Here is a 140,020-nt window from a genome sequence, read left to right as displayed (position 1 = left end):
CAGAAATGCTGTAAAAATCAAGCAGAATATATGTCAACATAGGAAGAGTAAAATTTTTAAGTATTGTATGTTAATATAATATGTCGACAAGAAGCAGACTAAAATAAAATATCGAATAACGTCACGTCATAGAAAGTCGTTAAGTTAATTAAGCTTATCAGAGAGCTTATTGTAATGGCAGAAACGGGGCAGAAATCGAGTATGCCCTGCCATCTCAGATAGTAACAGCATAAATAAAGCAGAATTAAATGCATGGACTGGCGTCAGGAAATAATAAACATAACACATAAAACATAGCACGTATCATATGTATAAAGGCCATCGCACACAAAATTGCATAGGCTGCATAAGCATAGCATAAGACCGCTGGACCAATGAGCATCTTATGTAAATTAATATGGCGACTTTATGCTGGATGCTCATTGGTTTAGCGGTCTTATGCTACGTTTATGCTAAGCTATGCATTTTGTGTGCGATGGCCTTAAGATTTGCTCTTCATGCAAATGTTAGCTAGGTCATCGCTGTTAGCATTTTATTTCTTTTTACTATATTGCATCATGTTATTTTTTTGTGTTCCCAACATGGTTTCTATAATTAAATACAATACTATATATAATCTGGAAAAGGATAGGAGAGACCGGGGCCTAACCGTCAGTTTTTTTTCGGTGCCGATTTTTAACAAGAAAATAAATAATTTTAGTTAAATGTGGTATACCACTGTAAAGAGTGAACCTTTAGCTACAAAATTTATATAGGAAATTTTTATCTACGTCGCTTTGTTTAACCGGTATAGAGCAAAAACGACAACGGTGGAAAAATTGAAATCTCAAAAATGCCGGGGTTTAACCGTCACCCCCCCGGGGTTTATCCGTCACACTGCATTTTCAATACATATACATACATCTAATCCTGAAAAATGATAGGATACATTTTAATAATTGTTTTTTAAGAGAAAAATATAAAAATTTATTAAAAAATAATTGTTTTACCTATTCCATAAAACATTTTAGGCACGTGAATACAGATCCTGACAAGCGCACGCATGTGTTGTGTGCCCTACGCTCGCACGCAATGCACTGTTTCCCATATGCTCTGTTTATTGTCAACTTCTTTGAGCACACGCAGCACGTATTATCCAAGTCTTCGTCAGAATCCGACCGCTGCTGCTTCCTTGATTTCGATTTACGCCCACTGCTCGTCGAAGACTGCGGTTCTGTTTGTGTGGCATTTTTTTTATTTTATCTTTTCTCACCGCAAGAACTGCCTTCTTGAGTTGCTCCTTGTCGACGGGAATCGACGGCGTCCTCGCGCCGATTCCTCGACGCGCCGACGACGACACGTCGTCGGAATCGCTCCGTCAGGACCCAGGGATTCTGTGATTTACGTCGCTTTGTACGGAGCAACGACGACGACGACGACGACGACGACCACCACCGACACCACCACCACTACAACGGCGGCGACAATGACGCCGAGACGATGCGGCGAACGCTCGACGATGCGATCGCATGCGCGACTGTCACTGACACAACGACCAACAACGACGATTTACCGCGGCCGGGAGTCGGGACGATCTACCGCGCGCGTGGCATGTCAACTCTCGCGCGGAAATCGCGGGATCTCAGAGCCGTGCCGTGCCTCGCCGTACCTCGCCGACGTGCCGTAAGCGCGAGCAATCTCGAAAACAACGGTCCGCCATCTTTTCGGTCGGCCAAAACACCCGTTTTGCAACGATACGTGCGTACCATTTCCCTCCTATACAAACTGACGCACGTGCAAGGGAAGACAGAATCACGCTCGAGGGAAACCTAACCTGAAATCGCCGTGAGCCGAAGTCGTGCGCCCGGCGCGCCACAGTGACGAGACTGACGGATAAACCCCGGGTGCTTACTGACGGATAAGCCCCAAGCACAAGTTTCAGGTTTGATCGCCCACGAAATATTAGACATCAACGATAATGAAAAAACTACACTGGATTCGTGTTCCGCATGCATTACTCTTTATAATCACGTACTTTGAGATTTGGAGAGCAAATATTATTGCAGATATTACAAAATTTCCACGCGCAGAAATTTCACTTTCACCTTCCGAAAACACGTTTGCCCTCGTAAAAATCATAACACGGCAGATAACCTGCCGAAACTCCGTTGGTCACATGGGTACCATAAGCAGCGTTTACAATGTTAATAGCGAGTTCGCACAATATACAGGTTCCGAGATATTTGATTTGACGGTTCAACCCCGGCGACGGTTAGGCCCCGGTCTCCCCTACATATATTTTTTTCCAAATTAGGGTAACTCCGGTATATACGCCGCACCTAAGGAAAACTTAATTTATTGAGTACTATTTAAGGCAAATAAATTATACCAATAAAAACTTTATACTGTCTACTACCATAAAAAAATTAGAAATATAAAATATTTATTCTTTGTATTTAACAAAAATAAACTTTTAGAGACCCTTGCAATTTGCCATATATCCCATAGGGGTGGGATAAATGATATTCATAGGTGGAATATACCGCTTATATATATATACGCCTTATAAAAAATTACAAGTAATGTTTATAAATGAGGCAATAAAATATCATAATAAGTTATAAAATGTGTGTAAAAAGTTTATTAAGGTGTAAGAATGATAAACAAATTATAAAACTGAAAAAATTTAAAAAGAAAATAGACGAACGATAGATGCATTAAAGATTATTGTTATATGATCCAAAAAAGGAAGGAAAAAGAACACATAAGAGATTTCAATTTTTACAGAGTGTCTGTACTATGGCATAAATCCCGCACGCTAAAAGTGCCATATATCCTAAACAGGCGGGATATAGGTACAAGATATCTAAGCTAAACAAAGAATACAGGAGCTATGCGCACTTGTATTTTGCTGTATTCCATCCTTTACTATCCCTTTACACTTATATGTATATCATGAAATAACCATATTAAACCTTTTACACTCTTTATAGTAATCATTTTACGTAGGTCGCGTAATATATGATCGCGTTACTTACTACGCACGGTGAGAAATCGGTTCAACTCACGACGGTTTCGACGGATTACATTCATTTTTGAATTTTTACACAGATAACAAAACATAATTATACATATTTAAGAACTTTGAAAAGAATTAAGGACTTAAAATATAATATAAATGTTAAAGCACAAGGTTAAGGAGTAGAAATGTACCCACAATCATGCAACGTTTAAAATTTCAAGGCTTGAGATAATATTGCTAATTACACGTTTTTATCTCGTATGAAAATTTTAGATTTACTTATATTATAAAATGAATAAATAAATTTTGATATGGTCTAGTAGCTTATATAAAATATTGTTTCTTATGGTACGTTGCAACATTTTCTATAAAATTTATATAAAGCAATTATACATATAATATATATATATATATATATATATATATATCTTATATATATATAAGATTAAAATAAGACACCCTATATATATATATATATATACATATATATATATATATACAGGGTGTCTTATTTTAATCTTTTCACACAATTATATATCTCCGGAACTATTTGTTGTTCGAAAAAATATTTCAAATAGAACTTACCTTATTTCGAGGGGAGGCATCTTATTATGGACATAAGTCTTGTCTAAGTGGAAATGCCTCCAAGATTTCAAGGTAACTTTTATTTCTTTTTAAATTGAATCCATTATTTTTTATTTCATCATCTTTTTCTATTAATCAATTTGTACAACTTTTGTTTGAAACATTTTTTTACTAATATTTTTTGAGATATTCAAAGAAAATTCGGTAAATTTTTCAATATTTAACTTACGATATATCGATAATAATTTGTCAGAGGGAAAAGTGGTACAGAACTTTTGACTTGATTTTGTTTCAAGAATATGCTGTTACAATAGTATCCCAACTTTTGTAAACACTTATGTAGGGGAGACCGGGGCTAAAAAGTCTACGGGGTAAATACGTCTAATCAAATATCTCGGAACCTGTATATTGTGCGAACTCGCTATTAACATTGTAAACGCTGCTTATAGTACCCATGTGACCCCCAACGGAGTTTCGGCAGGTTACTTGCCGTGTTATGATTTTTACGAGGGCAAACGTGTTTTCGAAAGATGAAAGTTACATTTTCTGCGCGTGGAAATTTTGTAATATCTGCAATAATATTTGCTCTCCAAATCTCGAGGTACGTAATTATAAAGAGTAATGCATGCTGAACACGAATCCAGTGTAGTTTTTTCATTATCGTTGATGTCTAATATTTCGTGGGCGATCAAACCTGAAATTTGTGTTTGGGGCTAATCGGTCAGTAAGCAGTCCGGGTGCATTTCCAAGGCATTTTCGGGTTCACTGCATATGGAATATGGATGAGACGGGAATTACAACCGTTCAGACACCGAATAGAGTCATCGGACGTCGAGGAGTGAAACAAGTCGGGCGAGTGACTTCTGCGGAAAGAGGAACCCTCGTAACTATTTTTTAATAATGTTTCGCATAAAAATTTTAAATAAATTTTTATATTTTTCTCTTAAAAAACAATTATTGCATGTATCCTATTATTTTTTAGGATTAGATGTACGTATATGTATTGAAAATGCAGTGCAGACTGTTATACCCCGGCATTTTTGAGATTTCAATTTTTCCACCGTTGTCGTTTTTGCTCTATACCGGTTAAACAAAGCGACGTAGACAAAAATTTCCTATATAAATTTTGTAGCTAAAGGTTCACTCTTTACAGTGGTATACCACTTTTAACTACAATTATTTATTTTGTTGTTAAAAATCGGCACCGAAAAAAAACGGACTGTTTAGCCCCGGTCTCCCCTATATTGTAACATAAATTTATACAATAATATTTTATTCGGGCATTATTACAATTTCGGGCATTAACAGCATATTCTTGAAACAATTAAATCAAGTCAAAAAAAGTTCTGTACCACTTTTTTCTCCGACAAACAATTCTCGAGATATCGTAAGTTAAATATTGAAAAATTTATCGAATTTTCCTTGAATATCTAAAAAAATATTAGGCAAATAAAAAAATGTTTCAAACGAAAGTTGTTCAAATTAATTAATAGAAGAAGAAGATAAAATAAAAAATAGTGAGTCCCATTTAACCCTTCGTGGTCACACTTATCTACAGTTTCATAATGGTCACACCGGGGTCAAAATGACCCCAGCGACTTTAATCGGCTGCCATTTTTACAGTTTTCATTATTTTGACTTGAAAAAATTACTGAACCTTCTTGAAATGTTGTAAAACCTGCTACAATATTAATTTTGTTAATTATTTAATATTAACATATTGAAAAAAAAATCGCAAAGTTAAAGTACATGAAAAATGACTTTTTACTTAAAAATTTGTAACTTTTTAAATTATTGATATTTTTGGCTAAAAATTTATGACTGTATCCATAAGATGTGACACTTTTTAGAAAAAAATAGTACGGCAGTGTATGTTTCAAAAAAGATACTTATTTTGCAATACGAAGTAGATAATTTTCGAAACAAAAATGAACAAGCAATTCTCTCCGGGCCTAACAAACTGTCAGAAAGGTAAGTACGAAATGTTAGTTTTCGGTTAATGGCACCACAAGGCCCGTTTTAAAGCTTGGAGTTAGTGTAATTCTGCTTTGAAAAATTTTTGGGATCATACTGACCCCCCTCTGATCACGAAGGGTTAAAGAAACAAAAGTCACCATGAAATCTTGGAGGCATCTCCATTTACACAAGACTTATATTCATAATAAGATGTTTTCCTCGAAACAGAATAAGTTTTATTTTAAATATTTTTTCTAACAACAAATAGTTCCAGAGATAATTGCGTGGAAAGATTAAAATGGGACATCCTGTATAAGTATGTATTTATGTAAGGGAGACCGGGGCTAGTTGGTACACTTTTTTTCTCTCAAGAATTTTTTACACGTAACTAATAAATGGAATACAAGCCGCAAAAGAATTTTTCAATAGCCACATGCTTATATATATACACAACACAAAAATTATTTTTTTAACTAAATAGTATAATTAATTTTGTTGCACCAATAACAATTATAAGGCGACGACATTTGTAACAAACTGCCCCATACACGGGGTAAGTTGTTACAGTACTGAATTAAGTTGTGAAAAATCCAGTTTTCAAAGTATAATATATTTAATAAAAAGAAATAACAACATGTAACAATATGTGTTATATTACACTTACGTTGTTGAGTGTAAAATTATAATATAAATATAATTTAACTGATGTTCTGTGTATTGACTGGTTCTGATACGTAATAAGAGATGTTAACGGTGAAATCTTACATAAGATTAAAATATCTGCCGCTGTTATGCCGAAATTATGTGTTACATCGACGGAGTTGGTCGAAATTATAAGTAGAACAGCAGTAACAACCTGCCCCGTCACAACCAGCCCCGACCTGCCATATTTAGATATTTTGATTATTGGTTTAAACAAAAAAATGTTTTAAGACATTAACATAACTGGAAGTTATTACGTTTACAGTTAAGATTTTAAAGACACATTTAGAATTATGATATGATGACTAATAACATTTAATACATCACTGATTTATTTTACTTTTGGCTATACAAAACTAAAAATATTTTCTGTTTGTGAAAATACACTACTCAGCCTAAAATAACTAATTGAAATATTATTGCAATGTTTTTGCGAAAATACTATATTTTTTATGCAATATTATCTTTTGTCACTTTTGCAATAATTGCCGTGTATCTACCTGCCCCATGTACCAACTAGTCCCGGTCTCCCCTATAATTTCAGCAGTTTTCTATAATTTATACGTCCATTTGGAAGAAAGAGAGTGATGCATATATTATTTTATATCTTTACCCAACAATTTGTTCAAACATTTAGTTCAAACAACTAAATAAGTTTAAAAAATTCAAACTTATTCTATCTTTTTGTAGACATAGTTTATGTAATATAAAACCGATAAAAACAAATATTATAATTCAAACATTATGAAATAAAATATAAAAAAATCTACTACATGGTATAATTACTTACAAATTGCACCATTGCCATGACTGATGCTATGACCAATGGACAAATAAATATCACGCAGCTGAACTTCATTTTCCCATAGAATCTGCTGATAAATATTTCTAATTAGTAAATTGGATCAATACCTTCTTAAAAGTAATCGTGATCTATCTCTGAGGAATATAATTAATTTGATTCCTTATATCTTAAGAATGCAAACAATAATATCATCAAAATGTTATATTTCTTCGAATTCGTTCTCCTTCTGCTAAATAAAAATGATAATTAGTTTATAAAAATATCAGTGATTCCCAACAAAATTATACATGTTTGAAAAAAATAATAATTAAAATGTTAACGAATACTTAATAATCTAATTATAGAGTTATTTTAGATTTTTAAACTTTAAGACATTTTGTAAATATATTAAAAAATATATAACTAGATAAATATTATTGTAAATTTTTTTCTTGTGTAGATTTTAACAGAAATCTACTTTGCGGCTTTGGTGTGGTAGTCAGATAATTGCTGTTTATTTTCTAAGATATGAAATATTCTCAAATTGTAGTGGAAATTACAATCTTGAAGATAGTTTTCACTAAAGTAAAAATTGATTCTACAGTTACTCTTACTAGGAATATAAAAGTACAGTTATTAAATATACCAAATTACATATGTTTGTGAAATAAATTATTAAAAATAAAAATAAAAATTCTTAGAAATAACGTTCAAAGATTTTATTCTGAACAGAATAGATTACAGACTGTTTTATAGGGTCGGTATACCATTTGTGGCCACTTTAAGGATTTTTGACGAAATAAATGCGTTTTAATTAAATTCTTTTTGTTATGTAACGCTTTTAACTACTTTAATATATTCTTAAGAATCTTTTAGATAAGAAACTTAAGATCGGCAAACAAATAAACTTAAATAAATGTTTCAAAAATAAAAATTATATCATAAGTTCCGATTTCACAGTTTTTGGCCACCAAAACACCAGTTTTCGCCACAATAAGTATTATATAAGTATTATATAAAAATTAATATAAATAATGTGTTTTGTATTATGTGAACAGATAGCCCCTCGAATGTGGACAGATAGCCCCGCATATGGGGCTATCTGTCTACGTTTGATTTGTCCACTTAAAAAATTCGCCTCTTTAAAATGTTAAAAGATCAACGATTCTAATTATGTTTTTTTTTTATAGCAAGGTTGAAAGGTTATACCACTAAAATTTTAGCCAAATATCTTTATTAGTTTTTTAGTAAACTTGAAAAAAGCGTAAAGTGTGGACACATAGCCCCGGTCTCCCTTATCATAAACAAGAAATTGTCAAAATCAATATATTTCTTACCTGTAATATACAAGTTATTACTCGAATGGCAAAAAACATACTGAAACTAAAATAATAGGGAAACAGTCAAATCAGCACTGTGATAAGCATTTCAGTGATAGTTGTAGTCAATTTCTGACTTAGTCACGTCTAGCATTAGCATTATGAGTCAAGCGATAGAAAAACTTTTAATTCTTTCATAAATTATACATACCCAGATAGCAAAGCGTGTCTGAACAAAATCGCGCAAACCTGTAATTGCTTATGATGCTGGCAACTTACCGTATATTTGCTTCAATTGATTTCAAGTAATTTAATATTTGAAGCAACACGCAGGCAACATTGGATATATATGTATTGCCAGCAATTTGTCAGCAAGAGAACAGCATCAACCCGGGAAAAAAAGATTATATATAATTATATATAATTATATATAAATATATATGATTATATGTGATTATATGTATATGAAATTTGGTGCTTTATATAAAATTATATATGGGTCCATATATCATTATATATATATGGGCATATATAATTCCAAATATAACTAGATATGAACAATAGATCATATATGCACTCATGTATGGATACATATAAGATTCATATGGAAGTATATATATAACCCTATATGATTATATATAATTTCATGTAGCGTTATATATAAAAAGCAAAATTTCCGTTCTTATACAGGGTGTCCCATTTTAACTTGGACAGCAAAATATCTCAAAAACTAAGCTCCACATACAAAAATGTTTCAGACAAAAGTTGTATGGTTTCAAGGGGGACATAAGATGGTACCATTGGTTTGACCTTGGATGGTCGTTTAAAGCTCACATAAACGACACCTTTAATTTCTTAAATGGAAACCCCTATTTTTCAATGCATATTCTTGTAGCTAATCTCGAGAGCTTTTCAAAACACTATAATAAAGTATTTTTTCGTTAAGAACTTTTGGAATTATGAGGCTTGAAAGTTCTAGTATTTTGACATAAATTACAAAATATCTTGTAAAACATTAAGTTTTCGGTAATGTTACCTTAATACTTTTATGCACAGAATAATGAGACGAATCAATTGGTATGAAAAAAAGACATAGTTGCTTTTAAGAAAAAGTATGCAGATGCGTGTTGCAAATTACATATTTTTTCTTAAAGGAACTGTGCCTTTTTTCATACCAATTGATTCGTCTCATTATTCTGTGCATAAAAGTATTAAGGTAACATTACCGAAAACTTAATGTTTTACAAGATATTTTGTATTTTATGTCAAAATACTAGAACTTTCAAGCCTCATAATTCCAAAAGTTCTTAATGAAAAAATACTTTATTATAGTGTTTTGAAAAGCTCTCGAGATTAGCTACAAGAATATGCATTGAAAAATAGGGGTTTCCATTTAAGAAATTAAAGGTGTCGTTTACGTGAGCTTTAAACGACCATCCAAGGTCAAACCAATGATACCATCTTATGTCCCCCTTGAAACCATACAACTTTTGTCTGAAACATTTTTGTATGTGGAGCTTAGTTTTTGAGATATTTTGCTGTCCAAGTTAAAATGGGACACCCTGTATATGATATCATATATGATTATATATAATTATACCCAGGTAGAACATAGAAGTCATAATGATATCATTAGGATATCATCATGACTTTATTTCTCTCTTAAAAGTCACTGATAAAAAATGACGCAAAAATGATATAAAAATGAAAAAAGAAATCGTACGCTATATTATAGATAAAAGCGTCCTTTGGTTCCCAAAATATTTCTGTTGCTTTAATATATCGTTGAAATAATGTAGACAGTAGAAAATACAATTGTAAATGGTAATTAATATATGTGACACTTTGTTATGACCGATTCTTGAGAACTAGCCACATTGGTTCTTAACCTATATATAGCGCTATATAGACAAAAGAAGTCTCGAGAAGAAGAAGACTTCCCGGCACTTCCCGCGTTCCCGCTATTTTCGCAATTAATTCCGCGTGGATCGGTGGATTTTCCAAGTGCGTTTAGCAGATTCTCGATGAGAGAGGCTATAGTGTTTACAAGGTAAGATCTGCGCACAATGAAGAAATAAGAATAAATATTAAATGAATAAAGGAATTAGAGTTTTAGAGCTGTGTGAAGTTGGCCCCCCCCCCCCACTACTGAAAATCTAATAATAACTATCACCATTCGTTTGGTGGTCGTTTGGTGGTGTTTGGTAGTCCATTCCCGACGTTTGGTAGTCAAAGCTGTAACTAATAATGCGAAAAAAAGACATATGCGCGTGAAGTTAGCCCCCCCCTCTTGTAAAACTCGGCTTTCCAGACTGCGTATATCATTTTAACTGTAAGCATTCGTTTGGTGGTCGCGTGCTGACGTTTGGTAGTCCATTCCCGATGATTGGTAGTCAAAGCTGTAACTAATTATGCGAAAAAAAGACATATGCGCGTGAAGTTAGCCCCCCCTCTTGTAAAACTCGGCTTTCCAGACTGCGTATATCATTTTAACTGTAAGCATTCGTTTGGTGGTCGCGTGCTGACGTTTGGTAGTCCATTCCCGATGATTGGTAGTCAAAGCTGTAACTAATTATGCGAAAAAAGACATATGCGCGTGAAGTTAGCCCCCCCTCTTGTAAAACTCGGCTTTCCAGACTGCGTATATCATTTTAACTGTAAGCATTCGTTTGGTGGTTGCGTGCTGACGTTTGGTAGTCCATTCCCGATGATTGGTAGTCAAAGCTGTAACTATAATTATGCGAAAAAAAGACATATGCGCGTGAAGTTAGCCACCCCCTCTTGTAAAACTCGGCTTTCCAGACTGCGTATATCATTTTAACTGTAAGCATTCGTTTGGTGGTCGCGTGCTGACGTTTGGTAGTCCATTCCCGATGATTGATAGTCAAAGCTGTAACTAATTATGCGAAAAAAAGACTTATGCGCGTGAAGTTAACCCCCCCTCTTGTAAAACTCGGCTTTCCAGATTGCGTATATCGTTATAATTGTAAGCATTCGTTTGGTGGTCGCGTGCTGACGTTTGGTAGTCCATTCCCGTTGATTGTTAATCAAAACTGTAATCGATAATACAAAAAAAGACATACGAGCGTGAAAATAGCACCCTCTCTTGTAAAACTCGGCTTTCCAGACTGCGTATATCGTTATAATTGTAAGCATTCGTTTGGTGGTCGCGTGCTGACGTTTGGTAGTCCATTCCCGTTGATTGTTAATCAAAACTGTAATCAATAATACGAAAAAAAGACATACGCGCGTGAAAATAGCACCCTCTCTTGTAAAACTCGGCTTTCCAGACTGCGTATATCGTTATAATTGTAAGCATTCGTTTGGTGGTCGCGTGCTGACGTTTGATAGTCTATTCCTATTTATTGTTAGCTAAAACTGTAATTAATAATACAAAAAAAGACATACGCGCGTAAAGTTAGACTTGCCTTTTTTTTATTTGGCTTTCCAGACTGCATATATTATCAAACCGAACAAGTAACATTTACTTTACCAATAAATAATTAACCTGCATATATTATTATAACTATAAGAATTCGTTTGATGCATTTAGTAATTAAAAATATAATTGTTAAAGAAGACAATAAAATATATATGTGTGTAACTATGCGTTTCATAGAAATATTCTTGTACGATTGCATGTTTAATTATAATCATTAATATTTATTTAACAAGCATTTTATGATGTTTGGTAGTTAATTTTCAATAATTAATAATTAATAATTAAATACATATGGATCAAATTGGTGTAATCCACTTCTAACATCAAAACATTTTTTCAAGCTTTTTCTATAATAAATCGATACAATAAAATAATATAAAAAGTTTTTTTAATTCTTCTTGTAGTCATATTTCATAGTTATTTTTCGAAATGTCAAGTAATATATAATCTTTTAATTTTTAGAATTGTAGAGCGTAATTAAAATAACGACTAATTATGTTTTGTAATTTTTACGACTATGCACATTTAATAATTACAAAAAATATATAATCATAAAATACTCGTTAAATAAATATTAATGATTATAATTAAACATGCAATCGTACAAGAATATATCTATAAAACGCATGGTTACACATATATATATTTTATTGTCTTCTTTAATAATTATATTTTTAATTACTAAATGCACCAAACGAATTCTTATAGTTATAATAATATATGCAGATTAATTATTTATTGGTAAAGTAAATGTTCGGTTTGATAATATATGCAGTCTGGAAAGCCAAATTTTATAAAAAGAGGGTCTAACTTCAGGCGCGTATGTCTTTTTTTGTATTATTAATTACAGTTTTAGCTAACAATAAATGGGAATAAACTATCAAACGTCAGCACGCGACCACCAAACGAATGCTTACAATTATAACGATATACGCAGTCTGGAAAGCCGAGTTTTACAAGAGAGGGGGCTATTTTCACGCGCGTATGTCTTTTTTTTGTATTATCGATTACAGTTTTGATTAACAATCAACGGGAATGGACTACCAAACGTCAACACGCGACCACCAAACGAATGCTTACAATTATAACGATATACGCAGTCTGGAAAGCCGAGTTTTACAAGAGAGGGGGCTATTTTCACGCTCGTATGTCTTTTTTTTTGTATTATCGATTACAGTTTTGATTAACAATCAACGGGAATAGACTACCAAACGTCAGCACGCGACCACCAAACGAATGCTTACAATTATAACGATATACGCAGTCTGGAAAGCCGAGTTTTACGAGAAAGGGGGCTAACTTCACGCGCATATGTCTTTTTTTCGCATTATTAGTTACAGTTTTGACTACCAATCATCGGGAATGGACTACCAAACGTGAGCACGCGACCACCAAACAAATGCTTACAGTTAAAATGATATACGCAGTCTGGAAAGCCGAGTTTTACAAGAGGGAGGGCTAACTTCACGCGCATGTCTTTTTTTTCGCATAATTAGTTACAGCTTTGACTACCAATCATCGGGAATGGACTACCAAACGTCAGCACGCGACCACCAAACGAATGGTTACAGTTAAAATGATATACGCAGTCTGGAAAGCCGAGTTTTATAAGAAGGGGGGCTAACTTCACGCGCATATGTCTTTTTTCGCATAATTAGTTACAGCTTTGACTACCAATCATCGGGAATGGACTACCAAACGTCAGCACGCGACCACCAAACAAATGCTTACAGTTAAAATGATATACGCAGTCTGGAAAGCCGAGTTTTACAAGAGGGGGGGCTAACTTCACGCGCATATGTCTTTTTTTCGCATAATTAGTTACAGCTTTGACTACCAATCATCGGGAATGGACTACCAAACGTCAGCACGCGACCACCAAACGAATGCTTACAGTTAAAATAATATACGCAGTCTGGAAAGCCGAGTTTTACAAGAGGGGGGGCTAACTTCACGCGCATATGTCTTTTTTTCGCATTATTGGTTACAGCTTTGACTACCAAACGTCGGGAATGGACTACCAAACACCACCAAACGACCACCAAACGAATGGTGATAGTTATTATTAGATTTTCAGTAGTGGGGGGGCCAACTTCACACAGCTGAGTTTAGAATCAGTCTTCTCAATAAGCACTACAGATAAATAACAGGTTATGTTGTATCTGTATGATATCTTATTTGTATCCATTGTGCGTTACGTTTATCTCATCTCTATTCCTAATTTTTATTTTTAATATTTAACATTTATCCCTGTTTCTCCATTGTGTGCAGAGAGCTATAAAGAGTTATATTGAGAATCCACTTTCGAATGGTCGTGAGGAAACACACTGAGATTGTAGCTGTAGAGAGCTGTACAGATTTTCGTGATCGTGAAATTCACTTTTATTAAATTTTCATCAGATTACATGAAAATATATCATGCCAGGCAATAAGAAGGTATAAAGCTTTAAAACTTGTTTTATTATTTTTCCACACACACACACACACACACACACACACACACACACACACACACACACACACACACACACACACACACACACACACACACACACGTACACATACATACACACAGAGTTAGACATATTCTATTTATTATACAATTTACATTCATCTTCCAATAAACATGTATATATGTATATATTACAAAACTAATGAAATATTTAATATTTTCGTAAAACAGAATTAATTGGTTCTTCTATTGAACATATATATCAATACATTTATAGTATTAATCCTTTCTTTATATTTTATATTACAGAGAGCCTTATTTAAGAGAAAGATACCATTCAGACATAGAATTAGTACTAAAAAACACATCAAATTAAATGAACTTAAAGCTATAGCTACGGGATCTATTAATAGTAATAATGGTACTCAAAGGCATGTGTGTGAGAGCAATAATGATGATACAAATGTAGATTCTTTCCTTGAGAATCACATAGGTTTTCAAGAAGAAGGTGGCAATTATCTTAATATAGATCCAGATTCAAATCTTTGTTCAAATTCCTCCAATTATTCTGACAATTTTTCCATCAGTAGTAAAAGTAATAGTACTATTGAAAACAGTGCGTTTATAGATTATGATGATATAAATAATGAGCAAAGTATTGCTGAACAAAATTGTGATAAACAAAGTGATATAGATGAAACATCACAGTTTAATAATGAACAAGAAAAAAACAATTACTTATTAAATGCGTTAAGAGAATGGTCTTTGAGAGGAGTTTCAAAGAAAAAGGTTGATGCATTATTGGCTCTGTTAAAACCATTATTTCCTTTTCTGCCTAAAAGTTACAAGACTTTATTGCATACTTCGAGGAAAATTATTGTCAGTGATCTCGGTGATGGACAGTTTTGGTATAAGGGAATCAAAACAAATATTCGACAATTACTTTCAGACGAATATATCTATCAACATGGTGAAATAGTGATAGATATTAATATAGATGGCATTCCTTTGAGAAAAAGTTCTGAAAAGCATTTCTGGCCTATTCTTGGAAAATTTCGAGATTTAAAATATCCTTTTCTGATTGCTGTTTATTTGGGCTCTGAAAAACCTAATGATGTTAATGTATTCTTGGAGGAGTTTGTCGCTGAAGTAGCGAATTTACAAGAAAACGGTTTTGAATGGAGTAATGGTACTACATATCAATTTAGAATTGATAATTTTGTGCTGGATGCTGAAGCTCGCTCGTTTGTAAAGAAATGCGTTGCGCATGGTGGTTACTATGCATGTGAAAAATGTATTGTGAAAGGGACGCATTACAGAAATAGAATGTGTTTTTTTGAACAAAATTGTCCACGTCGCACAGATGAATCTTTCCGTAATAGAGATAATCCTCGCCATCATAACGGTAACTCAATATTGGAAGATATTGGAATTGGCATGGTTTCTCAATTTCGTCTTGATGTACTCCATCTTGTATATCTGGGTGTTGTAAAAAGAATGCTCCATTTTCTTATAAGTGTTCGTTCTCGGTGTACATTGCCAGATGCAGTTGTGTTTCAAATCAATAATATGTTGCGTGATATCACTGACTGTTTTCCAATTGAGTTTACTCGGAAACCAAGGAGCTTAGGTGTTCGAAATAAAAGGGAAAAGTGGAAGGGTTCTGAATTTAGAAGATTTATATTATATGATTGCATTTATGTTTTAAAAGATCATGTACCTACTAATGTCTTCCAGTGTTTTCTTCTTCTCCATTGTGCAATTTATATCTTGTGTAGACATGATCTTTTTCAAGAAATGAATACCGTTGCTGATTACTTATTAAGACAATTTGTAAGTCAGTCAGTTGATGCATTTGGACGTGAATTTGTGATTTATAATGTTCACTCACTCATCCATCTAGCCGAAGAATGTTACAATAGGGGTGCATTGGATTCATGGAGTGCATTTCCTTATGAAAATTTTTTGGGCGTTATAAAAAATCACTTGCGTTCCATTCATCGACCATTGCAACAATTGGCTAATAGAGATACGGAATTACAAGGTGCACTGATAAAATCATGTCCTCGTGAAGATCTTGTTAAACTGAAAAAACCATTTAATGGTTATCATTTAGAAATTGAAGGTCAACAATATACCACTGTTATCACCAAAGATTTTACACTAAGAATAAATAAAGCAGATCGATACTTCAAAACTGTAAATGGTGAAATTGTGCGTTTGTACTCCGTAATTAATTCTGTTGAAGGTATCATTATTGCAGGAAAAAAGTTTACATGCCTTGAAAATTATTATACTTTTCCTATGGACTCTTCAGAGTTAGGTATTTTTAAAATATCAAATTGTGAAAAAGATTTCTGTTTTTGGAGAATTGAAGATATTAAAGAGAAATGTGTTGTTATGCCTAATAATGATGGTACTTTTCTCTGCATTCCACTTATCCCATTTTTCTACTAAAGTATGCTTATCCTTTTACATTCTTTATGAACTATATATATGCCTTTATGCCAATATGTAATAATTTTTATGGTTTGTGTTGCAGTATGTTGTTGTAAAATTTCTTCCTCTTAATAATATGGAAGAAGAGACTGTAGCCGTAGTCCCATCTTCATGGATAAATTATGACCTTAATATATGCAAATGGCCACCAAAAAAATATCACTCTGATAAAGTTAATAGATGGATTATGGGTCTAATGGAACCAAAACATGATTTTGAAGATATGTCAATACAAGTTATGTATGAATATAGTAAGTGTTATTTGTACAATAGTGCTGTAACAAAATAAAACACTTATATACTTATAATTTAATCTTTGAAAACACTTATAATTTTTTGTAAGATAATGTAATTTGTTACTTATATAATCAGGGAACTTAGTCTTGAAATCATATGATATAGGGGAGACCGGGGCTAAACCGCCAGTTTTTTTTCGGTGCCGATTTTTAACAAGAAAATAAATAATTTTAGTTAAATGTGGTATACCACTGTAAAGAGTGAACCTTTAGCTACAAAATTTATATAGGAAATTTTTATCTATGTTGCTTTGTTTAACCGGTATACAGCAAAAACGACAACGGTGGAAAAATTGAAATCTCAAAAATGCCGGGGTTGGAGCGCCACCCCTCCGGGGCTAATCCGCCACACTGCATTTTCAATACATATACGTACATCTAATCCTGAAAAATGATAGGATACATTTTAATAATTGTTTTTTTTTAAGAGAAAAATATAAATATTTATTTAAAATTTTTATGCAAAACATTATTAAAAAATAATTGTTTTACCTATTCCATAAAACAATTTAGGCACGTGAATACAGAGGTTAACCAAATCGTAAACTCCCAACGGCACGTCACATTGTCAACGCGGGCAACCACGGGGAATACGCGTGACGGCGTTCCGGTGCCATAGGATCAGCGCGGACCCTCGAGCAACCTAACCAAGCCGCGTTTCTCGCGGGGGAGCGATAAATAGCGACAGGGGGGTTAGAAAAGCTCGCGGTGGAGCGCGACCATTTTACCGACTCGATTCCTCGACGCGCCGACGACGACGACGACGACGGCCATGACCACCACGACGACGACGGCCACGACCACCACGACGACGACGGCCACGACCACCACGACAACGACAACGACAACGACAACGACGACGACGACGACGACGACGACGACGACGACGACGACGACGACGACGACGACGACGACGACGACGACGACGACGACGACGACGATGACCACCACCGACACCGGCGACACCACCACCACTACAACGGCAGCGACAATGACGCCGAGACGATGCGGCGAACGCTGGACGATGCGGTCGCACGCGCGATTGTCACTGACACAACGACCAACAACGACGATTTACCGCGGCCGGAAGTCGGGACGATCTACCGCGCGCGCGGCATGTCAACTCTCGCGCGGAAATCGCGGGATCTCAGAGCCGTGCCGTGTCTCGCCGTACCTCGCCGACGTGCCGTGAGCGTGAGCGATCTCGAAAATAACGGTCCGCCATCTTTTCGGTCGGCCAAAACACCCGTTTTGCGACGATACGTGCGTACCATTTCCCTCCTACACAAACTGACGCACGTGCAAGGGAAGACAGAATCACGCTCGAGGGAAACCTAACCTGAAATCGCCGTAAGCTGAAGTCGTGCGCCCGGCGCGCCACAGTGACGAGACTGGCGGACCAGCCTTGGGTGCTTACTGGCGGATAAGCCCCAAACATAAGTTTCAGGTTTGATCGCCCACGAAATATTAGACATCAACAATAATGAAAAAACTACACTGGATTCGTGTTCAGCATGCATTACTCTTTATAATCACGTACCTCGAGATTTGGAGAGCAAATATTATTGCAGATATTACAATATTTCCACGCGCAGAAAATTTCACTTTCACCTTCCGAAAACACGTTTGCCCTCGTAAAAATCATAACACGGCAGGTAACCTGCCGAAACTCCGTTGGTCACATGGGTATCATAAGCAGCGTTTACAATGTTAATAGCGAGTTCGCACAATATACAGGTTCCGAGATATTTGATTTGGCAGTTCAACCCCGTTGGCGGTTTAGCCCCGGTCTCCCCTATATTATGTATGATAATTTTTGCATAATTGATATTGCATGCGTATGATTTTTATTCTCACATAATATATTTCTTTTTACATTCGGTCTAATTTTCGATAACAAATCTACGCTATTTATTATATGAGTTACTTGTAAAAATATGACAATTCAAAACCTCAAATGCGTTATTTTAGTAGCATTCATTAAATATGCAACGTTTTTTTAAAAATAAAATGCTAGGCTTAATATATTAGAGAAATCTAATCGTTTATACTTGTTTTACTTAATTGTTTGTTTATGTATTTATATATATGTGTGTGTATGTATATATATATATATATATCTATATATATAAAGGAAAATGTCCTGACTGACTGACTGACTGACTGACTCATCAACGCCCAGCCCAAACCCCTGAACCGAATTTTTACCAAAAGTATATGAAATAGGGGTAGAATTTTCCGGGGAGTGCCACTATGTGTATAGTTTTTTGTTACCGATTTTCTGGAAACCAAAACAAAGCTAATATAATATATATATATAATATAATAGATGGATTATATGGGTCTAATGGGTCTAATATATATACATATTTTTTTTTAACAATATTGTTAAAGTTGTAAAACATTACTTTCAAAATACATATTTAGCAAAGTTGTTCGAGTATGCGTTTTTATAGTAAATTACTTTTTATTTCAGATACATATGCAAAAGCACGCAAAGCTAGTATTAAAGCTGAAGAAGATAGTGCTATTGATACAGCTGCTGGAGAAACAGATGTAGATCGTTTGAAGCCTCGAAAAATAAATAAGCCTTCAAGATATGAGAACTCTGATAATTCTGAGATTGATGAACCTGATCTGAAGAAATCAAAAAAGCAAACACTCTTTTGTTAATGATAGTAGTAGTGAAGATGAGGAAGAAGGTCTTGTATCAGAGAATATCAGAACTAAAGTAAAAGCACTTTTGGATAATAAAAAACAACTATCTCCTTTACAAGATGGTAAGTTGAATATGTTATACAAATCCTGTGTTTATAGGATTTTATCTCAACAATAATGAATCTTGTTATTAAAATTGATTTAATAATCTACGTTTATATAAACAGTATAAAACTGATGTTTATATCTGAATACTATTTTGATTTGTTATGTCTTTTTGATGTGCATTGTACTAGTTAGATACATCATCATTTATATCATATCAAGCTAATTTAAAATAAATTTAATACATTGTACGTGTATCAAACAGTCTTATTTCTTAAATTGTATTTTCTTCTTAAATTGTATGATCTTTGAATAAAGCAATAATTAGATTAAAATATTTAAAGTAAAGTTATCTTCTCAAATTCTTTTTCAAATATACAGACAGTACTTTTATTTTTTTTACGTTAAAAGAAAGTTGATTTTAATATATTTTACATCTAAAACAGTCATTATTATTTTTTTTCAGCGGTTATGAAAAAGCAGACTACTTCTAAGTTTTTAAAAACATTACCATATCGGAAAGAGTCACCTTCCTCTGAAATTACCTCAGCTCTCATGAAAGATAAAGGTACACACACACACACACACACACACACACATATATGCTCAGGATGATTCGAGATAACCCTATTGTCGCGTACAGATAGATTTTTTTATGATAAAGGAAAGTTTTGATTTTAATATTTTTTACATTTAAAACAGTTATATATATTTTTTCAGCGGTTATAGAAAAGCAGACTACTTCTAAGTTTTTAAATACATTACCATATCGGAAAGAATCACAGTTCTCTGAAATTACCTCTGCTCTCATGAAAGATAAAGGTATATATGTATATATATATACCCAGATAGCCAAATCTGTTCGAACAAATAATGCCAAATACTTGCTACAAATTTTGGTTTCAGAAATGGTACAAATTTGCATCAAAATTTGTTTTATCAAATGTTGTCGACAAACTGCTAGCAAATACGTATCAAAACATGCGTACACAATTGACGCCAAATTGATACCAAATATCGAGCAAAGCTTAGTAGTACCTGATAACAAATTGGCATCAAATTGCCACTAAAATTAGTTGACAAAACCTAACACCAAATTAATGCCAAATATTGAGCAAATTTTGGTGACAAAGCTTGAGAACAAATTGACGCCAAATACCGAGCAAAGCTTAGCAACTACCTGATAACAAATTGGCACCAAATTGCTGTTAAAGTTTGTTGACTAAACCTAACGCCAAATTGATGCCAAATATTGAGCAAATTTTGGTAACAAAACTTAAGAACAAATTGACGCCAAATACCAAGCGATGTTTAGGGCGTTTCATTCAGATGGCGCGACACGTGAGTCGCCACTTTCAACGCGCCCCCACCTCCTTCCTCGCTCTTGTTCAGTGTCATGGCCGCTCTTGCTGCGTTTCTTCGGACGAGACGAGTACGTTTTCCTTCTTTCGTAACTGATTGAGCTAAGCGGCACGTATTCTGGAGACCAACCGAGCGAGATTCGACTTCCCAAGGAGAGCTCACCGCCAGGAAAAGGAGAGCTTGAGGGAGGATTGAGGCGAGGAGTCCGGTCCAGCGAGCAGGGCCCTTCCGATATTCTCATTTGGGACGCCATATTGGAAGATCGACATTGATCGTGGTAGTACAACCCTCTGCAAGGTTAATTCTCGTCTTAAGATCTGGAATTGCTCTCATTCTTGTGGCTCTGGTTTATATTCTAGCCCTAGAATTGATCTCGTAGACAAAAGCAGAGGCCCCCCTCTCTTTTTTTTCTTTTTTTTCTTTTCTTTTCTTACTTTGATTTCAATCAGTAATCCAGACTCCTTAATTCCGCCCTGTAAGATCTGGTTAATTCTCGTTTTGAGATCTTGGAATTGCTCTCATTCTTGTGAGTCTGGTTTATATTCTAGCCCTAATGTAATTTTAATATATGCATTATAATTTTACACTGTCAAATAATAAATAATATCGTTTGATAATAATAACAACAGTATAGATAATAGTAACAATTTTATTACTTGACTTCTTTCATTCTATTTTTGACAACTCGTATATACATTAATTGTGGCTAAGGTCTATACTATGTCATAGTGTAGATCTTAGCTACATTGCGGAACGCGTACTCCGAAGAAAAGAAGAGGACGAGAGAAGGCGGCAGCAGGAGGCCCTGGATGGACCTGCTTGACTCGTCGTGCATTGTTTCCTGTACTCTGCGCTATCAATGTATTGCGTTCCTTGCGTTTATCCCTACGTCGGGATTTTCTGCGGGCTCGTCCCCCCCGCCCCCTCCCCCCTCTGTGAGGGGGCCGTGGATGGGATGGGGAGAGACGTGTATTTGGGGCCTCGCTATGCCTGGCCCATAGTTATTTGTCTCTGCGGACTTGTGCCTGGCGTGGCCTGGGTGGGTGTCGGGCGGGGGCCGGTTCCGGGCTTTCCTCCCTCCTGGGGTCCGGCGCATCGCCTGGTGCGAAGCTCCCGGATCCCTGGGGGGGGGGGGGTTGGTTTGCCCGGTGGCGGTCGGCGCTCGTCGCCCTTCTCCTGTGCCTCGTCGGCTGCTGCCGCGGAGGCCTGTATTCTCCCGGGTGTCTCCGTTGCTGGGCGGCGGGGCCCTTCTGGGGTTGGTCGGCCGTGGTCTTGCCGCTCGCTACTGTTTGGGCTCCGGCCCCACTGCTCCGCAGTGGTCGTCGGTAGCCTTTTGTGGCGGCGGTCCGCGGTTGGCCGTCCTCTGGGGGTTCTCCGTCTCCCGCGGCGGGGGTCACCCATTTGTTTGTTTCTTCGTGCCCTTCCCCTGGGCCCCGGGTTTGCTCGGGGTCTAGGGGAGGGGCGCGGTCTTCTTCCACCAGCTTGGCTGGTTCCAATCCTATGCGGACTCGTGGAGTCGAGTTTGCCTTTGTGTATTTGGTTAGGGTCCGTGTCCCTTATCCTTGGACGGGTGCGTGGATCCGCACTCGTGTTCTGTCTTTGTGGAACCCCTCTCCGGATAGAGGGGGTTTCCTGTTTGTTTTGTTCGTGCATGTCCCGTGAGGATAGTGTGCGTAAAGTCTTCGGGGCGCGGACTTCCCTGGGTGAACCATCCTCGTCAATCACATCATCTGATTAGGGATGGGTTCCCCCCGGGGATCGAAGCTCCCCTATGTTTGACCTTCCGTGTGTCTTATGTGTAATTGTTACGTGTATCTGGGCGCCTTGGCGCACGGACCGTCTCGTCACGTGAAGTAATACCTCGTGTCTCCCGCGTGTCGTGACTATGGTCCTTAGTCTTGTATGTTTAGGGAGAGGGGTTTTAGTGGGTGCAAGCCCCACATACCCCGGGTGGCCGGGGCCCGGGATAATACGCGAGGTATTTCCCCTCTTCCACGCAAACAAAAAAACAAAAAAAAAGATCTTAGCTACATTTCTGGCAAGTCAGTCCAAAGTATGCGGCTTTGTTCTCTATCCTTTTTATCTGTAGCAATTTTATTTCTTTTTATTTTTTAATTATTTTTTATGTATTATCTCTTATGTATCAGGTTTCTGAAGAAGACTAAGTATATAAAAAACAGAATAATAACTTCTCTTTTCGCCAGTGATAGAATAACAATTAAAGTAACTTAAATCGACTGTAACTGGCAATATATAACGTCTTTCCGATATGAACATAGAAAAAACTGTGAGCCAACTCACTTTGTCGGATTCACACAGCACTTTTTTCGGATCAAATCGAGACATTATTAATTTCGACCATCACTTTTGGTCAGTTGATGTAATTTCTATATCTATAGTTTAAAATTTTATTGCGAAAAAATATTACCCCAGCCAGGGTTTGAACCTGGAACCTCTCGTATACCGTGCGGGTGTCGTGCCAATTCGACCACTGGGGCTGTGGTAATATTCTTATCGCAATAACAACTATAGGATGGAGCACCGATTCTTTAGTCTACGGTGTATAATAAACAGAATAATAACTTCTCTTTTCGCCAGTGATAGAATAACAATTAAAGTAACTTAAATCGACTGTAACTGGCAATATATAACGTCTTTCCGATATGAACATAGAAAAAACTGTAAGTATATAAAGTCGAAACGTAAAACGTTAATTGTATTTAAAATTTGTTTAATTAAACGAGATTTTGTTTTTAAATTTAAATTGATGACCTTTTTATAACTCGAGAAAATCAGCCAGCCTTCCATCCTATAAGTTTATTTTGTACTGTTAGTTTAATTAATTTAGTTATATTTTTTTTCATTAACATTCCATTTGTTATAGTAATTGTGCAGTAGAAAATCTGAAAAAATAAATGTTTTTAAAAAGTAAAGACAGTATATATTTTGAAATCTATGTATTTTATGTAAACATAACATTTAAATTTATTTGCAGTTTATTTTAGAACATGCCAAAAAACACCGTTTCATAAGCTTTCTAAGAAAGTTAAAAAGCGAATGTTGAAGTTGTAGAAGAACTCAATTCAACAGATTCTTTAATTGAATTCGATCAGTCGCATATTCAGCAAGCACATGCTTCCGTTAAAAGCCAAAGTTCCGTAATACCAGATTTTCTTCATAATCAAAAAGAATCTGAACTTTCTCATTATTCTTAACTTTTTCATCATTCTGAACTTCCTCACCATTCTGAATTTTCTAATAATTCTGATCATTTTGAGTACTCTGAACACTTTGATTTCGAAAATAACGATAATTATAGAGATATATTTAACATTAACAGACACACCGGCAACAATAACGAGGCTCATTCAGATGACAACGATGATAATTCTGAAAACTGCGAGAATAGTGATGAGAATAAAAAATATTCGAAATGTTTCGTGAAAACAAGAGTTATAAAGAAGAGTTATAAGAGTATAAAGAGTTATACTCTTATAGTCTTAAAGAAGAGTTATAAGAGTATAAAGAATATGTAATATTATGTAATAAAATGTTTCATTCTACTTGCCGTTTGAATCTGATTAAGGCAAAATTGTAATATTAGTTTGAAATAGAAACAATTTAAAACAATTTAAAATACAAGGGAAATGCTTTAGTTTTATAACTATCATATTCTTGCAATATTAAAAATTTTACATATTCTTTCTTTGATTAAAATATTTCTCAAAATAATCTTGGAACTGTTGATGAAATATCGTGTATTTTTTTATCTGTAAAAGTTTAAAGTTTTGTTTGAACGGTTTAAAAGTTTTGTTTGAACAGTTTTTTTCTGCTGTATATTAATTTCTATTACATCAAACACTATAAAATTCACTTCGGTTGCTTGCACCTAAATGATGTATATTATTCTTTTGTTATTTCTTTCTGACAACAGTACTGCATTATTCCATTGTAATCGACGAACTATGCACATTGTGAACATTTGTTTATTTCAATTTTGCATTCTTGCAAATAATAAATCGTGTTTCAAGTTTGAACTAGTTGTTTAAATATGCACGGTAGTTATTATTGTATGATTAAAGAAAGGAAAGTTAGTAGTATTAGGCTTATAAGAATATTGTTTTAGATGCATTTTCATAGAAATTATACTCGTGTTTTCAGTAAGATTCTATAAATCCTTCTTATACCGGCCAATGCATTATCTGCGCACGGAGTATGTGTTCCAGGCATTATATAAGATTCTCGAGTGTTTACAAACATTGTATGTGCTGTTGACAAAGTTAAATGTTTGCATATGTCAGTAAATTCACATTGTATAACATTTACTGTAATTAATATATAATTAATTATTTTATTGCCACCGTTAGATTTTATAAATGTCTTATAATGTTTTATAAATATAAAGATTTCTTTTAACATATGTATAAAATAATTTATTGTAAATCAATAAAAAATTATATGCTTTTTATAATTTAATGCTTTTAATTTTCCCTAAAAAAATATATTTTAGTATTTATTAATGGCTACGTAACAAGGCTTGCTGCAATTTGGTGTCAAGCTGTGTCATCAAGATTTGCTCTGTATTTGGTGCCAATTTGCTGTTAAGTATTGTTCTCAAATCTTGTTTGATATTTGATATCAATTTGGCGTCGGGTTTTGTCAACAAACTTTGATAGCAATTTGTCAACAATTTGCTGTTAGATTGCTGGCAAGCTTTGCTCGGTATTTGGTGTCAATTTGGCGTCAAGTTCTTTTGTCAAAGTTTGCTCGCAATTTGGCACAAATTTGCTGTCGAGCTTTTGTTGGCAAGCCTTGTTCACAATATGGCGCAAATTTGCCGTTGAACTTTTGCTGTCCTGTTTTGCTCGATATTTGGCGTCAATTTGGTGTCAAGTCATGTACACAAGCTTTGCTAGCAAAACACAAGCGTATTGCAGACACAGATCGCACCGAATTTGTCGACAAGTTTTGCGCGTATTTGGTGTCAAATTGGTTACAATTTGCTGACAAATTGTTTACTGGGTATATATACACTGGGCAATTCACTTGACACTACAAATGTTTCAAAGCATTCTTTGATTGGCCAATTTGTAAAGTTCTTTATTCTGATTAGTCAATCAAATGCTTCGAAGCATTTGTAACATCAAGTGGATCGCATCTCATAATGAAGAGAAATTTTATTACATATATATGTAATTAGTTATACATAAACTTAAATTTTCCTTTTTTTCATGTGGATTATTTTGTGAAATTAATGAAGATTGATTCACAAACTGATGAATATACAGCTGTTGGCCGTTTATTACCAAAAATAATATCAAATTCTTTGGCTCGAATGATGAATTTTTCAAGGTCAGGTGATAAACTTAAATTCGAAAATACAAAACTTCATGAAGCAATCAGTTGTAAGTTAAAATTTGCGTAAAATTTATTCATAAATTATATTTATTGTTTTGAACAATGCATAAACTTTTTTGTTTTATTTTTTATTTTAGGTGCTGTTTTGAATGCTTTCCCTCAGAGCAATTTAACAAAAATGGAAAAGAAAATATCGCAATGGTTGTACACAAGTAATCAACGAAAAGTTAATTAATCAAGAGACACGGTAGTGTCTCGTGCCAAGTACACGCGGAGCGAGACCGACCGTGACTCTTTTACGCGACGCGACGGGTTGCGAGTACCCAAGATGTTGAGATCTCGATAACGAGTGAACGGATCAAGTTCTAAGTAGGCTTGATCGATAGCTTGGGGTCGACTTTGGGGGGGTATCTCCTATAATATTTTCCGCTACGTGCCCTACGAGCGGAGATATTGCGACGCAAAGTCCAAATGTGAAAATTTATTTTTAAGATACGGAGATACGTCGTCGTCTCTCAATCAATATAACATATATATATCAGAAAATGTCACTTTCACTTTTTCGACGCTGGCGGCGCAGGTATCGCCAGTTTCGATATCGCGCGCGTATTTCGATCGATCTATAAGTAGGCAAATTAAATAAGGTCGATAGACTTATCGGTCAGGAGGAAGATTTCTATTTAGTGTCTGAGCAGAATAGCTGACTTATAATTTCAAGACAGTGTTTTATGCTTTAAATCTTTGTTTTTAGCAACGCACAATACTGTCTTGTGTCTCAAGTCTTAAACGAGTGTACAAAGTGTCAACATTGTAAGACTTGAGACACAAGACAGTATTGTGCGTTGCTCAAAACAAAGATTTAAAGCATAAAACACTGTCTTAAAATTATAAGTCAGCTATTCTGCTCAGGCCCTTAGGGCCTGAGCAGAATAGCTGACTTATAATTTTAAGACAGTGTTTTATGCTTTAAATCTTTGTTTTTAGCAACACATAATACTGTCTTGTGTCTCAAGTCTTACAATGTTGACACTTTGTACACTCGTTTAAGACTTGAGACACAAGACAGTATTGTGCGTTGCTAAAAACAAAGATTTAAAGCATAAAACACTGTCTTGAAATTATAAGTCAGCTATTCTGCTCAGACACTTAGGTAAATTAGGTATTAGGTATATAATACATATTGTGTCAATTGCTTCATGTTTATCTGGAGAGATTTCGTATCCTTACATCGTATTACCACCGCTGCCGGAAAAGAAGGTTCTCTACGCTTGGCAGAAAGTGCCGCTAGGGAATTTTTAAGTCGATTCTTATGAATCAAGCTTGAATTCGACGTCTAGGTATCCCAGGTTGCCGATGACGAGGTCCAGATAGTGCGCTTCATAGTTTTCGGTGTCCAGGTGTAATAATACGTTGAATTCGATGTCTACGTGTCCCAGGTTGCCGATGACGAGGTCCACATAGTGCGCTCCGTAGTTTTCGGTGTCTACGTGTATTAATACTTTGAATTTGATGTCCACGTGTCCCAGGTTGCCGATGACAGGATCCAGATAGTGCGCTACATTGTTTTCGGTGTCCAGGTGTAATCGTACGTTGAATTCGATGTCTAGGTGTCCCAGGTTGCCGATGACGAGGTCCACATAGTGCGCTCCGTAGTTTTCGGTGTCTACGTGTATTAATACCTTGAATTCGATATCCACGTGTCCCAGGTTGCCGATGACGGGATCCAGATAGTGCGCTTCATAGTTTTCGGTGTCCAGGTGTAATCGTACGTTGAATTCGATGTCTAGGTGTTCCAGGTTGCCGCTGACGAGGTCCACATAGTGCGCTTCGTAGTTTTCGGTGTCCAGGTGTAATAATACGTTGAATGCGATGTCTAGGTGTCCCAGGTTGCCGATGACGATGTCTAGATAGTGAGCTCCGTAGTTTTCGGTGTCTACGTGTATTAATACGTTGAATTCGATGTCTAGGTGTCCCAGGTTGCCGATGACGAGGTCCACATAGTGCGCTCCGTAGTTTTCGGTGTCTACGTGTATTAATACCTTGAAATTGATGTCTAGGTGTCCCAGGTTGCTGATGACGAGGTCCAGATAGCGCGCTCCGTAGTTTTCGGTGTCTAGGTGTAATAATACCTCGAATTCGATGTCTACGTGTCCCAGGTTGCCGATGACGAGGTTCACATAGTGCGCTTTGTAGTTTTTGGTGTCTAGGTGTATTAATAACTTTAAATCTGAATGTAGGACACGTAGATATCGAATTCGAGGTATTAATACACGTAGACACCGAAAACTACGGAGCGCACTATGTGGACCTCGTCATCGGCAACGTGAGACACCTAGACATCGAATTCAACGTATTATTACACCTGGACACCGAAAACTATGGAGCGCACTATCTGGAACCCGTCATCGGCAACCTGGAACACGTGGACATCGAATTCAAGGTATTAATACACCTGGACACCGAAAACTATGGAGCGCACTATGTGGACCTCGTTATCAGCAACCTGGGACACTTAGACATCAAATTCAAGCTTGATTTATAAGAATCGACTTAAAAATTCCCTAGCGGCAGAATTAAAATTATGTCATGACATAATAAAAATTCGCTGAATTAAAATTATGTCTAGACATAATAAAAATTGGACGAATAATAGTAACCTTTCGGAAGTAGAGGTTTTAAACTTGAAATTTAAATTTTATTCATTTTTAAAGATAAATTTAGTGTTCCTTCAATTTTTGTGAGAAATGTATAATTTACTTTTACTTAAATATTATTAATTTTTATGTATTTGTTGGTATTGCTAATTTTGTGAATAATTAAAAAATAAAAAATAAAAATGTTTTGCAGATCCTTGCTTAACACTACAAAATAGGTGATATCAGTACAAAATTACCTTTTTCAAAAAAGGTAAAAAAAAGTGCCAAGTACACGCAATGTATTTTGTAAATTCAAAATTTAACCTAAGTGGTAGCTTTATATCTTTTTCACAAAATTATATTATCTAACTTAACTCAAGTGACATGTATTTCAAAAAAAAAGATGTAAAATCTTTAATTTCTTCTTCACAAAATTATATTACCTAACTTAACTCAAGTGACATGTATCTAACCTAAGTGGTAGCTTTATATCTTTTTCACAAAATTATATTACCTAACTTAACTCAAGTGACATGTATTAAAAAAAAAAGATGTAAAATCTTTATTTTCTTCTTCACAAAATTATATTACCTAACTTAACTCAAGTGACATGTATTTCCAAAAAGATGTGAAATCTTTAAATTAAATTGCGCCAATTGTAAAGAGAATATGTATATTGCTTTGAAAGATAATTGTTATGCAACTACTTTAAAGAAATAAAACCCAAGTGGTATCTTCGTATTCCTATTCAAGGGTCTTCCTATTCTAAACCCAAGTGATAATAGCTTCTTAATTCTCTTTAACAAATTTTTAATATTACAAAGAATCATTTTAATTACAAAGAATTAAAGAAGTAACAGTACAAAATAAAAATATTTAATTAAAACAAAATAAATAAATTTTTCTTGTAAAAAAACTTGGCGCTGCTTTTTTACTCCTGTCGCATTCTTCCCTAAATTATGTTTATTGTTTTTTATTCAATCAAAAATCTTAGTACTAATGTTTAAATTTTAATGTTTAAATTTCAAAGTCTAGCAGCGCCAAGTTTTTTTACAAGAAAAATTTATTTATTTTGTTTTAATTAAATATTTTTATTTTGTACTGTTACTTCTTTAATTCTTTGTAATTAAAATGATTCTTTGTAATATTAAAAATTTGTTAAAGAGAATTAAGAAGCTATTATCACTTGGGTTTAGAATAGGAAGACCCTTGAATAGGAATACGAAGATACCACTTGGGTTTTATTTCTTTAAAGTAGTTGCATAACAATTATCTTTCAAAGCAATATACATATTCTCTTTACAATTGGCGCAATTTAATTTAAAGATTTCACATCTTTTTTTGAAATACATGTCACTTGAGTTAAGTTAGGTAATATAATTTTGTGAAGAAGAAAATAAAGATTTTACATCTTTTTTTTTTAATACATGTCACTTGAGTTAAGTTAGGTAATATAATTTTGTGAAAAAGATATAAAGCTACCACTTAGGTTAGATACATGTCACTTGAGTTAAGTTAGGTAATATAATTTTGTGAAGAAGAAATTAAAGATATATTTTTCTGCTTTATATATATTTTTTTAATAATTGAATATTAATTGTAGGGGTAAAAGTCAGTGGTGTAAGTCAAATTTTTAAAAATATTTACTTGTGTGCATAGATGCAAATTATATATTGTATAGATTGTATCTATGCGCACGAGTCAATATTTTAAAAAATTTGACTTTAACCCCTCCAATTGATAAGTAGTATAAAAAAATATTTTCTAAAAAATTAAGTTCGTTTTTGTTTGTCAATAATTTACGGTTCATTATATTATGACTTTTTTGTGATACTATTTTGTGATACTATTCTGCTTGCTCCCTTTCATATGCTAACATAGCATTCAATAAAACTTCATCCATTCCATCATCCATAACTAAATTTAAAAACAGAGAAATAAATAAATAAATTATACATAGATACATTATACATTATATATAGTACATTATACTGTACTATATACAGTACACTATACCATTATACAGCTTTAAAATTTATGGTTAAACAATATTTGTATTACATAAAAAAATCGAAACCTTTTATTTAAATTTATTTAGAAATAAAATAAATTAATTTAATTTAATTTACTTCTAAGAAATTCATTCCGTTCATCAGAGTGAGGACGCAAATCTTCCATATCCATATTAGTAAAAATGGCTCTAAATAAATTACTTTAAAAATATTCAGTTTTGAACACCACCGTTTTTTAAATTGACATATAATAAATATGTGAAAATAGCAACTTAATTTGTATTTTTTAAATTGAAAATCAAAGATAAAATTTAAAACAAATTTTATGGATGTGATCATTTTCTTATATTAAATCCGATTTAAAGATAATTTTGGTATGAAAATCGGGCACGAACTTATGCAATCATCTAATATTATATATGAAATAAGAATAGAAAAAACTGAAGAATATAATGGTATTAGAAAACTTGTACACTTTTAAAGTAAAAATCGGTTACCCCTTCATCAAAGATAAAATTTAAAACAAATTTCATGGATGTGATCATTTTCTTATATTAAATCCGATTTAAAGATAATTTTGGTATGAAAATCGGGCACGAACTTATGCAATCATCTAATATTATATATGAAATAAGAGTAGAAAAAACTGAAGAATATAATGGTATTAGAAAACTTGTACACTTTTAAAGTAAAAATCGGTTACCCCTTCAACGATCTTCGCCAAATTCAATACCAACCTTCCTTTAATGCTAACAAAATTTTCCTTTAATACTTTTCCTTCTATTTAGGCATAAATCGGTATTGAAAATCAAAGATAAAATTTAAAATTTATTTCTTTATTCCTTTATTTCTTTATTCCTTTATTTATTCCTTTATTTATTCCTTTATTCCTTTATTCCTTTATTCCTTTATTTATTTATTTATTTATTTATTTATTTAATAACTCCCCCCTCTGGGAAAGACGTAGTTCTACGTCAAAACTACACCACCCGTGTAGTTCTACGTCAAACATACATCACCCGAAATGTATGTTTGAACGTTTTTAACTTAAAAACTATTGGATCGAATTTTTGCCACAAGTATATGAAATAGGGGTAGAATTTTTCGGAGAGTGCTATAGGGTGTATAGTTTTTCGTTATCTATTTTCTGGAAACCGATTTTTTTAATTCTTTATTTTTTAAATATTAAAAAAATTAAAGAAATCGGTTTCTAGAAAATAGATAACGAAAAACTACACACCCTATAGCACTCCCCGGAAAATTCTACCCCTATTTCATATACTTGTGGTAAAAATTCGGTGCAATAGTTTTTAAGTTATTAACGTTCAAACATACACCACCCGTAAGGATTTTATATATTAGTATAGATATCCCAGCTGGTAGCACATACACGTTTCAGAAATGTTTTATAAGCGTTTTTCCGAAACGTTTTATAACCGATTTCTAGAAACGTTTCTCATGAGTCAAAATGTCCATTCGAAAAACGTTCGATATGGAACGTTTCTTTTCCGATAAAATAACGTTTAAAAACTATTATAGAAACGTTTTGTTTTAATGGTAAAGACATTTTAGATAAAGACATTTAAAATTCCTACTTTTCACGTCTTTTGAACGTGTTTATGACGTCTTTGAGATATGCGTGAGAATGTTCTAGAAGCTTTATGCATATACCATCTATGACATCTATTCTTTTTCGAAGAAATTCCTGAACTGGTGCACATTCGTGCAATAAGTTAAAATAAAACAAAAAATATACTTGTTTCACTCCAACTTAATTACATTACTGATGTGCATCAGTTCAGGAAGTTCTTCAAAACGGAATACACGTATAAATGTTCTTTCAATGGCCACGTTCAGCAGAACGTTTATTTTGCAACTGTTGAAAGTTTTCTAAGCTCAGATTTGTCCGATGACAAATAGATTAAGGGTCGGCAGGAGACACGGTGGTGACCTCTGTCGGGTTGGGTTAGCTGCGAGTGGCTGCGAGTCCGTATTTTATTTATTATAAATTTTTAAGAGCAAAAATGCAAAATCGGGCTCTGTAGCGGACTGCATTATTATATAAAGAGTATATAAAAAAAAATTCACGAATCTATGTAACTTATTTTATGAGAAATCTTGTTATTACGAATCCGTAATTCGTAATAACAAGATTTCTCATAAAATAAGTTACATAAATTCGTAAATTTTTTTTAATATACTTTTTATATAATAATGCAGTCCGCTACAAAGCCCGATTTTGCATTTTTGCTCTTAAAAATTTATAATAAATAAAATACGGAGTTAAAGTGCAGTTTAACGTGCACTTAGTGCATAAAGTGCACCTGAGTGCACTTGAGTTTGCCTGGGTCTCCTGCCGACCCTTAAGACCGGTAGGACAAAATTAATTTAAATAAATAAGTGGATATATGTGCATGGATAAAATGATTTATTTTGTGCAATAATAATCAGTGCAATATAAAAGGACCCCGCACAAAACCATAGGAAAAAGCCGTTCTGTCGAATTGGCTAAAACTTTGAGAATCGGTAGTTTATGTGATGCTGATCAAAAGTTTCAATGTGCGCGAAGTCCGAAAATGGCCAGTTTTCAAGATACGAGAGGTCAAAAGTTGGGAATATGGCCAACAGATCTATAGATCTTAAGTACAATCTTAAGATGTCATTGGGCGCGTTCAGCAGAACAAACCGCTCAGTAGCAATCGAACGTGATTGGCTCTTACTTTTAGACCCAACAAATCAACGTAGCGTGTTGATAAAGGCCTTCACACATAAAATCGCGTAAGGACGTAAAACGTAAGCGTAAGAAAATCGACCAATCCCAATCAAGTATTGTGCTGTCCGTAACCCCAGTAGGGGAAAATACTTAATACTTACATAAATACATAAAAGTCCTTACGGCATTTTATGTGTGAAGGCCTTAAAGGCTGATTTATAGAGGCCGTAACCGTTGATTTAAGCCGTAATCTTTAAGAAATTGACCAATCACAGTCGAATGTGAGAAGAACAATCGACTGTGATTGGTCAATTTCTTAAAGATTACGGCTTAAATCAATGGTTACGGCCTCTATAAATCAGCCTTAAGACGACACTCAACAGTTGTGTCTGCTGAACGCTGCCATTAACCAATCACAGAGCCGTATTAGCATCTTAAGATATTACTTAAGACGGTCTTGAAATAAGATCTGGGGCCCGATTCTCTAACGACAAACGTATGCGTAAAATCTGCTCTAACAGAAAAGCTGCAAGCTTATTGGCTAAAAACTGTGCAATAGCCAATCAATTTGCAGCCTTTCTGTTAGAGCAGAGTTTGCGCATACGTTTCTCGTTAGAGAATCGGGCCCCTGATTATGAATACCGGCCTTATGCCCGTATCAGACTACGGATTGGGATTGAGATTGGATTGAAATTTGACCAATCAGAGCAAAGTTTACTAAACTTGAGATCAGTTTTCGCTGTTCTGATTGATTAAATTTCAATCCAATCTCAATTCCAATCCGTAGTCTGATACGGGCTTTAGTGTTGAATAGAAAGAGATAAACTTTTCACTTTTCACGTTCCGTCCTAGGGGAAAAGTTACATGATCGCTACCCTGGGCTCAAAAACTTTACTCGGGTGCACACCAGCGTCATTCTGTCCTTGTTCAACTTTTAGTAAATAACAAAGATAGAATGACGCGGTGTGCACCCGAGTAAAGTTTTCAAACGCAGCCCTCATCCCTGTCTTCTTAGGGTGTAGTCCCATTACGCACTGATCGGAATGACGAATCGGATTTTTCACTAGAATTGAGCGGTCCGTTCCTGTTCCGTTGCGTAATAATTTCCTCTACCAGTCCCATGTAGCAAAAACGGAACGGAATCTGGTTACAAAATATATTTCACTCTTACAATTCAGTATTTCAGAGTACTCGCAACAATATTATCGACAAGATAATTGCACAAATTATGTATGTTATTGCTTCAATCAAAATAACGAAAAATCGAAGAATCAAGCACATTTACCTGCGACCGAAGCGACATTCCGATCCGTTTTTGCTACATGGGACTGGTAGAGGAAATTATTACGCAACGGAACAGGAACGGACCGCTCAATTCTAGTGAAAAATCCGATCCGTCATTCCGATCCGTGCGTAATGGGACTGCACCCTTACATCATGGCTGTAGCCACAGCGTCCTCTCAACCCACAAGCTCCCAGCCAGCAACCTCTACAGTAATGAAACTTACGATACATGAAAAAAATCTGCTTAATTTGCTCCTTCATAATGTACATTTTTCATAATTTGCTCCATTTTACTTTTTTTATAAATAAATGATAAAGTTAATAACAATGTAAACGTTAATATAAGCGAAAATAATTAGAATTTGTAGATTTGCAAGGTACAGAAAAATTGCTCCCTTTTCGTTTGAATTTGCTCCACCTTTACAAACTAATTATCTACAGTATTTATTAAGAAAAACGTAAATAATTGCTTTATGCAGTTTGGAGGTTATCAAGAAATTGTGCGCATGCGCAGTATTTAGCGCCTGCGCAACAGAAATCGAGCGCGCCATTTTTTAAATTATTCATTTTTCTTTAATTTGCTTTATACAGTTTGCGAGATATCAAAATTATCAATCCATTAGAATTTGTACATTCTCAAGGCACAGACAATTTGCTCCATTCTTGTTTCAATTTGTTCCACCTTTAAAAACTAGTTATCTACAGTATTTATTAAGAAATAAATAAAAATTATTGCTTTATGCATTTTGCGGGATGTCAAGAAATTGTGCCCATGCGCAAAAGTATTGGCTGCGTTCAGCAAAAGTCATAGCGCTTAGTAAGCGCTTTGGGCTGATTGGATTAAATTTGTAGATCCAGAAGAATAGTCCTATCTCAATTAAGATGTAAAAGGTTTGTTCGCGTCGCATGCCCCACCATGCTCCTACTCACTCCAACGCACTCCAAAAACTCATCTGCTCCAATCGCAACCTTTTACTCGTGATCCAAGTGCTCTCTGGTGTATATTGGAGTATGCGACGCGAACAAACCTAAAGTCTAAGTCCGTATCTACAATAGCTGTAGATAATTAGTTTTTAAAGGTGGAGCAAATTGAAACAAGAATGGAGCAAATTGTCTGTGCCTTGAGAATGTACAATTCTAATGATTGATATCCCGCAAAATGCATAAAACAATAATTTTTAATTTTTTTCTTAATAAATACTGTAGATAATTAGTTTTCAAAGGTGGAGCAAATTGAAACAAGAATGGAGCAATTTGTCTGTGCCTTGAGAATGTACAAATTCTAATGGATTGATAATTTTGATATCTCGCAAACTGTATAAAGCAAATTAAAGAAAAATGAATAATTTAAAAAATGGCGCGCTTGATTTCTGTTGCGCAGGCGCTAAATACTGCGCATGCGCACAATTTCTTGATAACCTCCAAACTGCATAAAGCAATTATTTACGTTTTTCTTAATAAATACTGTAGATAATTAGTTTGTAAAGGTGGAGCAAATTCAAACAAAAAGGGAGCAATTTTTCTGTACCTTGCGAATCTACAAATTTTAATGATTTTCGCTTATATTAACGTTTACATTGTTATTAACTTTATCATTTATTTATAAAAAAAGTAAAATGGAGCAAATTATGAAAAATGCATATTATGAAGGAGCAAATTAAGCAGATTTTTTTCATGTATTGTAAGTTTCATTACTGTAGAGGTCGCTGGCTGGGAGCTTGTGGGTCCTCTCTCAGGTTTCTTTCTACTTCGGTGGAAACACTGGAAACTTGAAACTAGGCTAGTGTGCACCAGTTCAGGAAGTTGGAAAGTTCTTCGGAAAAGAATAGACGAGACTTGCATTTAAATTGATGTGAATTATACAATTTATTTCGTCTTAAATAATTTTTGAAGATTGCTTATGCAATCAGCGCCGAGTTTGAATTGAATCTTTCGAGTTTGTATTTATTATTTTCGACTTGTTCTTGGCCGTTAAGTGATCCCGAGGGGGATTAAATGCCATAAAATTTACAAAGAAGAAGAAGAAGAATATAATTTATTTAAGAAAACAACGATAAAACAATCTTCAGCATAATACGGCGCAAAAACTATTTTATATGTGATGGAAGTGGAAGAACAAAACGCAAGTACCAGCACGAAACACGATGGGCCCGAAACAATCGAGCAAAAGTATGGATGTAGATCAGCTGTTTATGTGTTCGAAATAGATATATAATTTTGCATTGAAGAAAAGAAAACAAAAAATCAAAATCATGATGTAATTTTAAAGCTGTATGCTTTCTTTTAATTAATTTGCGATATTTAAAATGTTTATGTCAAATAATAACATTATGTATATTTATGTGTATTTATTGAATTGATTCATAAATAAGTTCCACTATAGATACCCAGATAGCTAAACTTGCACAGACAGATTCTGAACAGGTCTTGTAGTAAATTTTTGATGTGAGAAAGGCGACAAATTTCACTCAGAAGTTGCTGTATCAGATGATGTTATTAAACTGTTGCCAGAAATGTAACAGAGTCTGCTCACGTTGCTTGTCAGCAGGCTCTGTCTGCGCGGTTTCAGTTGTCAATCTGCTCACATTGCCTGTCAGCAGACTGTCGATAGAACACGAGCGCAATACGGACACATATGACTATTATAGTTTTGATATATAGATTTTGATCAAATTTGCTGCCAATCTGTGCACATGCTGCTAATATTTTGCTTACTGGAGTTACTGGGTAATTACTGAATCTCTCTCGCTCTCTCCCTTCCCCTCCCCTCCCCCTCCCCCTTCCCCTCTCTCTCTCTCTCTCTCTCTCTCTCTCTCTCTCTCTCCTAAGAAATCAGTATTATCCATGGTATATATATAATTATTTCATCTAGCAAGTAATTAAGAGTGTATCATTTACGAAGTATCAGTACTTATATTGACCAGCTGTGATTTTGCTACACGACATGTCCAACAGCACATGTGTATGGAATAATCCAAGAAAAATTCTAGAACTTTTATGGTCAGTTTTATCTCACTATTCTCTGGACCTTGCACCATCAAATTTCTATCTGTTTAGGTCATTTCAAAATTTATTAAATGGAAAAAATTTTAATAACGATGCGATGCTGAGCTCAACAAATTTGTAAAAAACTTTTGTGCAAAACTCCATCAAAACTTCCAATATTCTTTAAGAAAGAAACTAAAAAATTTCCGTCTAAATGGTAACAAGTTATACTTACAATTAATAATGGAGAATATATAACAATATATTTATTATTGTAACGTTTTCAAAATATAAAAATTCAGTTTGTTAAGTAAAATGGAAATTATTTATGAATCAATCCAATAATTTATTTATGTTATAATTTTGAAACATTGCAATAGGCTTTGGCTAATATAATGAAATAGGTACATTGTATCTCTTGTTTAGTATTTGTTTTATTATGTTGATAAGTTACATATAAGATTATAAGTTAGTAAAATGAAAACAATTAGATTTGATTGCATCATACATTATATTTTATTATTAATTTTTTCATTTATTTTATTATGTATTTACGTCTTATTTTTTTCTTACAGAATAATTGCTCTTGCACGAGAGAGGCCTAAAGGTATTTCAGACAAAGACTTAGCTACCGAGATACCTGATTTACAACCAGTTCAACGGGCTCAGATTATAAATAAGCTTCTGTCTCAAGGATACTTTGATCTTTTTAAACAAGGAGGCTTATTGTTTTATCGCTTGAAAGACCCAACAAAACTTGCTAAATGTGCTGATAATGAAGAAAAAATAGTATATAGAATTATTGAAGAAGCGGGAAATAAGGGAATATGGACTCGAGATATAAGATTTAAATCTAATTTGATGCACACTCAATTACAAAAAATTTTAAAAAGCTTAGAAACTAAAAAGTTTATCAAAGTTGTTAAACCTGTAGCAGCGAGTAAGAAAAAAGTGTATATGCTGTACAATTTGGAACCAGATGAGTCCGTAACAGGTGGTGCTTGGTATCAAGATCAAGACTTTGAAACAGAATTTGTTGATGTGTTGAATCAGCAATGCTATCGATTTTTGGAACAAAAGAGGGAAAAAATGAAAAGTTGTAACGCCGGACCTATTGCTGCAAGAAACATGACATTCGCTTCTTCTAAGGAAGTGTGGAAATTTATTTCAGATTTAGGAATAAGCAAGGTAGTATTTTTTATGCATTAAAACATTTTTCCTTTTTCTATATCATTAAAAACTTGTTACTAAAGAAAATCTATATTATAGGTGAAATTATCTGTAACTAACATGGAAATGATTTTAAATACTTTAGTTTATGATGGTAAGGTTGAACAGATACTCGCAGGGGATGGAAGTAATTTATATAGAGCGATTCAGCCTTTACTGAATTCACCTGGATTGATTAGAACTCCTTGTGGTTTATGTCCTGTGAGATACATTATAAATACATCACGTTTATTATAAAAATTAACGAAAAATAAATAAAATAAATTTAATAGCCAATAATTAATTTTTCTATGGCTATATGCTGTAAAAAATTAAATTAAGATCAATATCTAAAAGCATGGATATTCGTGCAATGATACAGTTACCTTTATACATTTTTCGCATCGATGAACATTGATTTATTTTTGGTCATTGACTAAGAAGGACTTTCATATACATAGATCAAATAAACCAATATGAGGAATAATTTAAAGTGCATAAGAAGTTTAACTGGACATTGCATAAAAACTTTATTATATTATCGCATGAACATCCTTTCTTTTGGGCGCAATTTAATTTTTTATAATCATTAAAAATACTTCATTGAACAATATTTCTTGTTTTTTAGGTGAGAAGACAATGTCGGGACGAAGGTCCTGTTACACCTATCAAGTGCCAATATATTAGAGAATGGCTAGAATAAATATTTCCAAAATATTCAAGTATTAATAATATATATTTAATTTAAGTTCTCTTAATGTATTTAAATATCTTCTTATCGCAAATAAATTTATAGATTTATTTTAATATACATCTAAATCTTATAAATAAATTTTCTCATGTATGTGTTTATTATTTGTTTTTATATTAAGGTGGTTCGAAAGTAAACTAAAAGACTAGCCACATAAATAAAACTTTGGGAGGTTGTTCTTTAACATATAATAAACCATCTCTTAAAATTTGAGACCTTGTTGCCATGTAAATTATTGCAAACGAGCAATATAAAAAATCACTTTTTAACATAGCTCTTATGGGAGGTTATTGAATTTTTACCGGAAATGATATGATATCTTTTAAGAAAAACTAGAGATGTTAATAAAAAACTGATCACTGAAAGATGAAATCACAAGCTTTCCAGTGGTATATGAAAGGTTGTGTGTTGCCATGGATTTTTAAGAAATATTTGATCGAGAAAGTGATGATGCATGCGTGTCACGGAAGTAAAATGTCTATCCTGCGAACAAACAGCTGCTCTGCGAACGAGCAGCTGTTTGATGCGCGAAATTCAAACGGGTCGAAAGACTGCATGTCACAAAGAGTATTAATATATAAAGTTCTAGCCATAATATTGTAATTAAATTATTATTAATTTTATTATTATGGGATAAAAGGATATTATATTTAAAAAATTAAAATTTTTTCACATATTTTATTTAGTTGTCAATTCAGAGAACTGAACGAAAAACATGTTATAAAAAATATATAATTTCAATTTCCAACAAAATAAACATTTCATAATTATTGAACGAAATCTAAACTAATAACATCAATATTGAACGAAAATCCAAACTAATAATATCAATATTTATAAAATAAAAAATGTCGATAATGCGGACTTAAATTTAAAGAACATTAGATAAAACTAATCGCTAGGAAATAGACTGTAAATTTTTTCTAAAATATTTTTATCTTTGGTTATTCTTGGTTTGCCATTAACATTTTCAGAGAATAACACGCGTAGTCCTTCTTTTCCATTATTTTCAAAAGCAAGCTGCATAACGTGCTGAGTGATGCCAGCTTCGGCCATCTTATTTATTATTCTACTGGATAATTTATCTTTATATTGTTGCAAAGAAGCCTTATTCGTAGTTTTTTTCGCTTTTAACTCCTTCTCTGCGTTGATTTCCGAAATACTTTTTGCATATTTTTTAATTACAGCCTCAGACTTCATAATCTCATGAATTAATTTTTTTTAGAACTCGAACATCATCTATCGCATTATGAAGCGACTGCGAATTTTCTTCGGGAAGGTAATCATGCAATAAACTGTTGACTGAGAATTTTCCTTTTTGTTTTCTTCTTTCTGGAAGAATCTGGCGGAAAATTCTCAAAGAATAATCAGCAAATCCTTTTACAATACCACTAAATTCATCGTATAATTGGCATTGTTGCATCAAACCTTGTTATTCTTGGATTGTCAAATCTACGTAAAAAATTCAAGTATTATAGGCAATTACATAATTAAAAATAAAGAACTTATAATAGAAAATAGGCGTACGTGAAACCGTTATGAGCAACTAGAATAAGGGGGCATTCAAAACTTCGAAGATACTCCAAAAATTGTTGACAAGCAACTCTTCCGGATACCGATTCTACACGATTTTCGTACAGATACAGTTCGCCTTGCAAAACACGAAGCCCTGTGATCTGTGATGCTGTTTTTGAAATTGGTTTGGATGGAATAATATAAGCGTTAAAAGAACGCGTATCTGTGAATGCTTCGACTGCGATCTAAGAAAGAAAATAATATATAAATTTTCATTTATTGCAATAAGCTTTTCTGAAATATATCAGGACTTACTTGAACGATTTCGTCTTGGAGAGCAGTACCAGTTGTTTCTAAATCATAAATTAAAACCTTACAAGATTGCAGGTCAACTTTTTCTTGTGTAGAAACTTTAGGATGAGGGATAAAATTCGAGACTTCATTGAGAGCAAAGCCGCTTTCGTAGGTGATACCCTCTCTCCTATTGCAAGCTGCATTTTTTTATGCTCGTACTTTCTTTAAAACCTGCCTCCGTGTTTTGGTCGAAATTTTATTGTTATGATTGGATTTTATCTGACGGAGTACATCCTTTTGTTTTCTCGTCGCAATACTTTTGTCGCTTTGCAGATATCCCATTTTTTCGAAAACCAAAGTAGAATATTGGCAGCCAATATTTTTTTGGCAGATAGCTGCACTTACCCGGAAACACAGTGATTCAGATCCTGCGTAATGCCTTGACTTTGGGTTTTTAGAGGCTATTATTTGGTTGAGTGATTCGTTCGATTGAGTTGAACCACACTGAGCTATTTTTTCAGAGCTCGCAGCATAACGACAAATCACTTTGTTTAGTCGAATTTTCAAATCAGGATCTGTTAAAGGTTTACCTTGTGGGAGATTCTTATGAACATAATCTTCATTAACAGTACCCTCACATCAATCACCGCATAGAGTGTGATCACCGTATGCATGAGGTACGACTGCTCGCAAAGATTGTTCAACCTTCACGGCATCTCCCTTATTTCGTTTTATGGCAATCGCAAAATTTTTACCGAAGTAATCGATAAGGACTGGGGACAATTTCATTGTATACAGACTACTCGTGAAACTTTTTTTTATATGATTGTAATCTGACCATTTTTCCACCTCAAAGGAAGCTGCTCTTCTAACTGAAGCAATCGTACAGCTATCCTCATCTCCTATCAATGTCTTAACGGCAACATTCTCTTGCATAAACAGTGGGTTGTTGGTAAATATTTCCACTGCCATATGAGCTTCCATTGACTTTGCAAATTCTTTATAATTTAGCCTACAATCATGATCACTGTGAGGGTGGCCGAGTTTACATAAACGACAATCTTTGCACCAAACAGCAAAAGAAATAACTTTTCCGGAATAATATCCAATTGCAGTGCCGTGTCCTAGAATTTTCATTATATATATATATATATATATATATATATATAGGGGAGACCGGGGCTAAAACGTCAGTTTTTTTTTCGGTGCCGATTTTTAACAACAAAATAAATAATTTTAGTTAAATGTGGTATACCACTGTAAAGAGTGAACCTTTAGCTACAAAATTTATATAAGAAATTTTTGTCTACGTCGCTTTGTTTAACCGGTATAGAGCAAAAACGACAACGGTGGAAAAATTGAAATCTCAAAAATGCCGGGGTTTAAACGTCACACTGCATTTTCAATACATATACGTACATCTAATCCTGAAAAATGATAGGATACATTTTAATAATTGTTTTTTAAGAGAAAAATATAAAAATTTATTTAAAATTTTTATGCGAAACATTATTAAAAAATAGTTACGAGGATTCCTCTTTCCGCAAAAGTCACTCGCCCGACTTGTTTCACTCCTCGACGTCCGATGACTCTATTCGGTGTCTGAACGGTTGTAATTCCCGTCTCATCCATATTCCATATGCAGTGAGCCTGGAAATGCCCGGAAATGCCTTAGAAATGCATCCGGACTGCTTACTGACCGATTAGCCCCAAACACAAGTTTCAGGTTTGATCGCCCACGAAATATTAGACATCAACGATAATGAAAAAACTACACTGGATTCGTGTTCAGCATGCATTACTCTTTATAATCACGTACCTCGAGATTTGGAGAGCAAATATTATTGCAGATATTACAAAATTTCCACGCGCAGAAAATGTAACTTTCACCTTCCGAAAACACGTTTGCCCTCATAAAAATCATAATACGGCAGGTAACCTGCCGAAACTCCGTTGGTCACATGGGTACCATAAGCAGCGTTTACAATGTTAATAGCGAGTTCGCACAATATACAGGTTCCGAGATATTTGATTTGACGCTTCAACCCCGTTGACGTTTTAGCCCCGGTCTCCCCTATATATATATATATATATATGTATATAAGCAGAATCAGGCTCTGCATAAGTATTTGTAAGACGTACTGAAAATTACTGAGAGAAGTTTTTTTTAATCTTTCGATATAAAATTATCTTACCGCTCAAACTATTGTAGGAACGTCCATTTCCACGCTTCTGCCAACCACTATCGTATGCTAATTTCAAATATGTTATTTTTTTATTATCAGTCTGTCCTTTGAGTTTATTTGTTCTACTTTTGATAAATAGGGAAATTTTTTACAAGGAGATTTTTGACAAGGAAATTTTAATAAGCTGGAAACACGTGTTGTATAAAACATTGAATTTTTTTTATTCAAATAAAGGCAAGTAAATAATTGTAAATAGAAATCACATATGTACAATTTAAATATAAATATAAATATACGGTATATACTTACAAGTATACGTATAAGTATATTTGTATAGAAGATACTTATACTATAGAAGATTGAATTAATTATAATGTAAAATTGATTTCAAATAGATTTTTAAATTTAGAGATCTTACGGATTTTGTTCTGGCTCGTTTTCTAAGGTTAATTTTTTCTCAAACCGAATAGCTTCAATGCAAGATTCCTTTGCTACTTCTTTTATAACAACGCCAACTTTTCTCTTATATTTTTTTCAAAGTTGGTGCTGACACAATAGGTACATCAATAGACGATAACACAGTGTTTATGTGGGACTCGCCAATACCTCCATCAATAAGTCCTAAAATTTATAAATAATAGTTAAATTATTCACAATTATTAGCATTTTTAAACATATTACATATGTAATATATTGACTTACCAAAACCTAATTTGGCGTTGACTTCATATGTTCTGTCTTTCTTATTATAATCGTTGGTATGAACTGAGTGAATACGTTGACATTGCATACACTTTACATAAAATACACTGGCCAGTCCTAGTTGTTTCTCTCTAACAATATTTTTCAAAGATAAATCTACATCACAATTCTTGCACCATAACTGTGAAGCCAAAGTATCTAATTCAACTATACGCCTTGAATGTGCAGCCAAATTATTTTGATTTCCCTAATAAAAACATCACATTTGTATTAGAGTATATAAAAATTAGTAACACAATATTTTTCTATTTCGAATTCATCTTTCAATGTATTATCAGCTGAATAATTTTGTATTTACATTTTCCTGCAAGGAAGCAAGTGCTTGGGATTTCAGAGCTCTTGTTTTAGCTACTGATGCAATTAGATTTTCTCGAGCTAAAACAACTTTTTTTCGCAAATTGGCCTTTTCTTTTTCCTCTCGTGCGACGAGCAGGATACTTTGGAGGCATTTTGTTTTGCTTGGAGGCTTTTGTCTTGCTATGTAGTATGTACAAGCATGGACACGCTAAGAGGTTATAGACGCCAGCGGGGAGACAGCGAGTCGGCTGCTAGATCTACACTATCTACACAGTACTTGCGCACTGACGCGAAAGAAGATGGGTCTTGCGATCAAGACAACATTAATCAATCGACCTTTTATAATTATTATAAATTTATAAACTACTTATAAAAATCAATGGGAACATTATCAATATTAATCATTTTTATTTAGATAAGATGTTTAGGAAAAATCATAATGTATTTTATCAAGTTTTATGTGAGTTGTATTATTGACTAACGATGTCACTTTAGAGCCACCTTAAATCAAAGTGTATACAAACTAATTTGTAGTAATTTATATTATATTTAAAAAGATATTAAAATTTTATTATAAATTATAAATATTTTCTATATATTTAATTATGAATATTTTCTACTCAATTATAACATACATTATATGCACAATTTTTAGAAAATGTGTGAGTACTAAAATTTTTGTGTATCTAATGTTGTATGTATGTACATACAAAAATCACTTAAGTGTCTGTGGCGTCAAGGCCGTGGCACATAGAAAAACTTAAGCAGTAAGCAAATCAGCCAATCACAATCAAGAACTTAAGGCACGGTCCTAAGCGGTAGCGAATCCATACCATTGATTTCTGTACTGCTTAAGTTTCACTGACTGTAGGGTGCGGTCAAAGCCGACCTTACTAAACGCTTTAATCGCTTTTATTCCAACGCTTTCATAGGACCGGTCAATGAATACTATTGAAGTTACAAACGCTAACCTTTTCTATGTGCCACGGCCTTCACACCGACTATACACTACCACACATACAAAAATCCTCTGATTGGTTCCGCCCGAAATAATGATGCGCAGTACGGATCGGCGCAAACCACAAAAAAGGGTTGAGTGAACATGCTGGTTATACTATGCACTATGATTATATTCAGTGGCAATGGTGTAACTTAAGGCCATTGCACGTAACAAAGTTTTAGTCATAATCATAAGGCCGTAAGAAAATAGACCAATCACACTCGATTATTCTTCGAGCTCAAGGAGAATAATCGACTGTGATTGGTCTATTTTCTTAAGCCTGTATCAGACTACGGATTGGGATTGAGATTGGATTGGAATTTGACCAAAGAGCAAAGTTGAAGCAAAGATCAGAGCAAAGTTTACTAAACCTGAGATCAGTTTTCTTTATTCTGATTGATTAAATTTCAATCCAATCTCAATCCCAATCCGTAGTCTGATACGGCCCTAAGAGCAAAAAGTCGACTTTAAGTCGACTTGAAGTCGACTTTTACCGAAACTGACTTGGCAGAGAAGTCGACATTTTTAAGGACGAAAGTCGACTTGAAGTCGACTTGAAGTCGGCGAATGTCGCAAAAACCACCGACTTAAAGTCGACTTCCCGTCATGATGAAAAATCGACTTCCCGTCATGACGAAAAGTCGACTTCCCGCCAACTTTTAAAGTCGATAAAATAAACCGCCGCGTACGTCTGGAGGTCGATTGTGTATCTTGAAACGAGGTAAAAATAACAAAAGTTAACAGATTTTATTAGATTTTGATAAATAAAATCGTAGATACGCTAATGAATTTTCTCACTTTTGTAATTTTTACCTCATTATTTCAAGATACACAATCGACCCCTTGCTGGAGGGCTAAAACTGATGCATTTCGATTTTTTTTCATATATAAAATAATTTAATTATCTAAAAAACTGTATAATTACAATCCTAATGTTTTATTCTTAATTACAAAGGCGGCCATATCTGTGCCACTTCTGCGTGCGCGGATTCCGGCAGCCACTTCTGGTAAGCTGACAATAACAGAACTAAAATTAAAACATTCCAGCGTTAATCGCGAAACAATATGCAAAATTAGCTATATAAATATATATCATATTATTATCATAATGTTGTAAATATATAATAATATTATATATATATATATATATATATATTATTATAAATATATAATATCCACAGACTTTTATACTAGACCACTAACATCTATGGACGCACTGCCGAAAAGCTGATGCGAGTGCAAGGTGCAAGTGTTAGTGAAGGGTGCGGCCATATTGAATTAACAATAAGTCACTATCGGGTGTTCAGTTGCTCATGATGTGCGTTTATCTGCATTCGTTATTACAGTACATAACGAAGCAGGCGAATGTTTTTGTGTTAAATATTGGTACATGTTATCAATAAGTTTGTAAGTCATGCCTTCGACGTGTAGCGTACTTGGATGCCGAAATCGAACCACTACTCCTGTAGTATTAAACCCTTTCTTTTGGACATTTTGTATATGCCAAACTATTGTATAGAAATCTTGTATAAAACCACTTGTATAGAATAGTAGTATAGCATATCTTGACTAAAATCAACATGGCGGCAAGCATCACGGCCGAGATGTCTGTCAGCGGTCTAGTATTGTATAGAAGTCTATGATAATATCTAAATATTATTTTATAAATTAAAATCTCACATTTTTTATCCGAACCTCAGATTTCTAGCAGTTTGTGTTTGGACACGACTCCCTGCGACTGCAGCGTTTGTACTATTGCTTGAGTGCGTGGTATCAACCTGAAAAAATCGTATTGAATTGATGTAATCTATTCGATGAATCAACGTGAAATCGAAAGGAGATAGAATAACGATTTACCTGGCCCATGACTTGGTGATGCTCCCAGGTGTCGTCAGCAGCGACAGGACAAATCGTTTCAGCTTAGGGCACACTTGACCCTCCAAGAAGAAATACGCTAACCACTTGACACCGTCCACGGATGCTCTATATCCATCGATGGTAGTGCCCATTCGGCCTTTCCGAATGTACCAGACACGCGGCAAATGATCCTCCCGGTTCATTGATTATATCTATAAATATCTTTATAAATAAGTAGGAAAAACATTATAAAGCAACAATTGTGATAAAAATACCTTGGCGGTGGATCAACCAATGGTTCACTAAGATGGCATAGCATGGGCGAATTTCGGCAATCATTCGGGTTCTATCACCGTGACACCTCGCATGTACATCTTATTCGTTTCGTACACCTCTTTATAAACCACCTATTCCGGACTGATTTTCCGTAGAACGCACGAAGAATGCATGAACACAGGTTCCTTCATTTCTGGTGTTCTGAAAGATGATACAGAATGGAGAGGTCGCATTCAATAGGTCTTAATTATCGATGATAATTAATAACACACCATACCTAACCTGTAAGCATGTTTCCACTTGGCCTTATCCTGATCCTCTTTTACCTCGTCGGGCAAAACCTTTCTCGCGACTTGATCCGCCATACCTGCAAAAACTATCTGGCGTCTTATCGTGTCCTGTCTCGCGGCACGTATTCCTCGCACTCGCGTAAACTCTGGTCCACTCTGGTCCTCCAGCCTCCTCGAGATTCGCCGCCATATTGATGATGCATGACGCGCCGCTTGACCTGTTTTCGTCTTTTTATAAGTCGACTATTTAGAAGTCGATTTTTAGTCGACTTTCCGCCATTTTTAGAAGTCGACTATTTAGAAGTCGACTTTTAGTCGACTTTCCGCCATTTTTAGAAGTCGACTAGAAGTCGACTTATAAAAGTCGACTTGCCGTCGACTTTCCGTCAACTGTGCTCTTAGGGGGGCTTTACGGCCTTACGATCATGACTAATGGCTCGTCTACAATAGCAGTAAAAGTATGCAGTAAGACGTGAGCAGTAAACTATTGACCAACCACAATCGATTATTCTTGAATTGTAAAAATCCCATTAGTCAACAGCTTACAGCTTACGTCTTACTGCATACTGTTGCGGCTATTGTAGACGAGCCATAAAACTTTTACTACGTTTACGCGAGCGTTAGGGCCTGCACACACACTTTTTCGTAACAGTAACAGTAAAGTTTCGACCAATCGCGTTGCTCGATTCGGGAACGTACGGCCGTACTTAACGTCAGTTCTTAATGTTTGTAACCAATTAGTTTTTTTGTAATTAATAATTTTATTTTAGTCATCAAAGAGCGCGTCGATGTATGTACATATGTACAATACATACAAACGTTAAGAACTAACCCACAATCAATCACAAACGATTTACAAACGAAATACACTTAGAAAAATTAAAAATAATCAAATTTAATAATTTCTGTCGGTTAGCTTCATAGAGGTGATGCGTGGCCAATAATCTCCCGCTAGTTACAGAAAGGTGAGAACTGATTGGCCACCGCATCGATTTCCGCCATGCGAAACGCGTCAACGTGCTCTTTGTGCGCAAGATAGCGATCATGTAACTTTTTGCCTAGAGCGGAAACATGGAAAAGTTTCATGTAACCAGAGAGAAACCTGAGAGCGGCCATCCCGCTTCGGGGGACGCCTGTCCTAATCTGCCCTCTGAGAAAGTGGACGTCAACTACGGCGTTACGCTCGGTAACGATCAGAGAGAACTCGGGTAACGATACATGGGTTCGTATCCGTGCTATGGTTCGTGTCCGAACTACTCAGATGGAGGGGATATTCTGGTCGCGCAAGCCCCTCCTCTGTCCGTGTACGCTCGGCACTCGGCAAGCTTCGCGCGGGGAGAGAAGGGCAGACATATGATCTGCTGTCTCCTTCTCTCTTGAGCTGACGTTGCCGGCGCGGCGTTGCCGCTTAGCACGCGCCGGCTATCCGCTATACCATGAGGCCACGCATTTCGGGTATCGCCTCTCGTGTCTCGCCGAGTGCTGAGTCTCGAGTTGGCAAATCGACGATGCGCTATGTTACATTTATGTTTATATTTACGAGTTTTAATTGTTATATTTATAAATATTGCAATTATATTTACAAAAAAATTGCAAATTAATAAATAAATTTTATTAAACATAAAATCGCGTATGATCATGTACTTCCGTAGTTTCCGTACCGTTAAAATTAAACATAAAATTAATTAATTAAATAAATATTTATAAACATAAAAACTAAAATTCGTAAATGTAATGTATAGGAATCACCGTTCTATACATATGCTTTTCTATCTAAAAAAGTCTTACATTAAAAACCTTTACTTTAGCATAATAATATTTAAATTTAATATTTAAATGCATACCAATAATTATATTAGAAAAACGGCGGAGCATTGCCTGAGGGATATGGTTCACATTTGTTCACTAGGCTACCTCAATTTGTCGAAGATACCACAGAGTCTTGCCGAATATGAAAGTAAGTTTTGTAATATGCGATTTAAAGTATCTACATACAAACAACGTTCTGTACATGAAGCAACATAATTTTTTTTACAGAAAATGACGACAAACAGCATTGAAAATACTCGTAGCAAGAATAGAAAACACAAAAGTTATACGAAGCAAAAATCCAAATCTACTACGGAAGACATTGACGAGAAGAAATCGAATATTTCAAGTGCAGTTGACAAAATACGAGCCAATCACTTGGCCACCACACCTGTTTCACCGGTCGGCAATATAGTTGACATGCAGGGATCGTTGAATCATGCAAGTGTTGATAAAAACAAGGACGAGAAGAGTGAGAGTAAAATTAATGTTAACAAAGAAGATACTAAAGATGGAAACGACTGTATCAAAGTGACAGATAATCAGGAGGCTGATAAGAAACAGGGAATTGATAAAGATGGAAGCAATGGAGACATTAAGAGCGAGATAAAAACGATCGAGGCGAATAGCACGCCAGAAAATATCGATGTGGAGAATAAAGTTGCAGCTTCAGCGGAAAGTAAAAGTGTGGAGAAGGAAGATACGGCTGATCAGAAAATCGCGGATGAATCCGAATCTTCCATTAAGCAATCTATCACCCCTTCATTAAGCAAGCTGTCTATCTCAGAAAATCAAGGTACTTGTTTTTTTTGCTATTTTAAAATACATTTTAATTTCCAAGCCTTGATTATTTTTCGAATAATCTTGCACGTGACGAAGAGAAAAGCATCGATTTAGCGCAATCTCCGACTGGTAGCGTGGAAGATTTGTCAATAGATGAAAACGTGCCTAGGGCGACTAAAGTGACAGAGTCTGAACAAATCGAGGAGTATAAATATCTATTTTAAAGATCTTTTAAATCAGAATACCTCCGTTAATAATTTTTTACATTCTCTTCCTAACGGAAGAGATTTTACCACTTCTCAATATAAATATAAAATTTTGTCATAGTTTCATTCGATTATTGCGGCGTTTTTATATTTGTGATTCAATTAGATTATTGTTTATTTTGTTTATATTATTAGGAGATTGTTTAATGTTTTAGTCTTAGACTAATGTTTAATGTTTTAGTATGTTAACTTGAACATTATCATGTTTTTTGATATTTATCTTCTTCTTTCGTAGTAATTCGTTCCGAAGAAGACTAAGTACAGTCGAAACGTTAGCCATGTGTATTGTTTATTTAATAAAATAATATCAACAAACTTTCTTGACCATAACTGGCAAATTTATTAATAGATAAAACGACGTTTTGGTCCAAATTCGGACCCTCTTCAGGTGAATAAAGCTCTTACAAATACATTCATCAGGCAATTCATGACACTGTACCCGCAAATCAGAAACTGAAGACTATAAGAGGCAGAAAAAGAATTTCCTTTTTATATTATAATGGCTTAAATAAAACAAAGGAAATATAAAATTAGAGTATCTAAGTAACTTACATGATTTGTGCGTTGTCAGTAAAATATGGTATAAAAATGTAAGATATAAAATTGAAATGGTATAAAATTAAATAATGTACGTAGAGCGTGTTAGGAAGCACGTCCGTATACCACGATTGCGGAGAACACAATGAGTACTGTTTAGAATATCGATAAATAGAGTAGGGACAGACAGAGCTAACTTGGTAAAACAGAATTAAGAGCGAAATCAATAACTCAGTTCGTATTGTTATCGACCTCCCGTAAACGCACTATCGATCAAACAGTGTTGCTACTGTTACCATAAGTCTACTAGTACAATGAAAGCGCGTTGGCGCCTTTCTATGTTTCGGCGCGACGCATCTTCCTGCGCGACGCAGGCGCGTGACGGCGCGTCGGCGCTCCATGATATTACTGCGCGTGCAACGACGAGCGGATCGTCACTATCGTCACTCTCTGCCGGTCGCTCAACCAGTGAGCATGTTTTGGAATGCGTAGATACGCACACGGGAAAAAATTTTAAGTCTCTACAGCCAATGGCCACGGCTATTATGACCTGACTCTGTTAAGCCGGCGGGTGAAGTTACAGAAGCTTCGGCACTCAGGCAGTTTTAGCCTGGGAGTGTCAAGCAGTTTGTACGGTACAGCGAACAAGCCGCGCTTGCCTGAGAGACCAGTCATAGAGGCCTATAACTCTCACTGTATATTTCTTCTGTGTGTGTATACACACACACACACGACTGACAGATGACAGAAAGATATATAGATTATGTAAACTAAATATGATTGATAAATCTTTAATTTCGGCAGGATAGCTGTTTGGTTAAAACAACCGAAATAGTAAACAACGACAACTGAAGAGCGCCGTAAAAATTACTTTACCGTCGGGCCGCACCAGCTTGACAAGACCAAGGCTGTTTTGGCCTGGCAGTTTCAGGTGATTTTAACTTAAAATTTTTTCCCGTGCACGTAATATTTGAGAGGATTCGAGAAGCGATTGATCTAACTGAAGACTGTCGAAGGCGCCGTCAATTATCCTTCATAGTTGGCAAGGTATAAAGGGACCCAGGACCATTTCCTGATTATTCTGCTACTGAGAACGGCTATACTGTTACGAAGGACGTTTTATCCGTCTTGTCGAGAGCCGACATTATTCCTTTTGCCAGATCTTTCTGGAAGGACGAGGAGACATTTTGAGAACACATGGCGTCATTCCTATAAAGGATGGTTTTACATTGCTGAGAATATTCTAGAAACTCTATTCTGGAACAAGCCGATTTTGGCTAATTACAAGGTAAACTTACATCATTCTTTTTGAAGTGCACACGAGTTTACATTGCATTAGAGGCTGCTAAGCCTAACTACCGGCTATTACGTTACAGAGAGTCTCACTTGATATATTAGCGATAGCTAAGATTTTCCATCTTTTTGGACATAAAAGTAAAAGCGAAACCGATTGATTTCATCCCATCTCCTAGAAATGCGGAGAATTTTTTAGATTACCATCTAAATATCCGAAGATTATATTTCGTATGGTCTCATATTACATGTCGTTGTCGAAGCTTTATACATTGCGTGCTCAGAACGTGATATATGATATGTTCGAATCGTGATACATTGCGTTGTTGAATCGTGATACGTGATTCTTGAAAAGCTTGTTTAAAGTAAACATCGCCTTTATTCTTGATAATCCGTTTATAAATCTTGGTCTAAATTCACTATATAAGTTGACTATACTCAATTCGTTCTTTTGATTGTCCTTATCATCGCTTGAGTTATTGTATATTATTCTGCGTATATTAGATTTAGATTGCGAATTCAACCGATACTTTATTTTAAGTAAATATTAGTCAAGGATGGTTGAAGTAAATTATACAATCATAACTTTACAAGTTTATGGAGAAATAATAAAAGGCACTACTTGATTCAGCTGAAATATCATTTCGGCTCATTCTTAGATATAACAATGGAGAATTAATTTTATGTTCTTCATCAAGGAATTTCATTAACTAAAGGAATATACCAGATTTAACAGGATTAACTAAACTTCAATCATTAGTGTCTGAGCAGAATAGCTGACTTATAATTTCAAGACAGTGTTTTATGCTTTAAATCTTTGTTTTTAGCAACGCACAATACTGTCTTGTGTCTCAAGTCTTAAACGAGTGTACAAAGTGCCAACATTGTAAGACTTGAGAAACAAGACAGTATTGTGCGTTGCTAAAAATAAAGATTTAAAGCATAAAACACTGTCTTAAAATTATAAGTCAGCTATTCTGCTCAGGCCCTTACTGACTTTAACTGTATTTCATTATTTTTGGAACTAATTCATGTGTTTAATTTCTTGTGTATTTCTATGATTGAGCTTGTATTCTTCATATTAATTTGAGTTTATCTACATTTGATTGAATTGTGTAATTTGTGACTTATGTTATTTGCTGCAATTCTGCGCAACCAATGTAATCACTCGCTTTATTACCCGCGGAAAACAGTTAAATATGAACTTTATATGGACCTTAATAAAATCTCCATTTAAATTTTATTTGATTTAAATTAATGCTGAATAACTGCATTAATATGGCTCATATTTGTTCTATATATAAAACTTAATTAAGAATATAAGAAGAAATGCCGATATACATTTCGATTAAAAATCTCGAACATATGAATACATGTCATATATTCTTAATTGACGTGTATACTCGTACGTATGTTTCGTAGTATACAAAGTATATATACGTACTTCTTACAGTATCATTTCATCATCAAAATATTCGTATTTAATTTGGCTTGATAAGGATTTAATTAGCTAATATATTCAATTTAAATATTAATCTTATTGAAACCATATATGAAATTAATAAATTGTACATTTTATTCAAATTTCATTAAATTCAAATAAAACTTTTATATGTTCTTAATATGTTGAATTCAAATAAGACCTTTATATGTTCTTAATAAGTTCTAAATCTAATTTAAATTTAATTAAATTCAAATAAGATCTTTATATGTTCTTAATGAGGCTTTTAAGGCACAGCGCGCGCGCACCTGGGGCTGGATCCTTGAATTTATTCGCAAGAAAAACGTATGCGGAAATTCTGCTCTTATAAAAAAGTTGCAAGTTAATTAACTAAAAGCCATGCGATCAACTTGCAACTTTTCTGTAAGAGTAGAATTTGCGCATACCTTCCTCTTGCGAATAAATTCAAAAATCCAGCCCCTGTTGTAGCTTGCCGAAATTTTGCGGTTTCAATCAACAGGCAATGTTTTTCAAACGTTTTGTAATATGTGTTTAAAATTGATTTTCAAATATTTTTCAAACGTTTAAAAAACATTGTCTGCTAATTAGGATAATAATGGGATTAGAGAATATGGTATCAACAGAGAATGAGTTATAAGATAAAAAAAAACGTTTATAAATTACAATTATTGTGTTTATATTGGTTTGCTTTAAATCCAGTAGTACAAAAAGAAGATAAGTAAACTTCTGATAAAATTAACGAAATGCGCAACACTTGCGCAGTAATCGAATACATAAAAACAAATATTAATCGCTAGCAACAAAAAGATTGATGCAGTTGCACAAAATATTAATCACCATAAAAACCAAGAATACAATTTGCTAGCTGAAAAGAATAAAAATAGAGACATTTTTTATATACTTAATCAAACTAAACCCTTATGGAAAAATACACTCAACTTTTGGTGTTAACCGTTAAAAAAACACCATAGAAAAACTCTTAAAGTTGGGTGTGATTTCGGACCAATTGAAGGTTAACCATCATTTGAAGGTTAATCTTCAATTGGCGGTCCGAAATCACACCCAACTTTAAGAGTTTTTCTTCGGATGATGGTTAACCTTCAAGTGATAGTTAACCTTCAATTAATGATTAATCCTTAAAAAATGACGGTATAAACCCTAAAAATATGAACCCTCAAATGAAAGTAACAAATATGGCGTTCCAATGAGAATCTCTTAAGGAGGGTGGTTAGTCAAATCAATTTGATAAGAATTAGTTCAATGGAGAATATTCGTCTATGGGAATCTGTCGTCCATATATGCCAAAGTTGAAGATAATCGTCTGCATGGTTGTCGAGTAATTAATTATTGAAGTTATACTCTTGTCTCTCTCTTATACACGGGCGACACAGCAAAAATGTTACCTAACCTGTAATGTAACTCTCGAAAGCATATTAAAAATGATAATAATTTAGTGAAAATAGGTGCAAATAACTCTTTACATATTTAGGAAAAACTTTCTCGAAGACTGAAATGATTCGTCTTTATAGTTATCAAGAAATTGTAAAAAAAAAAAAAAACAGGACCACATTTATTATTTCCACATTTCAATGTGGATAATAACGTATTTGGGTTTCAATTGTACAAACAACTCTTTTTAAACCTTAAGAAACAGCAATTAAATGCATTCCACATATTTATTTGCTAAAATTCGTTTATTTCACGCGACGAAAATCTAACCTATATGCTTTCCCCCTGCCGCGCCGCCTGCCTCGCACCGAGAACTAACCAACCTCCTTAAGGGGATCCTGCAGCCGTATGATTTACCGACATTATCGTTTTTCGATGGATCTTTTAATTGGCTTTATAGAATTGCAAAAATCTTTTACAGAATTAAAGTCCGCACAAAAATCTAGGGTAACAAACGCGATTTTATATCAAAAACACCAAAAAATTAAAAATATTACTTATTTGGGCACATACAGCTGTCACCTGACGACAATATTTGCTTAAAACAAAAATTCTGCAATTTATACATACATAATGTTTATCATCTGCCCTTGGGAAAACATGTAGGAATAATATCGTGCAAGTAGAAGTAAGATTCAATGCGTACAAAAAAAGATCCATCGAAAAATTATTTTAGTAATGCAAATACGGATGCAGAATGACAAGAAGAGCAGCAACAGTAGTTACCGAATCTTGCGAGAGATGGCGAGCAATCAAACAAGGACAGATGTCATTTCGTTAGACAAAGACAGATATAGGGAAAACAAAATTAGAAAGGTTGACATTATCGACATCGAGGAAGTTCGCCTGTCACTGCAGGATCCCCTTAAGGACTCCGCTCGCTGAACCGGATTCCTCGCCTCGATCCTCCCTCTCGGACGCTAGCTGCCGCAGCTCTCCCTTTCCTGGCGGTGAGCTCTCCCTGGTGATCCGACTCTCGCTCGGTTAGTCTCCAGAACACGCGCCGCAACGATCAATCCGTCAAGAAAGAAATAACGGACTCGACACGTTCGAAGAAACGCAAGCAAGTGCGGCCATGACACCTAACGAGTGAGGAAGAAGGCGGGGGCTCTTTGAGAGTGGCGACTCGCGCGTCGCGCCATCTAATATGAAACGATCGGGCGTTGTAAAACGCAAAAAGAATTCGAGCGCAATATCTGAACAAATTATTTAATTTTTAATAAGTCTAATTATTAATATTTATTTTCATAATTGAACTTATTTTTTATTTTGATAAATGTAAATACAAATATCTTATTGTATTAATATTTAATATTAATAATTTAATTAGTTGCTTAATTTAACTTCTTGTTTAATAAATGAGCGGATGTAGTACTGAAAATGTACCTATTATATAATATTTTAATTTTCAAAATTGTCAAATTACAAACAGGAATTTTGTTGTGACTTTTACAGTTATAAAGTAACTATTTAATGGAAATGGAAACCTAACAAAATTAATATTGTAACGCAATTATTATAATGCTCAAATTATAAAATATTTACATTATCCATGTCTGCCAATACAATATAATTTTTTATTCATATTGCATTTTATATAATGGCAATGTTATTATATATTTGACAGGCAAATCAAAATAGCTTTGAATCGATATCGAAATGATGAAATATCCATGTCTTAACAGAAAATACATAATTTGCCTGTTTTTCGATACATATATATTTAAAATAATTAAAAACCCACATAGCATGCATATCAAAAAGACGTCCCGAAGATATCCCGAGAAGATATCCTATCTCCTAAATATATCTTCGGGATATCTTCTGGACGTCTTTTTGATATGCATGCTATGTGGGAAGCCAATGACCTACATAACTAAAACTGAAATTATAAAATATATGTACGATGTAGACAGTATAAAATAATTAACATAATTAAACATGCAGATTTGTGGTTGATAATGACAAAATTCAATAATAAACCTATAACCTAACAGACTACGACGCAAGACTAACATAACTCGCAGGTTTATTAAAATCTTATGAATCACAATTTTTGATTAAATATGAATATGTGATGGGTCAATGGGAACACTTTCAATTAAATAAAAATTTAATTTGGGTGTTAATTAAAATTTTATTTGTTTCAAATACAAATAAAATTTGAACTCAGGATGGTTAGATGCTTATTAAATATTAATATGATCCATATATGCGCCTGGACAAGTTAAATCCAATAGCAAGATCTTATTTAAATTTAATTTCGATCCAAATTTGGAACATATTTAAATTTAATTACTTTTATATTTAATATTTGGTTTTTATTTGAGTTTAATTTTGTTTATATAAATGACTAATATAAACCATATTTAAAACATATTTAACTCTTTTCTGCGGGTATCGACTTCAGATAATAATTGATTCTGTTCTTAACGAATTCTAGACATTGTTCTTTCCTCCTAATTCAAAGAAAATATATTCTTCCCAGCGCCTATACAAGTACAGACATAAATAATTTATAACCGCCCGCGGAAAACAGTTAAATATGAACTTTATATGGACCTTAATAAAATCTCCATTTAAATTTTATTTGATTTAAATTAATGCTGAATAACTGCATTAATATGGCTCATATTTGTTCTATATATAAAACTTAATTAAGAATATAAGAAGAAATGCCGACCCGCGGAAAACAGTTAAATATGAACTTTATATGGACCTTAATAAAATCTCCATTTAAATTTTATTTGATTTAAATTAATGCTGAATAACTGCATTAATATGGCTCATATTTGTTCTATATATAAAACTTAATTAAGAATATAAGAAGAAATGCCGATATACATTTCGATTAAAAATCTCGAACATATGAATACATGTCGTATATTCTTAATCGACGTGTATACTCGTACGTATGTTTCGTAGTATACAAAGTATATATACGTACTTCTTACAGTATCATTTCATCATCAAAATATTCGTATTTAATTTGGCTTAATAAGGATTTAATTAGCTAATATATTCAATTTAAATATTAATCTTATTGAAACCATATATGAAATTAATAAGTTGTACATTTTATTCAAATTTCATTAAATTCAAATAAAACTTTTATATGTTCTTAATATGTTGAATTCAAATAAGACCTTTATATGTTCTTAATAAGTTCTAAATCTAATTTAAATTTAATTAAATTCCCCAGGTGGAAATCTGCCTCGATTTGCCGAGATTAAATACAGGGCCTGTGTAGAAAAATCCAGTTTGGAATATCCGTCTAGGTCCAGAATACACCCTAGAAATTTACCTTGACTTTACCGAGACAAAGAATAGTCGGGAAAATCTACATGGGTCCTAGATTGCCACTGACAGGTTTTTCTCAAATTAGATATGAAACTATGGGGCCTGGATTGGATAATCTAGCTTTAAATACCCTAATAGGTCCAGAATATAATCCTGAAATTTACCTAGTTTTTCCCAAGATAAAATTTATGTACTATAATATCAAGAGACACGGTAGTGTTTCGCGCCAAGTACGCGCGGAGCGAGACGCACCGTGACTCATTTACGCGAACGCACGAGTTGCGAGTACCCGAGATTTTGAGATCTCAATAACGAGTAAACGGATCAAGTTCTAAGTAGGCTAGGAATAAGTAGGCTTGGTGTGATCGATAGCTTGGGGTCGATTTATATAATAAGTGTTTTTATTTTTCCGCTACGTGCCCTACGAGCGGAGACGATGCAAAGTCTGAAATGGTAAATTTTACAATTAAGAATTAAACGTCGTCGTCGTCGTCGTCGTCGTCGCCGTACGTACGGTTGCTTTTGCCTCGATAGATGGCATTTAAGAACATCTCGAGCGTCCCCCCGGGTCCCCTCCATGACAGTGTTGCTACACTGAAAAGAGACAGCATATACGCGTACGTGCGCGCTCGTCGCTTAGTGCGTTTGCACGGACAGCGCGCTGTCAGTCAGTTATATAACCTAGAAATACATATCGCGTTCGCGCGTAACACCGTGGTCTTTCATCGTTAAATACTACTAAGTACGATCGTTTAATTCCCCATTTCGGTCGCGTCACGCAAGGATCGAAGTGCTACGAAATTAGGATGTGGGTGTCACAAGAGGCAAAATATCAGCGGGTCGGAGCATCGACATATAGTATGGACTACGCGATCTCTATATGAAAGCCTTCAAAAAGTGTCCGGTAGAGTTGACCTCTACCTCGTTAACTCTTTGTCTGTACGCACTGGATAGAAAAGGACAGCTTGACCTCTACCAGTCGCTATCTCTTTTCTTCCACCGGTGTGAGTCGCCGGTCATATTTTTCTATACCTGTGCGCAGTCCATACTATATGTCGATGTGTCGGAGATATGTAGTGATAGTCTTGACCGTTTACTATGTTTACGCGAGCGTTACTTCTGTGGTAACTTACAATAATTCACTCGTTTACGTGGAGGAATTATCGTATAAGTTACTACAGAAGTAACGTTTGCGTAAACGTAGTACGTGACAGATAGTGTGTGTGTATGTATGTGTGTGTGTGTGTGATCATCAATATATTATATAATATTATATATTAGAAGGTGCATCCAAAATCACACACGTATGCATATGCCGTCTTGTAAATGTTTTGTAAATTGCTGTCTTGTAAAAGTTGAAGAGAATGAGAAAGTGATCTGTAGCGCAATTCGTATTGTAGGCAAGTTATAATATTAATTAAATCGAGTCCATTATATTATTTATGATAGACGTTGATTTTATATCTTAGTGTCTGGAAATATTAATTATTCACGAAAGCAATAACAACAAAATAAATGTTGGTAAATTTTACGTTTGTATTCAGCAATCTCTAACATTTTAAAAAATAATTAAATTAAATATGTTCTTCTCACACACAAAAAAGATTAGACTCTAAAAGGATTAATAACAGAACAAGAAGTTTGAGTCGCCAGTAGATAATTAAAAATTACTAAAGATGTTGTAATCGACCCAACTGGCCAAATTTATTAATCGAAAAACGCTACGTTTCAACCGAGGATCCGGTCCTTTTCAAGCGTGTATACAAAACTCACAAATGTCGATTAGTCAAGCATAATGCCCTAACTACACCGAATCTAAAAGCTAAACGACAAAAAATTAATTCGCAATTAAGTGAAAATTATATCAATATTATACAAAACTGAAACTTACATATTTGTGCGTCGGAATCTAAGTAATAACAAATTCGTTGAACGGTATATTTCGTGAAATGTTTGTAACATGACATAGCAGAGCGGTGGTAAAATTTAGACTGATGAGCCTGACACTTATAAACAGACTGGTGCCGTAAACAATAAAAGGCAAGAACATAGAGAGGGAAGCAGCGGAGAGGAGAAACCAGCTATATTTCTTTTATGATATGTTCGTAGAGAACGTTAAGATTCTCCGTGTCCTTTTGCAAATTGATGGTGTCGTCAAATTTTTTAATAAAAAACATCTCCGCTATTTCTCTCTTTCTGGTCTGTCCTTCCTTATGTAATATTTCAGGTTTTCCCCAGTCAAAATCATGCCCATAGGATATTCGGTGTTCACTCACTACAGAAAGATTGCTAGCGTGTTTTCTAATATCGCTCTGGTGTTCCCTGAGACGCGTACACAGATGCCTTTTAGTCTGCCCTATATATGTGGCCCTACAATCCCTGCAGTTAATTTTGTACACTATGTCAGTTTGTTTTAGGTCGTTAATTCTGTCTTTGCCCCGTCTTATTAAGCAATCAAGTTTTTTAGGAACCGTGAATAAGGTAGTGATGTGGAGTTCATTTAAAGTACGGCAAATGCTATCACTCAACGTTTTTATATAGGGTAAAGGTATGCAGTTCTTAAAATCAAAAGTTGTGTTATTGTCAGTGGGAGTATTAAGTGTGTTGTTACGTGTTTTGAGAGTGTTTAGACGTTTGGCAATGTGTTTATTAACGATTGGTTTAGGAAAACTGTTGTTGTTCAAAATTTCTTTAATTATTTTAATATTGCCATCGTGGAATTTTTCATTAGAAAGTAAAACAGCGCGATCAACCAAGCTGGTAATAGTGTTCAATTTGTATTTTAAAGGATGGTTAGAATGAAAATTTATGTAACGTCCAGAGAACGTCGGTTTCCGATACCAATTAGTTATCAATAAGTTGCCATTCCTAATTACAGTCGTATCCAGGAAGTTGAGTGACGCATTCGTTTCAATTTCATAAGTGAACCTAAGTCTAGGATGATATCCGTTGAAAACTTTTAAAATCAAGCCCACACTTGTTTTGGGGACCACCGCAAAAATGTCATCGACATATCTAATGAATATCCGGATGTTAAAATTCAAAAGGCTTAGGCAATGCGTCTCTAAGTCATCCATGACAATATCAGCGACGACCGGCGATAAAGGAGATCCCATAGGGCTGCCGAAGATTTGTTCGTAAATTTCGCCGTTAAAACTAAAACTAGTGGACGATAAAATAAGATCGATTGCGTGTAAAAACTGTGATAAATTGAGGTCAGTCTTGCTAGAAATATAGTTCCACCTTTTTTCAATTCCCTTTAATACTAAATCTTTAGGGATGTTCGTAAATAGTGCCGTGACGTCAAGTGAAATAAGTGTTTCGTCATCATTAATATTCATGTTGTTTATAAACTTCGCAAAGGACCAACTATCTTTTATGTGCGATTTCGGTTTCGGGATCGACGTGTGTAAGGTCTTTTGGAGGAGACTAGCCACGTTATAGAGCGGGCTACCCAACGCTGAGACAATAATACGTAAAGGGAGGCCGGCCTTGTGAACTTTCGGCAGTCCGTAGGCTCTCGGTAGATTTCCATTGGTGCAATTGAGTATTTTGTATGTACAGTCACTGATGATGCCATTGTCAAGCCAAGATTTGACCAATTCATGAATTTTAGATGTAATTTTATTTATCGGATCTTTTTTCAATTTTTTATAAGTGTCTTGGTCTCCAAGCAATTCAGTCATTTGGTTTACATATGCGTTCTTATCCAAAATGACAGTTACTTGGCCTTTGTCAGCCTTGGTGACAAGGACATCATCATTATCACGCAAGAATTTTTTACAAGCAGTAAATTCTTTCGTGAAAAATCTGTCAATATGGTTAACATGTTTATTCAAACTCAGAAACTTGTGCAGCGAGTTGGTAATCGAACGGCGGGTATTCTCTACCAAGTTTTTCGGAATTTTGTATGTGTTAAATTCGAAATTTTTAATAATGCCTAAAGAGGAGCACAAGCGATCTTTTCTCTCTCTCGGATTAGTGGGCAACGCGAAATTACCACCCAAACTTAAAAAATTTAATACGTTAGATGGTAAAGATTTACTACTCGCATTAATAATCCATTTACTGCGATCAATGCTTAAAAAGGAGTTATAAAAAGTATTTTGCTTAGTCATAATTATGTTCAATTTTCTTATTAATCTAAATCTCGTTTCCTCGTCATGTCGATCGATGGTGTAAGTATTAAATGTATAAAAGTTTTGAATTACGTCATTCGGTAAAATAGAGGCAAGTGTATCCTCGATTTTCTTAACATTAGATCGCAGAAATTTTAAATCGAAGTTAATATCTTTGATTTCAAGGTTAAGTATGTTTCGTTGGTAACGTTTTTTCAGGATGTTGAACTTGCGAGTTGCACTGTTGCTTTGGAAGATGATGTTGAATCTAAGAGTGTGTATATGTGGAGGTAAGACGTCGTCTCTCCTACATCGGAGCAAAAAAGTCAGTCGATGTCTTAGTGAGTTGATCTTGATCTTCGTATTAATCCAAGACTTTAACAGTCGCGTGGTGTTATATCCAAATTTCCTTGTAATAGATTCGAAATATCCTTCATCTCGGTTGGACACCATTATTGAGGTCAAAGGTGTGTGTTAATAACAGAACAAGAAGTTTGAGTCGCCAGTAGATAATTAAAAATTACTAAAGATGTTGTAATCGACCCAACTGGCCAAATTTATCAACTTCCTGGATACGACTGTAATTAGGAATGGCAACTTATTGATAACTAATTGGTATCGGAAACCGACGTTCTCTGGACGTTACATAAATTTTCATTCTAACCATCCTTTAAAATACAAATTGAACACTATTACCAGCTTGGTTGATCGCGCTGTTTTACTTTCTAATGAAAAATTCCACGATGGCAATATTAAAATAATTAAAGAAATTTTGAACAACAACAGTTTTCCTAAACCAATCGTTAATAAACACATTGCCAAACGTCTAAACACTCTCAAAACACGTAACAACACACTTAATACTCCCACTGACAATAACACAACTTTTGATTTTAAGAACTGCATACCTTTACCCTATATAAAAACGTTGAGTGATAGCATTTGCCGTACTTTAAATGAACTCCACATCACTACCTTATTCACGGTTCCTAAAAAACTTGATTGCTTAATAAGACGGGGCAAAGACAGAATTAACGACCTAAAACAAACTGACATAGTGTACAAAATTAACTGCAGGGATTGTAGGGCCACATATATAGGGCAGACTAAAAGGCATCTGTGTACGCGTCTCAGGGAACACCAGAGCGATATTAGAAAACACGCTAGCAATCTTTCTGTAGTGAGTGAACACCGAATATCCTATGGGCATGATTTTGACTGGGGAAAACCTGAAATATTACATAAGGAAGGACAGACCAGAAAGAGAGAAATAGCGGAGATGTTTTTTATTAAAAAATTTGACGACACCATCAATTTGCAAAAGGACACGGAGAATCTTAACGTTCTCTACGAACATATCATAAAAGAAATATAGCTGGTTTCTCCTCTCCGCTGCTTCCCTCTCTATGTTCTTTTATTGTTTACGGCACCAGTCTGTTTATAAGTGTCAGGCTCATCAGTCTAAATTTTACCACCGCTCTGCTATGTCATGTTACAAACATTTCACGAAATATACCGTTCAACGAATTTGTTATTACTTAGATTCCGACGCACAAATATGTAAGTTTCAGTTTTGTATAATATTGATATAATTTTCACTTAATTGCGAATTAATTTTTTGTCGTTTAGCTTTTAGATTCGGTGTAGTTAGGGCATTATGCTTGACTAATCGACATTTGTGAGTTTTGTATACACGCTTGAAAAGGACCGGATCCTCGGTCGAAACGTAGCGTTTTTCGATTAATAAATTTGGCCAGTTGGGTCGATTACAACATCTTTAGTAATTTCTAAAAGGATTAATTAATATTTAATCTAAATATATCTATCATAATAAAAATTATAATAGCAAAGTTTTTGGAAGTGGTGGACAAACCAGTTTATATTTTTAATGCAAACTTTACCTCGAATTTTTATATTCGTCAGTCATCAGAGGATTTTTTCTGCAGATATTTGAAGACTGGTGGATAATGGATTTTCTCGTGATTGAGCGCATACACGATTCTCTCTATTTAGATACTAACTTTTTGAATTCTGTTACAATAAAACTTTACTTTTTAGTATGGCGAACTCTTTGGTAATGAAGTTTTTAACAAGGTAAGATTTAAGATTATGTAATATAATTATAATTAAATTATCGTTTGGGAATATTATATATAACATTAACATAATTATTTTTTAAGGTAATTATGAAGGAGAGGGGCTTTCTTACCGATTGGCTGAAACTTCACAATTTTGTATATTTTGGTGCGTAAAACATAAATCTGTAAGTTAAAACTGTCGCTCTCAAATTTAGGAAAAACATTATTAAGTACTAAAATTGACTGTTGCGTAGTTAGAATGTCTGTTATACCAACATGATGTAGACGCACATGATCATGCGTAGTGACGTAAAAGTACATGGAATTACAGTACTATAGTGCAGTATAACAGCAACCTCTCATAATAGTCTGGCGCCTTTAACGAAAATAATCAGCCACTAACGGAAAAGGAAATTCTGAATGGTATTGGTTACTGCTTAACAAACGCGAAAGACTGGGACGGACATCGCGCAAAGAGGAACAAAGTACAAAACCTAGAGTAAAGTTGTATTTTTAAAATTTGTAAGCTAAGCTATATAATAAATAATTAAGTCTGTTAATATAAAGTGTGTTTAATTTTAATATGACAATTTATTTTGTTTTGCCGACGATAAATAAAAATATTTTCTTTTTTGGGATAAACGAGTAAAATTATTATTAAAACATCCTTCGAAAATCCTTCAAATAAAATATTGGCCCAGCCGGGATTCCAGGGAATATTTTAGGGAAAAATTTTAGATTCAAGCCTGGGCCAGACTGGATTATAAAAATAATTATGGTACAAACCAAGCAAATATCTAGGAAAATTATAGGTCCCAGCTAGATTCCAGATAATTTTTTTGAACAAATTCTGGGCGCAATCTTGGGCCGACCTGGATTCAATAATAGGGCCTATACGATTTAGGCGTCCCAAACTTTACACAGGCCCTAGCTAGATTGTCCACCTGGGTCCCAGAAATATTTTTCAAAAAATATATGGGGCCCTGATTGTTTCCAGACAAAATTTCTACCTGGGTCAAATAAGACCTTTATACGTTCTTAATGAGGCTTTTAAGGCACAGCGCGCGCGTACCTGGGGCTGGATCCTTGAATTTATTCGCAAGAAAAACGTATGCGGAAATTCTGCTCTTATAAAAAAGTTGCAAGTTGATTAACTAAAAGCCATGCGATCAACTTGCAACTTTTCTGTAAGAGTAGAATTTGCGCATACCTTTCTCTTGCGAATAAATTCAAAAATCCAGCCTCTGTTGTAGCTTGCCGAAATTTTGCGGTTTCAATCAACAGGCAATGTTTTTCAAACGTTTTGTAATATGTGTTTAAAACTGATTTTCAAATATTTTTCAAACGTTTAAAAAACATTGTCTGCTAATTAGGATAATAATGGGATTAGAGAATATGGTATCAACAGAGAATGAGTTATAAGATAAAAAAAAACGTTTATAAATTACAATTATTGTGTTTATATTGGTTTGCTTTAAATCCAGTGGTACAAAAAGAAGATAAGTAAACTTCTGATAAAATTAACGAAATGCGCAACACTTGCGCAGTAATCGAATACATAAAAACAAATATTAATCGCTAGCAACAAAAAGATTGATGCAGTTGCACAAAATATTAATCACCATAAAAACCAAGAATACAATTTGCTAGCTCAAAAGAATAAAAATAGAGACATTTTTTATATACTTAATCAAACTGAACCCTTATGGAAAAATACACTCAACTTTTGGTGTTAACCGTTAAAAAAACACCATAGAAAAACTCTTAAAGTTGGGTGTGATTTCGGACCAATTGAAGGTTAACCATCATTTGAAGGTTAATCTTCAATTGGCGGTCCGAAATCACACCCAACTTTAAGAGTTTTTCTTCGGATGATGGTTAACCTTCAAGTGATAGTTAACCTTCAATTAATGATTAATCCTTAAAAAATGACGGTATAAACCCTAAAAATATGAACCCTCAAATGAAAGTAACAAATATGGCGTCCCAATGAGAATCTCTTAAGGAGGGTGGTTAGTCAAATCAATTTGATAAGAATTAGTTCAATGGAGAATATCCGTCTATGGGAATCTGTCGTCCATATATGCCAAAGTTGAAGATAATCGTCTGCATGGTTGTCGAGTAATTAATTATTGAAGTTATACTCTTGTCTCTCTCTTATACACGGGCGACACAGCAAAAATGTTACCTAACCTGTAATGTAACTCTCGAAAGCATATTAAAAATGATAAGAATTTAGTGAAAATAGGTGCAAATAACTCTTTACATATTTAGGAAAAACTTTCTCGAAGACTGAAATGATTCGTCTTTATAGTTATCAAGAAATTGTAAAAATAAAAAAAACAGGACCACATTTATTATTTCCACATTTCAATGTGGATAATAACGTATTTGGGTTTCAATTGTACAAACAACTCTTTTTAAACCTTAAGAAACAGCAATTAAATGCATTCCACATATTTATTTGCTAAAATTCGTTTATTTCACGCGACAAAAATCTAACCTATATGCTTTCCCCCTGCCGCGCCGCCTGCCTCGCACCGAGAACTAACCAACCTCCTTAAGGACTCCGCTCGCTGAACCGGATTCCTCGCCTCGATCCTCCCTCTCGGACGCTAGCTGCCGCAGCTCTCCCTTTCCTGGCGGTGAGCTCTCCCTGGTGATCCGACTCTCGCTCGGTTAGTCTCCAGAACACGCGCCGCAACGATCAATCCGTCAAGAAAGAAATAACGGACTCGACACGTTCGAAGAAACGCAAGCAAGTGCGGCCATGACACCTAACGAGTGAGGAAGGAGGCGGGGGCTCTTTGAGAGTGGCGACTCGCGCGTCGCGCCATCTAATGTGAAACGATCGGGCGTTGTAAAACGCGAAAAGAATTCGAGCGCAATATCTGAACAAATTATTTAATTTTTAATAAGTCCAATTATTAATATTTATTTTCATAATTGAACTTATTTTTTATTTTGATAAATGTAAATACAAATATCTTATTGTATTAATATTTAATATTAATAATTTAATTAGTTGCTTAATTTAACTTCTTGTTTAATAAATGAGCGGATGTAGTACTGAAAATGTACCTATTATATAATATTTTAATTTTCAAAATTGTCAAATTACAAACAGGAATTTTGTTGTGACTTTTACAGTTATAAAGTAACTATTTAATGGAAATGGAAGCCTAAAAAAATTAATATTGTAACGCAATTATTATAATGCTCAAATTATAAAATATTTACATTATCCATGTCTGCCAATACAATATAATTTTTTATTCATATTGCATTCTATATAATGGCAATGTTATTATATATTTGACAGGCAAATCAAAATAGCTTTGAATCGATATCGAAATGATGAAATATCCATGTCTTAACAGAAAATACATAATTTGCCTGTTTTTTGATACATATATATTTAAAATGATTAAAAACCCACATAGCATGCATATCAAAAAGACGTCCCGAAGATATCCCGAGAAGATATCCTATCTCCTAAATATATCTTCGGGATATCTTCTGGACGTCTTTTTGATATGCATGCTATGTGGGAAGCCAATGACCTACATAACTAAAACTGAAATTATAAAATATATGTACGATGTAGACAGTATAAAATAATTAACATAATTAAACATGCAGATATGTGGTAGAGCAGACAAATATCTACAAAAAATGTTCTTATGAATTTTTTGAAATATCTCATATTATTTGAGATATTTGCAACAAGAGCTACTAGGCTACGCGCCGAGCGGAGCGGAGAGTTCTAACAAGCACACGGCAGTCTCTACCGGTCGCTGCTAGTTCTCTAGGTTCTACAAGGAACTTGAGTTGATTCTCGATACTAGTATATGTGTCTATGTATACACACACATATATATATATATATATATATATATATATATATATATATATATATATATAATATACACACACACATATATATATATATATATATATATATATATATAATATGAATGTACATATATATATATGTGTGTGTGTATACATAGACACATATACTAGTATCGAGAACCAACTCAAGTTCCTTGTAGAACCTAGAGAACTAGCAGCGACCGGTAGAGACTGCCGTGTGCTTGTTAGAACTTTCCGCTCCGCTCCGCGCGTAGCCTAGTAGCTCTTGTTGCAGATAATGACAAAATTCAATAATAAACCTATAACCTAACAGACTACAACGCAAGACTAACATAACTCGCAGGTTTATTAAAATCTTATGAATCACAATTTTTTATTAAATATGAATATATGATGGGTCAATGGGAACACTTTCAATTAAATAAAAATTTAATTTGGGTGTTAATTAAAATTTTATTTGTTTCAAATACAAATAAAATTTGAACTCAGGATGGTTAGATGCTTATTAAATATTAATATGATCCATATATGCGCCTGGACAAGTTAAATCCAATAGCAAGATCTTATTTAAATTTAATTTCGATCCAAATTTGGAACATATTTAAATTTAATTACTTTTATATTCAATATTTGGTTTTTATTTGAGTTTAATTTCGTTCATATAAATGACTAATATTAACCATATTTAAAACATATTTAACTCTTTTCCGCGGGCGGTAAAGGTTAACTATATAAGAAGTACCTATTATTCTGTCATAAATCGTTGTTAAATTCTCCGTGTCCTTCTGGAGGTTTATTGCCTGTGTGTTTTTTACTAAAAAAAAACATCTCCGCAATCTCTCTCTTTTTGACATTTTGCTCTCTATGTAATATTTTCGTTCCCAACCAATCAAACTCGTGATTAAATTCAAGCCGATGTTTGCTTATTACCGAATGATTACTAACGTGCTTCCTAATATCAGTTTTATGTTCTTTGATTCGAGTTTCGAGTTGTCTTTTCGTTTGTCCTATATAATATGTAGCATTACAGTCTAGGCAGTCAATTTTATAAACCAATATTATTTATGTCTGTACTCATTGTGTTCTCCGGAATCGTGGTATACGGACGTGCGCTTCCTAACACGCTCTACGTACATTATTTAATTTTATACTATTTCAATTTTATATCTTACATTTTTATACCATATTTTACTGACAACGCTTACATTATTATACCATATTTTACTGACAACGCACAAATCATGTAAGTTACTTAGATACTCTAATTTTATATTTCTTTTGTTTTGTTTAAGCCATCATAATATTTAAAAAATTCTCTTTCTGCCTCTATAGTCTTCAGTTTCTGATTTGCGGGTGCAGTGTCACGAATTGCCTGTTGAATGTATTTGTAAGAGCTTTATTCACCTGAAGAGGGTCCGAATTTGGACCGAAACGACGTTTTATCTATTAATAAATTTGCCAGTTATGGTCAAGGAAGTTTGTTGATATTATTTTATATTCACTGGCGAAGAAAATTTCCCATCATTGTTTATTTAATAAATTGTTTTTATTTTAATCCAATATCCCTCTGTTGTTGCTCGTGATTTGGCCGCTTGAACATTCACAGCTAATATAAATTTAATAAGAGCAAAAAGAACATTACAAATATCTTTTTTTCTCGATATAGTTAATATATCATTATTGTTATGCATTTAAATATTAAATTTAAATACTATTATGCTAAAGTAAAGGTTTTTAATGTAATACTTTTTTAGATAGAAAAGCATATGTAGGGGAGACCGGGGCCTAACCGTCAGTTTTTTTTCGGTGCCGATTTTTAACAAGAAAATAAATAATTTTAGTTAAATGTGGTATACACTGTAAAGAGTGAACCTTTAGCTACAAAATTTATATAGGAAATTTTTATCTACGTCGCTTTGTTTAACCGGTATAGAGCAAAAACGACAACGGTGGAAAAATTGAAATCTCAAAAATGCCGGGGTTTAACCGTCACACTGCATTTTCAATACATATACGTACATCTAATCCTGAAAAATGATATAATACATCTTAATAATTGTTTTTTAAGAGAAAAATATAAAAATTTATTTAAAATTTTTATGCGAAACATTATTAAAAAATAGTTACGAGGGTTCCTCTTTCCGCAGAAGTCACTCGCCCGACTTGTTTCACTCCTCGACGTCCGATGACTCTATTCGGTGTCTGAACGGTTGTAATTCCCGTCTCATCCATATTCCATATGCAGTGAGCCTGGAAATGCCCGGAAATGCCTTGGAAATGCACCCGAACTGCTTACTGACGGATTAACCCCAAACACAAGTTTCAGGTTTGATCGCCCACGAAATATTAGACATCAACGATAATGAAAAAACTACACTGGATTCGTGTTCAGCATGCATTACTCTTTATAATCACGTACCTCGAGATTTGGAGAGCAAATATTATTGCAGATATTACAAAATTTCCACGCGCAGAAAATGTAACTTTCACCTTCCGAAAACACGTTTGCCCTCGTAAAAATCATAACACGGCAGGTAACCTGCCGAAACTCCGTTGGTCACATGGGTACCATAAGCAGCGTTTACAATGTTAATAGCGAGTTCGCACAATATACAGGTTCCGAGATATTTGATTTGACGGTTCAACCCCGGCGACGGTTAGGCCCCGGTCTCCCCTATAGAACGGTGATTTCTATACATTACACTTTTTTAGTTTTTATGTTTATAAATATTTATTTAATTAATTATATTTGCAATCTTTATATATTTATAAATTTCAAATATATATACATACACATACACACACACACATATATATATATATATATATATATATATAAATTAAAATTTGTAAATATAAACGCAAATGTAACGTATAGCGCATCGTCGATTTGCCAACTCGAGACTCGGCACTCGGCGAGACACGAAACGCGATACCCGAAATGCGTGCATCGTGACAACGTCGTATAGTAGGCCAGTCATTAAAGACAATCAATTCACTTTAATTACAAAAGTTTTCAAATTTTGATGGAATATTGGGTGAGTTGAAATAACAATAAATCTCATTTTGCAACCATCTCCGAGGTCCGGAACATGCTAAACATTGCAAAAAACGTTAATTTATTATAACTTTGCGAAAAAAATTGCAAAAGTCCTGCAAACTTAAAGCAATGTCTATTGTAATATTTTCCGCAATGTATTAGATTTGCAACCTATTTCGAGGCGCGCAACATTGAAATTTTTTATAAAATAACGTTTTTGTTTGTAACTTGGAGGAAAAAATTGCAAAAGTGCTGCAAACCGATAGAATAACTTTTACAACTGCCCCGAACAGCTGTACCAATTTGCAACCTTCTATGTTACACGCAACATATTTTTTTTTAAATCAATGATGGAACAATTGTTTATTCAGTCGTAATTTTGTCAAAAAAATTGCCAAAGTTTTGCAAATTGGTTGCAAACGTTGAGATTATTTTTCGTCACAAGCTGTTAAGTTTGCAACCTCGGACAAGGTCCGCAACCTTGAAAAATTAGTAACAATTATTATTTTGCACTTTTTACAAGCGTAAAAAAATTGCAAAAGTTTTGCAAATTTTACGGAGTGCTTCAAATGTCTTCCCCTATCCGAATATAAATTTGCAACCCTCTACTAGTTACGCAAATTATTGCAACTTATTAATGACTAATTTTGTGTTACAAAATTAATGCAAAAGTGTTGCAAATTCAGGGAAACAAATTAAAAATACATTTACACATAATGTCGAATTTGCAACCTTCTATTTGTCACGCAAAATATTCAAATCAAATATATTTTTCTTTACTTTTCGATGATTGTATTAATGTACTGAGTATTTATTGATGGAATGTGAGTTAAGGAGATCGAATACAATATTTTGACTCCGACGATTGTTACATTTAGAAAGTTTTGAAGAGTTAGGAAAATGATGATTTTTTTATTCAAAATACAACTACTTTACGATTTTTGCAGAATTGAAAAAGGGAACAAGACACTCTCGAGTTCTAAGTTTTCCCAAATGCAACAATCTGTAACTAAAAGTACTATGCAATTGTTTTATTGTAGTTAAAATAAAATTTCGAGCATAACATAAAAATCACTATAGTTATGAGAGTTTTCGTCTCTTACTGCCAGAAGGTCCAGGATTGTCAGAAACGTTCATCTCCGCATTCTCAGGGTAAATTTCGTCTATAAGTATCGGTTCTTGAAATAGGTTATCAGATGCTTGGCATTCCTCGTCCAATAATGTGTCATTGTTCGAGCAATCGAGGTACGTGTCTAACGGCGCTCCGAATCTATTACTTTGGGAACAAAACTGGTCCATTCGGGTTTCTAATTCTTCGTCGTCGCTGTCCGATTCGGCGTGATCGATTTCCTTAGCATTTGCGCAAGATTGTCCGTGACAAAAAAAGCAAATGTCAGAGCATTTTAACCCAGCTTTCCGACAGCCACATTGCTTTTCACAGCCTTTTTCGCACTTGCATGTGACGAATTTTAATAATTCTGCCGGCGCTGGTTCCTGCAATGTAAAGATGGGCATCAAGCCATTCGGTCCTTGCTTCCAGCCCCAAGATTCGGCTATTTTCTTCTTACCCATCCATTGTTGAACTTGATGGTATGTACGCAAGGAATGTTGTCGTCCCGCAGCTTTTGTTGGTGGCAAACAGGCAAGGTTAAATTTGCTTTTTGTTATTGAGCGCCCGAAGCCATCGTACCGTAATTTATTCAACGAATCATTGCGTTGACCCCCGTATAAAGCGACTAAAACTTTCTCTCCCGCGTCGTCAATGAGATCTGGATCGGCGTACGAATCTTTGAAGGAGTTTATATCTTCTCTCAAATCGTCAGTCTTTTTTAATAGTAACGTAATTTTAATTTTTCCCTGGTTGAATAATGCTGAAGTTGTGTCACAACCCGTGAAGGCATGGTAAAATAAAATGTGTTCCGCCAAAGTTGGATCTTGCAAACTCGTGGAAGAATACAAACATTTTGCAGACTTTCTTTTTCCAGGCTTCATAAAATAAACGTTATTTTGAGTTTCATTTGCAATCCCGGTTAAAATAATTAATAAATCAATATCTTCGCCAACGATAACAACTGATTCATAGTCCGAGGCCATTTCCAAAGCTGTTGAGACGATGAGCGTATCCGCATCTTCTTCATGTTGTTTTACTGAATGCCCGGCGTTTTGGAACTTCTTTTTCAACATGGTTATTAGACGCGCTTTATTTTTCTCATTGGAGAGAAATTTCTCTTGAGACATTGTTACACTCATTGATTCCTCAAAAAGAATGTCTGCAGATGTAGGTTTCTTTGATCGTCGTAATCGTTCCGAAGTTTTTGTGCTTTTCTTTGCGATGTCCTCTGAATACCCATCAAACACGATAACTGCATTTTTCCCGTAATACTTTTGTACATACTTAACATAAGTGTCAGAAATGAATGAAAATATCTCACCCTTTCTCCAAACAACTTTGTGCAGCAAAAACCCGCCATCAATCACATAGCAGACATCTTCTGAAGTTACTGTATCCTCTATCGGTTGAAACAAAGCATACATAGCTGATTTTTTGCTTTTGCGCAAGCCAACTTCATCAAAGAGAGATAATGGGTAAGGAGCAAGTTCGTATTCAAAATATTTTTTCAGTTGATCTTGTGATTCTTTGGCAAAAGAAATGCGTTGATACAGTAAAGCCGGATCGATTGGAATAACAGTATCAGCAATCTTCATGGACGATGTCATTGCCGACAAAGGAAGCACCCTTTTTTTTTCGAGAAAAAGAAATTTCACTGAAATTTTGCACAACTATCGACTTCATTCCATCCAGGCCAATCTTTTGAGAGTTGTGACAATTGATATTAATGTTGCCAACAATCCCGGTACTCAATGAAACAATGCTGCCCAATCCATCCACTGGAAAAGGTGGATGCTCTGATAACCATTTTAGAAGTTTTTCAACATCATCGTTGTCTCTCGCCTGTCTAGTTGGTCTCGCATCGACGTGTTGTTCCGTACTTGATGATAATACATCTGTAAATTCTTCTATCGTCTCCGATACCCTCTGCATGATGGGCATGCCCAAAATCCATTTCGATAAAACACTGTCGGTTAGTCCTCGGCCCCGCGTTAATCCACCAGTGCTCTTCATGGACCTCATCAATGTTTGTTCAATGGTCATGTCGCTCCAGATTCCCGACCAAAATTTGTCTGATCGCCTAATGGTGAAAAAGCCTTTTTGTACAAAATTTCTGTACTCACGGAAATTCATATTTGATTGAAGTTGACGCATATCTTGTAAGTACAGTGTGCTTGACAAGGCGTAGTTGAAATGCCCAGTAGCGTGAAAAAATGGTAACATTTGTTCGATTGTTGACAAATGCAATTCCCAATTCCCTGTTCGCTCTGCCTCTATGAATTGTTTTGCTATCGTGACCATACGGAAATATTGAATCCACAATTTAGCAGTGGGGCCGTTCAGTTCTAATTTCTCCAGTTGGATTTGAACTCGTGTCGATATTGTTGTGAATGGTTCTTGCTGCAGTTTCAATTCACAATATCCGTCGTCAAAATTTTCTAAAACGTCTTCTATTTCGATCCTCTCTTCCTCGGTGAACTCGACCATTTTCAAGATAATGCGACCTAAGGCCAAATGTGTCAATATATGTCCTCGGATGGCCCTAGCATACGCATGGCCAGTCATCATTTTGTCCACAGATATTGGAGCGTAAATGAGAGACAACAGTTCTTTCAAACCACTACCAGACATTATGTATCCAATCGAGCCCAAAAAAGACATCAACATGTGGAATCCTCCAAGTCTTACGATTACCGATTTCAGTAAAGAATCTGAACTGGATGAGACGATTTCACGAGCTTTCTGATACAGCGGTTGGTCGAAAGTTATAATGCATGTTTGTTGCCCCGCCTTTCTGCATTTTTCGGCTGCAGTGAGCAAGGTTGTATATACAGTATTGTAATCACTTGGAGAAGCATTAATGAATGGCAACGCAACTATGTCAGATATTAAATATTGTTTCGATGCTGTCATTTCTTCCATGAAACCATTCCATCCGCACAATCGAGGAAAGTCATTCATTTTACCATACATCCATAAAATATCTGATGCTCTTGGAATAATAGGATAGCTGTTTTCTATTTGTTTAACTTTAATTGTATGAAGTCCAGTTGCGGTAGTCTGTTTTTCAAAAGTTTGTATGGGAATCTGCCCGAAATTCCCAAGTACGGTTGCAGAAGGAACATCTGTTACCCGGAATATACCGCGTGAAGCTGTATGTACATTTGACTTTGGGTGTAACGCACTGAATCATCCCCATTGAGTGAAATGTGTTTAATCCATCAAGTGTACATACATTAACATCGGCATTGTCAGCAACAAATTGAACAAAACCTGAATTTATGTTCATGTCGGGATGCAATACTGCCGATAATTGAAAGGTATCAGCCTCGGTGTATGAAGCACAACAGCCTAATGCTGATAAAACATTGATAAGATTTTTAGAGCCATATCTGGAATGGAGGAAAGCTGCAAGCCCAACTTGCAAACAAGACAAAAATGACCGTGGTCTTGTCGCTGCTATTATTGAGTGTGCAATAGCCGTACATTGTCTTTGATATTTATCCCTTGATTTACGCTTGTGTTTGAGAATGATTTCCTTCAGGAAAATTTTTAGCGTTTCTGGAACATCGTCTTCTGCAGTGTTAAGAAAATTTTCAGGATTTGGATAGTTATCTGTATCATAAATTTTGGTCCTTATGTCTTCAGAAATTATGGCAGCTGCTGTTCGAACTATTCTCAATCTTTCGGCTGCTTCGTCATGTTTTTTATCCTGATACCACGAATCTAGCAAAACTTGATGATTACGGAAACAAATAATTGGAGTACGTCCTACTAAACTAGTGATGACGATGTCTTCCCCATACTTTTCGGTTAATTTTTTCTTTATTGTTCCATCGCTTGGAGGGTTTTCGACGACACTGCTTAATTCCCGTAAAGAAAATTGACATTGATCTTTGTTTTTCTCTAAATACTCGTAGATACGATCCATAGCGGAAGATACATCTGGCTCAAGTGGTCGGCCCGTTTTGTTAGTGGAAGATCTCGTAGGCAAGCAAAATTTAGAGTAACATGGTCGATGATATTGAGCTCCCACTGTATATAAATCTATCCCCTCGATTCGCGACAGCACCTGAAGCAATATTGTGACAACATTGTGAACATTGCGATCAAAAGTGTAAGATTCGATTGTACAGTGAGAAAGTTTTCTGATATTAATTTCTATCTTCAGTATGCGTATGTTTCATATTTATTACGTAAGACTTATAGATACCTTTCGTTTAACATACGTATTTTTTCAATTTGTTAAATCATGGATTGAAGTGAGAAAATTAATTCATGGAAAAAAGTGTATATTTTTTTACTATACGAGCTGTAATGAATACAATTATTAATTTTTTTCAAAAGTAGATTTTGTATGAAGTTTATTAAATTAATATTTCTTAAAACGTATTTTGCTATAACTCTGTGATAGTTATACGAAATGTTTTGAAATTGCATTTGCCGATTTATTAATTAATGTTATATATTTTGTAACGAATTTTCGTTTATACTCAATGTTTAGAAAAAGTTTGTGAGAAAATACAATGAAATGTACTTCTGAGATGCAATCGATCAATATACACTATTTACTATACATGCATTATTTATTATATTATATTATATTTATTATATGTATATGTATTACATTTATTATATATGTATTATATATATAATAAATATAAAAGTATAAATATAATATAATATAATATAATAATTAATGCATGTATAGTAAATAGTGTATATTGATCGATTGCATCTCAGAAGTACGTTTCATTGTATTTTCTCATAAGGTTTTTCTAAAAATTGAGTATAAACAAAAATTTGTTACGAAATATATAACATTAATTAATGAATTGGCAAATGCAATTTCAAAACATTTCGTATAAATGTCAGAGTTATCGCGAAATGTTTGAAGAAATATTGATTTAATAAACTTTATACAAAATCTACTTTAAAAAAAAATTAATAATTGTATTCATTATAGCTCGTATAGTAAAAAAATATACACCTTTTTCCATGAACTAATTTTCCCACTTCAATCCATGATTTAACAAATTGAAAAAAACGTATGTTGAACGAAAGGTATATCTATAGGTCTTACGTAATAAATATAAAATATACTAAAGATAGAAATTAATATCAGAAAACTTTCGCACTTACAATCGAATCTACCACTTTTGATAACAACTGTACACGGCATCAAGCTCAAGAAAATCAGTATGTAAATTATTAGCAAACGTTTACCTGCTCACTCCAATCATCATCGTTGTTTTTAGCAGCTTTGATGATGCCTTTCTTCCCATTTACGCTGCGAATCTTATAAACTTCGATTCGTTTTCCAAAAGGTTTCTTGCGCTCTTTCGCCAAAAATTCCTCCGTTATCTCTTCGGCACAAAATAAACATTTTGTCCTGAAGTTGAACGGCTGTGGTGGTAACGGTGGATTTTCCTCTGGGCCAGGAATTACTTCACGCGGTCTTTTTAGAAATGCATTAATGCTTTTCTCGTTAGTGTATAGCTTTCGACATTTTTGATGCACTCTTACATTTTTTAGTCCGACAATAAGAGCTGCCTTCCCGTCCTGTCTTTTTTCACTACTATTAATTAAAGAACTGATACCTATAATGATTTTTAAATATATTTAACGTAAAATATTTTTTGAAGGTACATTAGTATATTTTAATCTTAATTATTTCGTAATGTCTTATAGATTTAAGAAATTTTTATTTGCTTAACTGATACCTTTTTCTTTAACGTCGTCAATAGCTCCACTTTGTAAATCATTACCGCAAATAAAACAAACATTTTCGTTTTCCATAATTAATTTATAAGCACGATGCTGTCAAACGATGCTGTTCGTGTAACGTTTTCTTACGTGAATAAGAAACAACAAGAAAGGTCAGAAAATAAGCCGAAAATGTGTACCGTTAAAATAGGAGAAATGATAAGAAAAGTCCGCGTACTTTTCTATTGTCACGCACCACAACAACATAGAAAACTAAAGCCTCATACACAGGTGCGAAGCAACCATCGGGGCCTCGTAGTATTGAGCATGCAACGTATATATTTGATTTGAATATTTTGCGTGACAAGTAGGAGGTTGCAAATTCGACATTATGTGTAAATGTATTTTTAATTTGTTTCCCTGGATTTGCAACACTTTTGTATTAATTTTGTAACACAAAATTAGTCATTAATAAGTTGCAATAATTTGCGTAACTAGTAGAGGGTTGCAAATTTATATTTGGATAAGGGAAGACATTTGAAGCACTCCGTAAAATTTGCAAAACTTTTGCAATTTTTTCACGCTTGTAAAAAGTGCAAAATAATAATTGTTGCTAATTTTTCACTGTTGCGGACCTTGTCCGAGGTTGCAAACTTAACAGCTTGTGACGAAAAATAATCTCAACGTTTGCAACCAATTTGCAAAACTTTTGCAATTTTTTTGGCAAAATTACGACCAAATAAACAATTGTTCCATCATTGATTTAAAAAATATATATTGCGTGCAACATAGAAGGTTGCAAATTGGCACAACTGTTCGGGGCAATTGTAAAAGTTATTCTATCGGTTTGCAGCACTTTTGCAATTTTTTCCTCCAAGTTATAAATAAAAACGTTATTTTACAATAAATTTCAATGTTGCGCGTCTCGAAATAGGTTGCAAATCTAACACATTGTGGAAAATATTACAATAGACATTGCTTTAAGTTTGCAGGACTTTTGCAATTTTTTTCGCAAAGTTATAATAAATTAACATTTTTTTGCAATGTTTAACATGTTCCGGACCTCGGGGATGGTTGCAAAATGAGATTTATTGTTATTTCAACTCACCCAATATTCCATCAAAATTTGAAAACTTTTGTAATTAAAGTTAAATTTTCGAATTTTAATGTCTTTACTGACTGGCCTATAGCCGGTGCGTGCTAAGCAGCTACGTCACAGCTCAAGAGAGAAGGAGACAGCAGATCGTATGTCTGCCCTTCTCTCCCCGCTCGAAACTTGCCGAGTGCCGAGTCAGCCGACTGGCATATCCCCTCCATCTGAGTAGTTCGGACACGAACCATAGCACGGACACGAACCATGTGTGTACCCCAAGGAGAACAGAAAGTCAAGAAATAGTCACAATGACCTCAAAATGACGTCAAAATATAATCATTTTAGGAAAGTCAAGGTGACATCATTTCATATATCCAAGAGGATAATAATGTGACTTTTTCGTGACGGCGCACAGTGGGACATTTTGACGTTCTAGGCGCTCAAAAATCTGAAACAAAATATCTACTCCAGTTTGTAATTTTTTTCGTTCAAGCTGACGTGGAATGATACTAGAAAACGTTTTTGAATGAGAAAGTAGTGTGTTTATTAGTTATTTATGGATAAAAAAGCGATTTTATGAACAAAGGTGATTTTCTAAAGAAAAAAAATTTGAAATAAATTTAAACCTAAACATAAACTAAATGTAAACATAAACATAAACTTTGACATAATATTTTCATATTACTCTAAATCTGAATCACAGCTTTCATTAGAATTCGCCTCACTCTCGACGTTTTCCTGAGAGAGAGAGGGTGATCGTAATAACGGCAATATTTCGGATGAGCTAACCATGGAGCTGTACTGCTGCTGTACGGACAGCTCTGCCGCGGAGTACGACTTAACGATATTAGTACCGTGATCGGTGTTTCGATGTCTCCAACTATTTCGTCGTATCTACGTTATAATTAGGGCCCGGATGTTTAAGCGATTTCTCGGGTCGCGCGCGGAGCACCGCTACATGCGAGTTGTGTGCGTGCGCGTACATGTTTACGTTCAGCAGTCGCGCGCCAGAGAAGAATTGACGATCGTTAAGCCTTGTGTACACGATACTAGAAATCGGTCCGAGTTTCGATTTAAGCCAATCAACTTGCAGCTCTTACAGAAAAGCAGCAGTTTCATTGGCTTAAATCGAAACTCGGACCGATTTCTAGTATCGTGTACACAAGGCTTTACACATACAACTCGCACGCAGCGGTGCTCCGCGCGCGACCCGACAAATCGCCCGAACATCCGGGCCCTACAATTATAACGTAGATACGACGAAATAGTTGGAGACATCGAAACACCGATCACGGTACTAATATCGTTAAGTCGCACTCCGCGGCAGAGCTGTCCGTACAGCAGCAGTACAGCTCCATGGCTAGTTCCGTCATAACGTAAAATTTAATGTTTTGAAAACTTAAATACTTCTACATACTTTCGATATATGAAAAATCAATCCGTTATTTTATGGTATAACAAAGTAAAAGTCTACACGGTGCGCCTCGGCGCGCGCGTGCCAGATCGTATTATAGGCACATACATTTACAAAAACACGCACTATTTGAAAGATCGCAAAAAATCGCAAAATGTCTTTAATGTTTTGAAGACCTAAATACTTCTACTTTCTATCTATGAAAAGATCAATCCGCTATTTTGTGCTATAACAATATAAAAGTTTACATTTTGGCAAGATATATATCAAATTTTCATTTTCTGAACTGTATCTTGATCTATAAAAAACGAACCATCAGGATTACTAAAACAAAAGTGTATATATGTGTTTAGTTACCTTTAATCATGGAGTATACATAGTGTCAGGTGTAATAATTATGGTTACAGCTGTTTGCTTAAAATCGGCGAATAAAAGCAACTGATACTTATGACAAGCCGAGCATCCGGTTCACTCGCTCGATAGTGAACAGTTTGAACCTCTCACATATCCGCTGTAGGCGTCATAAAGCGTAAAGAAATTTGTTTTTGCAAATGTTGAACCTTAATAATAACATTTGTTATAGCGCTAAATGTTTTTAAAAAAGTTTATTTTTGGACTTTTGAGCGCCTAGATCGTCAAAATGTCCCATTGTGCGGCGTCGTGACCTTTCAGTGACTTTTATCAATAAAGTGCAAAAGGCTTTGGTCCATTCTGAACCCTCTTTTATCGACAAAAATGCCTTAAATATGGCTTCTCAGGTGATCTCCAAGTTACTTGTAGAGGCACTTTTATCGTTAAAAGTGAGTTCAGAATATGCACCTTTGTATCACAAGCAGTCAAGCCCATTGCACATGAAATTGCAGAGGCTGCATATGCATAGCATAATACCGCTTTATTATATTCTCTTAGCTTTTAAACACAATAAAACATTAAATAACATTTTACCTATTTCTTAAATTTAGAACGTATCAAAGAAGTTACTACAATAGCTAAAAATAAACATATTTCATAAGAATATTTCATATAATATCCACTTTAACGTAAACATATCTTATTATTAAAAAAACAAAAAGAAATGGAAACTGCTCTGAGTAGTTAACAAAAAAAAACATTATATAAAAGTAAACATTTCTGATTAAAAAAACAATCCCCAACTACTGCTCTGTAAGTAGTTGAAAAAGAAACTAAATATTCATATAGTTAGTGGAATATATCTAAGTGTTAATTTTTCTCTAGTTGTTTGTAGAAAACCAACGTAAAATTTTGGAATGTAACTCTGTTACATTATATGCTGGAAATTTTTTCACAACAGCACCTGATTAAAAAAATAGCGAATTAGTTTTCGTATGAGTATACTTTACCAAAAGTTCGATAGAAGTAATTCAAAATTTACATTCAATTACTATAAGAATGTTTGTGCCTTGTAGTTTTATTTTCACTGATCCTGAACCTGAATAATTAATGATTCTAGCCAATGAATTGGAGAATATTTTTGATAGCAACTTTCCTATAGGTACCGCCTCATTTTTTCCCGTTGGCATCAAGATGACAAAATAATCAACCTGAAACATAGATATGTTACTCACGTACTTGTTATTTATGTATTACGATTACGTGATTTACAATCTGTCTTAAGGGTCGGCAGGAGACACGGTGGAGACCTCTGTCGGGTTGGGTTAGCTGCGAGTGGCTGCGAGTCCGTATTTTATTTATTATAAATTTTTAAGAGCAAAAATGCAAAATCGGGCTCTGTAGCGGACTGCATTATTATATAAAGAGTATATAAAAAAAAATTCACGAATCTATGTAACTTATTTTATGAGAAATCTTGTTATTACGAATCCGTAATTCGTAATAACAAGATTTCTCATAAAATAAGTTACATAAATTCGTGAATTTTTTTTTAATATACTCTTTATATAATAATGCAGTCCGCTACAGAGCCCGATTTTGCATTTTTGCTCTTAAAAATTTATAATAAATAAAATACGGAGTTAAAGTGCAGTTTAACGTGCACTTAGTGCATAAAGTGCACCTGAGTGCACTTGAGTTTGCCTGGGTCTCCTGCCGACCCTTAAGTGAAGAGAAAGAACCAGGTAAACAACTGTAGGGTTTTATTTTTATCTCGTATCTATTTTTTTAGTTAATTGCTTAATTATAACGGAATATGTAAGACTAATATGCAGCAATAAATACAGTAATAAAATAAATAACAGAACATACTGTTGAAAGAAAATTGTCATCATTTTTAAGGAAGTCAAAAGCATAAAAGGCCTCTTCATCCTTAAGAGGCAATATAGGCAAATCTTTTGGCTTAATGGACACTGAATCTTCAGGTGTTAATTTTCTATGCACTCTTGCAAGAGACATGAATACATAATCAAATTTTCCATTTATTTCATGATAATATCCACTCGAATCTACTGCAATCACGATAATGCAGTTCTTTTCTTCACTTCGACTGTACTCAGAATATTTTAAATTGCAATGCCCAACGTCTATAACATAACCTCGTGACAAATATTTTCATGTGACTAAAGGTGGAAGCACATAAAATTGCAGGAGCCATGAGCAGAATGCAGAAGCCATATGCGCATGCGCTATGGTGTCTGCATTCTGCCCATGGCTTCTGAATTTTCAATCTACATAAAAATACATAAGCATAGTTTATGTAGATTGAAAATTCAGAAGCCATGGGCAGAATGCAGATACCATGGCGCATGCGCATATGGCTACTGCATTCTGCTCATGGCTCCTGCAATTTCATGTGCTTCCACCTTAAGGCTGCATTCCGAAATTCACTGCCAGTACTGAAAATCCATAGTATACGTAACGTGATCTGTAGATTTTCAGTACTGGCAGTGTATATCGGAACGCAGCTTAAATGGATGTAAGGAAAATCATAATACATAACCTATAGAACAGTCATAACTTTTCGGAATAAATATCTACTTACTATAAATAGCAAACAAAAGCTTTGTCCTTGAAACAATATTTTAATTTTTCCCAGCACGAAATTGTAACTTCGATACACTGTATAGGACACAACGTGAACTGATGTAGCGCGCAGAGCTGCGTTATAATGACCCGCCGCGCCGTTGTGCTTGAGTGAGAGAGATACAAGAATGCACCCAAGAACTGCGCACACGCTGCAAATTAAATGTTCGGCATCACGAAAAGTCACATTCTTATCATGATGGTGTCATTTTTATTAAAAAAAAGGTTTTATGTGCGTATACTATAAAGTTCAAGTACTAATATGTAATTATAAATATCGGAAACAATTTAAGTGTAAATTATTGCAAAACATTTAAAATAACATATTGAATTTCAAAATCATAATTTAATCAATTTTTCGTCATGATCAAAAAATGACTGTTTGCAATCATTTTTTCGTCATTTTGACGTCATTTTGACGTCATTTTGACTTTTTCTTGACTTTCTGTTCTCCTTGAGTCATAACCCTAAGAGCACAGTTGACGGAAAGTCGACGGCAAGTCGACTTTTATAAGTCGACTTCTAGTCGACTTCTAAAAATGGCGGAAAGTCGACTAAAAGTCGACTTCTAAATAGTCGACTTCTAAAAATGGCGGAAAGTCGACTAAAAGTCGACTTCTAAATAGTCGACTTATAAAAAGACGGAAAACAGTCAAGCGGCGCGTCATGCATCATCAATATGGCGGCGAATCTCGAGGAGGCTGGAGGACCAGATGAGTGGACCAGAGTTTACGCGAGTGCGAGGAATACGTGCCGCGAGACAGGACACGATAAGACGCCAGATAGTTCTTGCAGGTATGGCGGATCAAGTCGCGAGAAAGGTTTTGCCCGACGAGGTAAAAGAGGATCAGGATAAGGCCAAGTGGAAACATGCTTACAGGTTAGGTATGGTGTGTTATTAATTATCATCGATAATTAAGACCTATTGAATGCGACCTCTCCATTCTGTATCATCTTTCAGAACACCAGAAATGAAGGAACCTGTGTTCATGCATTCTTCGTGCGTTCTACGGAAAATCAGTCCGGAATAGGTGGTTTATAAAGAGGTGTACGAAACGAATAAGATGTACATGCGAGGTGTCACGGTGATAGAACCCGAATGATTGCCGAAATTCGTCCATGCTATGCCATCTTAGTGAACCATTGGTTGATCCACCGCCAAGGTATTTTTATCACAATTGTTGCTTTATAATGTTTTTCTTACTTATTTATAAAGATATTTATAGATATAATCAATGAACCGGGAAGATCATTTGCCGCGTGTCTGGTACATTCGGAAAGGCCGAATGGGCACTACCATCGATGGATATAGAGCATCCGTGGACGGTGTCAAGTGGTTAGCGTATTTCTTCTTGGAGGGTCAAGTGTGCCCTAAGCTGAAACGATTTGTCCCGTCGCTGCTGACGACACCTGGGAGCATCACCAAGTCATGGGCCAGGTAAATCGTTATTCTATCTCCTTTTGATTTCACGTTGATTCATCGAATAGATTACATCAATTCAATACGATTTTTTCAGGTTGATACCACGCACTCAAGCAATAGTACAAACGCTGCAGTCGCAGGGAGTCGTGTCCAAACACAAACTGCTAGAAATCTGGGGTTCGGATAAAAAATGTGAGATTTTAATTTATAAAATAATATTTAGATATTATCATAGACTTCTATACAATACTAGACCGCTGACAGACATCTCGCCCGTGATGCTTGCCGCCATGTTGATTTTAGTCAAGATATGCTATAGGTACTACAGATTCTATACAAGTGGTTTTATACAAGATTTCTATACAATAGTCTGGCATATACAGAATGTCCAAAAGAAAGGGTTTAATACTACAGGAGTAGTGGTTCGATTTCGGCATCCAAGTACGCTACACGTCGAAGGCATGACTTACAAACTTATTGATAACATGTACCAATATTTAACACAAAAACATTCGCCTGCTTCGTTATGTACTGTAATAACGAATGCAGATAAACGCACATCATGAGCAACTGAACACCCGATAGTGACTTATTGTTAATTCAATATGGCCGCACCCTTCACTAACACTTGCACCTTGCACTCGCATCAGCTTTTCGGCAGTGCGTCCATAGATGTTAGTGGTCTAGTATAAAAGTCTGTGGATATTATATATTTATAATTATATATATATATATATATATAATATTATTATATATTTACAACATTATGATAATAATATGATATATATTTATATAGCTAATTTTGCATATTGTTTCGCGATTAACGCTGGAATGTTTTAATTTTAGTTCTGTTATTGTCAGCTTACCAGAAGTGGCTGCCGGAATCCGCGCACGCAGAAGTGGCACAGATATGGCCGCCTTTGTAATTAAGAATAAAACATTAGGATTGTAATTATACAGTTTTTTAGATAATTAAATTATTTTATATATGAAAAAAAATCGAAATGCATCAGTTTTAGCCCTCCAGCAAGGGGTCGATTGTGTATCTTGAAATAATGAGGTAAAAATTACAAAAGTGAGAAAATTCATTAGCGTATCTACGATTTTATTTATCAAAATCTAATAAAATCTGTTAACTTTTGTTATTTTTACCTCGTTTCAAGATACACAATCGACCTCCAGACGTACGCGGCGGTTTATTTTATCGACTTTAAAAGTTGGCGGGAAGTCGACTTTTCGTCATGACGGGAAGTCGACTTTTCATCATGACGGGAAGTCGACTTTAAGTCGGTGGTTTTTGCGACATTCGCCGACTTCAAGTCGACTTAAAGTCGACTTTCGTCCTTAAAAATGTCGACTTTTCTGCCAAGTCAGTTTCGGTAGAAGTCGACTTCAAGTCGACTTAAAGTCGACTTAAAGTCGACTTTTTGCTCTTAGGGAAGTTACTACAGAAGTAATGCTGGGTCTACAATGCGAGTCGCAAAGTCGTGAGTCGCAAGAATTGACCAATCACAGTCGATTATTCTCCTTAAATTCGACTGTGATTGGTCAATTCTTGCGACTCACGACTTTGCGACTCGCATTGTAGACCCAGCATAACGCTCGCGTAAACGTAGTACTAGAAAAATAATCTAATCTGAGCTCGAAAAAACTTCCAACAGTTGCAAAATAAACGTTCTGCTGAACGCAGCCAACCCTAAGAGCAAAAAGTCGACTTTAAGTCGACTTGAAGTCGACTTCTACCGAAACTGACTTGGCAGAAAAGTCGACATTTTTAAGGACGAAAGTCGACTTTAAGTCGACTTGAAGTCGGCGAATGTCGCAAAAACCACCGACTTAAAGTCGACTTCCCGTCATGATGAAAAGTCGACTTCCCGTCATGACGAAAAGTCGACTTCCCGCCAACTTTTAAAGTCGATAAAATAAACCGCCGCGTACGTCTGGAGGTCGATTGTGTATCTTGAAACGAGGTAAAAATAACAAAAGTTAACAGATTTTATTAGATTTTGATAAATAAAATCGTAGATACGCTAATGAATTTTCTCACTTTTGTAATTTTTACCTCATTATTTCAAGATACACAATCGACCCCTTGCTGGAGGGCTAAAACTGATGCATTTCGATTTTTTTTCATATATAAAATAATTTAATTATCTAAAAAACTGTATAATTACAATCCTAATGTTTTATTCTTAATTACAAAGGCGGCCATATCTGTGCCACTTCTGCGTGCGCGGATTCCGGCAGCCACTTCTGGTAAGCTGACAATAACAGAACTAAAATTAAAACATTCCAGCGTTAATCGCGAAACAATATGCAAAATTAGCTATATAAATATATATCATATTATTATCATAATGTTGTAAATATATAATAATATTATATATATATATATATATATATATATATATATATACAGGGTGTCCCATTTTAACTTGGACAGCAAAATATCTCAAAAACTAAGCTCCACATACAAAAATGTTTCAGACAAAAGTTGTATGGTTTCAAGGGGGACATAAGATGGTACCATTGGTTTGACCTTGGATGGTCGTTTAAAGCTCACGTAAACGACACCTTTAATTTCTTAAATGGAAACCCCTATTTTTCAATGCATATTCTTGTAGCTAATCTCGAGAGCTTTTCAAAACACTATAATAAAGTATTTTTTCATTAAGAACTTTTGGAATTATGAGGCTTAAAAGTTCTAGTATTTTGACATAAAATACAAAATATCTTGTAAAACATTAAGTTTTCGGTAATGTTACCTTAATACTTTTATGCACAGAATAATGAGACGAATCAATTGGTATGAAAAAAGGCACAGTTCCTTTAAGAAAAAATATGTAATTTGCAACACGCATCTGCATACTTTTTCTTAAAAGCAACTATGTCTTTTTTTCATACCAATTGATTCGTCTCATTATTCTGTGCATAAAAGTATTAAGGTAACATTACCGAAAACTTAATGTTTTACAAGATATTTTGTAATTTATGTCAAAATACTAGAACTTTCAAGCCTCATAATTCCAAAAGTTCTTAACGAAAAAATACTTTATTATAGTGTTTTGAAAAGCTCTCGAGATTAGCTACAAGAATATGCATTGAAAAATAGGGGTTTCCATTTAAGAAATTAAAGGTGTCGTTTATGTGAGCTTTAAACGACCATCCAAGGTCAAACCAATGGTACCATCTTATGTCCCCCTTGAAACCATACAACTTTTGTCTGAAACATTTTTGTATGTGGAGCTTAGTTTTTGAGATATTTTGCTGTCCAAGTTAAAATGGGACACCCTGTATATATATATTATTATGAATATATAATATCCACAGACTTTTATACTAGACCACTAACATCTATGGACGCACTGCCGAAAAGCTGATGCGAGTGCAAGGTGCAAGTGTTAGTGAAGGGTGCGGCCATATTGAATTAACAATAAGTCACTATCGGGTGTTCAGTTGCTCATGATGTGCGTTTATCTGCATTCGTTATTACAGTACATAACGAAGCAGGCGAATGTTTTTGTGTTAAATATTGGTACATGTTATCAATAAGTTTGTAAGTCATGCCTTCGACGTGTAGCGTACTTGGATGCCGAAATCGAACCACTACTCCTTAATACTACTCCTGTAGTATTAAACCCTTTCTTTTGGACATTCTGTATATGCCAGACTATTGTATAGAAATCTTGTATAAAACCACTTGTATAGAATCTGTAGTACCTATAGCATATCTTGACTAAAATCAACATGGCGGCAAGCATCACGGGCGAGATGTCTGTCAGCGGTCTAGTATTGTATAGAAGTCTATGATAATATCTAAATATTATTTTATAAATTAAAATCTCACATTTTTTATCCGAACCCCAGATTTCTAGCAGTTTGTGTTTGGACACGACTCCCTGCGACTGCAGCGTTTGTACTATTGCTTGAGTGCGTGGTATCAACCTGAAAAAATCGTATTGAATTGATGTAATCTATTCGATGAATCAACGTGAAATCAAAAGGAGATAGAATAACGATTTACCTGGCCCATGACTTGGTGATGCTCCCAGGTGTCGTCAGCAGCAACGGGACAAATCGTTTCAGCTTAGGGCACACTTGACCCTCCAAGAAGAAATACGCTAACCACTTGACACCGTCCACGGATGCTCTATATCCATCGATGGTAGTGCCCATTCGGCCTTTCCGAATGTACCAGACACGCGGCAAATGATCTTCCCGGTTCATTGATTATATCTATAAATATCTTTATAAATAAGTAGGAAAAACATTATAAAGCAACAATTGTGATAAAAATACCTTGGCGGTGGATCAACCAATGGTTCACTAAGATGGCATAGCATGGGCGAATTTCGGCAATCATTCGGGTTCTATCACCGTGACACCTCGCATGTACATCTTATTCGTTTCGTACACCTCTTTATAAACCACCTATTCCGGACTGATTTTCCGTAGAACGCACGAAGAATGCATGAACACAGGTTCCTTCATTTCTGATGTTCTGAAAGATGATACAGAATGGAGAGGTCGCATTCAATAGGTCTTAATTATCGATGATAATTAATAACACACCATACCTAACCTGTAAGCATGTTTCCACTTGGCCTTATCCTGATCCTCTTTTACCTCGTCGGGCAAAACCTTTCTCGCGACTTGATCCGCCATACCTGCAAGAACTATCTGGCGTCTTATCGTGTCCTGTCTCGCGGCACGTATTCCTCGCACTCGCGTAAACTCTGGTCCACTCATCTGGTCCTCCAGCCTCCTCGAGATTCGCCGCCATATTGATGATGCATGACGCGCCGCTTGACTGTTTTCCGTCTTTTTATAAGTCGACTATTTAGAAGTCGACTTTTAGTCGACTTTCCGCCATTTTTAGAAGTCGACTAGAAGTCGACTTATAAAAGTCGACTTGCCGTCGACTTTCCGTCAACTGTGCTCTTAGGGAATGCAATATAAAAAATATTTTTGTTATATATACTTTTTATAATCCCGTCGTGTTCATTTAAAAAGTGTAAAAATACATCATACATAGATAAGACATCGAATAATTAATAAAAAAATTTCGACAGAAAATAATAGAATATAAGACATAAAAGAAAAATGACAAAATTCTCAAATAAAAAGTAATTTATGTGTTTATTGTTTCTTATACGTGTTTATGTATTTGTTATATTTGTTTATTTATATTTGTGTTTGTATTCATTATTTTTTAAAATATATATTTACCGTATAAATTATAGTTACACACGAAAGGTCTTTTATTAAAACTCTTTCTTGCCCGAATCTTCGTTTTAATATCCATTTGAATTATACAAAATGGCGGAATCTTGTCACGCTCTCTTATTGGTCAGTAGAAATGCCTGCGTCGTAGCACACCTTGTTACTTACACCATGTTCAGTGGTATGTATGTATGTACATATGTATGTACACTGGGCTAGTGGCTTTCCCACTCTTTCTCTCCCTCCTATCCAAACATGAACGCCGCCTCGCGAACCTAAGTCTATTTACACGGCTACCAGTAGCGGTTCAAGCTACTCACAGTTGACTATACAAACAGTGGCAAAAGCTGGCCATATTGTCCTCGGATTAGAGGCAGGAGCCAATTAAATAAAGAAGAAGAAGAGAAGAAGTATGTACACTGGGGGGCACAAATGGGTTCCTTTTCGGTGTAGATGAGTGCACCATTTCTAGGTTCGCAATTGGCTGGAAGGTAGAAATAATGCGCTCATCTACACCGAAAAAGGAACTCATTCCTGCTCCCCATTGTATGTACATACGTATGTATGTATATACCTATATGCTGCCCCGATATAACAGATTTCCTAACCCCACAACTGTTATTTTTAGTACTTTATAACTTTTGTCCTACGTGAGAGTGACAACTTTAACTTTCGTATTCGTATTGTACGTACAAAAATACACAATACTAGTAAGTTTCAGCCAAATCGATAAGCCACTTTCTTTCATATAATTACCCATAGTTTAAAGTATTAATATTAATTATACAGTTAATGTTAATTTATCAATATATCATTGTGTTTATTTTTATAGTTTACTCAATGTATTTGGTATAAATCATACGCAATATGTTTTCATGTAAACAAATTACTACATTTGTTTATGATACAAAGGATTTTAATTTTATCATTAATTCATGCGAGGAAAATGAGTCTTCATTTGATAATGTTTTGAAGCATATGTGGAAACAAGCTGAAGAAATTAAAGCATTTCGCTATATTTTAAATATACGAGAGAGTAAAACATTGAAGGGAAAATACAGATTTCTAATACAGGTATACTCATTAATATCTAAAAATAATATTTTTGTATAATGCATAATGCAATGACAATTTCAGTTAAATCCAGATAGGGCTCAGTGTAGACGTGCTCCGGAATCAATCACATCTACGTTACAATCTTTTAGCCCTATAGGTTTTAATTTCACTAAGCTAACACAGCAAGAAATATTATTTGACATAGGAAATGGCGACACAAATGACATAGTTGCAATTAATGCCAGTCCTTTGGAACAAAGTCATTGTTTACTTCTTACAGAACGTTTAAAATGTTTGCCACAAATTATGACAGAGTATAGTCTTCGCAAAGTAATAGAATTATGTCTATTAAGCAATTTATGGTAATTATTGTTATATTAGAAATATTTAAATGTGACATGAAATTATATATATATATATACTATATATATGTATATATTTTTCTTTCACCAGTAAAGCGGAGAACACAGACTTTTGCATAACGCATTATGCGTTATGCACACAAAAGTCTGTGCTCCCCGCTTAAATATTAAAAAATTAATCCGAATTTAACCCACACAACTGGCCAAAATTACCCCTTTATTGAAAAATCACAACGTTTCAACCCTTATCAGGTCCTTTTCAAGATATTATTACAAAGCCGTAACATACAGGTACACAAAAAATATCATACGTCACCAGACGTATTTCTACACTTTTACATTTTATTATTTAACGCACAAAAATATCGTATGTACGCACGATGTAACTTAGGAATCAACGTCTGGCGACGTATGATGTTTTTTGCGTATATGCCCTTAGGAAAATTTACTTAAAAAAACTTAAAATAAACTAGAAAGTTTACCAAAGAAATTACTATTGATAAACTATTGATAAACTAGAAGTGATTTCGAACCAAACTTTAAGTATTTCTATAATATACTTTAAAGATTACTTTAAGTTAACTCATGCAATTACTATTAATCACCCCAAAAAAAATATTCTGTCATTTAGTGGCTCCCGCTTGATTTTAGAGGATTTTCCTCTGAAATACGGTCTCAAGAAGATATTTTAAAATCTAGAGGAATATCCTCTAACCATGAGACACTAGACTTAAGATTGCAGTCCTCTTAATACTAGAGGACACTGATTTCCGATATTCACCCGGAATACAAAAAAATTATTTATTTCGAAATTTTATTACTATTTTATAACTAAATTTGTTTCTTAAGATGCAGTCTATGATTATAAATATTTTCTCGTATTTGAAAAACACACTTACCTTGGTGGGATTCGAACTCGGGACCTCTGGATCGTGAGCCAACTGCCTTACGTGGTAGACTACTTCTTAATTTGATGTAAGTGTTATATATAGTCTACATATGTCATAACCAGCGCAAATATATAATTTTCCAAAAATCATCTTAAGAAACAAATTCAGTTTAAAAAGAGTAATAAAATTTTGAATTGGATATATGATATAATATTTCTTAATGTCTCGTGTGGTGCAAGTGTGGTGAAAAAGGGAACTTGTCTTTTTAAGTATACTGTTGAAACAACACGCATAAGTTAAAATCAGCTTTAAGTATTACCTTTATAAAAAGTAAAGTTAAAGTATATTTATAAGTATTACGTTTGTTAAAAGTAAATTTAAAGTATATTTGCGACTTGCTTATAAAGTTTTTATTGAGGTTAATAACTGAAAGAAAACTTTACGCTCGGCTGTCAGTATACTATTAGTCTACTATTATATTATATACTATTATTACGGCTAGTATACTTTATAATACTTTAAAATACTTTAAGTAACTTTAAAAAACTTTAAGTAAATTTTCCTAAGGGTGTTGCGGCTTTGTAATAATATTTCACTTGAAAAGGACCTGATAAGGGTTGAAACGTTGTTATTTTTCAATAAAGGGGTAATTTTGGCCAGTTGTGTCGGTTAAATTCAGATTAATTTTTTATTTTTACTTTAGGTCTTTAAGGGCTGCTTTCAATGGTTTATGTGCGCATGCCTCTGTTAATCATTTACATTGGCATTTATACTATTTAAAATACGAGATGCTTCTTGAATATATTGTAGGTAATATTATTTTCGATAACAACCTGTTGTAAATATTTGCAAGATGTTATCGATATTTATTTTGTTTTAGGATGTTTGCAGTTATATTTCTGGTATACACTTGTTAGTAGATTATCCAGCAAAAGGATTCTGTCTTAAATTGTCTGATTTTAAAAATATTGAAGATTTTGTATCTCGCACATTTCTTGTAGTGAACTATTTACAATTACGTCGAATGGCATATAATGTATATATTACACGAGCAAAATCAAAATCTAATGATGAATTATATAACGATATACGAATTTATATTTGGGCTAGAAAGCCATTAATTGGTGTCAAAGATACAACTGCATTTATACCTGGAGTTTGCGAACTCTTTGGACATTTATCAATTAGAGGTAAGAATAAAATCTGTATTTGAATACAGGGTGTTTAAAAAAAGTGTTCCATATTTTGAGAGCAAGTAGTACTCATCAAAATAAGAAGAAAATGTCCAGTAAACATGGGTCCTAAATCAAATACCTGTTAAGATATGGACCAATCTTTATCGTATACTATAAGAGGTGTTCTATGTGGATCCCATTTATTGTCACACATTTTAAATAAAAAAAAAATACTTAGGGCTCGGGCACATAAAAAACTTAAGCAGACAGACGTAAGCGGTAAGAAAATCAGCAGTATGGATTCGCTATCGCTTGCGTTGTCTTAAGTTCTTGATTGTGATTGGCTGATTTGCTTACTGCTTAAGTTATTCTATGTGCTCGGGCTCTTATTCCTACAATGTTTGTAGAAATCGAAAAATTTTTTTTAACACCCTGTATAAAGAGTTTTTTGTATTTTTATATTCAATAATATAAATAATTATAACGTAATACATGTATTTTAGATGAAAATATGTACAATAATCTAACAGAAAATGATGTAATTAATGTTCTTTGTAATATTACGGAAAAATATTTTTTATTAATCAAAGATGAGCTTAAAATTATTTTGAAAAAATAAAAATGTTTATTATAGAATATGATAAAGTTTTTTTATTCTTTTGTTGCAATATAATTAAATCTATAAATTAAAATTTGTTGAAATTTATTACATTGTGATAATTAAAATTTTATTACTACTTGAAATTTTCAAATATACAGGATGTTTCCCAAGTGAGAAGCATTGCAGTGGTGGATTCAGGGGGTCGATTGTGTATCTTGAAACGAGGTGAAAATTACAAAAGTGTGTGAACAGATTTTACTAGATTTCGACAAATGAAATCGTAGATACGCTAGCGAACTTCCTCACTTTTGTAATTTTCACCTTATTTCAAGATACACAATCGACCCCCAAGCATAAAAACAATAAAAAAAAAGTATATATAAACATGAGTCCTATTTGAACTTGTTTCCGAGTTATAACCATTTTTGTGCTCCAGTAATTACTACGTTTACGCGAGCGTTACTTCTGTAGTAACTTATGATAATTCACCCGTTTACGCGGAGTAAATTATCGTAAGTTACTACAAAATCTCGTTTACGCGAAGGGAAATCCCGTTTACGCGAAGAAATTATCGTAAGTTACTACAGAAGTAACGCTCGCGTAAACGTAGTAAATGTTATACATACATACATACTACGTTTACGCGAGCGTTACTTCTATAGTAACTTATGATAAATTACGATAATTTACTCCGCGTAAACGAGTGAATTATCTTAAGTTACTACAGAAGTAACGCTCGCGTAAACGTAATAACATACTACGTTTACGCGAACGTTACTTCTGTAGTAACTTACGATAATTCCTTCGCGTAAACGGGATTTTCCTTCGCGTAAACGGGATTTTGTAGTAACTTACGATAATTTACTCCGCGTAAACGGGTGAATTATCATAAGTTACTACAGAAGTAACGCTCGCGTAAACGTAGTATGTGATACTGTTACTATAAAAGCGAAGTTTCTATATAAAAACTCGAAAATTTTATTTTGACCATTTTTCCAAAAAATCGCTCTTTAGCAGCTTGAAGGCGATGCTGCTGATTACGAATATCATAGTTAAAGTGCGATTTCTCAATATTTTGGCCGTAATATGGATTTTACTATTCTAGTAATAAATGTCTCCTGCCGACCCTTAAATAGTAAATAACTAGTAAATTAGTTTGATTATTGGCTGATCAGCTCAAATATACTATTTAATACGCGTATCAAGAGATCGGTGTAAACTAGGCCACATACATCTGGGGGTCGATTCTGTATCTTGGGACGAGGTGAAAATTACAAAAGTGAGGAAATTCACTAGAGAATCTACAATTTCATTTGTCGAAATCTAGTAAATCTCTTCACTTTTGTAATTTTCACCTCGTCTCAAAATACAGAATCGACCATCGACCTCCTGGGGGTCAATCATGTATTAATGTGAAACGTGGAAAGTGAAAAGTTTTATATGACTATCTCTTTCTATTTAACATCAATAGAAAGAGAGATTTTTTATTTTTCACGTTTCCACCCTAGGGGAAAAGATTCATGATTGACCCCCTGGGGGCCTATTACGGATCTTTTCACGAGGTGAAAATGCGAAAAGTGAGAGAATTCACTAGAGTATCTACGATTTCATTGGTCGAATTCTAGTAAATCTGTTCACTTTTCGCATTTTTACCTCGTGAAAAGATACGTAAAGCAGGGGGTCGATTCTGTATCTTGGGACGAGGTAAAAATTACAAAAGTGAGGAAATTCACTAGAGAATCTACAATTTTATTTGTCGAAATCTAGTAAATCTGTTCACTTTTGTAATTTTCACCTCGTCTCAAAATACAGAATCGACCTCCAGGGCACACACACTTTTCGTAGAACGTAACAGTAAAGGTGCGATTTTACGATGACGCTCGACGCTGGATTCGAGCGTCAAATCTGGTCACGTGATAGATTCAGAGGGACGCGAAATATAACCTAACCACTGGATTGGCTGAAATGAGCGTCGAGTGTCAAAGCTAAACACAGTTTAGCTTTTTGACGCTCGAATCCAGCGTCGAGCGTCATCGTGAAATCGCACCTTAATGCTAAGACTCCATAGACGCGGAAACGCCGTGCGGCAGAGTGCGTTGACCAATCAGAAGGCTGCCGCAAGTCGCCTCCGGCAAAATCAAAATTTGTTGATTGGTCAACGCACTCTGCCGCACGGCGTTGCCGCGTCTATGGAGTCTTAGCATAATGGTGCGATCCCATGGTACGGAACGTATGCGCAATGCGGAATTGGCGGAATGAAGTCTGTCCAATCGCAGATATTCCGCCAGTTGCGTTCCGCTGAAATATCTTTTTCGATGTCCCATGGAGCGGAATTCGCGGAAGCGCAATTGACTCTTGCCAATCACAAGATTGTTTCCCATAGATCCTTTCATTGTATCTATCGGAACAGTGTATATTATTGGCACGTACAGACTACGCTTCCGCATTTTCCGCTCCATGGGACACGGAAAATTATATTTCAGCGGAACGGAATCACACGTACATACATGCAATACATCTGTCACATTAACGAATTCCATTCATAACCTACAAAATTGTCACCAATTGCCACCAAAGCCAAAAATTTAAATAGTTTTTAATAATATTCTTACGGATCTCTGTTGAGATTCTGACATTTTGTCTTTTCACACTCGCACACAAGGACATAATAAGTAGGCTTCCGCAGTTTCCGCACGATCAGTGCGGATAAAATAAAAACTTGCGGATAAAAGTCGGCGGAACCAACGTAAAAGAGGTCGACCCAATCACGAGCATTCCGCCAATTCCGCATTGCGCATACGTTCCGTACCATGGGATCGCACCATAAGGTCGAAACCTAAAGCCCCTTGCACAATGCCAGGCAACAGGCAATAGAAACAGGAAATAACCAAAAAATCGTTAATTACAACCTAAAAAATTCGAATGCTATGATTGGTTGGCAACAGGCAATAGGCACAGAATTTCCAACGTGACGGAAACTCTGTGCCTATTGCCTGTGTCACTGTTTATTATGCATTTATACATGATTTCTGATTTCTATTCCCTGTTCCTATTGCCTGTTGCCTGGCATTGTGCAAGGGGCTTTACGCTGCGTTCCCACTATACGCGTCGCGCGTCACGTCGTCTGTCGTTAACCAATCAAAACATCTTATTTTATTACTTTGTGACGAGATGTTTAGATTGGTTAACGACAGACGACGCGACGCGCGACGCGTATAGTGGGAACGCAGCCTTACTGTTAAGGCCATCGCACACAAAATGCATAGTTTAGCATAAGCGTAGCATAAGACCGCTAAACCAATGAGCATCCAGTATAAAGTCGCCATATTAATTTACATAAGATGCTCATTGGTCCAGCTGTCTTATGCTATGCTTATGCAACCTATGCAATTTTGTGTGCGATGGCCTTTATGCGGGGTCTACAATGCGAGTCGCAAAGTCGTGAGTCGCAAGAATTGACCAATCACAATCGAATCTGAGGAGAATAATCGACTGTGATTGGTCAATTCTTGCGACTCACGACTTTGCGACTCCCATTGTAGACCCCGCATTACGTTCTACGAAAAATTGTGTGTGCCCTGCCTAATGCTGCGTTCCCACTATACGCGTCGCGCGTCGCGTCATGACGCCGCGTCATGAGTTATCCAATCAAAGCGTTTCATTTTATGGCAAGATCTCGCGTCGGAAATGACGTCATAAAATGAAACGTTTTGATTGGATAACTCGTGACGCGCTCAGTGGAAACTCAGCCTTAAGCTGAGTTCCCACTATACGCGTCGCGCGTCGCGTCATCCGAGTTATACCAATCAAAACATCTCATTTTATTACATTACTTGTGACGGGAACAAAATGGGATGTTTTGATTGGTTTAACTCGGATGACGCGACGCGTGACGCGCTCAGTGGAAACTCAGCCTAATAGGCCCCCTAGTACTATTTTAAGTGCAGAAAGTGTAATATAGTGCAGCTACTAATGTGAGCTCAAAAAGAATTTTTTTTAAGTAGCAGTAGCACCGAGTAAACGCCGATTAATTACAACCTCCAAATTGTCCGAATGGTCCGCGGGTCCGAATTGGTCCGAATCTTCGGTTACAAACAGTCGTTTCTCCCGTGTTTATATACGAATCGATTACATTATAAGAACGAAGTGTGCGATGTAACAACGATGTTATTCGACGAGAGGAATTGCCGAGTGTTTTTAAAGAGAGGGAAATACGTAAGTATGTATGTATGTACATATATATATTCGATATCGGGATGATAAGATAGATCTCGTAATATAAGGTGACCCTCGAGTCAAATAACGCAGGTACGACAGCAGGCATTTGAGATATTACGTTGATTTGCCCGTTTTTTTTTTAAGCGTTACATTATAAATATATATACGTTATACTAACAAGAGCGCAAAGTTCAATGATTGTATATTTATCAGTAAATGTATATAATTAAGGCGATAGATGGATCAATAATCTGGCTCTCTGGAGTTCTCAGTTTTCTTTGCGTTGAGAAATTTATCTTCCGAATAATTACGAAAGTTACAGTAGCATATAAAATATATCTACTTAATAATACAAATAAAAGGGAATTTTTGAGAAAGCATAGAATTATTCGAGATTCAAGGTTTCACGCACGAAGTCGGTATCCACAAGCAAAGAGGATATCGAAGTAAAAGTATGATAAAGCATTTTGTTTTATATAAATAGAAACAAACAAATCGTATTATCAAAATGCATTATCAAAATAAAAACATACGATCGTATTATATAGTCATCTATATACTATGTTTACGCGAGCGTTACTTCTGTAGTAACTTACGATATATCACTCGTTTACGCGGAGTAAATTATCGCAAGTTACTACAAAATCCCGTTTACGCGAAGGAAAATCCCGTTTACGCGAAGGAATTATCGTAAGTTACTACAAAAGTAACGCTCGCGTAAACGTAGTAATTATCAAAAAGATTACTTTTAATGCAGGATCAGTTTTTTGACTTGTGCTCATTAAGAACTTTTGATTAACTTTGGCGAATAGTATATTTTTCTGAATGCTCTTCTCTATACATTTTTTTTATTAAAGAAATGTTAAAAGCAAGAAAAATAATTTTTAGTTATTTGTATTGCATAAAAATGTTTATACTTATATGTATTGAAAATGTTTGTTTCTTGTTGTAGATGTATCTTGAAGATGGAACTCAAATGTGCAATTCAAATGTACGATTGGGGAAAACGTGGTATGAACAGTATTGTCGCGTCTTTGATAAAATCAGCCAATGCCGATTTCATGGTGGATGAGCAGAAGACTTATGCAGAATTATGGATGGGCACTCACAAGAATGGTCCATCGTATCTTAAGGACACAGATGTCCCTCTGCAGAAATACGTCCAAGAGAATATCGAGACGTTAGGCAGCAACGGAGTACAAATGTTTGGTTCCAACTTGTCTTTCCTCTTTAAAGTCTTGTCTATAAGTAAAGCTTTGTCCATTCAAGTGCATCCGGATAAGGTAACATCTTTTTTTCCATTAAGCATAAAAGTGTGGTGCGTTACAATCGATCTGTGGTCTTTCAGAAAAAGGCGAAGAAGCTGCACGAGTTATATCCGGATATTTACAAAGATCCGAATCATAAACCGGAACTAGCCATAGCTCTGTGTCCTTTTGAAGCACTGTGCGGATTCCGTCCAATTGATGAAATAAAAGATTATCTGAATAACATATCGGAGTTATTTGCCGTCGTAGGGGAAACTAATGTTCATCGCTTATCTCAAGCAGCTGATTCTACAATCAGCGACGCTTTGCAACAGTGTTTTTACAGTCTTATGACTTGTGATTCCAATAAAGTAACACAGCAATTGAGAAGCTTGATAGACAGATTACACGATACAGGTAACAATTTCTATATAACTTTCTTAACGATTGTACCATAATTTATTGATTGTACCGTAATTTAATGATTATACCATAATTTATTGTATACTTGTGTATCTTTGCGTTCTTCTTCGTCGGAAGAATCCTTTGTTAGAAAATATAATCATGTTTAGTCGCTCTCAGATGATTCTTATAGGCAGTGGATAAAAGCCGATCTGTTAGAACGTTTGCACGGGGATTATCCTGGAGATGTAGGCTGTTTTGCAATATATCTATTTAATTATGTAACGCTGCAGCCAGGTGAAGCCATATACATTGGACCAAACGTACCTCACGCGTATCTCTCTGGCGGTAAATTATTTTTGGATTTGGATTTTAATATGTTTACTCAAATATAATAAAAATTGAGTTTTCAATCCAATTTTCAGATTGTATAGAGTGTATGGCATGTTCAGATAATGTAATAAGAGCTGGACTTACTCCAAAACTGAAAGATGTAGAAACTTTAATCCAAGTATTGTCATTTGAATGCAAATCGTCTTCTGTGAAAAAGATTCAACCATTCCGAGAAGATATATTCACCCAAGTTTTTCGTCCGCCAGTTTCAGAATTTGCAGTTGCTAAAATCACTGTGAGTTTTGATACGTTATTATTCAGTGAAATAATCGCGATTGTATTTTTATCTTAAATATCTTGCAGTTACCGCCTGGACGACCATCTTACAGTTTAAAACCGAGAAACTCGCCTAGCATTCTGTTAATAGTTGGTGGTAAAGCAAAAATATCTTCTAAGATTTTTTCCCGCGGGTCCGTTTTGTTTATTCCTGCCAATGATGAAGTGGAGATGAAAGTTTTATGTGGTTGCCATCCTATGCTGATGTTTCAAGCATTTTCAAATGTTTGAGAATGTGGATTAAATCAACAAACGTTGATAATATGCTTGTGAAGTGCCAAATATGGTTAATATTTTAAAGCAGTTTGTACATGAAATTTTCTGTACGCATAATGATGTTAAATTTTCTAATTACTTGCTAATGTACATGATTTTCTCGAGAGTACATGAAAAACGTTATCTTGAGAAGCACAGTTATGAACTGTACATTATCTAGAAACTTATTTATACAATAACTATATTATATAAAACATGTGGCAGAGTATCGGCATAAATCATGCCGCAGAGTGACGTGCGCCAATGATCCGGGTTCTAATCCAACCAAAAATTCGTCAATCGCGACGATCGCCACCTCTCGGATGGTGATGGCAATCCACCGAAAGTATCTTGTCACGAGAACCTCTCTGTATTTAGAGAGGAAACCCTCAAGGTTGGGGATTGGACGGTAGGCTGACAACCTACTTCCAGAAAACAAATCTTGTCTCAAAACCTTAAAAGATTTGAGGAGGCCCGGGACCTACTTGGACTGTAGCATTGATTGATCGATTGGTATTATATAAAACATTATTCGATGAAGTTTATTATAAATATATTTATATATATAAATCAGTCATCCTCTGATTCGTTGCCTTTCTTTGAGGTACTCTCCGCGGGCTTTTCTTCTACTTTGTAATGTCGATACTCCGGTTTCAATTCCCACATATTTCTATGGGGATTTTTTAAGTTATAATTACAAACTTCATTGAGGATTTCCTTTAGATAAACCTGAAATTTACGTAATATTTAATGTTAAAATTGTAATTTATAAAATAAACTATGCATTCTGAATTAATTGTATGAACAGATGGAAAATATATTTACAATAGGTTGCTTCGTGATCTTTACAAGGTCCCTTATATTATAATATTGATGGTTCTCGAATGCTGCAAAAAGCATATCCAGCACAGCGTCCTTGTCATCTCTCATTTTTTTCCCTTCTGCTTTCTTCTTTTCAGCATACTCGATCTGTAAAATGTTTCTGTGTGTCAAAGATCGGTTCCACAATGTTAAAAGAAAGTTAATAAAAATAATGCTTACATTATGTTTGTGATCAGATACAGGCTTAAAGTTTTGTACAACTCTATCTAACTGCTGGACTTGCCTCTGTGGCACAGAAGCTCTCTTGATACTTTCTAATTTCAATTTCATGTAACAATTATCAGCTGAAACAATTTTATTTTATAATGCAACCTGTTTCTAAGAAGATAAAAGTATATATCTACATTTATATATGCAAGATGGTATACCATATGGTCTGCATTCTAATTTCTGTACAATCCTTCCTTCCATAAAGAGTTTCTCTGTTTCTGGAACAATCGCGTCTAAACTTGCGGAGGCTGCAAAATTAACGATAAGTATTCTAAAGAATATATTAACTGGGAAATTCCATCAGACTTACGGGCAACATGAGAAAATACTCCTAGCATCTGTCTGGTGACTGTTGTAACATCTAACCTATGTTGTTTTGGTATTTCCCCTTCTCCGGATTCTTTCAAGGCTAAGACAGCTTCCGATAATTTGAGAGATACTTCAGCTTTCTGTCCAGGATTTCTAGAGAAGGTAGATAAAGATGAGAATTAAATTAATAGATAAACAGATTAAAGTATCCATTTCTATAAGTGGAAAATTATAGCAGATACATACTACAAAAAGATGTAAACAATAGAGAAGATATAAACCATGTATTAAGATTCAACGTTTGCATGGCTGTTTTCATATTTAGCAGCACAATGCAACAAACAAGATGAATAAATTTTACAACAAAAGCGAAGATCATGCTCATATATTAAAAATAAGATGCTTTCATTTTGGGAGAAACAATTCCAGTTGTAATCAGAGATAAACTCACTTGGTGATCTTCAATTTGCCGACTTCTATATTGCCAGGTGCCTTTTCCCACTTGTTAGCTATGTATTTAGGCACTTTGACCAGCCACACACCGCGGCCAGCGTTGCTCAAATCCAATTCTCTTTCCGTGTGTGTGACACTCGCAGACATTATTATTTCTTCAATATCTCGGTAAGAACAACAAAACTATCCACTTTCCCTTTTCTCAGTAATGGAGTACCATTGAACTTTTCTGCAAAATGTATGTTACATACATACATAAACAAATGTAAAGGCTATCGCACACAAAATGGCATAGCTGCATGTACATAGCATAAGACTTTCTGAACCAATGAGCATCGAGATAATTGATTTACGTCACATACTATAAGCATAGGCTGCGTTCAGCCGACCTCCGCTAGCCTAGCAGTTCGCTCGTTTGGTAGCGGTTTTGATCGCAACGCCGCTTAGCGCTATCGAAGGGTCGGCTGGACAGCTCTTAGGGTGCCATTACATGGAGCGCGGAAACGCGGAAACGCGGAAAGAAAGTAACTAGATTCCGCGTTTCCGTCGCTTCTTTCTATCGCATTTGAGCGGAACAGCGGAAATCATGCGTGTTTTGTGTGCGTGTGTGCCAAGAAGTGCTAAACAATAAACATCAAGTATATAACTTTAACAGTTAATATCTCAAGCTTGAGATATTAAATACAAGATATTAAATACATATACAATTATATTTTATACAAGCTTGAGTAACTCATTGAAGATTGTTGATGACATTCTGAGATAGTTGAAGTATTTTTCGGGATCTGTCAATCTCATCTCTACAAGTAAATTGTTGCTGTCACCTTGTGCAAGTCTTCTTTCTTCGGTAAAAATAGGTCGTACCCATATTCTTCGATTCTTTTTGTCTTCCAATTTCTTGTAACGCAAGTACAAATAATACATTGAAGTCACTTTTTTCATTGTTATTTCTGCATGTCTCATCGGTTCATCTCTTGCTTGTATGAGAAACTTCATAATAATCATTAACATGATATTTGGATCCATGATATACTTTTAAAATAATTAATAAAATACACGAAGTACAAAATAACTTTTCCTTCCGAGATTTGTAATCGATAGAATATATATATATATATATATATATATTTGGAGTCTTTCGCACGTGCCACAACTAGCCTGCACTAGGAGTCACGGCTATAGAGCACTTATGCATTAGCGCTTGTTCTACCGAATAGTTTATAACAATTAAATCACTTTTCCAATTTCACGGAGAAATATCCACAATATTCTAAGCGGGATAGAATATATTATAAAAATACATAACCTATCTGAGGTATCTGCGTGCAACAGTACAGAGAAAAAGAACGAACATTTGACGCGTCCGTTCCGCGAGTTTGTTTCTCCTTATATTACATAGAGCACAATTTGCGCGGAAAAGCGGAACAGTATAGTGACAACCCTAAGAGCAAAAAGTCGACTTTAAGTCGACTTCAAGTCGACTTCTACCGAAACTGACTTGGCAGAGAAGTCGACATTTTTAAGGACGAAAGTCGACTTGAAGTCGACTTGAAGTCGGCGAATGTCGCAAAAACCACCGACTTAAAGTCGACTTCCCGTCATGATGAAAAGTCGACTTCCCGTCATGACGAAAAGTCGACTTTCCGCCAACTTTTAAAGTCGATAAAATAAACCGCCGCGTACGTCTGGAGGTCGGTTGTGTATCTTGAAACGAGGTAAAAATAACAAAAGTTAACAGATTTTATTAGATTTTGATAAATAAAATCGTAGATACGCTAATAAATTTTCTCACTTTTGTAATTTTTACCTCATTATTTCAAGATACACAATCGACCCCTTGCTGGAGGGCTAAAACTGATGCATTTCGATTTTTTTTCATATATAAAATAATTTAATTATCTAAAAAACTGTATAATTACAATCCTAATGTTTTATTCTTAATTACAAAGGCGGCCATATCTGTGCCACTTCTGCGTGCGCGGATTCCGGCAGCCACTTCTGGTAAGCTGACAATAACAGAACTAAAATTAAAACATTCCAGCGTTAATCGCGAAACAATATGCAAAATTAGCTATATAAATATATATCATATTATTATCATAATGTTGTAAATATATAATAATATTATTAATCTATTCGATGAATCAACGTGAAATCGAAAGGAGATAGAATAACGATTTACCTGGCCCATGACTTGGTGATGCTCCCAGGTGTCGTCAGCAGCGACGGGACAAATCGTTTCAGCTTAGGGCACACTTGACCCTCCAAGAAGAAATACGCTAACCACTTGACACCGTCCACGGATGCTCTATATCCATCGATGGTAGTGCCCATTCGGCCTTTCCGAATGTACCAGACACGCGGCAAATGATCTTCCCGGTTCATTGATTATATCTATAAATATCTTTATAAATAAGTAGGAAAAACATTATAAAGCAACAATTGTGATAAAAATACCTTGGCGGTGGATCAACCAATGGTTCACTAAGATGGCATAGCATGGGCGAATTTCGGCAATCATTCGGGTTCTATCACCGTGACACCTCGCATGTACATCTTATTCGTTTCGTACACCTCTTTATAAACCACCTATTCCGGACTGATTTTCCGTAGAACGCACGAAGAATGCATGAACACAGGTTCCTTCATTTCTGATGTTCTGAAAGATGATACAGAATGGAGAGGTCGCATTCAATAGGTCTTAATTATCGATGATAATTAATAACACACCATACCTAACCTGTAAGCATGTTTCCACTTGGCCTTATCCTGATCCTCTTTTACCTCGTCGGGCAAAACCTTTCTCGCGACTTGATCCGCCATACCTGCAAGAACTATCTGGCGTCTTATCGTGTCCTGTCTCGCGGCACGTATTCCTCGCACTCGCGTAAACTCTGGTCCACTCATCTGGTCCTCCAGCCTCCTCGAGATTCGCCGCCATATTGATGATGCATGACGCGCCGCTTGACTGTTTTCCGTCTTTTTATAAGTCGACTATTTAGAAGTCGACTTTTAGTCGACTTTCCGCCATTTTTATAAGTCGACTATTTAGAAGTCGACTTTAGTCGACTTTCCGCCATTTTTAGAAGTCGACTAGAAGTCGACTTATAAAAGTCGACTTGCCGTCGACTTTCCGTCAACTGTGCGCAGCATTAGGGCGCGCTCCCCGAACGCAGCCTATGAATACGGGCCTAGGTCTGTCGCAATGTTCACTCAATTCTTTTTTGTGGTTTGCGCCGATCCGTACTGCACATCGCCATTTTTTGGGGCGTGACCAATCAGAGGATTTTTGTATGCGTGGTACTCGTGCTCGTGTTAGTGCAAAAAGTGTAACACAGTGCAGCTGCGGAGAGCAGACTGTTTTTTTCTGTCACAGCGTGCGTTTTCTAACCTAAAAATCATGCGTTTTGTGCTATTTACATATGCTTCATGTAATGTATTTATGGCGTACTATTGTTATTAATGTATTAATAAATCAAAATAATAAAGAATAATGCTGAATCTCTTAAACAGGTAAAATTAGTCTATTAAAGTGATTTTGGAAATATATGAAATGCGTTGGGATATGTGCAATGTAAAACTGAATTTATGTCGAAATATTGCAAATGGATATATTTAATAATAAATAGTAATTCAATAACAATGTAAAGAACGATGAAGTTGCAGTCTCACATAATCTGTCATAATTTATATATTTCAATACCTTTCCTATGAATTAACTTTACTCGAGACAAAACTGATAAAACTATCTATTGATTTTCCAATTCAAAGTTTATTCAAAGTTCAAATGTACGTTAATTAATTCGATATATTAATATCAAATTAAACAATAAATAATATAAACAGTATAACAATATAAATAATGGAAATATTATGTCAATAAAGAATTATTTAAAACTTAAATATTATTCGTTAAACATAGGGCTTGAAAATTATGTATGTTTACTAATGTTTGAAAATATTGATATATATTTGTGAAATGCAGATGTACCTTTAGACAAATTTAACAATGAAATTTATATGTATATGTTTATTTGCTGTAGTTTATAAATCGTCTACTACTCATATAAAGTGATAAATTATGAAGGAGCCTACAACAAAACAATTACAGCGATTGGAAAAGAAGAAGGCAAAGATGGCAGCATTTTTGGAAATTGCAAGACTCAATGATAAAGATAAGGAAGCAAAAATGCAAGCTTTGAAACAGGTTTATATTTAGAGAATAACTTGAATGTGAATATTTGAAGAATAACTTGAAACAATGCTCTCGTAATTACCTTTACAAAATCATTTTTAGATAGTTGCCACTGATGGATCTAGCAATCCAAATGATAGTAACATGGCAGGAGACAATTCTACTCGTAAGCGATCTTGTGAGAAAAATTCAGATGTTACATGTTCGGAAATTTGTAAAGAGGAAAATGTCCCTGATGAGTCAGAATTACAGGATAATAATAAAAAACCCAGGTAACTGTCAATTTATCTTCTTCTACTTTTCTCTTAAGATGGCCCGGCCCCCCTACGAATGCGGTATGGCCACGTTTGTCGATTTATAAATAGTGTAATAGTGTATGAAATACACCAGACATAATATTGTTATACATATACGGGGTGTATCAGATTTTTTAGTAAACGCGAGGTGAGAAAAAATTGGGAAGAAATGTTAAGAGAGCCCTATATCTTATCCGAAGAATCGAATGATATTTTCGTAGAAGAAAGAAGGGACCAATACAAGCATTTTAAGTATAGGAATCATATGGGTCGACGACGCTTCGTTACGGTGCTATACGCGTTTAAAGTTTCACTACGGTGCGGAAAAACATTGGTATGTAACTTCAGGAGTCGATAGAGGACACAAATACAAGCATTTTGAACATATAAACCATGGGTCCTCGGCCCTTAGTTTCGGCGCTACACGCGTTTAAAGTTTCACTGCTGCGGCCTCACCTGCGTGCAACCCATGGTTGCTATGTTCACAATGCTTGTATTTGTGTCCTCTATCGCCTCCTGAAGTTACGTACCAAAGTTTTTCCGCACCGTAGTGAAACTTTAAACGCGTGTAGCACCGTAACGAAGCGTCGTTGACCCATGGTTCCTATACTTAAAATGCTTGTATTGGTTCCTTCTTTTATCACACAAATTTATGGCATTTAGTTTTTCGTCACCCTGTATATATATCGTATATACTATATATACATATAACCCATATATGTATAGATTAAGTGATAGCAAGCAATATGCGAATTTGAAGGAAGAACTTAGAAAACGTAAAAAGAGGCTTCAAGCAATTCCAAGACTCACTCTCAAAGCAGTCGGCGAGAATGCTACTCTGGATATTCGAAATATGGAAAAGAGGATACCGATATTTCTTAGCGATATACAGCATCTTCTGTTATATTCACTGCTCGGGCATCATTCGCCCTACTTACCAGCGAGATGGTGTCAACTTGAGAAGTATAACAAAGTAATATTTGACTAATGTAGCATCAAACAGTACTTTATTCTAAAAATAGATTTAAATTATGATATTCAAAGAAAACCAAATTTTTTCAAAGATAAGCCACACCGTCGTCTTCGTGCTTGAAGGTTTGTCTTCATATCATTACGTGGCTTATGAGAGCATGTTCCCACATATAGTAAGTAACTTAAAGCACCGTTTAGAAGTGATAACGCCTACTGTTTATGGAGCGTCCATAACCGAAGAGCTCGCAGCTGTTCCTTTAACAGGAACTCAAAGCGATAAACTAATTAAACGTATGTTATGTAAAAGTAAAATATATTTGATATATTTTCCATTAAAATAAATACTTTTAAGTACAAAATAAAATATTCTAGTTGAACATTAGAATATATATTCAAAAAATACAGCAATATAAGATTATATAATATATTAATTTCTAATATCAATAAAAAATTTTATATATTGTGATGACAATGGAAGACAATTGTTCGTTTTTAGAATATGGCTCCTTAGAAACTGCTTTACAAACAAATGGAAATGTCATAAAATTGCTAAGAAGTGTCTTTCCAATGCATTCGATAAATAGCGACGAAAAATTTCCTACAAAAAACAGCTCCAACAGAACTTTACCACCGACAGATAAATTTTGTAGAACAAAACTGCTTTTGTCATTATGGCAGATGGTAGAGGAAAACTATCCCGTACCTCTAAAAGGAACATTAGCAGAAAGGCAAGATTTTGCCGTTACATACACATTAATTATGTTGTTGTAATAAAATCGTAATTAATCGAGTTAATATAATTCTAGATACGGCTCGTATATATTAACAAAAGATGTTTATAAAGAAGCCACATCGACATCGCCAATGTTCGGTTTGGATTGCGAAATGTGCTTAACAACAAGTGGTAATCTGGAACTTACTAGAATAAGTATTGTGGATGAGAGCATGAACGTGAGTACAGTTACATATTTGTGCGTTAGGTGATGGTATGCAAATAAAACGTTTCAATTACAGGTTATTTATGACAGTCTGGTGAAACCAGAGAATACGATAACGAATTATCTGACTCGGTACAGCGGTATTACTGAGGATATGCTAAATGATGTCACGGTTACATTGCACGACGTTCAGCAGACACTGAGGACATTACTTCCTCCGGACGCAATTCTTGTAGGACAAAGCTTGAATTCCGATTTACATACGTTAAAAATGATGCATCCTTACATCATCGATACCTCCGTAATATTCAATCTTACTGGGGACAGGTACTGTAAAATATCATAAATATCAATGTTAGTGAATATAAATGCATTTTAATTAATGTTCTGTTATCTGATACAGATATAGGAAAACAAAATTGCAGATTTTGGCACGTGAATTCCTCGGGGAAAGCATTCAAGACAGTAAAGCTGGGCATTGCTCGACAGAGGACTCAAAGGCTTCCATGAAATTGGTGAAGTTAAAATTATCGAACAGCGTGGATTACGGGGACGCCGTGTTGCTCGGTGATCGCAGCATGAAAGTCTTGAAAATGGAAACGGACAACGAGAAAACGAAGCGAGCATTGCAAAAGACAGAAATAAAGAAATATGCCACGTCGATATTTAGTCATATAACGAAAAATAAAGGCACAACCGCCGCCATCGTGGGTAACGATGAAGTGATGTCCGAATATTCCAAGTATTTAACGAACTCGTCTCTCAATGTCATGGACGACGAAAGTTTCGCGAAGGATGATCAAGTTAGTATGCAATTATAGACAATATTAAACGTTTCGATGATTTAAATGAAAATTTATCTATTAACCTTTAAACTGCCGGCATTTTTTCATTAAAAAATAGTGTCCTTTTTTCCAAAAAATTTATCTATATAAATAACATACACATTGCGCAGAATTTTGAAATTTGTTCAGAGCCACAAAAGTGGCTTTCTCAGCAGAGAACGGACGGTCAAATATAAAAAAAAAATTATTTTTTCAAAAATAGTGTATTTGGGAGCTTTCTGCTGATTCCAATTTTGAGCATAAATTTATAAAATTTAGAGCCTAAGAGCAGTATTGACTACATGAATGAGCTACATACACACATGCACAGTCACCGGCAATGAATCGTTCCGTGAGAGTGGGAGCGTTGTTCCCTCACCCTCACTAGACAATGTCTCGCTTCCCTTCTCGCGGAACGATTCATTGCCGGTCAGTGTATATATTAATCAGTGAGAAAATTTTCTTCGCCAGTGGATAAATAACAGTAATGAGGCTTTATTGACTATAACTGGCAATCTTTATTAATAAGTCACGACGCCGACGTTTCGACTCTAATTCGAGTCCTTTTTAAGAGTATAATCGTATAATGTTCTAACAAAGACTTTCGCTGGTCACGTGGTCACAACAGTGTGCCCGCACGTCAGATCTAAAGACTATAAAGAAACAGAATGGAATTTGTTTAAACTACATACAAATAACTACATGAGTTCATGGATTAAAAAGCAAAGAAAAATTAACTTACAAGCTTTGTGCGTTATGTGGTGATAAAACATGGTCAATTATTAAAATGTAAAATGTAAAATTGATTGTGTCAAGGAAGCACGTCTGCACGCCTCAGTTACAAGCAACACAATGAGCAATATTTAATAAACAATAATAGTTTATGACAAATAGAGTTAGGTAGCCCCTATTATTTTGTCATATATTGCTGTCAGATTCTCTGTGTCTTTTTGAAGGTTGATCGTATGATTGTGTTTTTTAATTAAAAACATCTCGGCGATTTCTCTTTTTAACGTGTTTTTCTTTATGTAAAATTTTTGTACCAGACCAATTAAAATCATGATTTAATTCAAGCCGATTGCTGACATAGTCATGGATGACTTAGAAACATTCTGCCTCAGCACTCTAAAATTTAAAATCTCCACATTCTTCAGATATGTTGACGATATATTTGCGATTATTCCAAGAACGAACATTGACGAAGTACTTAATTTGTTTAATAGCTATCACCCACGACTTAAATTTACCTATGAAATTGAAAATAATAATGAGCTGAATTTCTTAGACCCAACTGTCCTCAGAAATGGTAACACATTAATTACAAATTGGTATCAAAAACCAACTTTTTCTGGACGGTACATTAATTATTTCTCGAATCATCCTGAAAACTACAAAAGAAATGTAATTACTGGTCTGGTGGATCGTGCGGTCTTACTGTCTGATAAAAAGTTCCACAGGACTAACATTAAAATTGTAAAAGAAATTCTGGAAAACAATTGTTACCCGACACAAGTTATCAATAAGTGTATCAGTCAACGATTGAAAAAGATTAAATATCGCGAGGTCACACCTGATGCAAATGATAACACTGACGATAATATGAAAAATTTTATAACCATCCCTTACATAAAAAATTACAGCGAAAGTATCCGTAATATTTTAAACAACCGCGGCTTTGATGTCGTGTATACTGTACCTAAGCTCAATAATGTTATTAGAAGGGGAAAGGACAGACTGGACGAGATGAAACAGACGGAATTGGTTTATAAAATTGACTGTTTAGACTGCGTCGACTGCGACGCGACGTATATAGGACAAACGAAAAGACATCTCGAAACTCGAATTAAGGAACATAAGTCTGACATAAGGAAGCATGCCAGCAATCACTCCGTGATAAGCAAACATCGGCTTGAATTAAATCATGATTTTAATTGGTCTGGTACAAAAATTTTACACAAAGAAAAACACGTTAAAAAGAGAAATCGCCGAGATGTTTTTAATTAAAAAACACAATCATACGATCAACCTTCAAAAAGACACAGAGAATCTGACAGCAATATATGACAAAATAATAGGGGCTACCTAACTCTATTTGTCATAAACTATTATTGTTTATTAAATATTGCTCATTGTGTTGCTTGTAACTGAGGCGTGCAGATGTGCTTTCTTGACACAATCAATTTTACATTTTACATTTTAATAATTGACCATGTTTTATCACCACATAACGCACAAAGCTTGTAAGTTAATTTTTCTTTGCTTTTTAATCCATGAACTCATGTAGTTATTTGTATGTAGTTTAAACAAATTCCATTCTGTTTCTTTATAGTCTTTAGATCTGACGTGCGGGCACACTGTCGTGACCATGTGACTAGCGAAAGTCTTTGTTAGAACATTATACGATTATACACTTGAAAAGGACTCGAATTAGAGTCGAAACGTCGGCGTCGTGACTTATTAATAAAGATTGCCAGTTATAGTCAATAAAGCCTCATTACTGGTATATATTAATGCATTTATATTTATTAAATACACTAACTTATTAGCACACTCAAAAGCCACAAAAGTGGCTTTCCCAGCAGTCAAAAGGTTAACAAACTAAAACAAACTGAAAAGAACAAAAATGTTTTTAATTATATCTAATATCGATTTTTGATAATTGCAGGTACGTCTCGTGATAGCGGATAACAATAAACATGCCGTAGATCGAACCTCAGAAATCGTGTTGGAGCACGCTTTTGTACTGTGTCACGTGAAACTTAGGGAAGAACAATTAAAAGACGAACAGATAGAGGAAACATTTCGCGCTGTAAATAAATGGATTCATAGAGTTTGGCAATGTAGCGCGATAAATAGTCTCGCATGCGTGATATTCAGCGGGCAAAATAATACTGCAAACGGTTCTTGTTTCTTGAATATAAAGACAGAGGTATCGCCGAATATCATCATGCGAGCTTAAAGAAACGCTGAAATCACCGAACCATCTTGAGAACTGTATGAAGAAAATAAAATAATTTTGTTATCGGATACATAGCATCAAAGGAACCTACTTATATCTATGTATCGGTTTAAATAAATAACACACTTGTACAAATAACTTTTATTAATAGAAATATATTTTATAATCTTCACTTAGTTTGCATTTACACTTGTAGGACATGCTCATTTATGATGCATCTTAAAATACATCTTTTACTTATTAAATTTCAGCAAATGGAACACCTTATCACGTATACATATAAATACATTAAACGCGCGTTGTGCAGTGATACATACAGCTGAGAGATACAATTGCTCTCTTGGTAACCCTGGTATAGAATCGGTTTTTTTATTTTTTTTTATTTTTTTTTTTTTAAGAAATGTGTCGAACAGCGATAAAATTCATAAATATAAACATAACTTAATTTCATTAGAGTTTCATCATTTAAATTCAGAAAAATCTTAAAGTACATTACTTGTTCAGACAGCAAAGTTAAACTAACATATTTAGCACATATTACTGAAAAATCTGTTATTTGATAAAGTTCATTTTATCGCGATACATCATGTAGGCTGAAATTGGTTCTCGGTTATTTCTAGCAAGCATACGTCGCCTGAACGAAACTGCCGCGGTAGCCCCTGTCGGCGGTTGCTTTTTAGTCTTCTGCAAGTTTACTACACATAATTGCGTGCTACAATCAGAGTTACTCAACGTAAAGATATCATTGGCAGTCGTCATTTTCGATTTACCTGTCTTAACTGTCGACACAACTTGTTCCTCGTTTCGCGAGATTTTTCGTCTTTTCTTCGCTCTCAATGGCACATCCGTAAGATTCTCAATCACATCGTCTGATAGTCGCTTTAGGCCGCTTGACGATGGCAAAAACTTAGTCATTTCTTTCATTTCTTTTTTCGATTTTTTGGTAGGGACATTCACACGGACCACATTTTCGATATCCTCAGTTCGATCGCGTTTCTTCTTCGGCTTTAATTCTGTAGGAATGCACATCTTTGCAGTAGCTTTATCCAATTTTTTAGTAGTATGGACTACATTTTTTGATTTACTTGCATCCAATGTATCCTGTAGTAGTTTACGAGACAATAAGTTTTTATCGGACTTTAATTTCGAAACTGGAATCTGTACCGGCAAAGTATTCTTTTCCGTCCACAAAGTTTCGGTACTTTCCACTGCCTTTTGCTGTTTAGTTTTCTTCTTTAGCATATGCTTATCTGTAGGTAAACCTAACTTCAAACTACTTACAATTTTATTTTTCTTCTGCCGTGCCAATCCCGTTTTGTTCTCGCGAATATTTTTTCGAAGTATATTACCTTCGTTCACATTTTCATCCTTTTCAACTACGTTAATTTTCTTCTTCTTTTTCTTCTTTTCTTTTTCATTGATCTGATAGGCATCTTGGCGAGTATCGGCATCATCATATACAGTAGCTAATTGATTAAGGTTAATACAAGGTTTTTTCTTTGTGGAAATCTTTAATTCTACTATGTCTTCAGATAAGGCTTTTTCAGTAATATTTTTCTTCAATGCTTCTCCTTTCTTCTTCTTCTTCTCTTTCTCATTACTCTGATACGTATTTTTGCAGGTATCATCTTCGTTTACATTTTTATCCTCTTCAACTACGTTAATTTGTTTCTTTTTCTTCTTTTTTTCTTTTTCATTGATCTGATAGACATCTTGACGAGTATCATCCTCTATAATAACTAATTGACTAAACTTAGCACGTTTCTTTTTTTTAGGAATTTTTAATTCTACTGTATCTTCGGTTAAGACTTTTTCGGTGATGTATCCCTTTAGTGTTTCTTGTTTCTTCTTCTTTTTCTTTTCTCTCTCATTAATCAGACATATATCTTCACGAGTATTATCCTCTACAATAGGTAACTGAATAAGTTTAGCACGTTTCTTCTTTTTAGGAATCTTTAATTCTATTGCATCTTCAAATAAGGCTTCATCGACGACATTTTCCTTTGATGTATCTTGTATTTTCTTCTTTTTCTTTTTCTCACTAACTAATGCATCTTCGTGAATATCATCGTCTATAATAGTTAATTGAGTAAACTTGACAGGTTTCTTCTTTTTAGGAATTTTTAATTCTATTGCGCCTTCAGATACAGCTTCATCGACGATATTTTCCTTTGATGTGTCTTGTTTTTTCTTCTTTTTCTTTTTCTCACTAACTAATGCATCTTCGTGAATATCATTGTCTATAATAGTTAATTGAGTAAGCTTGACAGGATTCTTCTTTTTAGGAATCTTTAATTCTATTGCGCCTTCAGATACAGCTTCGACGGCGATATTTTCCCTTAATGTGTCTTGTTTCTTCTTCTTTTTCTTCCTTTTCTCACTAATATGACGTGCATCTTCGCGGATATTATCGTCTACAATAGTTAATTGAGTAGACTTAACAGGTTTCTTCTTTTTAAAAATCTTTAATTCTACAACGTCTTCAGATAAAGCTTTATCGGTGATGTTTTCCTTTGATGTGTCTTGTTTCTTCTTTTTCTCACTAATCTGACATGTATCTTCGTGGATATTATCGCCTACAATAGTTAATTGAGTAAGCTTGACAGGTTTCTTCTTTTTAGGAACATATTCTATTACGCCTTCAGACAAAGCTTCATTTGTAATATTTTCTTTTGATGTATCTCGTTTCTTATGCTTCTTTTGTTTCTTCTGATTACGTTTTCGTATGGCATCGTCACTAGATAGTATTATCAAATCATGTTCGTCCTTATTATTTTTCTCTTTTAATTTTATTTGTGCAATATCCTTCTTTTTCGTAGATAATGAGCTGGTTTCTATATTGGATTTTAATGTTGGCGCACTTTCATTCAATTTCTCTTTTCTAAGGTGCTTTATTGTTGGTGTTTCGGTATCGATAATATTCATTGTTTTGTGTAATTCTATCTTGGAAGATGTGGATTTCGAAAAACTTGTCCTCTCTAACAATTTCAATAAGTCAGGTGAAAAATCGCTATTTAACATCTTTTCTCCATCTCTCGAGGAATATTGTGGATCCAATTTCCTATCCTTTTTCATCGATGAAGAGCTTAAATTAGAGGCATTTGACAAATTAGTATCATTTTCCTTCACAAGAGATTTATTTTTCTTCTTCTTAATAGACAAATCTGAATTTGACGAATCTAGTAAAATATTTTTTTCATTTTTCTCCATAATTGATTTCTTCATTTTGATGTCTTGTTTCATTTTTGTGTCACTTTTACGAGATGATATATATTGGATGGAGTTGTTCTTACTTTTACCAGAGGTACTGGCGTATGAAGAAATAACCTCCATTCCGGCAAATTCGCTTTCTTCTGCATCTTCTTCGTTCGCTACATAATCCTTTCCCTGTATATCTTCATCTTCTTCATTTTCATCCTCCATATTTATTGATTCCGTATCAATATGTGCTTGTTTGTCTTCATCTTTCACTTCCTCTTCGTATGCAGCTTCATCATCCTCTTCTACATTTTCACTTTCATCATCATCTTTTATGTCGTGCATATCTTCATCATCTTTTTCTTTCTCCTCATCTTCTACATAATCTACATCATCATCATTAACTATAAAATCTGCAAGATCTGAATCATTGTCATCGGAATCTGAAAATTCTACTTCTGAAGCTCTGCATTCATCAGCAGGTACGTCCTCATCAGAAAACTTTTGTTTTGCTCCATCCAGATTGTATTCTCTATTAATATCAGAATCGCTGCTACTGTCATCAGTATCGTTATCGCTGTCTGCTTTTGTCATGCTAAATAGGCAACTGTAAAGATTTGCAATTCTACGTTCCTCACTGTTATCCGATCCCGTATTTGCTATCATTGAATAAGTTTTAGATCCACAACCTATAGCTGCTATGCTTATGTCACTATTATCGCTTTCATCATCATTCAAATGTATCGTTGTCTTGGTTTCTATTGGCTTTGATTCCTGATCGATAGAACGATTTAATGTATTTTCATCCTTTTTACTGTTGTCATCAGTTGATACGTTCTTTTTTTCAGTTTCCGTTGCATCATCATCTGCATCTTCATTACGTGATTTATTCGAAGAACGTTTTTCCTTGTTTAATTTTTTCCTAGCGTGTGTGTCTGTTTTATCAATTTCTTCTTCTGAATCATCTATTCGAGATTTGTTCGTAGAAATATTTTGCATAGACGTATCTTTCGAAGATTTATTTAATGATGTTCTTCCTTCTACCGATTTTCGTAAAGATGTATTTTTATTACTTATTAGCGAACTTCTATTTAATTTACTTACATCGTTTTCAACTTCCTTATCTGATTCATCGCTTGCTTTGGAAGATCGTCTTCTTGTTCTTGGCGACTGTTTTGATTTATTTAATCTAGAAATTGATTGATCATTAGTTCGATTTAAAGCTGTTTTGGGCTCGTTATTCGATTTATCAGCGGTGACTAAATTATCTTCATCTTCTGTACATCTAGAAGAATCCTGATCTATTTCGGATGTAAGTCTTCTCTTGGTTCTTGATTTTCTTGGGTTTTTAACTTGTTTCTCGTTTTCATCGCTATCAATATCCATCAGTTCTTCATCTACAACGTCCAATTTTTTGGTATTGTAACTCGCTTGCGCAGCGTCCAATCGGCTCTTCAATAACACAGTGTCATCAGAATCATATTCAAAGGGTTCTGCCTCTTTTGCCGCTTTTATAGTTTCAGCCGCTAACCATGCTCGTCTGTCCACCAAAATGAGATCACATTCAGTTTCATTGTCATTTTCCACCTTTCCCACTGATTGGGAGGTGGACTGGTCTGAAACAGTTTTAACATTATTTTTCTTCTTCCATTTGTCAGCGGGGATATCTTCGAATAAATCAATGCCTTCGATATCAGAAACATCACCAGCAATTTCTGTATTTTCTTGATTTTTTGGACTTGTTTCCATTTGTAAACTCTCCTTTTCTCTCTCTAGATCATCTAATACATCTGTACTCTTCCGCTTTAAGTTCCGTTTCACGATCTTTTCCGGCAAAATGTCTTTTGCATCTGTTTTCTCAGGTGATATATCGATTGTAGATTTTTTAGATGTCTCTATTATAACAGAAGACTGGTCATCTTGAATTACTACGTCGTTCGAGTCACGTGTGAAATTATTTATTTTCAGAGTAGTATTGGAAGATTTGGGTGTTAATTCCGTTACACATTTAAATAAATTTTTCTGTTTCTGTTTCTCTTCTGTAGAATCAAAATTGTCGGTTACTTTATCTTGAGTTACAGTAGTTCGGTCGTTAAAACTTTCATTAATTGGTGACGAAATCTGTAAATCTTCTGTTTGATCAAACTGTGCTACATTTGATGAAACCACGATTTCATCCCGACGCGGACTTTCTAATGTTAATTTTATTTCATTATCATCATCTGCAGCTAGCATAAAAGTAAAGATTTCTCTATTAAGATCTCTATGCTCTATCTGTGTTTTAGCTGGACTTATAGATAAACGCGATGTTTTATCTACTTTATCGGACTCGATTTTGTTAGAATTTTTATTATCTACAACAGTATATTCTTTTTTATCAATTTTATCCGTTTCATTGGACACCGCCGTTGCATCCTCATTAGTAGATGTACTTATATTTTCAACAGATATTTTATCTTGATTAATAACTTCGTCAACTAGTTTTGTACCGTCATGTTGTGACAAAATTGTTTTATTTGTAGCAGTGGAATTTAAAGATTCTCTAGAAATATCCATCTTTTCCTGAGAGTTATCGACAGTTTCTTTTGCTAAATCGTCATGTTTAATCGCAATTTCCGTTGATTCTCTCGAACGACGCTTCTTACTTAGTTCCTTTTTCGTAGATTTAGTTTCCTTTTCATCTGATTTATTCATAAAAGGCGAAGCATGAGATTTGATACAAGGTGATATCACGTTAAGCTGCATGCTCTTTTCTACTGACACATCGCTATTAATGTTCAGCATCTCATTTTCTTTGTCGCTTTTTTGCTCTTCAGTAGAAGTATTCAATAAGTTTTCGGCCACATTTTGTAAGACTTTACTCGATTTACATAAGTCGATTAGCGATCTTTCAATATCCGACAGATTATCTTCGATAATTATTGTTTTGTCTTCTTTCACGGAATTTCGACGGCCTGAAGAACTGGAGGAATAGGTAGAGACTTCGTTGTTTGTACCATTATCTGATGTTTTTTCAAGCTTGTATTGTCCTTCAGCTATCACAGACAAACAGACAAATGTAAATTACAAATTATCCTATGCTATTTCAAATGTTATAAATTTAAATAGTTACAATAAAAGATAGCAAATCTCTGAATTTGTCAAACGATTTCAAATGTAATAAATATATTTTTTAAGAAACAAACAAATATATATACATATATATAGGTATATATATAAAACATTAATTATGGGTAGATTTAAGGCATTTTTATTTTTACCGAGAGTATCCTGTGTATTCTTCAGTGTTGCTCTATCTATGTCTTCAGCTTCTGCTTCATTTTTTCTCTCTAACGATTGAAGTGTTTCGTCTTTTGACGAATCAGTTGAAGTTTCCATTTTCCCTAAAAAAAAAATCATAAAATTAATATAAAAATACAAATAGAATAAAATAGTTTATTTTCTTTTAGAATATTGACTTTAGTTTTTCATTTTGTTAATCTTACTATTGCTTCTTTCACTCACCATGGCTTTCATCTTCATCAATTTCTTCCTTACTTATACTTTGACGTTTTTTAATCTTTTGACTTTGCGGTAAACGTAATAATGCTTTGTCTGGCGAAGAATCAGAGTTTCCTGTACATATTTAATAAAATAGATATGTTGTCAATTTTAATCATCCAAGAAAATCATGTGTTAATTGTAATAGCATTAAGTATTAATAACATGAGTCATGATAATAGATAATAGCTTTAAGAAATTACCTGAATTCGTAATTTCATCAGCTTCAACTATCGTAGAATCCAATCGTACATAAGGTATACGATCCTCCAATTCAATTTGTTCTTTGGCCAAAGAACTTGACGGCAACATGGACGCTCGTTTACGTGTTTTAATTGGTGAATCAGATCGACTCTTATTTTGATCGAACAAAGATTCCGGCTCAGCAGAGCTAGCTCTTGTTTTACGCATGGTTCTAGCTGCTGGCAACGGTGACTGTGTCTCAGAGACAGCGCGCATGAGGCGACTGATAATTAAAACAATGGTTACAAATGTATCACAAATTAAATTAAATATAATATCGTATTAACGCATTAGCCAAACCTAGCTGCTCGAGTGTTAACTCTGGTAGGTGTGCCTGGAGCACCTGAACTCTGCCTTGTTCGTTTTCCAGGTGTTCGCGGGATATCGACATCTATCTCACTAATGTCTGAGGAAATAGAAAGTTTTCTAGTACGTGGCTTCTTCATTGTATCCGAGACGGTGGAATCCATAGTCGCTGTTCGCGCTCTAGTACTCCGGATTGTTTGGCTATTGCTGATACTACTGCTATCACTTTCAGAATCTGGCGAATATTTATTCTGCTTTATCCTGCTGCTGCGGCGTAACGGAGAACTCACAGACTGTACAGTAAACATTCGAGTCTGCATACGACCAGCAGCTACAACACACAAAATCACAAAAAACTAAACTAATCAAACTAAAACACTACAAAGTGAAAGCGTTATAAGATTCCAAGATTATAAGATTGAAACAAAGAAAATAATACGTAATCTTGAATTTTGGCAGTATTTTATATATTTATACATTTACACAAATAACTAAGAGAATAATGTCCTGGATTTTGGTTTTTTTTTATTGTATAATATAAATATACATATTAACTTATACCTATATATTTAAATATATAATTAAGTTTACCTAAATAAATAAATAAAACATAGATAACATACAAACGATTACGTGAAATCGTTGTGATCAAACATGATACAAAAACCGAAAAAAATTCCCCCCCCCCCCCCAGTAGATTACTGCGTCGAAAAAGGTAAATTTTAAAAAGGTTGGAAAGAAAACTTATACTCTCGAGGTTTATTCAAATTAATACGCATAAGTCACAGATTGAAACCGTTAACGGAAGAAAACCTGGAGAATCACGTTGTCGGAAACCGTCCTCGAATCAGCGAGAACATTCTAGTGAGAACATAGCAGCAATCCCGGGAAAAAGACACGGAAACCAAAAGAAAAAAAGAACGAAAGAAAGATCGCGACACGTTTGCACTGCATTTGTGCAATCAACGAAAAATTGCAAACGCACAAACTCTCGAGAAAACGCCGAGACGACCGATTGTAACCGGCCGGCGCCTTTTTGCGCCTCGTGCGCATGCAGATCAAAAGGAAAAAAAACCCAGGCGATACGAACCTGCCTTCGACTCGAAATCATCGTCCGAATCTTTCACGGAACGTGGCATCCTCGCGGTCCTTCAAATCATATACGCTGTACGAGAAACGGAATAATGTCTTGAAAAAAAAAGAACGGTGCGGGAGAAAGGTTACCGAAAGACCACGTGTTGTCACTTCAATATGAATTTGAACTTTACGGCTCAACAACTCTCCAAACAGCAACGGAAAGCGCCGACCATAGACGTGATATAATTAAGATGAGCATGAGGCGCGAGATATGGACAAATGCTAAGACTCCATAGACGCGGAAACGCCGTGCGGCAGAGTGCGTTGACCAATCAGAAGGCTGCCGCAAGTCGCCTCCGGCAAAATCAAAATTTGTTGATTGGTCAACGCACTCTGCCGCACGGCATTGCCGCGTCTATGGAGTCTTATGGCTTCTGCACACAGGACGCGGAAACGCTTGCCGCGCGGCAAGAGGCGACGCGGTAGCCAGTCAACGTGTTGCTTTTCCGTAAGAACCAAAAGTTTATTGGCTATCGCGTCGCTTCTTGCCGCGCGGCAAGAAGCGTCGCGGTAGCCAATCAACGTGTTGTTTTTCCGTAAGAACCAAAAGTTTATTGGCTACCGCGTCGCTTCTTGCCGCGCGGCAAGTCTTTCCGCGTCCTGTGTGCAGAAGCCATTAGCAAAAGAGTTCCGAAATGTGCTGATAGTGCAGAAACAATTTATATCCATATTGGCTTCTGCACACAGGGCGCGGAAACGCTTGCCGCGCGGCAAGAAGCGACGCGGTAGCCAATCAACGTGTTGCTTTTCCGTAAAGCTATATTCACACAAACTTGCATAAGCCCATAAACATAAGCATAAAGGCCATCGCACACAAAATGCATAGCTTAGCATAAGCGTAGCATAAGACCGCTGGACCAATGAGCATCTTATGTAAATCAATATGGCGACTTTATGCTGGATGCTCATTGGTTTAGCGGTCTTATGTTACGCTTATGCTAAGCTATGCAATTTTGTGTGCGATGGCCTTAATGGCGTTTTCGATTTGCTACTCGACCCGACTCGGGTCGCATCAATGGACGTGGAATACATACACAGATATGTATGTATTCCACGTCAATGACCGCTGTTACACGCCGCCCTTAATCGGGTTTAATAACATCGGTAGTTCTTAAGCCTTGTGTACACGATACTAGAAATCGGTCCGAGTTTCGGTTTAAGCCAATGAAACTGCAGCTTTTCTGTAAAGCCTTGTGTACACGATACTAGAAATCGGTCCGAGTTTCGGTTTAAGCCAATGAAACTGCTGCTTTTCTGTAAGAGCTGCAAGTTGATTGGCTTAAACCGAAACTCGGACCAATTTCTAGTATCGTGTACACAAGGCTTAAGAGCTGCAAATTGATTGGCTTAAGCCTTGTGTACACGATACTAGAAATCGGTCCGAGTTTCGGTTTAAGCCAATCAACTTGCAGCCCTTACAGAAAAGCAGCAGTTTCATTGGCTTAAACCGAAACTCGGACCGATTTCTAGTATCGTGTACACAAGGCTTTAAACCGAAACTTGGACCGATTTCTAGTATCGTGTACACAAGGCTTTAGGCCGGTATTCATAGGCTGCGTTCGGAAACGTCACCCGAGTGCACACGAGTATACTCCCTTCTTTTTCTATCTCAGCGAGTTAGAAGGAGAAGGGAGTATACCCGTGTGTACCCGGATGACGTTTCCGAACGCAGCCATAGTCGGTTCTTAAGGTACCTTTTCATGCTGACGCTCGACGCTCATTTTCAGCGTCAAAAGGGTCACGTGACCACTACTGACGCCAGCGTCAGTTTAAAGCCATGAAAAGGATTATAGCGTCTCGGAATTGACTCTGTAGTATCAAAACACTTATGAATAGTGTATGTACATACGTATATGTAATAATTAATGTAAAGATGTTATTCCGGAATAAAAATTATACTTGGTTAAGTGAATGCGCTGTAAAATCATTTGAAAGAAATAAACAACATAAAGCAGCTTTAGCTGCTTTAGCCATAATCTGCATTAAACAAAAACAAAAAGAAAAAAATTATCGTAAAAAACGATATTGGATAGAGCCAATGTTAGAAAAACGTAAAACATACGGATTTTATCATGCCATATTTCCCATAATTATTTTGGAAGAAAGTAGATTTAGGAACTATTTTCGTATGTCTCCCACTCAATTTGAAAATTTATTATGTTTGGTGACACCATTTATTACCAAACAAATGGTAATTCGTGAACCGATATCAGCGGCAGAAAGATTATCTTTAACATTAAGGTAAGATTAATATAAAATTAATTTTTTAGTTATATAAAAATTTTTATTATAAATGATAATATAGTTACAATTTGTAGATTTTTAGCATCTGGAGACTCAATGAGCTCTGTGTCTTATCAATATCTAATTGGGTTGACAACTATAAGTAATATAATTGAAGAAACATGCAATGCTATTTGGATTTGTCTCCAAAAGAAAGTACTACCTTCCTCTTTAACAGAAACTGAATGGTTAAATATTGCCCATGAGTTTGAAGAAAAATGGAATTTTCATCATTGCGTCGGAGCCATTGATGGGAAACACGTTTTAATTCAGGTACATATACACTTTTAAAAACAATGTTGAAAAAATAATTTTCAAAATAAAAAATATTTTTTTAGTGTCCGAACAATGCAGGTTCATCCTACTTCAATTATAAAAATAGTCATAGTATTGTATTACTTGCAATTTGCAATGCTAATTATATGTTTACGTTTGTCGATATTGGAGGGTATGGCAGACGTAGCGATGGTGGAATCTTTAAAGATTCAATAATTGGACAAAAATTTACAAAAAAAGAAATGAATTTACCGGAATGGGAACCATTGACAGTAAATGGACCACCTCTACCTTACGTACTGGTAGGCGATGAAGCCTTTCAACTAACGGAATATCTATTACGACCTTATCCTGCTAAAACTGGTTTAACTGAAGATCGAACAATTTATAATTATCGACTCAGTCGAGCGAGACGGACTATTGAGAATACTTTTGGTATTGTGGTTAGTCAATGGCGAATTCTTAAAAGACCTATAATTTGTACTGTTGACAAAGCAATGAAAATAGTACAAGCCATTGTATGTCTTCATAATTGGATTCGACATCAAGATTTAGATGAAAATCAATATGTAACTCCAACAATGATAGATCAAGATGGTCCAGATGAGTTTCTTCCTGGTTCTTGGAGACAAGAAATAAATAATAGTGCGTTAAAAGATGTAACCCAATGTGGTACAAATAATAGTTCTCGACAAGCGGCAAAAATTCGTGAAGAATTTTGTAAATTTTTCAATACTGAAGGAGTCATACCATGGCAATTTACTCATCATAATTATTAAAAAATTTTTAATTTTAAATAATTACATATGTAACTTTACATGTAACTTTACTTTACATTTTTACATTAGTTGTAGTCTTACTTAATAGTTATAATAGATTAGTATATAATATAATAGTTATAATATATAAGTATATTAGTATATAATCTAATAGTATTACATTAATTTTTAAAATAAGTCAAAGTTTAAAGTATTGCTAATTCATCATAAACTATTTGTAAGAATTGTTGTATGACTTTTATTCTTGTCAGTGTTGGCAGTTCTCTTAAATGATGTCCTATCGCTAGTAGAAATGAATCTACATCATCCGGTTCTGGAGGAGGAGGCAATGTTAATGTGCTTGGCTGACAAACTGCTTCAGCAATTCTATTAATAGCACTTGATGTATCATCATCACTTCGTTGTCTTTTTCTTCTATTATCTGAAATTATTACATTAATTTTAATTTGTAATTATTTTATTATAATAATATTATTAAAAATACCTTTTTGAATAAATGAATCATCACTGATGTTCGTTGAAGTGCTAGGAGTACAACAGTCTCTCTCATTTACTTCATTTACTTCATTTTCGATGTTTGACATAGTACTAAAAATTATATAAATTAATACATGTAAGTTGAATGTTTTAAAACATTTTTAAAAATTAAAAATATACTTTTTAATAAGACAATTATCACGAAGAAAAGTCATTGAATCATAGTGAAACCATTTCTTTTTATTGATTCGACCAGATCCACTTGCTTGATGCTCTGACTGTATAATTTTTCTAAAAGTGTCGTAAAGACTTTTAAATTTTAATTTTAATGTTTCTGCACTAAATTTTCCTATAACAAAAATTTCATTTTTCGTAACTTTTTATAATCTATACTTTTTAGAAAGTTTTATTAACTTATTCTTACCATTAAAAAATTGTGCAACTTCTTCCCATAATTGTTTTTTAATTTGCATACTTCGGTCTTTTAGAGGTAAGGTATAATTCCATAAAGGAGGTCTGTTCTGTACCTCAAGTATTAAACTTTCCTCCTCATCAAAATTTAATCTTGATATAGGTGTTCTTTTTCTTGATGTTCCCTGGTAAAAATTACCGTTAGAAACGAATAGAACGTGCATTCTATCCGTTTCTGACTGTTTTACTATGCGTTTCTTTCCCTGCAATTACGGATAGAAGCAGATGAAAAGTGTTGCAGATTCTATAAGACTGTGTACGCAAATACGGTGAGGAAGGCTAACTGCATCTAACTGATTCCTAACGGAACGGAACTTCTATCTGAACCTATGCGCAGACGAATTATGAATCCTATTCGTTTTTATACGTAGTCAATTTTGAATGTCTATCCGCATCTGATTGCAAAACCAGGCAGGATATCTATCTGCATTTGCATGCAATTATGATTTGCCCGCTCTATCCGTTTCTAACTGCAAATGCATTTTATTCATTTCTTATTACTGCAAATACATGTACATTGTGGGAGGTTTGTAGTTATCAGGTAGATTCTACCTTTAAACGCCAGGAGAAGGGATTCCTTTAGTTACGACACTGTAATTTTTCTGGTTGTCGCCTGACAGAACGCCTGCTTATATATTACGGCTGGTTGTATTTTAAATGTGAGAAACGCTTTCCATCATGCGCCGCCTAGCGGCGTCGTCGCGAAGATGCAGATGGATGCGGTATCCGCAATTACGGATAGATACCGTCAACATTTGATGCGTACAGAATGCGGACAGAAACATACAGGATTCGTATCCGTAGTTGCAGACAAATTCCTATAGGTCGACATTGCGTACAGATGCAGATGGATGCGGTATCCGCAATTACGGATAGATACCGTCAACATTTGATGCGTACAGAATGCGGACAGAAACATACAGGATTCGTATCCGTAGTTGCAGACAAATTCCTATAGGTCGACATTGCGTACAGATGCAGATGGATGCGGTATCCGCAATTACGGATAGATACCGTCAGCATCTGATGCGTACAGAATGCGGACAAAAACAGACAGGATTCGCATCCGTAGTTGCGCAGACAAATTCCTATAAGTCGACATTGCGTACAGATGCAGATGGATGCGGTATCCGCAATTACGGATAGATACCGTCAGCATCTGATGCGTACAGACTGCGGATAGAAACAGACAGGATTCGTATTCGTAGCTGCAGACAAATTCTTGTAGGTCGACATTGCGTACAGATGCAGATGGATGCGGTATCCGCAATTACGGATAGATACCGTCAGCATCTGATGCGTACAGAATGCGGACAGAAACAGACAAGTTTTTCTATTGCAAAAGCTTATAGATGCTGTATGCCGATAGATTTCCATTAGATACAGTTATACGTCGTTACATTTTCTGTCTGTATTTGCAGATACAATAGTGCTGCTTACAGAAACGGATAGAGCTAGACAAGCTTGCAGTTACAGCGGATAAGATTCCGTTACATACAATCAGAAATTCTATCTGTTTCTAACTGTTTCTAACGGTAATTTTTACCAGGGTTGTCCCTAAAATAATTTACATATAAAAATACTTGAATAATCAAAGCAAACTGAAAGAGTTGAATATACACACTTTAATAAAATGGTTGTATAATAACAGATAAAATAATTAGAAGATACCAAATCTAAAGAATCCAAAATAGATAGATTTAAAAATAGCCTAGAGAACAAACAGAACATGCAAACACTTATGACCTTCTTTACGCTTGCTTTATTTATACTTTCTTACAAGATTCACAAGCAAAATCAATAGAATTATAAACATTAGTTTGTCTAACACATTTATTCAAGAAATACAGAGCATTCTTAAATATTTAAAAGCATCATCCAAAAACTTCAACAAAGATAAAAGATTAATCACCACAACAGATAGAAGATCAATTTAATAACCCATTTCCCTATTTTTCAAATTTTGATTGAGCAATCAAATCTCTTTTTTTTCCTTCACCATTTTCTTTTCCAGATCAATCGCTAAGTAATAAATATAATAAGATACCTGTCAAGGGACAACTCAGTTAGATCCCTTCCTGATGAAGTAAACGACATGAATTCGTAAAAAAAATGATATGGTTGAAACCCAGTAATTGAATCTTTTTGTTTTTAATATTGCAATAACCTTTACATTTCCTTGGGATTAGTTTACCTTGTTGAAACGGTTCTGCTACTATTTTTTCTTGATTATTTATTTGGCTGCGTCGAACAATTGTAACACCATCATCTATATATATATATATATATATATGTACATATTAGATTAAAATACGAAAATAATTTCCTCTTTTTTAAAATGCAATGAAAGAAGCCAATTTACCTAAAACTGGATAAAAATACAAAGTATTTTCATCTATAAAATATTTGTTGTAGCCTTCTAAACAAGGATGGTTTTTGAAATCATCACCGTCACAAATTTCTTCGCATACCCCACAGGTGTGCACAATTCTACAGTCGTCCTAGAAAAACATACAAACATAAAAAATATGTAAAAACTATTACTACAACATAACCTAAAAATTATACTTCTAAACAAGTTTTCTACATTCCGTATTGTTAATTTTTCGTAATTAAAATATATTTTTTTATTATAAATTGTAATAAAAACTACTTTTTACTTACCTCTTCCATATTCGTATTTTTATATTCAACGATTGTTTTGACGTTGCTTTTTCACTGCTTGACGCTTGAAGTTGAAAGTGTAAGATTTTGAGTTAAGTTTCCGATCTGTTGAATGTTGCGCCGTGCCTAAATGGGCTGTATGTGACGTGATTGGTCGCTTGAGATACTGGTATGCGCCGTAGCGCTTTGCGCAAGAGGAAACGTCCTGATTGGTAGAGAGAATAAAGCGGTCGGCGAAGCGGCGAAGACCGGCAGTCGTTGCACAGACGTCGGACTGAGTAGGCGTCTCGTATTGTCTCACGTGGAATAAATTATCCTTTCCACAAATATAAGATATATTGTCTCTCACACTCTCTTCCATCCATTCCTGACACCTCCCCGTGAAACCAATTCGCGGTCAGTGCCGTTTAATATTTCGGTACATCAAGAAAACTATTTAAATTACAGTTCAGAAGTGGGATTCATCGAGTGCCGCCATTATCGTTTCTACGATCCGGCTTGCTACCGATTTTCCTTTCTCCTTCTGCTCTCATTCCTTTTTCGGAAGAATATATTACGGCGTGCAAAGCTGTAATCGTTAAGTATATATGTGGTGTTTCCGGCCGGTTATGCTGATAAGCACATCGGATCAACTACCGGTGCCGCATTCGTGATAATTTAGTGAGAGACATCATCCCGTCGTAACGACGTTAAGAACATTAAAGTTTAATATTGTGGATCGACGACCAGAAATATTGGTTCGCCACGCTACAAGTCGACATATGTCTCGCGAAAGAGATTTGCGAAAAGGTGTATAACGCTTTGAACATTCATCGGTGAGCTACGTCTCGAACATTCAACAGTTCGCCGCCATTTTAGGTGCTGCGTTTTACCGCCATCTTAGCGCGATCGAACGTTCTCGAACAGTCTCCCGCCATTTAGCGTATTGCGTGTTACCGCCATCTTAGTACGTCTCAAATATTCTCGAGTACTCACCCGCCAATATTCTGAGTGTGCTCAAGCAATTATCGGACAGTTTGGTGTATTCGAATATTATTTGCCTGTCGTCACGAAGATCAGTTGTCAGAATTCAAGGAAATATGGAACGGCAACGTTTAGAAAAGTTGTCTGTGAGTGAGCTGCAAGAGGAAGCCAAGCGATATGGGCTGAATCCGCCACAGAATGCCTCACGTTGCATAGACATGATTATGTCTCATTTAGAAAGACATGGACCTAGTGATTTGTTTAATCTACAAAAAGAAGCACAATCAGCCGCGAGTAATAACGAAAGTCTTGCGCGAACGTCAAGTGTGGTGCCTTCTGATTTAACGCAAGTCTGTGCTTTATTAGCGGAGCAGATGCGGGTCCAACAACAGGAGTCACGAATGTATCAAGAATATCAACGAGAGCAAGCTCGAATGCATCAAGAAGATCAACGAGAGCAAGCTCGAATGCATCAAGAAGATCAACGAGAGCAAGCTCGAATGCATCAAGAATATCAACGAGAGCAAGCACGAGTACAACAGGAACAGCAGCATCAAAATCAAATAATGATGCAGCAAATGATAGAGTTGGTGAATTTGTCTCGCGAGAATTCTCAAAATAGGGTGCGTAACGCGTCAAATAATGACAATGGTGATGTGCAAATAGCTGCAGGTGTTGCAACTACGCATCGCCAGCCGATTTCATCGGTGGCAACAGCGCATGCTGTCAAATTATTGACTGCCCAAATTCCCGAGTTTGCTGGGACGGACGAGGAGAAGATTGAAATATGGATACAAACTGGAGAAAGAATCGCCCAAATCCATGCTGTTTCGGAAGATGTATTACTTTTGGCAGCTTCAAGTAAACTCGTCAAAAATGCCAAGAGATGGTTTGATCTGAACGTCACTAAGTTAATTGAATCGTGGCAAATATTTAAAGATGCCATTATACGCCGATTTAAACGGAAGATATTGTTTCATGTCGCCATGCAACAAGTCGAGGCAAGGAGATGGAATTTTCAAAAAGAGCAATTCCAAGACTACGCCATGGACAAATTAGTGTTAATAAAAAATTTAAATTTGCCAGAAGAAGACACCATTCATTTGCTTATTAATGGTATCGGGAGCCGATCGTTACGAGAAGCAGCTGCGGTACTTCATTGTGCATCAGTCGATGAGTTCTTGGAAGAGATGCACCGGATAACATCGGTGTCAGCCGAATCCTTTCGCAAGATTGCTCATCAGGAGATCAAGAAGGATAAAGTGAAAAATAGTGGGGGTATGATGCCCAAAGACAATTAAGTGTCAAAATCGGACAAGGATGTGTTTTGTGTTTACTGCAAAACAAAAGGTCACGTCCGAGCTGATTGTTTTAAGTTAAAAAAGAAGGAGCAGTCACCTCCTGCGACAACTGCCAAACCAGCGCCAGTGGTATCTGCGGTAGATGAAGATACTCAGGAGATGGAGATTGCAGTAGTGGACGAAGATTCCGGTAGGAAGTTAGAAATTTCCGATTCGCGTATTATTGTTACTTCGGTGAATCCATGTAATTTGAATGCGTTGTTGGATACCGGAAGTCCTGTTTCATTTATTAAATCTTCAATTGTCGCAAAATTTCTAAATGTTGGTTTAGAACAGATTGAAAATTTAAAAAGATATAAAGCAGTGAATAATACTATTATTACAATATTAAGATCTGCCCAAACAGTGATTTCTTTAGAGTTGTTACCGAATTTGAAAGCGTCAATTTCTTTATTGGTATTGAGTGATGACTCGTTTTCTTCGGATTTAATTATTGGTTTAGATTTTCTTAAAGAAAATAATATTTCGATTTTATATAACCCGTCTGGTGTTGAATTAAATAATCGAGTTCAGTTATTTCAAGAGATAGCTTCTACAGAAGTTGTTGAAGAAAAATCTGAAGACATGATGTCGTTATTACAAGAAATCGATATAGATTTTGATGAATCATATAAACAAAAGTTAATCTCGATGATGAAAGAGGTTGAAAATTCAAATATACCGTTGGTTAATGATCCCTAAGAGCAAAAAGTCGACTTTAAGTCGACTTGAAGTCGACTTCTACCGAAACTGACTTGGCAGAGAAGTCGACATTTTTAAGGACGAAAGTCGACTTGAAGTCGACTTGAAGTCGGCGAATGTCGCAAAAACCACCGACTTAAAGTCGACTTCCCGTCATGATGAAAAGTCGACTTCCCGTCATGACGAAAAGTCGACTTCCCGCCAACTTTTAAAGTCGATAAAATAAACCGCCGCGTACGTCTGGAGGTCGATTGTGTATCTTGAAACGAGGTAAAAATAACAAAAGTTAACAGATTTTATTAGATTTTGATAAATAAAATCGTAGATGCGCTAATGAATTTTCTCACTTTTGTAATTTTTACCTCATTATTTCAAGATACACAATCGACCCCTTGCTGGAGGGCTAAAACTGATGCATTTCGATTTTTTTTCATATATAAAATAATTTAATTATCTAAAAAACTGTATAATTACAATCCTAATGTTTTATTCTTAATTACAAAGGCGGCCATATCTGTGCCACTTCTGCGTGCGCGGATTCCGGCAGCCACTTCTGGTAAGCTGACAATAACAGAACTAAAATTAAAACATTCCAGCGTTAATCGCGAAACAATATGCAAAATTAGCTATATAAATATATATCATATTATTATCATAATGTTGTAAATATATAATATTATATATATATATATATATATATATATATATTATTATAAATATATAATATCCACAGACTTTTATACTAGACCACTAACATCTATGGACGCACTGCCGAAAAGCTGATGCGAGTGCAAGGTGCAAGTGTTAGTGAAGGGTGCGGCCATATTGAATTAACAATAAGTCACTATCGGGTGTTCAGTTGCTCATGATGTGCGTTTATCTGCATTCGTTATTACAGTACATAACGAAGCAGGCGAATGTTTTTGTGTTAAATATTGGTACATGTTATCAATAAGTTTGTAAGTCATGCCTTCGACGTGTAGCGTACTTGGATGCCGAAATCGAACCACTACTCCTGTAGTATTAAACCCTTTCTTTTGGACATTCTGTATATGCCAGACTATTGTATAGAAATCTTGTATAAAACCACTTGTATAGAATAGTAGTATAGCATATCTTGACTAAAATCAACATGGCGGCAAGCATCACGGCCGAGATGTCTGTCAGCGGTCTAGTATTGTATAGAAGTCTATGATAATATCTAAATATTATTTTATAAATTAAAATCTCACATTTTTTATCCGAACCCCAGATTTCTAGCAGTTTGTGTTTGGACACGACTCCCTGCGACTGCAGCGTTTGTACTATTGCTTGAGTGCGTGGTATCAACCTGAAAAAATCGTATTGAATTGATGTAATCTATTCGATAAATCAACGTGAAATCAAAAGAAGATAGAATAACGATTTACCTGGCCCATGACTTGGTGATGCTCCCAGGTGTTGTCAGCAGCGACGGGACAAATCGTTTCAGCTTAGGGCACACTTGACCCTCCAAGAAGAAATACGCTAACCACTTGACACCGTCCACGGATGCTCTATATCCATCGATGGTAGTGCCCATTCGGCCTTTCCGAATGTACCAGACACGCGGCAAATGATCTTTCCGGTTCATTGATTATATCTATAAATATCTTTATAAATAAGTAGGAAAAACATTATAAAGCAACAATTGTGATAAAAATACCTTGGCGGTGGATCAACCAATGGTTCACTAAGATGGCATAGCATGAGCGAATTTCGGCAATCATTCGGGTTCTATCATCGTGACACCTCGCATGTACATCTTATTCGTTTCGTACATCTCTTTATAAACCACCTATTCCGGACTGATTTTCCGTAGAACGCACGAAGAATGCATGAACACAGGTTCCTTCATTTCTGGTGTTCTGAAAGATGATACAGAATGGAGAGGTCGCATTCAATAGGTCTTAATTATCGATGATAATTAATAACACACCATACCTAACCTGTAAGCATGTTTCCACTTGGCCTTATCCTGATCCTCTTTTACCTCGTCGGGCAAAACCTTTCTCGCGACTTGATCCGCCATACCTGCAAGAACTATCTGGCGTCTTATCGTGTCCTGTCTCGCGGCACGTATTCCTCGCACTCGCGTAAACTCTGGTCCACTCATCTGGTCCTCCAGCCTCCTCGAGATTCGCCGCCATATTGATGATGCATGACGCGCCGCTTGACTGTTTTCCGTCTTTTTATAAGTCGACTATTTAGAAGTCGACTTTTAGTCGACTTTCCGCCATTTTTAGAAGTCGACTATTTAGAAGTCGACTTTTAGTCGACTTTCCGCCATTTTTAGAAGTCGACTAGAAGTCGACTTATAAAAGTCGACTTTCCGTCAACTGTGCTCTTAGGGGATAATTATTCTATTAAGGTTTCCCTTAAAGATGATTCAGTTTTTGCATATGCACCCAGACGATTGGCTTGGTCTGAAAGAGAGCAACTTAAAAAAATCACTGATGATTTATTGCGTCGTGGTATTATTAAGCGTAGTAATTCCCCGTATTGCGCGCGTGTAGTATTAGTGCGTAAAAAGGATGGATCTTTGCGAATGTGTATTGATTTGCGCCCGCTCAATCAGAGAGTAAATAAGCAATGTTTTCCTTTTCCGGTAATAGAGGATTGTATAGCACGTATTGGTAATAGAAAGGTATTTACGACATTAGATTTAAAAGATGCCTTTCACCAAATTAAAGTTCATCCTGAACATACAAAGTACTTTGCTTTTGCGACTCCGGATGGTCAATTTGAGCAGTTATATATGCCGTTCGGATGGTGTGAATCAGCAGCAGAATTTCAAAAACGTTTAAAGCAAATATTAGAGAGATTAGCTAAGCAGATTATTGTGTATATGGATGACGTTATTATTCCTTCTGATACGCCAGAAGAGAATATAAATGTCCTGAAAGAAGTTCTTATAATTTTTAAAAGTTATGGTTTCAGGTTAAATTTAAAGAAATGTAATTTCTTGAAAATATCGGTCGAATATTTGGGATGTTATATCTCCAGAAGGGATAACCATTAGTTTCCGACATACGGAAGCAGTTAGGAATTTTTCTGAACCTAAAAAGGTTGTCGAAGTGCAAAGGTTTTTGGGTTTAACCAATTATTTTAGAAAATTTGTAAAGGATTATGCTGTTAAGGCTAAGCCATTACAAAAGCTTTTGCACAAAAACGTAGAATTTAAGTTTGATGTAGAATGTCGTGATGCTTTCGAGTTATTGAAACGAGATTTAACGTCATACCCTGTTTTACGAATATATAACCCGAAGGCGGAAACGCAACTTCATACGGATGCGAGTGCCATAGCAATAGCAGCCATTTTATTGCAAAAACAGGATAATAATCAATGGGCTCCGGTTGCCTATTTCAGTCAGCCGACTAACAAAGCTGAAGCTAATTATCATAGCTTCGAGTTAGAAATGTTGGCCATGGTAAAAGCAGTAGAACGATGGCATATATATTTATATGGAATTGAATTTGTAATAATAACTGATTGTAATGCACTGGTATTTGCGATGAAGAAAGCGAATATTAACCCGAGAATTGCTCGATGGTCTCTCCGTTTACAAGAATATAAGTTTGGAATTTTACATCGAGAAGGTAAACGGATGGCCCATGTAGATGCGTTAAGTAGAGTTGTCGCGTATATAGAACCAATGCCTCTTGAGAAAGAGTTAGAATATAAACAATTGCGTGATATTAGGTTAAAAGAAATTGCGGAAAAATTGGAATTTGAGGACAATGAAAAGTTCACGTTGATTGATGGACTCGTCTTTCATAAAGGAAAGGATAAACCCAGATTCGTAATTCCGGAAGTTATGATAAATAACGTTATTCGAATATATCATGATGATATGGCGCATTGTGGCGTCGAGAAAACCCTCCAGGGTATATATGTAAATTACTGGTATCCTTCTTTACGAAAGAAAGTAGTAGATTATATAGATAATTGTTTGACTTGTCTGATGACAAATGCGTCTATTAATGCTCGCGAAGGCGAAATACAATTGGTAGATAATCCTGAGTCCCCGTGTCAAATTATACATACGGATCATTTTGGCCCTATCATAGAGTCGGATGAGGGATTCAAACACATTTTATTAGTAGTAGATGCGTTTACACGATTTACGTGGTTGTTTCCGGTTAAGTCTACTAGTTCAAAAAAAACTATCAAACATCTGGAATGGATGTTTAACACATTTGGAAATCCAAATATTTTAGTATCAGATAGAGGTACAGCATTCACTTCGAAGGAATTTTCAGAATTTATGCAAGTTCGGAATATTAAACATCGTCAAGTTGCTGTTGCTGCTCCGTGGGCAAATGGCATAGTAGAAAGGGTAAATAGGTTTTTAAAAGCATCTCTTAAAAGAATTGTTGAGGAGCAACAATCATGGTATTCCGCGATTGGATCTATCCAATATGAGATAAACAATACATTTCATTCCTCGGTGAAGGCTTCTCCTTCAAAATTGCTTTTTGGTTATGAGCAACGTAATCACTCGGATAATGAGTTGGTAAAAGCTTTAAGTAAATGGGCTGAGACTGAATTAAAAATATCGGATGAACGAGATATTGCTCGTAAGTTGGCAGTAGAGGTAACTGATAAAATAAAGAATTATAACAAGGCTTATTATGATAAGCAGCATAAAAAACCAACTCAGTATAAAGAGGGAGATTACGTTATGATAAGAGATACTGGGGTAAAACCTGGTGAAGATAGGAAATTAAAACCCTGTTATAAGGGACCGTATATGGTTGCGAAGGCTTTAAATAATAATAGATATGTGATCCAAGATATTCCAGGATTTAATATAACTTCCAGGCCCTATAACTCTATACTTTCCCCAGATCGATTAAAACATTGGATAAAACAACCAGAGTAATAATTTTATGTGATAATACATTTAAAAAGTGTTATTTCATACGATAATTATAAATTTAAATAAGTTTAAGTTTTGCGTGCGTTTAAATTTAAGATTGTAATATTATAAGAATGAAAAGTCTGAATAATTAATAATAATAATAATTTATGATTTGTGCCAAAGAATATTTTTAAGTTTTATTGACAATTGTATCGTTAAGGTATGTTTTTATTTTGTCGTTTGAGATTATAAATTCCGTGGAAACATTCGGGACGAATGTATGCGCAGAATGGCCGAACTGTAAGATTTTGAGTTAAGTTTCCGTTGAATGTTGCGCCGTGCCTAAATGGGCTGTATGTGACGTGATTGGTCGCTTGAGATACTGGTATGCGCCGTAGCGCTTTGCGCAAGAGGAAACGTCCTGATTGGTAGAGAGAATGAAGCGGTCGGCGAAGACCGGCAGTCGTTGCACAGACGTCGGACTGAGTAGGCGTCTCGTATTGTCTCACGTGGAATAAATTATCCTTTCCACAAATATAAGATATATTGTCTCTCACACTCTCTTCCATCCATTCCTGACACCTCCCCGTGAAACCAATTCGCGGTCAGTGCCGTTTAATATTTCGGTACATCAAGAAAACTATTTAAATTACAAAAGAATCCAACTTCTTCTCTTTGACCAATTTTGACGCTAGCATCAATATGACGTCACGTGATAACGCTCGACGCTGCTTTTCAGCGTCTCATGAAATGGCACCTTTATTTCAAGACCGTCTTAAGTAATGTCTTAAGATGCTAATACGGCTCTGTGATTGGTTCATGACATCTTAAGATTGTATTTAAGACGGTCTTAAGCCTTGTGTACACGATACTAGAAATCGGTCCGAGTTTCGGTTTAAACCAATGAAACTGCTGCTTTTCTGTAAGAGCTGCAAGTTGATTGGCTTAAACCGAAACTCGATTCGTATGTATTTGACCGGAAATGAATGTCCGGTAAAAGAATCTACATATGAAATCGTTTGTATTTCGTATGAAGACTTTTGAAGTGCAATTGAAAAGGTTTGTGAGTCATTTAGTTAATTGTAATTAATTAATCATTTTTTCACCATGCACTTAGCCGGAATAGATAAATTAAACAAAGGTTTTGTATCGAATCGTTTGTATTTCGTATGAAGAGTTATGAAGTGTGATTAAAAAGGTTTGTGAGTCATCCAGATAATTTTAATTAATTATTTATAAACCATGTACCTAGCCGAAATATAGATTTTTAGTTATTCATGTTAAAAGAAGAAGGCGCTAGTGTTCCCGAAGGTCCGTCTGCAGTCAGAATTAATATAAACGTACTTTTACAAATTATTTTATACTGAAATAAATAAATAGCTATAAGCGATAGTTGCTAATTAAGTTTTACTACGTTTACGCGAGCGTTACTTCTGTAGTAACTTACGATAATTCTTTCGCGTAAACGGGATTTTCCTTCGCGTAAACGGGATTTTGTAGTAACTTACGATAATTTACTCCGCGTAAACGGGTGAATTATCATAAGTTACTACAGAAGTAACGCTCGCGTAAACGTAGTATTTGTCACTCATATACATTTTCCCTTACCACGTTTACGCGAGCGTTACTTCTGTAGTAACTTACGATAATTCCTTCGCGTAAACGCCCTAAGGGCCAATTTCACCAACCACGGTTAGCTTAACCGACGGTTAAAGTTAACAGGATTGACCAATAGAAATAAATCCACCCTGCTTTCTATTGGTCAATCCTGTTAACTTTAACCGTCGGTTAAGCTAACCGTAGTTGGTGAAATTGGCCCTAAGAGCACAGTTGACGGAAAGTCGACGGCAAGTCGACTTTTATAATAGCGTTTTCGATTGGGGTGCACTGGCTGCACTGACAAGGGAACGGTCGGGGGTGTCCGAGACCGATTTGGATGCGCTTTGGATATGTTGTTGAGCATCAAAAAATATTAGACTCGTATTTTTTTTTTGCGGCTTATCTCGACGTTTAGGGGTTGAAACAACCCCTCGAAAATAACGGATTTTATAGTTTTTAGCGAATATCTTCGAAAATATAAGGCGTATAAAAAAAAGTTTGGTACAAAAGGTTTATGGCTTTTTGTGCTCTTTACAATGGCGTAATCAGATTTTTCAAATTTGTCACATTTTTTAATTTAACCCCACCCCCACCTATTATTTTTGCCAAATATAACAATTTTTCCAACGCAAATTTAAGAGCGTTAAATGCCAAATACATCCATGTGTATTTTTATTATGAT

At 35.1% G+C, this 140,020-nt stretch overlaps 15 protein-coding genes and 5 long non-coding RNA genes across 52 annotated transcripts in view; 9 read left to right on the top strand and 11 right to left on the bottom strand.

Moving 5' to 3' along the window:
* Positions 1-8,500, bottom strand: part of LOC139780187 (uncharacterized) — a 23,253-nt gene extending 14,753 nt beyond the window's left edge. The window contains exons 1-2 of one of the 2 annotated variants that reach the window (XM_071718718.1): positions 8,366-8,500; positions 7,035-7,116 (exon numbers count right to left, since the gene is read on the bottom strand). In XM_071718718.1, the coding sequence (XP_071574819.1) occupies positions 7,035-7,103 (69 nt within the window). In that variant the 5' untranslated portion in view covers positions 7,104-7,116; positions 8,366-8,500. Of the gene's footprint in view, positions 1-7,034; positions 7,120-8,365 lie in introns of both variants that reach the window. The other variant, XM_071718717.1, reaches the window with a different exon arrangement.
* LOC139780190 (uncharacterized) lies at positions 3,897-4,784 on the top strand. The gene is made up of 2 exons (XR_011720161.1): positions 3,897-4,187; positions 4,312-4,784. It is a non-coding gene; the product is annotated as an uncharacterized lncRNA (long non-coding RNA).
* A 5,452-nt stretch (positions 8,501-13,952) lies between the features above and the next one.
* Positions 13,953-20,615, top strand: LOC139780191 (uncharacterized). Of its 2 annotated transcripts, XM_071718722.1 has the most exons (5): positions 13,953-14,225; positions 16,784-16,991; positions 19,513-19,816; positions 20,266-20,367; positions 20,520-20,615. In XM_071718722.1, the coding sequence occupies exons 1-3, from the start codon at positions 14,208-14,210 to the stop codon at positions 19,707-19,709; spliced, it is 423 nt and encodes a 140-aa protein (XP_071574823.1). In that variant the 5' UTR covers positions 13,953-14,207; the 3' UTR covers positions 19,710-19,816; positions 20,266-20,367; positions 20,520-20,615. The 2 variants fall into 2 exon arrangements, with proteins under 2 accessions (XP_071574823.1, XP_071574824.1); XM_071718723.1 differs by lacking the exon at positions 20,266-20,367.
* Positions 20,616-36,868: 16,253 nt separating this feature from the next.
* Positions 36,869-40,169, top strand: Polr3f (RNA polymerase III subunit F). 2 transcript variants are annotated; one of them, XM_071718719.1, is made up of 4 exons: positions 36,890-37,333; positions 38,725-39,337; positions 39,419-39,580; positions 39,987-40,169. In XM_071718719.1, exons 1-4 carry the CDS (start codon positions 37,266-37,268, stop codon positions 40,059-40,061), a joined length of 918 nt encoding a protein of 305 aa, XP_071574820.1. In that variant the 5' UTR covers positions 36,890-37,265; the 3' UTR covers positions 40,062-40,169. The 2 variants fall into 2 exon arrangements, with proteins under 2 accessions (XP_071574821.1, XP_071574820.1); XM_071718720.1 differs by lacking the exon at positions 39,987-40,169 and having other exon boundaries at positions 36,869-37,333; positions 39,465-39,593.
* Positions 40,170-43,709: 3,540 nt separating this feature from the next.
* On the bottom strand, positions 43,710-45,457 carry LOC139780184 (uncharacterized). Its single transcript, XR_011720156.1, has 4 exons — positions 45,165-45,457; positions 44,807-45,053; positions 44,114-44,725; positions 43,710-43,992 (listed from the first exon to the last, which is right to left on the bottom strand). It is a non-coding gene; the product is annotated as an uncharacterized lncRNA (long non-coding RNA).
* Positions 45,458-47,081: 1,624 nt separating this feature from the next.
* Positions 47,082-48,949, bottom strand: LOC139780193 (probable ATP-dependent RNA helicase DHX37). Of its 7 annotated transcripts, none has more exons than XR_011720163.1 (5): positions 48,569-48,941; positions 48,296-48,497; positions 48,021-48,232; positions 47,844-47,941; positions 47,082-47,190 (listed from the first exon to the last, which is right to left on the bottom strand). XR_011720163.1 is itself a non-coding variant. In XM_071718726.1 (5 exons), exons 3-4 carry the CDS (start codon positions 48,221-48,223, stop codon positions 47,860-47,862), a joined length of 285 nt encoding a protein of 94 aa, XP_071574827.1. In that variant the 5' UTR covers positions 48,224-48,232; positions 48,296-48,497; positions 48,574-48,949; the 3' UTR covers positions 47,461-47,782; position 47,859. The 7 variants fall into 7 exon arrangements, 1 of the variants encoding a protein (XP_071574827.1); XR_011720165.1 differs by having other exon boundaries at positions 47,082-47,175; positions 48,574-48,941; XR_011720166.1 differs by having other exon boundaries at positions 47,859-47,941; positions 48,574-48,941.
* A 10,454-nt stretch (positions 48,950-59,403) lies between these two features.
* On the top strand, positions 59,404-66,247 carry LOC139780186 (uncharacterized). Of its 4 annotated transcripts, none has more exons than XR_011720160.1 (3): positions 59,404-60,227; positions 65,662-65,697; positions 65,784-66,247. It is a non-coding gene; the product is annotated as an uncharacterized lncRNA (long non-coding RNA). The 4 variants fall into 4 exon arrangements; XR_011720159.1 differs by lacking the exon at positions 59,404-60,227 and adding an exon at positions 60,236-60,293; XR_011720157.1 differs by having other exon boundaries at positions 65,662-66,247.
* A 7,360-nt stretch (positions 66,248-73,607) lies between these two features.
* Positions 73,608-81,309, bottom strand: LOC139780177 (uncharacterized). Its single transcript, XM_071718703.1, has 2 exons — positions 78,935-81,309; positions 73,608-77,780 (listed from the first exon to the last, which is right to left on the bottom strand). The coding sequence occupies exon 2, from the start codon at positions 75,313-75,315 to the stop codon at positions 73,678-73,680; it is 1,638 nt and encodes a 545-aa protein (XP_071574804.1). The 5' UTR covers positions 75,316-77,780; positions 78,935-81,309; the 3' UTR covers positions 73,608-73,677.
* A 954-nt stretch (positions 81,310-82,263) lies between these two features.
* Positions 82,264-91,410, bottom strand: LOC139780178 (uncharacterized). Of its 5 annotated transcripts, none has more exons than XM_071718704.1 (4): positions 90,924-91,332; positions 84,878-85,070; positions 83,315-83,483; positions 82,264-83,236 (listed from the first exon to the last, which is right to left on the bottom strand). In XM_071718704.1, the coding sequence occupies exons 1-4, from the start codon at positions 91,088-91,090 to the stop codon at positions 83,154-83,156; spliced, it is 612 nt and encodes a 203-aa protein (XP_071574805.1). In that variant the 5' UTR covers positions 91,091-91,332; the 3' UTR covers positions 82,264-83,153. The 5 variants fall into 5 exon arrangements, 1 of the variants encoding a protein (XP_071574805.1); XR_011720152.1 differs by lacking the exons at positions 82,264-83,236; positions 83,315-83,483; positions 84,878-85,070 and adding exons at positions 89,793-90,286; positions 90,366-90,577; positions 90,641-90,842 and having other exon boundaries at positions 90,914-91,227; XR_011720153.1 differs by lacking the exons at positions 82,264-83,236; positions 83,315-83,483; positions 84,878-85,070 and adding exons at positions 89,793-90,286; positions 90,366-90,577; positions 90,641-90,842 and having other exon boundaries at positions 90,924-91,227.
* Positions 85,388-88,454, top strand: LOC139780179 (probable ATP-dependent RNA helicase DHX37). 2 transcript variants are annotated; one of them, XM_071718706.1, is made up of 5 exons: positions 85,388-85,803; positions 85,880-86,081; positions 86,145-86,356; positions 86,436-86,533; positions 87,203-88,454. In XM_071718706.1, exons 3-5 carry the CDS (start codon positions 86,154-86,156, stop codon positions 87,265-87,267), a joined length of 366 nt encoding a protein of 121 aa, XP_071574807.1. In that variant the 5' UTR covers positions 85,388-85,803; positions 85,880-86,081; positions 86,145-86,153; the 3' UTR covers positions 87,268-88,454. The 2 variants fall into 2 exon arrangements, with proteins under 2 accessions (XP_071574807.1, XP_071574806.1); XM_071718705.1 differs by having other exon boundaries at positions 87,188-88,454.
* LOC139780180 (uncharacterized) lies at positions 86,540-87,262 on the bottom strand. The gene is made up of 2 exons (XR_011720155.1): positions 87,208-87,262; positions 86,540-87,037 (listed from the first exon to the last, which is right to left on the bottom strand). It is a non-coding gene; the product is annotated as an uncharacterized lncRNA (long non-coding RNA).
* Positions 91,411-91,820: 410 nt separating the features above from the next.
* LOC139780185 (GDP-D-glucose phosphorylase 1) lies at positions 91,821-95,683 on the top strand. 5 transcript variants are annotated; one of them, XM_071718714.1, is made up of 7 exons: positions 91,821-91,974; positions 92,193-92,274; positions 92,397-92,638; positions 92,702-92,982; positions 94,576-94,678; positions 94,753-95,062; positions 95,551-95,683. In XM_071718714.1, exons 3-7 carry the CDS (start codon positions 92,432-92,434, stop codon positions 95,664-95,666), a joined length of 1,017 nt encoding a protein of 338 aa, XP_071574815.1. In that variant the 5' UTR covers positions 91,821-91,974; positions 92,193-92,274; positions 92,397-92,431; the 3' UTR covers positions 95,667-95,683. The 5 variants fall into 5 exon arrangements, with proteins under 5 accessions (XP_071574815.1, XP_071574814.1, XP_071574813.1 ...); XM_071718713.1 differs by having other exon boundaries at positions 91,821-92,126; XM_071718712.1 differs by lacking the exon at positions 91,821-91,974 and having other exon boundaries at positions 92,138-92,274.
* Positions 95,684-99,635: 3,952 nt separating this feature from the next.
* Mpi (mannose phosphate isomerase) lies at positions 99,636-103,235 on the top strand. 2 transcript variants are annotated; one of them, XM_071718740.1, is made up of 6 exons: positions 99,636-99,863; positions 100,819-101,149; positions 101,215-101,530; positions 101,696-101,863; positions 101,941-102,143; positions 102,212-103,235. In XM_071718740.1, the coding sequence occupies exons 2-6, from the start codon at positions 100,832-100,834 to the stop codon at positions 102,413-102,415; spliced, it is 1,209 nt and encodes a 402-aa protein (XP_071574841.1). In that variant the 5' UTR covers positions 99,636-99,863; positions 100,819-100,831; the 3' UTR covers positions 102,416-103,235. The 2 variants fall into 2 exon arrangements, with proteins under 2 accessions (XP_071574841.1, XP_071574842.1); XM_071718741.1 differs by lacking the exon at positions 99,636-99,863 and adding an exon at positions 99,879-99,956.
* Positions 102,956-104,601, bottom strand: Tfiifbeta (transcription factor TFIIFbeta). Its single transcript, XM_071718742.1, has 6 exons — positions 104,292-104,601; positions 103,842-103,993; positions 103,690-103,779; positions 103,481-103,605; positions 103,265-103,408; positions 102,956-103,168 (listed from the first exon to the last, which is right to left on the bottom strand). The coding sequence occupies exons 1-6, from the start codon at positions 104,438-104,440 to the stop codon at positions 103,010-103,012; spliced, it is 819 nt and encodes a 272-aa protein (XP_071574843.1). The 5' UTR covers positions 104,441-104,601; the 3' UTR covers positions 102,956-103,009.
* Positions 104,602-104,846: 245 nt separating this feature from the next.
* On the top strand, positions 104,847-114,649 carry Rexo5 (RNA exonuclease 5). 5 transcript variants are annotated; one of them, XM_071718736.1, is made up of 11 exons: positions 104,847-105,140; positions 106,243-106,294; positions 108,337-108,500; positions 108,591-108,760; positions 109,511-109,757; positions 109,849-110,047; positions 110,253-110,484; positions 110,563-110,707; positions 110,771-111,021; positions 111,098-111,497; positions 114,184-114,649. In XM_071718736.1, the coding sequence occupies exons 3-11, from the start codon at positions 108,375-108,377 to the stop codon at positions 114,475-114,477; spliced, it is 2,064 nt and encodes a 687-aa protein (XP_071574837.1). In that variant the 5' UTR covers positions 104,847-105,140; positions 106,243-106,294; positions 108,337-108,374; the 3' UTR covers positions 114,478-114,649. The 5 variants fall into 5 exon arrangements, with proteins under 5 accessions (XP_071574837.1, XP_071574838.1, XP_071574839.1 ...); XM_071718737.1 differs by lacking the exon at positions 106,243-106,294; XM_071718738.1 differs by lacking the exons at positions 104,847-105,140; positions 106,243-106,294 and adding an exon at positions 107,469-107,806 and having other exon boundaries at positions 109,545-109,747; positions 109,829-110,047.
* On the bottom strand, positions 106,073-107,309 carry LOC139780203 (uncharacterized). 2 transcript variants are annotated; one of them, XR_011720175.1, is made up of 4 exons: positions 107,029-107,309; positions 106,751-106,952; positions 106,476-106,687; positions 106,073-106,314 (listed from the first exon to the last, which is right to left on the bottom strand). It is a non-coding gene; the product is annotated as an uncharacterized lncRNA (long non-coding RNA). The 2 variants fall into 2 exon arrangements; XR_011720176.1 differs by having other exon boundaries at positions 106,073-106,299.
* On the bottom strand, positions 114,604-123,059 carry LOC139780199 (uncharacterized). Of its 4 annotated transcripts, none has more exons than XM_071718733.1 (7): positions 122,855-123,059; positions 121,759-122,095; positions 121,419-121,681; positions 121,180-121,290; positions 120,936-121,058; positions 115,248-120,710; positions 114,604-115,172 (listed from the first exon to the last, which is right to left on the bottom strand). In XM_071718733.1, the coding sequence occupies exons 1-7, from the start codon at positions 122,901-122,903 to the stop codon at positions 115,030-115,032; spliced, it is 6,489 nt and encodes a 2,162-aa protein (XP_071574834.1). In that variant the 5' UTR covers positions 122,904-123,059; the 3' UTR covers positions 114,604-115,029. The 4 variants fall into 4 exon arrangements, with proteins under 4 accessions (XP_071574834.1, XP_071574832.1, XP_071574833.1 ...); XM_071718734.1 differs by having other exon boundaries at positions 115,022-115,161; XM_071718731.1 differs by having other exon boundaries at positions 114,604-120,710.
* A 1,547-nt stretch (positions 123,060-124,606) lies between these two features.
* Positions 124,607-126,241, top strand: LOC139780182 (uncharacterized). Its single transcript, XM_071718707.1, has 3 exons — positions 124,607-125,142; positions 125,220-125,457; positions 125,523-126,241. Exons 1-3 carry the CDS (start codon positions 124,730-124,732, stop codon positions 126,237-126,239), a joined length of 1,368 nt encoding a protein of 455 aa, XP_071574808.1. The 5' UTR covers positions 124,607-124,729; the 3' UTR covers positions 126,240-126,241.
* A 109-nt stretch (positions 126,242-126,350) lies between these two features.
* On the bottom strand, positions 126,351-129,948 carry LOC139780207 (uncharacterized). Its single transcript, XM_071718743.1, has 7 exons — positions 129,852-129,948; positions 129,550-129,688; positions 129,257-129,456; positions 127,141-127,390; positions 126,897-127,065; positions 126,724-126,827; positions 126,351-126,660 (listed from the first exon to the last, which is right to left on the bottom strand). Exons 1-7 carry the CDS (start codon positions 129,858-129,860, stop codon positions 126,425-126,427), a joined length of 1,107 nt encoding a protein of 368 aa, XP_071574844.1. The 5' UTR covers positions 129,861-129,948; the 3' UTR covers positions 126,351-126,424.
* A 3,331-nt stretch (positions 129,949-133,279) lies between these two features.
* Positions 133,280-135,093, bottom strand: LOC139780183 (probable ATP-dependent RNA helicase DHX37). Of its 3 annotated transcripts, none has more exons than XM_071718708.1 (5): positions 134,819-135,093; positions 134,541-134,742; positions 134,266-134,477; positions 134,089-134,186; positions 133,280-133,432 (listed from the first exon to the last, which is right to left on the bottom strand). In XM_071718708.1, the coding sequence occupies exons 3-5, from the start codon at positions 134,466-134,468 to the stop codon at positions 133,353-133,355; spliced, it is 381 nt and encodes a 126-aa protein (XP_071574809.1). In that variant the 5' UTR covers positions 134,469-134,477; positions 134,541-134,742; positions 134,819-135,093; the 3' UTR covers positions 133,280-133,352. The 3 variants fall into 3 exon arrangements, with proteins under 3 accessions (XP_071574809.1, XP_071574810.1, XP_071574811.1); XM_071718709.1 differs by having other exon boundaries at positions 133,280-133,417; XM_071718710.1 differs by lacking the exon at positions 133,280-133,432 and adding an exon at positions 133,706-134,027 and having other exon boundaries at positions 134,819-135,052.
* Between the last annotated feature and the right edge of the window lie 4,927 nt (positions 135,094-140,020).

This window comes from Temnothorax nylanderi, unplaced genomic scaffold (assembly GCF_030848795.1).
Source record: "Temnothorax nylanderi isolate EJ_2023f unplaced genomic scaffold, tnyl_v1.0 TNYL_tig0266_pilon, whole genome shotgun sequence".
In the NCBI taxonomy this organism is placed as follows: domain Eukaryota; kingdom Metazoa; phylum Arthropoda; class Insecta; order Hymenoptera; family Formicidae; genus Temnothorax; species Temnothorax nylanderi.
Note: the sequence above shows the minus strand (reverse complement) of the source record. Positions and strands in the feature narration are given on the sequence as shown.

Excerpts from the sequence above, each read along its gene's own strand:
- LOC139780178 (XM_071718704.1), bottom strand. The coding sequence starts at position 91,090 with ATGAGTGGACCAGAGTTTACGCGAGTGCGAGGAATACGTGCCGCGAGA. Across the intron at positions 85,071-90,923 it reads AAGTGGAAACATGCTTACAG|CGTGTGCGCAGTTCTTGGGT; the intron begins GTTAGGTATGGT and ends TTTAATTTGCAG. Across the intron at positions 83,484-84,877 it reads GCTTTTGTTTGCTATTTATA|GTTGATTATTTTGTCATCTT; the intron begins GTAAGTAGATAT and ends TCTATGTTTCAG.
- LOC139780199 (XM_071718731.1), bottom strand. The coding sequence starts at position 122,903 with ATGCCACGTTCCGTGAAAGATTCGGACGATGATTTCGAGTCGAAGGCA. Across the intron at positions 121,291-121,418 it reads TGATGAAATTACGAATTCAG|GAAACTCTGATTCTTCGCCA; the intron begins GTAATTTCTTAA and ends AAATATGTACAG. Across the intron at positions 120,711-120,935 it reads GAATACACAGGATACTCTCG|CTGAAGGACAATACAAGCTT; the intron begins GTAAAAATAAAA and ends TGTCTGTGATAG.
- LOC139780182 (XM_071718707.1), top strand. The coding sequence starts at position 124,730 with ATGAATAGTGTATGTACATACGTATATGTAATAATTAATGTAAAGATG. Across the intron at positions 125,143-125,219 it reads AGATTATCTTTAACATTAAG|ATTTTTAGCATCTGGAGACT; the intron begins GTAAGATTAATA and ends TACAATTTGTAG. Across the intron at positions 125,458-125,522 it reads GGAAACACGTTTTAATTCAG|TGTCCGAACAATGCAGGTTC; the intron begins GTACATATACAC and ends ATATTTTTTTAG.
- LOC139780177 (XM_071718703.1), bottom strand. The coding sequence starts at position 75,315 with ATGACATCGTCCATGAAGATTGCTGATACTGTTATTCCAATCGATCCG.
- Rexo5 (XM_071718737.1), top strand. The coding sequence starts at position 108,375 with ATGAAGGAGCCTACAACAAAACAATTACAGCGATTGGAAAAGAAGAAG. Across the intron at positions 108,501-108,590 it reads AAATGCAAGCTTTGAAACAG|ATAGTTGCCACTGATGGATC; the intron begins GTTTATATTTAG and ends AATCATTTTTAG. Across the intron at positions 110,048-110,252 it reads AAGCGATAAACTAATTAAAC|AATATGGCTCCTTAGAAACT; the intron begins GTATGTTATGTA and ends GTTCGTTTTTAG.
- Mpi (XM_071718740.1), top strand. The coding sequence starts at position 100,832 with ATGGAACTCAAATGTGCAATTCAAATGTACGATTGGGGAAAACGTGGT. Across the intron at positions 101,150-101,214 it reads TTCAAGTGCATCCGGATAAG|AAAAAGGCGAAGAAGCTGCA; the intron begins GTAACATCTTTT and ends GTGGTCTTTCAG. Across the intron at positions 101,864-101,940 it reads TCACGCGTATCTCTCTGGCG|ATTGTATAGAGTGTATGGCA; the intron begins GTAAATTATTTT and ends TCCAATTTTCAG.
- LOC139780179 (XM_071718705.1), top strand. The coding sequence starts at position 86,154 with ATGAACCGGGAAGATCATTTGCCGCGTGTCTGGTACATTCGGAAAGGC. Across the intron at positions 86,357-86,435 it reads ATCACCAAGTCATGGGCCAG|GTTGATACCACGCACTCAAG; the intron begins GTAAATCGTTAT and ends CGATTTTTTCAG. Across the intron at positions 86,534-87,187 it reads CTGGGGTTCGGATAAAAAAT|TTCTGTTATTGTCAGCTTAC; the intron begins GTGAGATTTTAA and ends TTTTAATTTTAG.
- Tfiifbeta (XM_071718742.1), bottom strand. The coding sequence starts at position 104,440 with ATGTCTGCGAGTGTCACACACACGGAAAGAGAATTGGATTTGAGCAAC. Across the intron at positions 103,780-103,841 it reads AGTATTTTCTCATGTTGCCC|CCTCCGCAAGTTTAGACGCG; the intron begins GTAAGTCTGATG and ends TTAATTTTGCAG. Across the intron at positions 103,409-103,480 it reads TATCTGATCACAAACATAAT|ATCGAGTATGCTGAAAAGAA; the intron begins GTAAGCATTATT and ends AACATTTTACAG.
- Polr3f (XM_071718719.1), top strand. The coding sequence starts at position 37,266 with ATGGAAGTGGAAGAACAAAACGCAAGTACCAGCACGAAACACGATGGG. Across the intron at positions 37,334-38,724 it reads CCCGAAACAATCGAGCAAAA|AATAATTGCTCTTGCACGAG; the intron begins GTATGGATGTAG and ends TTTTTCTTACAG. Across the intron at positions 39,581-39,986 it reads CTCCTTGTGGTTTATGTCCT|GTGAGAAGACAATGTCGGGA; the intron begins GTGAGATACATT and ends CTTGTTTTTTAG.
- LOC139780193 (XM_071718726.1), bottom strand. The coding sequence starts at position 48,223 with ATGAACCGGGAGGATCATTTGCCGCGTGTCTGGTACATTCGGAAAGGC. Across the intron at positions 47,942-48,020 it reads ATCACCAAGTCATGGGCCAG|GTTGATACCACGCACTCAAG; the intron begins GTAAATCGTTAT and ends CGATTTTTTCAG.
- LOC139780183 (XM_071718708.1), bottom strand. The coding sequence starts at position 134,468 with ATGAACCGGAAAGATCATTTGCCGCGTGTCTGGTACATTCGGAAAGGC. Across the intron at positions 134,187-134,265 it reads ATCACCAAGTCATGGGCCAG|GTTGATACCACGCACTCAAG; the intron begins GTAAATCGTTAT and ends CGATTTTTTCAG. Across the intron at positions 133,433-134,088 it reads CTGGGGTTCGGATAAAAAAT|TTCTGTTATTGTCAGCTTAC; the intron begins GTGAGATTTTAA and ends TTTTAATTTTAG.
- LOC139780185 (XM_071718714.1), top strand. The coding sequence starts at position 92,432 with ATGTTTTCATGTAAACAAATTACTACATTTGTTTATGATACAAAGGAT. Across the intron at positions 92,983-94,575 it reads TGTCTATTAAGCAATTTATG|GTCTTTAAGGGCTGCTTTCA; the intron begins GTAATTATTGTT and ends TTTTTACTTTAG. Across the intron at positions 95,063-95,550 it reads TGGACATTTATCAATTAGAG|ATGAAAATATGTACAATAAT; the intron begins GTAAGAATAAAA and ends CATGTATTTTAG.
- LOC139780207 (XM_071718743.1), bottom strand. Across the intron at positions 129,457-129,549 it reads GTATTTTTATCCAGTTTTAG|ATGATGGTGTTACAATTGTT; the intron begins GTAAATTGGCTT and ends ATATATATATAG. Across the intron at positions 127,391-129,256 it reads TACTTCATCAGGAAGGGATC|GGAAAGAAACGCATAGTAAA; the intron begins TAACTGAGTTGT and ends CCGTAATTGCAG.
- LOC139780191 (XM_071718723.1), top strand. Across the intron at positions 16,992-19,512 it reads ACAAGTTATGTATGAATATA|ATACATATGCAAAAGCACGC; the intron begins GTAAGTGTTATT and ends TTTTTATTTCAG.